Genomic DNA, 127,284 nt, shown 5'->3' on the forward strand with positions numbered 1-127,284 from the left:
CGCCGATGGACGAAGGTGCGTGCCACGTCCACGTCGGTGAGCCCCGCTAGCCGCAGCGCCTTGATCTTCTCCACTGTGGGGAAGAGCTCGGTGTCGCGGTGGTACCTGTCCTGCCAGCCATTTTGGGGTTGCGGCAGTACCGTCGGCGCCTGGATGAACTCCTGGGGGTCCTCCACTCGGACCCAGCACCAATCGCTCTGCCAGTCCTTTTCGATCTTCTTCCCCGACCGGACAATGAACTCGGACTTCATCTGGTCGCGGGCGCGGAATACCACCCCCGACAACATCGCCTTCGCGTTGTCAATGCGGGGGTAGAAGTAGTGGCGGAAGAGCCCCACCGACGGCATCACCCCCACGAACGCCTCGCAGAGGAACTGGAAGGTGGCGAGGAGGAATAGTGACGTGGGGTGGAGCTGCGCCACCCGCAACTGGTAGGACTCCATCAGTGCGTGGAGGAATAGGGAGAAGGGCGGCACCATGTCGCAGAGGAGGAAGCGCGCGAACACCCGGAAGTCGTTGTCCTAGTGCTCGACGCCAGTCGGGAAGATCCGCATCTCCCCATGCTCGTTGAAGTTCGAGGCGACGGCGTGCCAGAGCTTCCCCAGCGCCTCGCCGTTGTCGCCGGGGCGGAAGAAAGCAACTGTGGCCCGCATCTCCCGCCTCTTCTGGTCCTTGGCGGCGGCCGCCCTGATTGCCGCCTCGCTCTTGCTTGTCGCAGCCTTCTTCGAGACCTGGACCTCATTCCCCTTTCTTGTGGTGGGGGGCGCCATGGAGAGTGAGGGCGAAAGTTAGCAGGAGCGCAGGGATGCGAGATGCGAAAGGGGATGGAGACGAAGGCTATGGGGGCAGATTGTTGTTCCCCTTTTGGCAACAGTGCTAGCTTTATAACGCCCGGCCGTTTGGTAACGGCCGGTTCCGTACCCTACGGGTGCGCGGGGATAACTCCTAATCATTAGGAGTAATGCGCGGAGTGGCCTTAACTTCCCTATTTAGGAGGGGAGTTAGGGCGGAAATCACGCGCCCACTACTCCGTTTGTAACGGCGCCGTACACGGGGCAGCGAAGGGACGCGGGCCCGCAGCAGGTCGGGGCCCACACGTCGGTAAAGGGCGTAGCCTGGCAACCGACCAGGGGGAAGACTCTTCCGGGAACAGGTGATGCCGGCCCACGCCCGGGGGCTACTGTCGCACCAGTGGCACCCGGGGTACCACCACTGCACGACGCGTGGGCCCCGTTCCTGAGTTCCCGGGAAGGTTTCATCCCGGGTAGCGTCTATGAGCAGCCCGACAAGCTACCAGCCCAGAAGGGGCTAGCGGGGCTTCGGGGAATATTCCCGCCTGGGCACCTCCCGGGAAGCTGCTTCCCGGGGGAGGTTCCCGGGTGCGTTGGGCCCGGGCGCTTCCCGGGGTCGACTTGCCGGGACAGGGGGTTCCCAGGCGCATGTCCCCGCCTCAAGCGTGGGGCCCAGTAGGCAGATCAACAGCGCCACGCGGGCGCGTGGCGGGCGTGGGATGCGCGGCCCCACCGGGGCAAGGAGTAAGGCGCACGGCTCATTAAATGAGCCGACCGGCGGGGCGTTACCCGTCTGATCAAGGGAACAGTGGTTGTCCAATCCTACTCAAGGGTTTTAGACCCCTAGCGGCGGAGGTGGCATCCATGCGCGCCACCAGCTCACCGAGGGGAGTTGTGTGCCTCCCCGCTCGACACTTGTAGCCCATGCATCGTGGCACCTGTGGCATCCCTTTGAGTATAAAAGGAGGACCCTCGCCTACGGTCAAGGGGTTGGGTTCGGAAAAAAAAGGTTCGGCTGAGTTCGACCAGCTCACAATTAGCCACTAGCACTAGCAAAGAATAGCAAGGAGTATCTAGCCAAAGGAAGAGGGTACCCGGGAACTGGCCCGACAACCTGTAAACGTTTGATTTTAAACCAATACCAGCTCAGACAAGCAAGACGTAGAGTTTTACACCTCCGGGTGGCCCGAACCTGGGTAAAAACGTGCGTGTGTTTGTTCTTGGATTAGCGCGCACTTTCAGTACTTTATCTCACCGGCCCCGCAGGGCCTCATCGGGTGCCGGCGATCGCCGGGGCGAACCCTGACGCCCCCACCGAACCTAAAAGGGGGCCGTGACCGCACGCCCCCGGTGTCGGAGCACCGTGCGACGACAAAACGACTCTGCCAGGATTCCAAAGCTGCTTCAGCTCATCCTTCACGATCCAAGTCGTTTGGACATGAATGATGTTTCACACAATCTAATCCAAGCGGGCATGTAATCTTCTTCGCCTCGTATGTGCTCTTGGGCAACTTGTTTGGCTGTGGAAAAACCGAAGCACGGTAACTCAACAAGTTCGTGAAGCCCTTGTCTGACCAGCATGATGCTGCCTTCAGCCTCAAAAGTTCGAACGTCACTTCGAGCACGTTGTTTTCTTCGCCAGCTCCATCATACAAGGGTGTGTTTGCGCCCTCCAACAATTTTTTGAACTGAGCAGACTCTGCCTCATCTTTAGGGTCCCCCAGCTGGTCCCGTAGGTAGGGGTCATCTAGCATTTCGGCAATCCTGCCACGTGGAGCTCCTTGACCTTCCACATTAGCCTCCTCATCGAGCCTTGTTTCTTCCTCAGAATCATTCGCCAGATCATACCGCAGGACATCATCATCTTCGCTACCGCTACCGACATCAACCGCATCCTCCCCGTGACAAGTCCAGCGAGAATAACCTTCCACAAAACCCGATGCCAGCACGTGCATCTGAACATCTTCAGGCTTCATCATGCATGTGTTTCCACATTTGCGACATGGACAACGCATCATCAGAAGTCCTTATCGTTCCATTTCACCTTTCGCGACTCCAAAAAAGACCGTCCATTCGGTTATCCATCGAGCATTGATTCTTTCCTTGGCATACATCCAAGAACGGTCATTCGATCTACAACACAATACACAAGAAAACAAACGAAGCAAAATAGTTAGCCTAATCATTGACAAGGGGATTAAGGTGTTAATTAACTGGAGCTAACTAAAAATTTGAAGTTAGAGACATTCGGAGAGAAATTGGAGGCCGGCGAGAAAGATCGGGAGGGAGAGAGAGCTCGCGAAGGAGAGGGAAGCTCCGGGCGACGACGAGGAGGCCGCATTTTGGCCGACGGCTAGAGCTCAAAAATTTGAAATTGGGAAACTTCAGAGAGAAATTGGAGGCCGGCGAGAAAGATCGGGAGGGAGAGAGAGAGTTCGCATGGGAGAGGGAAGCTTCGGGCGACGAGGAGGAGGCCGCATTTTGGCCGGCGGCCGGAGCTCAAAAATTTGAAATTGGAAAACTTCGGAGAGAAATTAGAGGCCAGCGAGATAGATCGGGAGGGAGACGGAAGCTTCGGGGTCGAGAATCGGAGGTCGTCGGCCGCCGAAGCTCCAAAAATGGAGCTCAGCGGCCATGGCCGCCCGCCGGTGCGGGGGGAGAGAGGAGCAAGGGGGAGGGAGGAGGGGCTACCTGGGGGGCTCGCCGGCGGCCATGGCGCCATCAGGCAGCGCCTCGCTATCGCTGGAGAGGAAGGGGCCGCAGCTGGTCCGTTACGACGCGCAGCGCGACCAGCTGCGGCTCTGCTCTTCGTATTTAAACCCCGACGATCATCAGTGGCGGTCGGGAGTTGGACGACCGCTACTGATAATCGTGGGAACATAAGTAACGGTCGCGTCGGGGCGATCGTTACTGATGCGTGGTTCATTAGTGACGGTCGCCTCTTAGCCGACCGCCACTGATGTAACTCGTGAGCTATGATGGTTCATCAGTGGCGGTCGCCTCGCGCGACCGCCACTGATGTATGGCTAGGCGGGCACGGGCAGTGCCCGCTGTGTTCATCAGTAACGGTCGCGGCCTCGACCGACACTGATTTTGTTCATCAGTAACGGTCGCACCGGACCCGTTACTGATGTGCCGTTGCATATAGACCGTTTTGTAGTAGTGGTGCCGTCACACAGCCGCCCTCTCTCCATGGCGATGGACGCGGGTGCACGAGACCTGGGCGTGCAGCCAGCCCAGCCCGCCCCTCTCGCATCCAGGAGGATGAACAATGCTGACGCCGCTCCGAGAGGGAGAGAGAGAGAGAGACAACGAGAAGAGCAGCAGCAGAGATATGGGTGGCTCCAACCACGTGGGCCGCTGGCCCGGCTCCACCTGCACCGAGTTCGCCGGCATCGGGGACGAGCTCGGCGGCGAGATCTGGCTGGCGCGCGCGCAAGAGAGAGAGGGGAGGACGGCCGCGCGCGAGCCCCACATTCGAGTTCAATATCGCCATCCCCATCGCCGTTCGCGAGTTCACAGCGCCGCCGTTGCTCATTCTTCACCGAGTGCGACACTCCGGCAGGCCGCATCCGCATCAAGGTGCGCGTTCCGACCAGAGGTGCGGAGGGAACGACCTCCTCGCCCTCGCCGTCGGCCACGCCCGTGCACATGCCGTCTGCCACGGACGCCATGTCCAAAGCTGGCATGACGAGGGGAGATGCGGCGGCGGAGTTGGCACAGGAGAGCCTGGAGAGAGAGAGAGAGAGAGAGAGAGAACGGACCGGGGAGAGAGAGGGGTGGAGTGGGCGGTTGAAATGCGTATTCACGCATGTATATTGTTTTTGCAAAAAAAACTGGCACAGATCTCCAGAAAAGCTTCAACGGGCAGGATAACGGGAGCGGTCGCCACCGTTTGCAAAAATCCGCTCTCAAATATGTATACATATACCATTGGAATCACATCAAGAACCACAATACATGGGTAACACAAGTTTAAGGGTTTTCATAGAGATAGTTCTTACAGTACCAAACTTACGTAACTGAGTAGCAGCGGAAAAGGAAAGGAGGTCATACTCCATAGGACTTATAGGTCCCGTTTGTTTGGACTTCTGCTTCAGTTTTTGGTGTTTTTAGCAATTTCAAAATCACTTCTCCTGTTTACGCATAAAGCTGAGAAGCATCTCCGAACGTGCTTTTGATGAGCTGAGGTGCTTCTCAGATTTATGTGTAAACGAGAAAAATGTTTTTAAAATTGCTAGAAACATCAAAACCTCAGGCAGAAGCTAAAAGAAACATGGCCATAGCCGACTTTGTTAGTTAATTAAAGCCACTTGGCTTTAATCTTGTCAGTATGCCTGAACTCGCAGGTGAGTGCGAGGCTGCCATCCATCCTCTTGAGCAGAAACCTCTCCACCAGCAAATAGCATCGAAACTTGTGCCCGTGCCCCACCAGCTGGGCGACGTCGTCATGCCTCTCCACCCTCTCTATCCTCTCCTCGTCGCCATTGCCGGCCGGCGCGACCCAGCCCCCCTTGTCAGCCTCCCACCTCATCCTCTCCCACAGCACCACGTCCAGCCCCACGGTGGCCGCCGCCGCCGCTGCGGCCGGTCGGAACCACACCGTCCCGCCGTCGTCGTCCGCGTGGGGCCAGCCCTCTTGCACCTGCACGCCGGTGCCACCCAGCAGCGCCGTCGACCGGCGCACCGTGGCGGTCACGGCGACCTCCGCCGCCGGGTCGTCGCGGCAGTATATCTGCTCCCAGCTCTGCTCCATGGTCATCTCGTAGAACGTGCACCGGCGCGACTGCTCCTTGAGGCTGCGCTCCCCGTCGGCCTTGACGAACATGAACGGGACGTACCATCTGCCCACGACGACGCTGAGGCTGTCGTCGAGGTCTGGCATCCGGCGGCGCAGAGCGGAGTCCACGCCTAGCGCGTCGGTGAGGTCGTACCTGGGCGACATCATGGTGTTCACCTTCCAGCCCTTCTTCCTCAGGTGGTGCGGCGGGATGCCGTCCGCGGCGACCGCCACCGCCATGAAGCCCGACGAGGACGGAAGACGCTGGACCTCCACCTGTTGGTAGAGGTCGCGGCGGTCCAAGGGCCTCGGCTTCACGTCGTTGACGCAGGAGCAGCCGAAGCAGCAGGTCGTCTTGTCGTCCTCCTTGGAACACGCCGACACCTTCCTGCACGTGCATCGATGAGCTCCGGCCGAGAAGTTAAGATGGCTCACAAATTAACAAGGAAAGCTTAATTAGCAAGGATTAATTGATGTTCAGTACCCCCTGTGTTTGCCGCCGACCTGGACGACGTAGTAGCGGCCGGACGACAGCGGCTGGCCGACGACGGGCAGCAACATGGCATAGTCGGGGACCTTGGGCGCCTTGCTGCCGGGCGCGCGGCCGGACTGGATGCCGGTGCAGGTACCTACTATCTCCCCGACGAAATCAATAAAGGTTGCGCATGACTCCAGAGGGCTAGAGCTGCTGCTCTCCCGCAGCGCCAGCTGCCGGTTCTGCGGGAAGGGAAGGCCGCGCATCTCCCTGTCCACGCACATGCCCCAGCACCGTGTTCTGGCTGTTTCCCCAGTCTCATCCACCACGACCAGGAACCCTGAGCCCGGGCCTTCGGGCGGCGGTTCCGCGGTGGCCGAGGGGTCGGCCAGGTACACCGACAGCCGCCTCGTCACGTACATTTTTCCCTCGTCTCACAGTGCGCTCGCTAGCTAGCTGCTCAAATTAATGTGGACTGTGGAGAGCAACAAGTGCAAGTACGTGTTATATATAGCCATAGCTTCGACGACTGCAGGTTTGCCCACAGTACTGGGTCGTTGCAAGTAGGAGAGGATGAGGTGCGCATGACAACTTGGCAACTTTGACTTGCTGATGTGGCAGGGAATCTGCGCGGGGAGATGAGATGATGCATGTATCTACTGACTGTTCTGCTTTGGCGGTTCCACTGCAGCCGGGAAGATGCATGCATCCACCGACGACCGTACCAACTTGGAGGAGAATGCACCAAATAAATTGTGGTTTTTGCTACAAAACTATTGGCAGAACGAGCTTTGTCCCGTCTTTTTTTTTTCTTGCTCCGTAGACATTCCATCCACAACCGGCCCAAGAGCAGCGACCTCCATGGAGCCGGAGCCTTGCGTCGATCAAAGCAAAGCTAGCCGCGTGAGGCGGAAATAACAAATCTAACCCTTTTGTGAAAGTTGTGTCAGAGATATAATATGGTTGGATTAGAGATAACATATAATACGGTTGTGCATTCCTATCTCCCACATTGTACCTCTATATATATCCCATATATGAGGGTTTTATCAATACAACACCGAATATCGTGAAATATCAATTAGGCTTCCAATCTCATATTTCTACATGGTATCAGAGCGGTGATCCTAGGCCACATCTTCCGCATCATGCCGCCTAACTCCGGAGAGAACAATCTGCTTGGTCTCCCCGAGGCTTATTAAGCCTCTTCCGCATTAGAGATTATATCAGTTCCCAATTCGTAGTTTTGTTTTCCAACTAGCCATGAAAATACCCACATAGTCAGGGGCGGACCCAGTCAGGTGCCCCACCCAATAATTTTAAAATATTTTATTATTTGCAAAAATATCAAAAAATTAGAATCGCAGTCTATCCGCCGCACCCAATATTGAAAAACTAGTTCCTCTGCTGCACATCCAGTTCCGGTGAATCAGCGCAGAAATCAATCAGAAGAGACCAGGCCACGGCGCTTCCTCCCACCGCGTATACGGGGTTCACGACTTCAAGCGGCGGCACACAGCTTTTCCGTGGAGCGCACGCCGCACGCGGTCAACGAAATCAGCCGGGGGGCATGTAATCACAGATTGCATACACGTACACATACAGTGCATATCCAGAGATGTAAAATCTGCTGGCTCTTCCTACGGACGCATCAATATGCAGCGGCCTCCTGTTTTTCCGGCTGCACCGAGACGAGCTCAACACCCGGCCGGCACCCGTACGTGGGCCGAGGCACGCGCCATCTTCGAGCAACACGTCGCCGATCAGGCACCTCTGGGGAACACTCCACCGCCAGAGACCGAACCCAGCAGCCGCGACACAACCTTGGTCTTCATCTACTCCGAGCTGCGCGACGCACCGATCCTCTGCACCGAACGATGTACACCGACCGCCGAACCATCTGCGACCTCCACGACAACATCACGCCCAGCTACGAGCTACTCTGCGTCGAGTACATCCACAAGAGGCGACATTAAACGCATCCATCCACACGTCAGGCCGGTGTGGAACGAGATGCAATCAGCCAATCATCATCGAATTCACACGGCATTGACACATCATCGTCAAAAGGCACGCCTTCAAGCGATAGATCATCGACATGTCCTCTGATACCTATGATCATCAAAAAGATTGAGAATAGACCGACCTGGTTCTCTAGCATGTTATCTTATGGTGGAAAGCTCCAGCTTGTAAATTCAGTCCTCCTTGTCCTTCCCACATTTCAAACGAGCACATTTGTCCTTTCCAATGGTGTTATCACTCAAATTGATAAATACATGAGACATTGTCTTTGGCGTGGTCAAGACCTCACTAAGAAAACCCCCCCACTAGCCGCATGGGAAATGATATGCAGACCCAAGGATGAAGGTGGTCTTGGAATCATAAACCTAGAGCTTCAAAATCAAGCACTCATCATGAAGATGTTAGGAATGATCTCACCTAATAACATCGCTAATTAGGCAGTCGCTAATCACGACGTTAATTACGGAATTAGCCATATACATGCCTAATTAGCATGCCGCTAATCACGCCGCTAATTAAGCAATTAGCCATAAATGTGCAATGATCGGTAGCACAATCTTAGCGATTTGAGATCGGCCCCGGACCCACAGCGCCAATATAAAGGGAAACCCCACGGGTTCATTCCCTACGTTCCACCGAAATCACACCGATCAATTAGTGGCGTTGGAGGGCAACCGAAGGTCCGATCCCCGTCCAGGCCAGTGCCGGTGGCGCCCCGAGGGTCGCCGCTACCCTGCACGAACTCCTACGTCGACGACAACAACTCCTACAACGACACCAGAGGCGTCCATGGTTGCTCCAACCAATGGTTAGATTAATTCCGCATTTGTGATCATGTTTTAGACTAAGGTTATAAGATCATTTCATTAGTTTTTAATCTAAGCATGTTCAGTTTAGTCTAACAGAAGAATCCTCATAAATTCTACAACAAGGTCAACTTGCCATGGGTCAATCTGGTATGGGAGCAACACTATGCTCAAGGCCTGCCTCCTCACGGTAACCCAGATGCATCATTCTGGTCTTGTGCAAACATGCAAAGATATTGTCATTTGCAATGTTCACCAAGGCTATACTGTCCTCTTCTGCCAGGACACATGGCTTGAGAACCCATTAGATGACACATGGCCACAGCTCTACTCATTTGTAATTAAGCAAAACCTCTCCATCTAGGATATGGTCAACTGTCAAGACCCAACTGAGCTATTCCCCCTGCCATTATCACTTGAAGCCCATAACTAGTTTCAGGATCTTCTCCACTTACTTGAAAACATGGACATATTAGAAAATCTTGACGTCTGGACATTCCCATTGAACTCAAGCACAAAGTCTTCATGTGGCTCCTTATGGTCGACGGACTAAACACCGGAGCAATGCTACTCAAGAGGAATTTCCACCTTCGGTCATTCTCCTGCATACTCTGCAATCAGAACACTATAGAAACCAGAAATCACCTCTTCTTCCACTGCCAATTTGCCATGGCATGTTGGAGATATATATGCCCTGATTTCACTCCTGGACAGACTGTCCATGATAACATTCGATTCATCAAGCTGCAGGTGCCATTTCACATGGAGATCACAACTGCTGCTGCATGGAGCATTTGGAAGGTTCGCAATGATTGCATCTTCAATGGAATCACTCCATCCATCTACAGATGGAGAAGACTATTTAAGGAAGAGCTCAATCTGGTTTTCCATAGAGCGAAAAGAAAGAATTATAATGCTTTTCAGACATGGAAAATAACTTTAGATAGCTTTCTTTCATTTGTTCATATCTTTGATTAATAAAATTATAGCAATAGGTCTTATGACCTAAAGCTTTCCGTCAAAACAAAATGTCCGCTCATATGTCATCGCCGACACTTCATCGCCAAAGGTCTTCACCAACGTCGTCTCGATCAAGAATCATTGTCAACCAGCCGCCGCCACTTCGTCCACACGGATGGACATCTCCCGTGTCCTCTGATAGTTCCAGTGCAAGACACATCAGCGACGACGGCATACCCGCATCCGCTTCATCGACGACGGCATCCCCGCGTCAGCTTCACTGACGACGGCATCGACCGCATACTCATCTCCAGCGTCCTCTGACAGACTCTTCTGCAAGACGCTTCATCGACGACGGCATCGATGGGTTTCCTCTAGTTCAGGCAAAACTGGTGGTCTCATCTCCTTTGACGCGTCCTCTGACATCCGCACGACCCTCTTACATCTGCAAGGTGCATCATCTTCGATTGCAGCTCCGTCTCTACATCATAGCACATTTTTTCGCACCTTCGGCTATGTGCGGCTACATCCACTATGACGACTACTACTTCGACCACGACTACCTCAACCATGGCTACATCATGATCGGCTACCTCGACATCATGGGCTACGACGTCTACAGTGACTCATCGGCAACAACTCCAATCAAAGCGTCCACATCATCACTAGCGTCATGACACTCCCGCTATGACTGCGGGTGGGAATAGAGGAGAGACATGGGACGGCACCAGAAGGGGACGCAGTCACCGTCCTAGGTGTCGACCAATCCATTAGAGACGCAGTTGATGATAGCGAAGTGGAGAAGACGATAGAAGCGCAAGACTTCAAATCCAGTCGCAATCGTCCGCTTCGCTCCCGCTACGACTGAGGGGGAATGTTAGAGATATAATATGGTTAGGATTAGATATAAGATATAATTAGTTTAAACGAGATTACTTGTCTTGTACTCCAAGTCTATCGCCCCCATTGTATCTCTATATATACCCCATATGAGGGTCAGATCAATACAACACCGGATATCGTGGAATACCAATTAGGCTTCCAATCTCATATTTCTACAAGTTGAGGTAAAATGATTCGGTTCTGTTGGTTTACCTGATCTTTTTCGGAATTGCCATGCATACTGTTGTTTCAAGTATGTTGAAATATACTAAGTAAACTTCACAAACAGTTCGAAATTTTGGATGAATTGGTTAGGTACATCAATTCAAAATAATATATTCCGAACCTAAAGGTTACAAGTTCAAACCTCGGCCAATGGACTATTAATTTAAAAAAGTTGTGGCCTTCCTTCTTTCCTGGATTCCACCTCTAAGAGGCCAGACGTGAGGGTGAGAGTTACAATATATTAGGGTGTGCCTTTTTCTCAATTGACTGATTTTTAAGAAAAAAAGTTTTAAACCTAAGTTGACGAATTTGTCCCGTTGGATTAAGATCCGAGGACATTCCTGCTTTCCCCTCTCCAACATGATATCACTAGATTAAGATCCGATGGTCAATCACGTCAACTGATCTCTAACTAAAAACAAGATTTTAAATCGCGCTTGAAAGCATTTCTCAGAGGCTTTCAAAAACCTGTTAATCCTATAAAGCGCTATATTGCGGACCTATAAGGCATTTCGCGTTTTGAATATGAAACAACATACATGCCTCATTCAGTAGGAAAATACAACATAATTTGACACAAACCATTAGAGAATAAGTATCATAGAAACCATAATAAGTTGAGGACCAAGACATGTAAGAAGTTCGCATGCATGAATATTAACCATGACAAACCATGACACCTGCATCCTATAGTGCATAAGCATCATAACAATTAACAAGTTCATTGCGGTTCCGTATGCTTTATTCCTATTAATACCGTATTTGACAAACGGTTCACATTTGGGCTGAAAAATATTCAGAATTTACATGGGCTTTGATTCCGATCCAGTGGAGGTCCATAGCGTTACTGCGGACAAAAATTGCGGCCGCGGTTTCATGTGATTTCGCGCGAAATAGCATTGGTATCGTGGCATTGCGGAAAAATTCATCATCGCGTCACAAGAGCTCGCCTAAACCTTAATAGCGCCACAAAAGCGCTAGATTTAAAATCTTGACTAAAAATCAGTCCACTTCTCAATAGCGATATCTAATATATTAAGCACCCTTACTTAACAGTCCGAACTTTTGGGTAAACTGATTTGGTGGCTCAATTCAATAATCAATATTTCTCAACATTCTATTTTAACTCTTAAAAAATTAAAACCATTCTATCACATCAAACACATACACAATATTTGATTATAACCTCCCGTGAAATTTTCAAGCTGTAGTGTTTCCAAGCCATTTAATGCCAAGGAATTATTATTTTTAAGAAACGACCTGGCTTTATTTATTCAAAGAACCAAGTACAATTGGTCGAGAAAAACTAAAACGACAACAGAGATTTTGGATAAACCAAAAGTTATGCCAAAAGACCTTTGAATCTAACTTCTCTAGCTGAGCTAATCGCATCTTGACAATTCTCCAATCCTCTGGTGACGAACTTATAGAGTCGCTTGTCCTGCTGGAAGAGAACTTGAGATCGTTGAACGCGCGGTGGCCGAGGCACACCCCTCGCAAATCAGGTTGTCAAACCGTTGAATCATCGACGAGCCGATGAGAAGATGACCAAAATCATGAAATTACGAGTCGTGAGATCACAAGCTACATGAAGTAGACCGTAGTAGTCAATCCACAACAGGGATAGAGCCAGAAGACCATCAATCTGTGTGTCGTCGCCTCCACCGACAGAACACCGTCGCCAAGGACACACAAAGCCTTATAGAACGGCAGTAGAACATTATGCGAGATGTTGGTTCCCCTCACCTCCTGATGCCAAATTGGCAATTAGACGCGAGGAAAATCAATGGAGATTGAAACCGTGAAGGCTAGGGTTTCGTCCACCTCTCTTTCTTCCATGGGCTGCCGTGGGATTGTTAGCATACTACCTTTTTTTTAGAAACATCTGGCTTTATTGATTCAATAAACAAAGTACAAGTGATTGAAATTGTAACGAAAACCAACAACAAAAAACCCTAATGAAACTAAAAGTTACATCAAGATTCTTTGAAGTAAACAACTCTTGATTCGTCATCGGTATGTTGAAAACTCTCCATGTCTCCGGTGATGAAATTGCAGAAGACCAAAGTTGCATAAGCTGGACTAACCTTATAGGTTTTGATTAGCCGCGTGGGTCGCTCACCACAGCCGATGAGAATCTAATATCGTTGAACGCACACTGGACGAGGACACACCCCTTGCAAGGCAGGTTGTCGAACTGTTGATTCGTCGCCGAACCGACTAGAAAGAAGACCAAGACGAGCTTCCTCCTAAGAGTATACATAAGTGTTTGCCTATGTCAAATTGTTTGTTTCTGATCGATAACAGAATGGCGGAGGTTGCAATGCCATCGCGAATAAAGGTACTCTGGTTCTTTCTCTGATGTGATGGTGCCTCAACGGGTGTTGCTGCGGAGCTCGAGTTTTTTAGTCCCCGTAAGTTTTGTGTACCCGATCTTGCGGATTTTGTGTTTGTGTACTCACAGATCCGTTTATACATATATGCCGAGTTTTTGTTAGTGTGTCATCGTGCTTTTGTTGGTTTTATTTTAGTAATTTTAGAATCCTTTCCTGACGTTCCGATAAAAGGTGCACAAATTAAATGAAAAGGCCAACAGATGAAAAAAGATGCACAAATTAAATGAGAATCACTCACTGCATTTGCTGCTGCTGGACCACCAGCATTTGCAGCTCCATGCCAATTAGCAGGGACGAAATCGGAGAACTCAGAATTAGAGTCTGAACTTAAATCATCGTCACCACAACCAGCGTCAATGTCAGACATGGTGCCCCTACAAAAAATGGACAAGAAGCAAACACCCAAGAAAAAAAATCAGCACAAAAAATCCAGCTTAATATGCTTCCAATCTCATACGTTAAGGCTAATATCAAACGTATCAAAACCTCCAGAAATCAACATAGAGGAGACCTTACAGAACAATAGCAGATAATTTGTTAGTAACATTTTAACAGAGGGTGGGTCTGGTAACCGTTTACTTAGCTACCTATTACCTGTTAGATAAATTAGAACGAATGATCCACAAAATTAAAAAAGTGGTATGGTTTACCAAAAAGGGGACAAAAAATAATACAAACCACATAGTGGCACGTTGCATTTACAATTGCAATGCAGAGCTTCAAAAAAAAATATTGGTTTGGGATACACAATAAAAACACGAATCATCAGACACATCGTAACGCGAGGAAAAAGCAACACACTGATCAGAATGCCAGCACTCATCCGAGAACAGACCCCGCAACCAAAATGAGGTTGATCAATTACACCACTAGCTGGAATTGCACCTATCAACCCCCCGCAAATTCATTACAGTTGCCCCCACGGAATGCAGAACCCAAGAAAGAAACCTATAAATCCCATAATTCATCCCTGTAATTTGATCAACTACAGGAGGAAAATTAAAAGCATCCTTGCTATCGTAACCAAGCAAGACAGTACTGTGGCACGGTGCAAATGAGCATAAACTAGCAATGCAAATTCCTGAACTTCGTACAATCAAGCTAAAAAATGCCCCTGTATTACTCATGAATTTCTAAAATTGGATCAAAAAATGCAACTGCAAAAAAAATATTAAACTCTGCAATTGCTCTTGTCTAGAATGAAGTACATTTGCATCACTTTAAAAATGGCCCTTACAATGGTAGTGCTAAAACAACCAATATATAGGTGCTACTCTGCTTAGTTTCAGTAGTTTACAAAAGATAGAAACTAGCTAAAGCAAGCACAACATCACAATAACACACAAAGGCACAACAGTAGAGCTACCTTGTGTGGCAGTACTGCTACTGCTTAGCCCAACAAAGTGGGAACAGGAACCAGATGAAATCAACATATAAGCAGCACCGAATGGTAAAGCAACATAACCCAACATACACACAGTCACACAGAACGACCACCAAAAATCTGTTGCTGAAAAACAACACTACAAAAACTGCCCCTAATGAAGGCAATCTGAATTCAGACGAACACCGTTCCTGTGGCGGCAGGAGGGGGATAAACCTAGGATAGTACCCAAATCACTACAACTAAAGGGCGCGTGGCTTGCTCCGAGACACAAAAACACTGCTCAAGACACAGCCACGAGCAACGATGGAGACTACCGTTCCTGTCTCCTCCAAACAAATCGACTCATCCCCCAAAATCAGCACATCAAAACCCCCCTCTCCCCTCCTGCAGTCACGACCCCGCAGCTATAAGGGGGCAAAATCAGCCGTGAAGCAAGCAAAATCTCAGACGCAGATGAGCAAATAGACCCAACGAGCAGCATCAGATAACCTCAACACCTTACTGCCTACGACAACCGCACAAAAATTGCCCCAACCCCTCACCCCGCGAAACCCAAGCAGCAAGGCGGAGCAGAAAAAAGGAAGGGAAAGGAAGCTCACCGACAGAGTAGGCCAAAAAAGCTGGCCACCGGCGAGACCAGAACCAACACCGCCTGCTCCCTCCCGCTGTTTCGCACGAAAAAAAACGACACGGTGAGAGCGCACATAAGAGGCGCGCGAGCTTGGATAGGTATGTGTAGAGGAGGACAGAATCGGAGAATGCACTCTTGGGTGCTCTCGTATGCATTCATGTACTTATATAGCCGGTGGTGTACACGGAAAACTCAACACACGATCTACAGCAGTACAGAACGAGGAGGGAGTGGGGTGAGACCCGAACGGTACAGCAGGACTTGTTCAACACCCCCCGGCAGTCTGTGCGTCAGGAGGACCGATACACAGGCTGGACCTGAATTCCTGAAAGGAAGATGTCGGCAGGCCCTTTGTCATGACATCCGCGAATTGCTGCGAGGTGGGAACATGCAGCACATGAAGATGGCCAAGCGCTACCTTCTCGCGCACAAAGTGTATGTCGAGCTTGATGTGCTTCGTCCGGCGGTGATGCACTAGATTGGCAGCCATGTACACCGACGAGATGTTGTCGCAGTAGACCACCGTGCCCTTGCCGGAGCCAGCAACACTCAGCGACGACGTTGGCCGCGGTACTCGGCTTCTGCACTCGACCGAGAGACTGTAGGCTGGCGCTTTGAGGACCAGGAGACCAAGGCATCGCCGAGGAAGACGATGTAGCCCGACGTCGACTGCCTCGTGTCAGGGCAACCGGCCCAATCAGCGTCGGAGTAGGCGATCAAGTCGAGGGATGCCGAGAGCCGGAGGTGAAGACCATGAGCAGTGGAGCCGCGGATGTACCGTAGAATCCTCTTGACGAGAGCGAGATGTGGCTCCCGAGGCACATGCATGTACAAGCAGGCCTGCTGCACGGCGTACTGGATGTCTGGCCGTGTCATGGTGACGTACTGGAGTGCCCCCACCAAGCTCCGGTACTCTGAGGCATCAGCAACGAGTGTGCCACTGTCGGCATCAAGCTTGGACCGGGTGTCGACAGGCGTGGACACCGGCTTGCAGGCCGTCATGTTCGCCCGCTCGAGGAGGTCTTTGGCATACTGCTCCTCTGAAAGGAAGAAGCCGGCGCTGCTCCGAGAGACCTGAATGCCGAGGAAATGGTGCAGCTCCCCCAAGTCCTTGAGAGAGAACTCGGTGCTGAGCTGGGCGGTCAGCTGCTGCAGCATTGTCGTCGTCGAGACGGTGATGACGATGTCGTCCACATATAGTAGGAGGAACGCCATGTCGTTGCCGCGCCGAAGGATGAACAACGAGTGATCGAACTTGGCGATGACGAAGCCAATGGAGCGCAGGAACTGAGCGATCCGATCATACCACGCCCGCGGAGCCTGCTTGAGGCCGTACAGCGAGCGATTGAGGAGGCAGACGTGTTGGGGCCGCGTGGTGTCGACGAAGCCGGCCGGCTGCTGGCAGTACACACACTCGGTGAGGAAGCCCTGCAGGAACGCGTTGTTGACGTCCAGCTGGTGTACAGGCCAAGCATGCGAGGAGGCGACGGTGAGGACGGTCCTGATCGTGTCAGACTTGACGACGGGACTGAAAGTCTCGTCAAAGTCCACTCCTGGTTGCTGGGAGAATCCTCGCAGGACCCAGCGCGCCTTGTATCTGTCCAGAGTGCCATCTGGTCGGAGCTTGTGGCGGAACACCCATTTGCCGGTGAAGACGTTGGCGCCGGCCGGCCGCGGAACCAGAGACCAAGTTTGGTTGGCCATCAGCGCCTTGTACTCATCCTGCATTGCGGTTAGCCAACAAGGGTCGCGGAGAGCAGAGCGAACAGAAGATGGGATGGGGGAGGCATCGGCGAGAGCAGCGAGAGCATACTCAGCGACGTGGTATCTAGGGTTAGGTTTGAATATACCGCGTTGCCCGCGGGTGAGCATGGGATGGGATGCGGTGCGAGCTGCCGCGTCAGGAGATGCGGCAGAGGAGGCAGCGCGGGCTGGCGCGGAAGAGGGCTGGGTAGAGGGAGATGGGGTGGCACGGGCTGCAGAGGCAGGGGGCGCGGTAGAGGGAGATGGGGTGGCGCGGGCTGCAGCGGCAGGGGGCGCGGTAGAGGAAGATGGGGTGACGCGGGCTGCCGTGGCGGGAGGCGAGGTAGCGGTGGCTGCCGTGGACGCGGCAGAAGGAGAGGTGTTGGCTGTTGCAACAGAAACGAGCGGCATGGACGGCAGAGGTAGTGGGCGTCGCGAGGTAGTGGGTGGAGAAGTTGGTTGCACGTGGAATGGGAACTGCTGCTCATCGAAGAACACTTGCCTGGAGATCAACACGCGACCTGTGAGATTGTCATAGCAGCGGTAGCCTTTATGGTCAGGGGAGTAGCCAAGAAAGGTGCAAGCCACAGAGCGAGGCGCTAGCTTATGCAGGGAGGTAGCTGTGGTGTTGGGACAGCAGAGACAACCAAAAACTCTAAGAGCAGAGTAGTCGGGTGGGACGCCATAGAGGAGCTCGAACGGGGTTTGGAAAATGCGAGGACGACATGGCCGCCGGTTGATCAGGAACGTGGCTGTGGCGATGGACTCAGCCCAAAACTCCGGTGGCATGGAAGCATGGAAGAGTATGGTGCGTGAGATTTCGGCTAAGGTGCGCAGCATGCGCTCGGCGCGACCGTTCTGAGCAGAAGTATAGGGGCAGGACATCCTAAGTTGGATTCCGTTGGCAGAGAAGAAGGAGCGAGCAAGATGGTTGTCGAACACCCGTCCGTTGTCAGCTTGGAGAGTGAGGAGGGGAAGGGAGAGGTGTTTGCTAAGGAGCGAGTGGAAACGTTGTATGGCAGGAAGAGCTTCAGATTTGCGACGAAGAGGATAAGTCCAAACATAATGACTGTAATCATCTAGTAGGACTAAATAGTATTGGAAACCTGAAACACTGATTACAGGGGATGTCCACAAGTCACAATGCACAAGCTGGAAAGGAAAGCACGATACATGAGCAGAATCTGAAAAGGGCAACCTAACATGTTTTGACATGCATGACAAGTATGCGATGGAGTCTTGCTACTATGTGGAGATGCAGTGCTAAGAACGCCAGCTAGTGAAGAACGCCCCGGATGGCCGAGGAGCTGGTGCCACAGGTCGGCTGTTGCGGAGGAAGCGGCGAGGAGGTTGGTGTGTCTTGTCGGACCAAGCGGGTAGAGATCATCGCCGGGGCAGTCACTGCGGAGCAGAACCGTCTTGGTGCGCCGGTCCTTAACAGAGCAACCAACGTCGTCAAATTCGACATTAACAGGATTTTCACGAGTTAGAGCTTTAACGGAGATTAGGTTTTTAATTAAGGGAGGTGAAACAAGAACATTAGAGAGAGAGAGGGGACTGGAAGCAGTGGGGATGTGAAGTCTACCAGAGGAGAGGACAGGAAGAGAAGACCCATTGCCAACCACAATACGAGAATGAGATGAAGGGCGAACAGCGGAGAGCATACCAGAGTCGGAGGACATGTGGCTCGTTGCACCGGTGTCGAAGTACCACTCCCCGTTGTTCGGCGGCGCAGGGTTGGTGGAGAGAGCGTTCAATGCCTGGATCAATGCCTGCTGATCCCATGCTGGTGCAGATGGCGGTGGCTGTTGTGGTGCTAGTGGCTGGTATGCGGGCGCCGGTGGCTGGTACAGGGGCGCCTGCACTGCCTGGTAGTGGGACCACGAGCCAGCGAACGCGGGCGGCATAGCCGGCCACAGCCCGAGGATGCCGGTCCCCAGGGTGTGAGGGCGCCACGGCACGGGTCAAGCATGGACGAGCCCGGTCCAGGGGTTGGTGACCGGCATCGGCAGCTGCAGTGTGGACGAAGTCGTGCCGGATCCACCGGCGGCGCTCTTCCCTTTGGCCGTTTCCTTGCCCTTGTTCCGGCGGTTGCGGTTCCGATTGTTGGTGGAGTTGTTGGAGTTGGCCGGAGCGGAGACGTGCAGCGCCGTGTCAGAGCCTGAGCTCGAGCCCGAGCCGTGCGAATAGACCTCGCGGCTCTCCTCAAGAGCGAGGAAAGCGCGGCACTCCAGGAACATGGGGTACGGCACGCGCGACGTGAGCATCGGGATGGTGTAGTAGAAGCGTGGATGGAGCCCGCGGAACATCTGCATCACGAGTGCACGGTCAGTGACGAGGTCGCTGAGCTCGCAGAGTTGATCGGCGAAGTCCTTGAGGCGGCCGAAGTAGGCGAGGATGGGCATGTTGCCCTGCTCCAGCTAGCGGAAGGCAGTGCCGATGTAGACAGCTTGCATCTCCTGGTTGTCGAGGAAGATGCCGCGGATCGCTGCCCAGACGGACGCCGCAGTAGGGTTGGGGGCAATGATGAGCGCGAGGATGTCCGGCGAGACGCGATTGTACAGCCAGGAGCCGATGTGGGCGTCGTTTTGCAGCCAGAGAGGATCGCCGGGGTGCGGGGCATCGGTGATGTGCGCCATGACGCCGTACTGCTGGAAGAGCAGCTCAAACAGGACGCGCCAGTGCCCGTAGTTGGGGGGGGCTGGAGCTGCAGCACCTGCGGGACGCGCTCGTGGATGATGATGCCGTCCAGGCGGCAAGGCGCGGGTGGCGCCGGCGGGCGGGCTGCTGGTTCACAGCGATGCCGAGCGAGCCGGCGCGAGCAGCCAGAGCAGCAGTGCCGGGAGGGGTTGGCGCGACCGGGGTGGCCGCATCGAAGGCGGCGGCGAGGCCGCGGCCCTGGCCGGCGGGGTTGGTTGCTGGCTGGTCAGTCATGACGAGGGGAGGTGGGAGAGGTGGGGCGGAAGCGGTTTGGGTTACAGGAGGAAAACTCGTGCGACTGATACCATGTAGAGGAGGACAGAATTGGAGAATGCACTCTTGGGTGCTCTCGTATGCATTCATGTACTTATATAGCCGGTGGTGTACTGGAAAAACTCAACACACGATCTACAGCAGTACAGAACGAGGAGGGAGTGGGGTGAGACCCGAACCATACAGCAGGACTCGTCCAACAGTATGGAGGGGTCGAGACACTGGTCGGGCTCACCGGGCGGCGGTGGCGCGGCCGAATATGCCCGCCGGCGACGAGTGAGATCAGAATCCCCTCCCCCCTCCCCAACCTTTTTCTCTCGAGAGTTCCGCAAGCAAGAGGACAACACGGGCGCGGATTTCAAAAAGCATACGTGGTCAGAGGGAAAAAGCCAGACACCCAAAAAACAAAGAGGAAAAAGCACGCTAGCAACGCGAATCTCAAAGAGAGACCGACGGCAGCGCGCGTCGCTTAGTTTCAAAGAATAAACCAGGCGCCTGATGTATAGCAAAACCCAAGAAAGAAACCCACGGCAAAGTAAGAACCGGCCAGCTGTCGCCGTCGTGGCGTCACCGGTCAGCAGGAACCGCCACTCGCCGGACCATCGGACGAAGCCGCTCGACTTTCGAAGCGAATCGCCATCATCACCTAATCACTGCAGAATGTCCCCAGTGACTCACGGAAAGAGGCAAACCCAACTAAACTAGTTTTCAGAAGGAGGCAATACACCAAAAGATTCACAATTACTCAAACCAATCTATCAGATACTCTTATTTCTTCTTGCCTAACAAAGAACAGCGAACGAACACTTGCTGGTTTGAAGCCGTCACCCAACACAAATAAGCCTGAGTGCTTCCTGAGTTCAAACCCAACTCAACTCGATCGTAAGAGCAAAACGAACCCAAATAATGGTCAGTGAGATCTCGCCATCACGGGTGTCCAATGTCTATCCTAACGCCTGCAGGAAACCAAATCGCAGAAATTGGTGATCCTATTATCTACACTAACTGCTTTTCTCGTGGAACCCGTCGTTCACGCCTTCAGGAGATTACTCTAGGCTCTTGATCAAGGCTTCGGAATGGGACGGGACAGGTGATAAGGCTCCTCGAACGCCGCCCGAGGACCAGCCTCTGCCTCAATCTGTAGCCGCCAGTCCTTGGCCATCTTGAGAAGCTTCTTAATCTCCTTCCAAAGTACTTGACGCTTCTTCCCCAAACTCTTGGGGTCCTGACCTTCCTCGCGCCTGGAAGAAGAATAAATTTCTTCACGAAGCAATGCCACTGTACTGTACACATTTGCGACGTCCTCGTTGAGGTCGTCAACGGATTTCACTCCGGTTATGAGTTCGGCCGGGACGGCGAACTCCGTTTCCTCTGGAAACTGCAGCAAAATGACACAAATTCTAATAAATTCATGTATCGATCAAAGAAAACTGTGCTAGAAGATCTTTCCCCAAGAAAAGCTTCCTGTGAAAGAACACTCATCAAGAAAGACAAGAAATACATTTCAAACCAGAAAAGATCAAGAAATAAACGCCACAAGTACTACCTGTGCAAGAAAATGGTTTCTGAATAGGATTGACGGAATGGATCGAGTTGAGGACGACGAAAAAGAAAACGAATTAAGGATGCACACAGACTACCGGTGGGAGCTCAGGGCGGGGGCGGGGGCGGCGGACGCGGAGGTGGGATTATCCATGGACGGTCCGCGGTCGTCTGGAACACGACTCCTACGCCTCGCCGGGAACGGAGCCTTTCTTTGTTCTTGCTCTGCGCGGGCTCGTGCGAGGAGGGCGTGGAGGAAGAAGATTCTAACAGTGGGGCGCTGGTTAGAGGGGACCCATCTCTTATATATTGGGTTGTGGTGGGCTGATGCGTTCTGAAAGCCCATGTCACCATCGTGGCGGGACGGCCGGCCCAATTGTTTCAAGTTTCTAACCTTTTTGTTCGACGAGCAGCCCCTTTTTTTCCTCTCAAAAAAAGCAGGCTTTTTTTTATTCTAAAAAAAAAGCAGGCTTTTTTTTGTTCTAAAAAAAAAAGCAGGCTACAGAAGCCAATTTTTCACTGTCATTTTTTTTCGTGGTCCCTTTTCACTGTGTAAAGACTAGCAAAAATCAAGCATCCTCTAAAAAAAAGCAAAAAATCAAGCATTGTAGTATCAGCTTCTTCCATGCAATGCAAAATCAAGCATTGTAGTATCAGCTTCTTTCATGCAATGCAAAGCTCAACGGTCCACAGCAACAAATGAAGGTTTCTATGACCAGAACAAAAATGTACCTGACAACCTTCTTACAACTGCAAACTACGATTAACGTTCTTGCCATTAGAGACAACGTTCCCGTGTCCTCGTGTCGTTCCAAGGGGCCACCCGGGCGGAAACCTAGCCCCCGTCCCCGCTGCCCCTTTCATCTCCCTCCTCCCTTGCCGCCCTGCGGCGGCGGCCACGGGGCCTTTGTTTTGAGGCATGACTTCTTCGTCGGCGCGGCGTCTTTGCTCCACGTAGATGGCATCGCCGGATCCATGGAGGGGCGGCACCAGATCCGGTTCACGCTCTCTCCTGCGGCAGCACCGATGCGCCTGTTGGTGTCACCAGAATTCCTTGGCTCGGCGCGTCTGGCTGCCATGTTGGAGCCTCAGTGTGGTGGTGCGGTGGCCTGGCCTGACTTCTTCGTCATGTCGTCTTGCTTGCCCGTTGGCTCCTCCCGTCTTTGGTGGGTGTGTGCTGGCTGCGAGTGAAAACTTTGCACTGACTTCATCGGTGCAAGCGACAACGGAATCTTCAAACGTCGCTCCTTTCTCAACATGTCATCGTGCATCCCACCCCTCGTGGTCAAGTTATCTTCCAACAAAAACTTACAACCGATTTATCCGAATCGGGCAGCAATGACGTCTTCGGGAGTCGTGTCCTTGAAGGCGCTACCTTTGGAGCCCTCGACTTGCGCAGAGGATGCTTGTTGCGGTGTGTCTGACTCGGGTTTGGCCAGGGGTGGTGGCTTTGAGCAGCGGGGGCTCGCTGGTGCGCAATTTGCACCTGCCGAGGCAGCTCCGTTCATCGGAGAAGTCTAGTTATGCCTAGTTTCCTATGGGCAAGGATTTGCTTCGTATTCGGCGTCGTTGGAGCGAGCGGAGGTTTTTCTTTTGCGGTTGCGGCTCGTACATTGGCTTTTCTCTGTATCTAGCATTCTTAGGTGTTTGTTCGTAGTCAGGGTTTTCACACGGATTTTATTGAATAAGCCATTCTTTGTATGATATTTAGGCTCGATTTATAAATGGGATCACCTCTTTATTCCAACGGATTACGGAACATCCCACCCTCATGAGGAGGTCCCTAAAAACCACTATAATTATTTTCACTACAAAGATCCGATTTTTTTTCACAACCACCATCGCCGTAAGTTTGGGGAAAACCTTCACCACCTGAAAGCACAGTAGGTTGGGCACAACAGTGTTTCCTCGGTTTTTTCGTAAGATATTCCGTTTTTGTGCTAAGTCAAACCTATAAAGTTTGATCAAATTTATAAAAAATATACTAGAGTAAAATACATATGTGGTCCTAATATTATTTAAGAGGTGTCATATTAGTTCTAAAATTACTAAACTACATAATTGAGTTTTATTTTTAATTAAATTGATCAAGCTAGGTCCTAAGGTGGCTTGAGAGCATTTGACCGGCCGACATGGTGCGCTAACCCAAGACATGTTGGATTGGGTCCCACAGAACATAACGGACGCAACTGAAATTACTCAACTTTTTTGAGAGATCAGCAGGGGGGGGGGGGGGGAGGGGGGAATCCCCACCTGAATATATTTCCAAAAGGAAGCCCGAGGGGCAACACATGATTACAACACAACGCAAATAACCAACTAAACAGAAGCTAGGGGAAGCAGCATGGGTCATGATATAATCATCCACCGGGGAACACGAGCAATAGAAGGAGGACTGCCATAGGACATAACTAGAGGCGGGGATGATTGTAGCCAGATAGCTCAAGAAAAAAAAAAGAAAACTTCTGGCAGAGAAACCACAAGCATCTTCATCAAGAAGCCGCACCAATGTCATCTGATGAGGAAAGACAACGTTGGCTCTTTGAGCATGCATAGAGATTGCACAAAGTCTTCATCAGGGGGTGGGCATTCCGGGAGAAGGAGAAGTAGCAATATGGTGGTGACATGCTTTCTAAGAGTGACACTAGTGAAAAAATATCTCCCCAAAAGGGGGTGAGTTACCCAATGGAGGAGTGTAGAAGGAGGTCACATACGACACCAAATGATCGGAACAAAGGCAATCGACAGAAGTTTCAAGATTTTGAGGAGCTAAATGGACGACTAAAGTCAGCAGACACGCACTCTATCATGGCCATCTCCGACGGGAGGATGCCGCCTCCATGGCAGCCATCTGCAAAACCATGGATCCTAGAAGCACATCGACCAAGTTGTATAGAGACCTCATAGTCCAAGCCACGGCACTAGCCGTTAGACTATTGGTGCCGCCACCATAGTTGCCATCTGCAAACCATGGTTACCGAGGGGAGGGCCTGCATGGCAGTGCCACAGATGACAGAGGGAGGGACGAGGAGAGAAAAGAGGAGCACGCAGCATTGCTCTAATCAACGTGAACATTCGGAAAAAATTGCAATCTGAGGTGGCAGCGGCTTGGTGGAGATGATACAGATACCAGGACAGAAGGTTGTAGATGTGGAGGCGTAACTGGAGATGGTGCAGGCCAGCATCGTCGACGTCAAAAGGATCCTAGGCCGAGAGGCTCGCAGGAGGCGAGATCCGGGCCGGTGAGGAGCCCCAGATGGCGATGACCATGGTGCCGCACGTGGCGTGCGGACGCTTGATTTTGCCCGTGGACGACGAGGTGGGCAGGAGCAGCGGAAAGGAGCAGCGACGCAGCAGTTCGTTAGATCTAGCCCGCGTCCACCGGATCCAGTGTAGGGGCCGCCGGATGACGGCGAGCTGTAGCCATGAGGGAGCTCGGCGAGTTGGAGGCGAGGTAGAGGTGCACGGGCCCGTGAGGCGCCATGGGCAAACAGGCCAGAACTTTGCCGGCGGTTGCCGCGCTGACGACGACCATGGAGGGAATGAACTCAACGCCGAAGCACACGAGACGCCGGTGAGGTGGAGGAGCGACATGGGGGACGGAGCGGCAAGGGCTGGTGGCGGCGCACCAGCCGGATCTTGCCCGGCAGACGTCGGATCCGGCGAGGAGGACTACGGATCTTGCGGAATCGCCACTGCGCGAGCACGATGCGCGGACGGGAGGCGGGTGACCTGGCCGTCGTGACAAGGCGTCGCCGCAGCCTTCACTGGCGGCGCCCCGAGCTTGCCGGTGGCGGCCTCCGGCTACGGCAAGGGGAGAGGCAGGGGTTGGAGGACGGCGGCGGCCTAGGCGCTAGGGTTCGCCCCCGAGTTGCCCTGGAGGAGACGACGCGGGGTGGGGGGGGGGGGGGGGATCTCTTTTCAGGGAGAGTGGTTCGAGAGCTAGTACTCGCTCATTCGTGGTTTATAACATCCATTTCCCTCTATTCCTCCTCGACAGCGATTCGGAGGCGACCTAGGGTGGAAGAGGTACGAGCCGGAGAGGAGAGGCTCCCAACAGCACCAACCAGTTGATCTCATCGGGTCGTCAGGATGGCCCTTGCACATGGCACACCCCTTCCTCCCAAGTGCAGTACAGGTAATCCACCAGGGGAAAGGTTGCCGGTTTGGGCTTTCGTGGTGGCAGCAGAACAACAAAGGAGAAGCAGCCCCCTTCTTCTTTCCTCCTTTCCCGAAGAGGAGCTGCCCTCGACCTTGACAATATGGAGTGGAAGAGGAGGAAGAGAGAAAAGGGAATGAGGCCGGGGAGAGTGAAAAGAGTAAGAGCATCTCCAACAGCATACCCATACAATGGTGAAGTGGTATGGCTTATGTAGGCTAATATTTCAATCTGCTCATGTGTCCTACTGCTAACGATATCCCCTCCTTTTGTTACAGGGACCGTATCTGGTCCAATTCGATCTCACAACCCAGCCGCATTTACCGAGAGCTCCCCTCATTTGGCCCCGTTTCGGACTGTACATATGTGATTTTCTTCAACTACGAACGACAGGATTTCTACCGCCAAAGCCCCCCAAGCCGGAGTGTCTTGGATCAGCGTGCCGCATTAGCTGGTCAAATGCCACCTTAAAGAACCTTGCATGATCACTTTTATAAAAGAAAAATATAATATGAAGTTTAGTAATTTTAGAACTAACTTTGACATTTCTTTAGTGATATTAGGACCAACCGTTAAGAACCTGAACCGATACTCACACCGGTCCGGTTTTTTAAACGATCACGCGCGAAGAAGGGCGCGTGGGCGAGGGTACGCACAGGAGTCACGGGGCGGCGGTGGCCCGTCGGAGCAGGAGTGGCGCAGGCAGGAACGAGGGGGCACGGGATCAGCGGCCAGCAGGAGCGCGTCCGTGACCGGGGACGGCAGAGGCGGCACGGCGCCCAAAAGTGCTGACGGCATATGGGGGTTAGTCTTCGGTTGAGAAAAGATTAGTCACCGACATTTGTGACCCACGCGTCAATCAGATCTATAGACAAGCATAGAGAACCTGCTATAGAAAGCAGGAAGCCTGTTTGGCGTTCGCTCACCACTTCCACAATGGGCGGACGAAGGAGCCTCTACGAGGCACTGCCTCCTCACCCGACTCCTCCCTTCCCCGTCTTCCTCCTCCCCGACCCCTCCTCTCTCTCCCTCGTGCGCTGCTCCTCCCCGACCCCTCCTCTCTCCCTTCCCCACGCCTGCCTCACCGCCCACCGCGCCGCCGCGGCACCTTTGTCTCCCAGCGTCGCGGCCGCCCCTTCGTCCCCCAGCACCGCCACCGTGGCACCTCCTACGCGTCGCCAGGAAGCAGCCGGATCGGGGCGGCACGCCTCCTCCTCCGCCCGGATCTGGCAACCTTGCTGCCGATGCGCCACCGTGGCGGCTCGCCGGAGCGGCGCTCGTCACGGTAAGTGGGAGTAAGATAAAAAAACATAAAAATAAAAAGCTCGATTTTTTCTAAAAGCCAACTAATTTTTTAAAAAATAAAAAAGTTACCAAGAGAGGCAAAAAAAAAACTTTTTTGGGCTGTCCACGAAAAAATCTTCTTTCTCATGTAGTCCTGTTTATACCACACCGGACTCGGACAAACGGAACGAGGGCGAGCCCGAGTCGGAGATCGATCGAGAACCCGAGGGCCGGTGAAGGCGTCATATATTATGGACGATTCCCCTCCGTCCGTCAAACCAGACAACCAGCCGCGCTCCCATACGCCAATCGAATTCGATTCAGCCATCCCGGCCGCAACTAACCAATCTAATGGAGTCCTCTTCGCCGCCGGCGGTCGTGGAAGCGGCGGCCCCTGAGCCCAAGAAAAAGAGGCGGCTGACGCAGGAGGAGATCGAGTACGCGATGGCCATGGAGAGGAGGCCGCCCTTCCGGCCCCCCGGCCTCGACCTGTTCGCCCGGCTGAGCGCGCGCGGCCAAGCCGTGCTGGATTTGCTGGCCAGTGCCGCGGAGCATGTCGAGGAGCTGCAGGACGACAGGATGGCATACAAGGAGCGGGTCATCCGGGAGTTCGCCGCCAAGGGCTACGTTGAGGTCACCGACTACGAGGACGATGAGGAGGAGGAAGAAGAGAAGGAGTGGCATCGCGATATGATCTTTGACGAGGAGGAGGAGGAGGAAGAGAAGGAGAAAGACGACGAGTGATTTTTTTTATACGATGTCGTAGGATTATTTCGTTTATTTTCTTCGCCACCTGGAAATTGCCAGTTCCTAGTCTTTATTCTTTACGTACTTCGTAGTTTATTTCAGACGCGATGTTGTGGGATTATTTCGGGAGTACACAGTACAGTATTGGACTGGGGGATTTGTGATCATAACAGAACAAAACGAGCAGAACAAGTCGCGCACATAGTATCCAACATGTACATCTCGATTTTTTCTACAGTACAATTTTTCGAAAATACCAAAAAAAACATCTGTGAGAATGGGACCATGTTAGCCCGGGTGCATCTCTCAGTTCCATAGTACGACATTAGCACATGCGTCGAAATTTACAAAAAAAATAAAAATACAGAGAATCAAAATGAGCTTCTCCCAGAATAAAAAGTTCATTTTGGCACTTGCTACTTTCATCTTTTACAAAGTCCACTCTAAAGAAGTCCAAATGACAGCATAACGACCTTCATGCTGTTCCCTTTGGTTTTGGAGCGAGGATGCCAAGTCCACCCATGAAAGGCCTTAGCGGCTCCGGAATCAGCACGGTTCCATCCTCTTGCTGAAAATTCTCTAGGATGGATATAATCAAGCGAGGAACAGCTACTGCTGTCGCATTGAGAGTGTGGACAAACTGTGTTGGGCCAGAGCTGCCCCCCTTCCCTTTCTTAGCGTTTGTCGCCGGTGGAGGCTCTGAGGGTGCTGGACGGAACCGGATGCCAAGCCGCCTGCTCTGGTAGTCCGTGCAGTTTGACGCACTCGAGATCTGCATGTTTCCATGTGGAACCATCAGCAAGATTGCTCAAATGGATAGAAGTTATAGAGGGAACAAGAAATACTTGTTGCTTACCTCACCATACCGATCTAGACCTGGCATCCATGCCTCGATGTCATACTTTCTGTAGGCTGGCGCGCCCAAATCCCCTGTTGCCATATCCAAAGTTCTGCAGTAGAGGAGAATATTGTTATGGTCTTGGCTTGTTTATGACTTGGATATTCAGAAGAAGATCAGAAATACTTGAAATGGAGTCCAAGTGATGCATAAAGATCCTCTTCAATGGTAATAAGTTCTTCATGGTACTTGTCACTTTCCTCTGGCCGACAGAATATGAACATCTCAACCTTGCTAAATTGATGTACTCGGTACAGACCCCTATTCATGTTAAATTGACTGAATCAGCATCTTTACAAAAGACTGTAAAAGCTCATGAAGTAATTTAACGGTCAACCAACAAACTGGGACACATTCATACAGCAAACTATGATGAAACTTCGAAATAAATCAATAATATACTCAACAATTCTAAAGACAGTCTTTAAGGGGAGAAGAGAGCAGAGGTACCTAGTGGCAGCACCTGCAGCACCAGCTTCTGTGCGAAAACAGTGCGAATAGGCAACATATTTTAGAGGTAAATCAGAATCAAGAAGTATAGAGTTCATATGGATGCCACCAACAGGAATTTCAGCAGTGCCTATGAGGCACTGATCACTGTTATCAATTGAATAGACCTACAGAAGCATGCCGAAGGGAATGAAGTCAATCAACTACCGAAATAAATGTTTCTTTTATGTGACAACATCGGTAAATAAATTATAAAATCAGAAACCATGTATGGGTAATGAGATGACAAATGTATTACTTCCCTCCGTCCCAAAATAAGTGACATGGATTTCTATAAATTCTTATACAACTCTACGTCACTTATTTCGGGACGGAGGGAGTATCTGATTCTGCATAATATTTGAGGTACCACTATAACATGCCACAAGGCACCAAAACACACATACTAGAGAAATTACACTTCTATCGCTCGAACAAATGTGCATATAAGAACCTGGTAATACAGCCAGTTCTAAATCTCCTAACATCTTCATCCAGGTTGTAAACTATTCCCTCCGTTCCAGGGAGTATGTAGTATGTAATAATCTTGCCTGCTATACTTCAACTAAACCTTTTCTATCACAATACATTTGTAATCATTTTAATGAGCAGGATGCGGAGATAAGTGATTGTGCAAGGAAACCAAGAAAAACTATGTTACAAGGGAACTCCATACCTGAGTATTTTGGGCCCTTGGCTGGAAGCCACATCTCTCAACAACAGATGATCTTACAATCTCCGGAGTTATGAGTGGTGTGAAACCCTTCTTTGAGACCTCTGCAATAGCCCAATTTACAAGGGCCATCTCCAATAAAACAGCTGCATTCTTCAAATAGTAGAACTTTGAACCACTGACCTGAGCAGGACAGACATAATCTTTATCAAAAGAGCAGAACAATTATGGGCACATACTCATATAAGGACTTTGTATTATAAGGCAAAAATTAGAGCCTCTTAGTGAGCATATATTGACTGAATGTCATTTACTTCAAGTATTCCGTTACTGGTAAACATCTCGTTTAATATGTATGTCAACATAAATTTGTCACACTTATACCTCAGAAGCTGCATCAAAGTCAAACAAATCAAGGTCCTTTCCCAGCTGAAGGTGATCTTTGATAGTGAAATCGAAGTTTCTCTGACTTCCTACCTGTGTAAGGTAACGAAAACAAATTATGAATGTTGAAGATACATAAAGAAAAACACAATGACTGAAAGTGTAGTTATAGAGAAATCTAACTACCTCCTTTCTGATGACAGAGTTTTCCTCACCCCCTACGGGAACATCTGGATGTGTGGTATTAGGAATACTTTGTGCTTCTAGTTGAAGCTTATCAGTTAGCTGAACAAGATCCTCTTCTAGCGCAATAAGGCTTTCTTTCAGGTTCTTGCCTACGCCATCCCAAATGAGTAAAAAAGGTTATAAACAGGACAACAGGTGAACTCTATTTGCTCATACTTGAATGTTAGAAAACACTAGTGATAGCTATACCTTCTTCAACAAAGGCTTGTCGCACAGATGGTTCCAGTTTCCCTTTCATCTTGTTAGCAACAGCATTTCTTTCAGCTCGGAGCCGTTCGACCTCCTGCCATCTGCCATAATTAGGAATTGTTGCCATGCTTTTGTTACCACCATATGATAGTCCAGAACAAGAATTGTGTTCAGCTAATGCATGTAAAGATACATGTCTTCAATAGCACGGTGGAACTTATAGAACGGAACAGTTTAAAGAGTGATAGAATGTGCACCATGTACTGAAATGTTAATGAACAAGGATCAAGTCCATTGGGGACTTAAAACCTTGCAGATTAATTTGGCTACACAACAAATTGACCAGTGAGCGATTTTAAACCAGTGAGCTTGTCATATTACAGACATGCTAATCATAATTCAATACTGACGGTGGCAAGAGAAACTAAATGTCGTAATATATCACAAGGCGTATCTGGAAGGGCTACACTAAAGCTCAGGATTAGTATGACTGTATGAGTTCCTACACCCTACTTCTAGCTTTCATGGGTGGCCACAAAATACATTGCCATAAATGCAGTATGATGCTACAAAAAATAAGCAAAATAGATGTCCTAAGAAGAGTGATTTTTCATCAATCCTAAGGTGTAAGGAGAATAAATACTACTCTTGCATAATACTTGCATTGATGGGAAACTCCTAGACAAGTTCCTAGGCATATTAACCTTATGGCTACTCAAACATTTCACAACGGAGACACATAAGCAGACATCAAATTAATAAATATGATGAGGTAGAATCTAAATTCTAACTTCATGACTAGCTTTCATCGCCACAAACTAAAAGAGTGCCTGTCCATCAATTATAGGACAATGCAAACAACAACTCTTGCAAATCTCAGCTGGAAGCCTGGAAGTTATAAACCTAGGAGGCTAGGATAGCAACTATCCAATCTGAGAGCAACCAATGCCTAGTAAATCATGCACTACAACCTGATTCTTTGGACAGTGGAACCGTGGAAGCTATCCGTTCCGATGGCTTTAACTCAAACAAATCCAAAGTGCAGCAGTAGCAATAACGGGCCGGTCCCTGACCTTCTGCAGCGCGAGGTACTGGTCGTAGAGCTGGAGGACGACGTCGAGGTTGGCGACGGAGTTCCGGTTCAGTATGTTGGTGGCGACGGTCTCCTTGTTGTCCCGGATCCACTTGAAGTCAATCGCCGCCTTCCACTGCGGCCTCAGGGCACCGGCACCACCAACCGCGCCGGCGCCGCCAGCACCTACATCCAGGCCCACACAGCTCAGACTTCTCTATATCAAAGAGATGCAAGAGTAAGGGATATTGTTTTCTCTTCGGGGTTTAGGGGCTTTTACCTTTCGTCTCGGGCTCGACTGTGGTAGCGGCGGCGGCGGAGGCGGAGGAGAGGAAGCGGAGAGGGTGGCGGCGGAGGAGGGAGAAGGTTAGGCTCCGGAGCGGGGAAAGGGACGGGGTGGTAGCGGCGGCGGAGGAGAGGTACCGGCCGCAGGTCAGCATCTCGCCGGAGAGGTGGTGCTGGGGGCTGGCCGGCGGGCGGCGGATAGGTGGGGATAAGAGAGAGCCTTGCGACAACCTTCGTGTGGCCGTCCAGATGAGGCCGTTCCGGGCGATATCAGCCGTCTGATCGGGTCACTTGGCTTAGATAGTCAAATACTGCAACTGCAAATTTGTCAGGGAAAATTCACGTGAAAATGACTATTTTAAAAGTCCTAGGAGTAGTACAAATAAACGTTGTCTAAGATCTGTACAGAATCATTTTGTGATTCATGAGTTAGTATGGTTTTGATTATCATCCATGTTGCATGAGCTATGGCTCCCCTTGGATGGCACTGTGCAAAACAACGAAATGCTGATTTTTCTTAGTGTGATGAATGGTAATAGAGAATCTAGTTCTGCAGGCGAGCTTCCAAGATTAAACATTCATATACTCCTTCCGTTTAATAAAAGATGTTTCAAGTTTGTCAAAATTTGAATGTATGTAGATATGACTTAGTGTATAGATGCATTCAAATTTAGTCAAAGTTAAATGAACTGGTAATACAATTGCAGTTCTTCATTGAGACGAGCCATATTTTTACGATAGCCTTTCTTGTCGGAAGTCAAAATATGTACACTTTTAATCACTTATTAATACACACAACATGATATCCTAATCTCTTTCTTATCAACAAATCAAAAACTGGAGGCTTTAATCACTTATTAATGCAAGTAATACGATAAAAGATCGTAAATATATCTACATTAAATAGATTAAATAGATGGAAAATATTGATGCATGTCAATATTTGATCAAGATCACCCCCAAATTAAATACATTAAATAGATGGAAAATATCGATGCATGCCAATATTTGATCAAGATCTTCCCCAAATTAAATACTGTAGCTCGAAAGTGTGAGATCCCTCCCCAGAAACGCTGACCAAACGCAACCTCGGATCCACGCGTAGTTGATTCCCTCCCCCCGTCGCTAGCGATTACCCGTCAGCTCCTTCTCCGCGCGCGCGCACTCTCCCGGCGACCACCACCCCGCCTCCGGCATCTTCCTCCGCCTCTCGCGATGGCGCCCCGCGGCGGCGGCCAGACCTACGGCTTCCCCATCTACTGCGCCTCCTGGCTGCCCCTCGCGCACATCCTCAAGCCCTCCCCCTCCGCCGAGGACTCCGCGGACGCGGACGCAGCCTCGTCCTCCTCCTCCCCGCCTCCCATGGTGGCGCTCGGAGGCGGCGGCGGCGAGGGCAGGAGCGGCGTGCCCAACGCGCTGGTCGTCGCGGCGCTCGACCCCGCCGCGGCGACGCCGGCGCTCTCCCCGGAGCCGGTGAGCGATCCGTCCCTCCTTTGCTCTCTGGATTCGCCAGATCCAGCGCGGATCGAGAGAGAGGTTTAGAGTGTTGATTTGACGCCGTTGATTGTGGTGATGGTGGGGGTGCAGGTGTTTAGGCTGGGCACGGAGGACCAGGTGCCGTACCGGATGACTGTCCACCCCCGCGGCGACGGCGTCCTCTGCGCCTTCCCCAAGGGCTGCAGGTACTTGGTTACTGGATCAAATATGTGGGTTTTGTGTGCACATTTTCGGTACTGCCTCTGATGCCTGCTGTGTCATATGACCGGTGCTGAAATTTGATTAGCCCAAAGTGTTCATAATGTCATCCCAGCAAAAAAATGTGTCCATAATGTGTGAAGTTTGGTGTTGCTCTCTGGGTTAAATTCGGTCTAAGTAGTTTGCTGCATGATTGTTCAACACTGTTAGTTTTAGTTTCTTCTAACCAGCACAAGTGTGTGTCATTGTTCCAATATAGTGGCCATGTTACATTTTTCGAAAACACAGAAACTAACAGTTCAAACTATATTATTACAGCAACCAAAAGACCTCAACACACCCAGCACAGTTTTACACTTTGTAGACGCCCAACGCCAACATGTGATCGTCATCAGTAGACACAGCCAGGGTAATGCTGGAACCTTGCGCACGCACCAGGGCACAAGCTTTCTGCATCAGCTGCATGGTTTCTTTGTCGCCCCCCTTCTGCAAACCTGTCCAATACAACAGAAGAGAACATATTGAAAACACCAGATCAAAAGGAGGCTTGACAAACTTCTCAAAAACTGCCCTCCGCAAATAGCAGCTACGCGAAGCACATAAAACCTATCTCCATGAGGCAGGAAAGCATGGAACCAAGCAAATCAGTGCCACGAATAGTTAGGACACAGGCAGTGTTGAACAGAGATCCTGCTGTCGCCAAATGACTCTAGCCATGGGACAAGCAAAGAATACGTGTTGAGCAGTTTCAATCTGATCACAGTAGACACAAGTAGGGTTCCCAGGTCATCGCTTCTTCCTCATATTATCCCTTGTCAGAATAGCATCCTGGAACAATTGCCACATAAAAAAAATAGATTTCAAGAGGAAGCCTGGCTTTCCAGATCCACTTATTATGAGCACCAAAAGATTCTCTTTCCAATCACTTATACATGGATTTAGTGGAGAAAATAGAAGACTTGCCAAGGGACCAGTAAACCTCATCACCGTCAGGAGACAGCTGAACAGTGTTCAATTCATGCAACACCTGATTCCGCTGCTGTAACAACAGAGGGGTCAGCCTGCCCTAGAGGTCAAAGCATCATTTATAGCATGAACATCTTTAACTGAGCAATGCTGCAAAGTGCAGATGATACACAAATCAGGGAACCTTTCACATAAGGGGGATTCCTCAAACCAAGGATAATACCAGAATTGCACAAGCTAACCAGCTCTCATCTTAACTTTTCTCCCAGCGACATAAGCAGATCTAGCAAGTGGCCATACATGATGATGGCATTCTCGTAATCATACGAGAATCACATCTTGCTATTATGCTTTATAAGTGTTGCTGTAAGCCGTAAGTGAATCTGTTTGATCTGAAACCATTTAGAAACCACTATTTGCTGGACTTGTCTCATTGGCCTTATCAGCAAGTAGTGGGCTTGTTGAGTTTTTAATGCAGGTGAATTGTTCCCTGGTATCTTCTTGCTGTGAACATGTTCCTGTTATATTGTCTCAATCATCTTAAACTATATGCACTGCTTGATTTAGCTTCATTGTTTTGCATTTCAGAATTTTAACCATTTGCCACTTGTATAGGTTGTTACGGTGGGAACCACCAGAAGGAGAGGAGCCACACAAAGTAGTTTTGAGATCGGACCAGGAGGAAGCTTTACTGAAGCTAAACGATGTTGGCTTACAGTTGGCTGTGTCATTCAGTGGAGAGGGTTCAATACTTGCGACAGGTGGTGAGGTAAAGGAATGATATATAGCTTTCTTTGTCATGGGATAATATTCCCATTTGTATGCATTTTGTTTTTACATATTATTTCCTTTTTGTTTTGCCAATTCAAGATGTTATTGGTGATCAAGGTGTTATTTTGGCTGATAACGTATTCGCGGCCACCTTGTTTCTTCACTAAGTTGCTTTATTTTCTCTGGTAGTCAGGAGATGCACAAGCTAGGTACTTCGAATTTCGAAACATGACATATCATGAATGAGATATGGTAGCTGTTGGTGTAGAAGCAAACTTTTATACTTAATGACTTCATGCAGAAACCAATGTAATACTCCCTCCGTCCAACAAAGGATGTCTCAAATTTGACTAAATTTGAATGCATCTATGCACTAAGTCATGTCTAGATACATCCAAATTTTGACAAACTTGAGACATCTTTTGTTGGACGGAGGGAGTATATGGATATCTTGAGGAAAAATTTGAGTATGTACTGTAGCCAGCCAATTAGTAACTCAATCTTGCAACTTAACAAGCGTTTCACAATATTGACAACCACACTTATGGTTATGGTGATCCATATGGTGATAAGTCTCTGAGGCGGACATAGATTTTTTTTTGCTGGTTCATGATTAGTATGCTACAGAAATGTTTGGCAACAATATACAACTAGTTTCTGTGATAAGTACACAAATTATTACAGTTAAACATATGGATAGATGAAATGAATGTTTTAGTATTCCCATGACGCACTTGCTTTGTATGTTTTTATACATTACAGTGCTGTCGGTCTCCATTATTTAGTTAAGAACAAGTCTAAACTTATAGCTTCTACCAATCATTTCTTGCAGGCGAAAAATTCCTGCATATCTATTTCTTACTTTTGTATTTGAGAACAATTATAAAGCAATTCTGGATTTTATTTCATTTAGTTCATAAATTTGCACGTATTGATATAGTCATGCACTTATGTTTGGAGGATTAGTTAATTAACTGATATGGTTTTGCTCCTTTTAGTGAGCTTTTCTGTAGCAGTTTGAACTTACAACATTTATGATTATTAAGCATGTTAAATAGTCTATTTCTACTGTACAGGATGGGCATTTAAGGGTCTTCAAATGGCCTGCCATGGATACCGTTATTGAAGAACCTGATACTAAAACATCTGTTAAGGATCTTAGTTTCAGGTGCCACTTCAACTTTCTCTTTCCACTTGGATATTGATTGTATGATACTGATGGATTCACTCTGGTTTTGGACATGCTTTAGTTCCGATGAGAAGTTTTTAGCTGTCAATAGGAGCAGTGGCCCATCTAGAGTGTGGGATTTGAAGACATCCGAAGCTGTAGCTAATCTGCCAAGAGAAGCGGTGAGTGATATTACTTCTATGATTTTCATTGACTTGGTCTTTGTTCCAAGCGAGTTTCTGACTTGTACATTTCCAGGGAGAAAATTTTGGCTTCTGCAGATTTTCTAATAAGCCTGACAACAGTCAGATCCTCTTTGTGACAGCAATGCAAGGTGACATCAAGATTTGAGTTCACTCTGTTATGAATAGAATTATGTGGTGAACTTGAAGCCTGACATTTAGAGAGTACTCTGCTGCTTAGGTGATTATGGAAAAATAATATCTTGGAATACTACCTCCTGGACGAGAACTGGATCGAAAAAGATTACTCGTGAGGCAATTTCAGCTTTTGCTGTCTCTCCTGATGGTACACTTCTTGCAATGTGAGTGATGAACAATCATATTGACAGCTTATTGCATTTGTAGCATTAAGCTTACGGTCAACAAGGCTGTTTGTTTCCTTGGAAGTCTACTTATTTGCCTTTGCATGTCCAGTGGAACTGTTGAGGGAAGCGTCAGTGTACTAGGTTCAAAAGACATGCGAGTGCTTGTAACAGTTAAAAAGGCACATCTTGGCATTGTTACTACATTGGCTTTCTCTCAAGATTCAAGGTCAGTACCTGTACTCTCAGTCTGCTTTAGTTGACGAATTCTACATCTATGATCTCTCACTGCTGCTATTCTATATTATATTATATCAGGACCTTGCTGTCTACTTCCTTCGACTCAACTGCAAGGGTGACATCAATTGGATCCCCAACGAGTAATGGTAGGTCACTCACATCAGTCCTCTACTTGTATACTTGCCAATTGTTGCGAGGATCCTGAAGTGTGCTGCTTGTTTTCTGACAGGTATAAGCCTATGGTCCATGATACTAGCTATTATACTCGCAGTTTTGGTATATTACTGTATGCAGCACAAAGAAGATCTCTTGGCAATGTTGCCACTATGAAACGAAAATGTTCAGCCTCTACTGATATCTCACTGCTTTCCTCTGTGATTATCTAATCTCCTACTGGAGATAAATGCTCAACGTGTCAGAGCTAGAGCAATTTTTGTATTTAGATAAGGAAACAAAGTATCATGTCACGCTAGAATGAAAAGGGCCATTTTGTCTGGGTTTTGTAAAATTGATGGCCATATGTGAGTTATATATCCTTAAGCCTCTCCAGTTTTATGTTCTATCCTCCTGCTGCCAGGCCTCGTAGAGGAAGTCCAATGTAAGAGATCGGGACCAGGCTATGATGTATATTTTTATTCTAAAAAAAAAGGCTGTGATGTATATTTATTAAGTACAACCGTATGAAGAATAATGAGAGCCTTCTCTAATACATTCTGTGGTGACCAATCTTTGTCTTGTATGGTAACAACATACTCAAATTTGTTGGTATGTAATGTGACTAAACGCATGTATCGGCATCTATTATCTATTATAATATATTAAATTGAAATCGGTGGTGATGGGTGGGTGCCGTTGGTCGGTGTTGGTTGGTCAATTTCGTTAAAATTACAATCAATATGCCACTGTTTCTTATTTTCTTTTTCTCCCGTCTTATTCACGATTTCAGTAGCAGAAATTCTACGGTTTAAATTTACCGAAAGTTATCGTACGGTCCAAATTTGTCACAACATAATACGAACGGTCCTAAAATAAATCAATCTCCTTAGCATGAAATCCAAAATTCTTCGTATCCATCTCAGTATGGAAATCAATCCGAACCCAAACAAAAAATCTCGGTATCAATCTCAGTATGGAAATCAATCCAATCGAAAAATCAATGTCCAGACTTCGCCTCCACCGGCTCGTGCTTGATATACTTTCTGTTGTTTCGTAGCATCGCACAGGTTCTTTTGCTAATATCTTTTATTCTGGTTGGCTATTTTTTATGTAGAGCATATGCAGACGCGCTGTGGTCAGCACTGTTAACTTGTTCAGACTTCTAGTAATCCACACTGAAGAAGCGAAGGGATATTTCTTTTTTCCTCCTGCGAGCAAGGGTCTTGTCCATGAGACCATGACAAGAAACAGCTATTTTGAAGACAAGGTGTCAATGTCCCATGAATTCATCCTAAACCTAAAAAAAACTTGTGAAAGCTGCCCCCAATCAAATCACGCTTCCCGGCTGCTCCAATCCCATCTTTTCAAGGTGCTTGCTTTCTACTCCATCTCTCGCACGCTTGACACTCACACATCTCACTTGATGACCAACAATGACTAGCAACAAATTCTTGTTCAAAAATAACTGGTGCACACTGCTTTCCAAGGTGACATGGACTGATTGCCGACCTTGCCTCCTGCTGCTTTGTCACTCACCCTATTTAGCATTGCAAAAGGAAGCATCATTTTTAATGCAGTGTTAGTAGCAAGATGGTGACAAGACAAAAGTAGGTGGCCTGTCCCTGGAACTTCCTTGAGAATCCTGACCTCAGGTAGCGAATTTCTATTGTACTTTGTTATCAGAATCTAATAAAATTTGTATGCTTTTCTTTGAGTGAAGAGAACTGGAATAGGATCAGGTTCGTTTTGGATAGGAGCACAACAGATGCCCAAGCACTTTGCAAGTCTCAATTGGATTGAAATGTGCTGGAGATTGAAATAGTACCTGCTTTACTAGTTTGGGACCTGACATGATGATCATGAGCCTTCAAAAGGGTGATCTGCAACTCTGAACCATAGCCCTGAGAACAGCATACCATGATTTGGAAGATCCAAAGAAACAAGAAAGATGGTGAACAGAACACAATATTTTAGGCTCATGCCATGAACCACGATGAACATGCACCGGCGATCTCCATATATTTTAGATGGTTATATATCTCACAATCTCTCATACAAAAACACAACTTTCTCTGTCAGTAATTCTTATTTACAATTCCTGACATGTTTGCAGTGTATGCACAAGCTCACGCTCTTCACTCCCAAAACCGCAACCTTTGATCACATCAGAAATCAAGCAAGCATCATCATCAATTCAACATTCATCCTGCAGCAATTCACCGTGGCGTCTCGTCGGCGTTGTTGGCCCCGGTGGCGGCCGGCTGCCCTGACCTCGCTGGCAGAAGCGCGCTGCCGAACGACATCGACCTGCCGCTGCGGCCTACGCCGACCATCTCCAACGCCTCCGACAGCTTGAGCACTCCGCTGACCTTCAACAGGCCCATTTCCCCCTCGCGCCCGCTGTTAGACGCCGGCTCTCGGAGGAGCGAGACCTCCGGCCAGGGCGCCCGCCTCGGGAGCGCCACCATGGACACGGCCCGCCTGACCGCAGCCGGCTCACGCAATCCGCCCTCGTCCTCCTCAGCGCCGGCGCCACCACCCACGGCAGGATCCGCCGCCGCCGCGGGTGCTGCCTCGCCATCGATCCCCGCGGAGGACGGAGCAGTGGCGGCGGGGGCGGGCTTGGCGGTGACTGGGGCGCGGCAGAGCGGGCAGTTGACGTGGGCGCGGAGCCAGACGTCGATGCAGCCCCTGTGGAACGCGTGGCCGCAGCGGGGCAGCAGGCGCAGCGTCTCCCCGTCGCGGAACTCCGCCAGGCACACTGCGCACCCGTCGTCGTCCCCGCCGAGGAGTTGCTGCCCCACGCGGCGGCACTTGCCGGAGTCGTACACCAGCGCCGTGATGGCCGCGATGGCGCGCTCGTCCAGCCCCACGGTCCGGATGTACCACACGTGGTGCACCCCGCCATCCCCTTCTTCCCCCTCCGACAACGCCAGCGGCGGCGCCGTGCCCGCCTCCGCGTTGCCGAGGTGCTGGGTCAGCGGTGCGGCCGCGCTCTGTCTCTGGCGGCGGCGGCGGAGGAGGTGGCAGACGAGGAGGATGACCAACAAAAGCGCGGAGGCTGCGAGGACGGAAGCCGAGAGCGCGATGAGCGGGGTGGGGAGGCGGGAGGAGGAAGAAGACCTGAGGTGCACGGTGGCGGCCGGCGGCGGGAGAGGAGCGCAGAGGCCGTGGTGCGCGCAGCGGTCCGTGCAGCGGGAGGCGCACGCGAAGTGGTCCGGAGGGAACGGGACCTCCGGGACGGCGACGTGGTCCCGCAGCGGCTCCGGCCTGGGTTTCGGCGGCTTCGGCTTCGGGGGCTTCGGCTTCGGGTTGGGGCCCGGGAGGGGGTGCTCCGGCGGCGGCATGGGGTTGGTCGGTTGTTTGGAGAAGCGGAGAAGGGGAGGGGATCGGTGGCGCGCGGCTGAGGGGGACGCGGTTTGGGTTTATGTGTGTGCGACTGCGGACCAAGGTGTGTGGTGAGAGAGGGAAGGAAGGTGAAAGGCGGTGGTGAGTCGTGACTCGTGAGGCTAGACTTGTCGTGGAAGGGATGACCGGCCAGAAAGCAGTCACGTTAACATCTCCGTGGATTTTTATGGAGATTTTTTAGGAGCGCAGGACGAAAAAAGAAGCGACAGTCTGTGATTCACTTACTCTGGCACTTAAAGAGGAAGAAATTTAACATGGAAAACACTAAAACAATTTCTTCATGGTAAATTGACTCATATTTACATACACAACTATAAATGTATCGTTCGACAACTTTTTAACCGATTCACAATTATACCACAAATAAAACAAATCCTGAAATACGGAATAGAAGAACTACACAAGATTTGAACTAAGAACGTGGTCTAGTAAAAATGGAAGAAATGTCTCAACTTAATTATACCTGGCGCATACTGCAATGATGATGTTGTATACCTACTTCTGAAGTTTAAGAAATATCTCAACTTTTCGTAATAGCTTATATACCAATTTTTCTTAATTGTTCGTGTCGTCATGAGAAATTGAACTGTCGCATTGCATTCGTGTTACCTGAAAATTATAGCCCATAGAATGAGTTCAATTAGAAAACCGTGATTCATTCGACAAAAATAAGCAAACAAATAATGTGAACCATAAATTGCATACATTAGTTTCTCGTGAAATGTCGCATTATCAGCTCTGAACATAAAACTAGTTGATAATATGTAAGCCATAAATTGCATATAATAGATCTCATGCAATATCGTAGACATATCGGATCTGGACACGAAACTAGTTAATTCAGATTTGTACTGTTGGCGACAAAAGTTTATTTGAGAATCTTGTAACACAACAAAAACACATGTAAAGTTTGACTTAAAAACCCTGATGTCCTTAGGCATCGATTGCACTAGAGAATTGAGCTGGGACCATGAGCGGGACAGCTCCCGCCTTTCAGTTTTCCGATGACCCTGTATTTCAGCTTTGCGTCCTTAGACATCAATTTGGCCTGTAAAATTAAGCTGGGACCAAAAGTGGAACCGCTCCCGCATTTCGCGTTTCCGAAGGCGTTACGCTTCGGATTTGCTAGAAGTCACAAAGATAATAGAAGTCAAAACTAATCAAAACATTGAATTGGTAATTTGACTTGTGATTATATACACAACTACAAATGTATCACCCCACAACTGTTTAACATGTCCAGAATCATACCAGAAAGAAAATAGATCCCAATATATGGAATTGCGTGTGTAGGGCTACGAGGGAGGTGGATGCGAATGGGTCCGTATGGAATGAGACCTCCGGGACAGCATGTTCTCGCAACGGCTTTGCCCTGGGTTTCCGGGGCTTGCGTATGGGTCCCGAGAATGCTTCGGTGGCGAAATGGTGAGTCATGAGGCTCGACTTGTCGTGTAAGGAATGACTGGGCCAAAAGGAGTCACATTTACATCTCCGTCGATTTTATGGAGAATTTTTTTATGAGCGTAGGATGCAAAACAGAACTGAGAGGATACGATTCAGTTGTTCGCGCCACTAGCATCTTCATAAGAATAGTTACATAGTAATGAGTAGAATATATGTGTCACCATTAAATTTGTGTTCCTCATGCAATTTGGTTCTTAAATCTTCAAAAATGTTTATTTATGACATCAAATTTTTAAGCACTCTATACAGCCTAGGCATACATATTTTGGTAACGTCATGCATCTGATTATGGGACATTACAAGCTTGATGACTAACCGTGAATTAAGAAAAGTGATGAGTGTATCCGTTAAAGTTGCGACCTCGGTGATTTAAACCGTGTGAAGATAAAACCATGCATCCTGAATACTAGATCAAACCTTGGTTTTCTCATTTTCTTTAATTTTTTTGTCTTTTAATAATTTATTTTCTCTGCCCTCGATTTGTCGACTTGATGAACGGAAGGGATGACCGGCCCAAAAGCAGTCACGTTTGCATCTCGGTGGATTGTATGGAGATTTCTTCACAAGCGTAGGATGCAACAAAACTGAGAGGTTATGATTGACTTGCTCGCAGCACTAGCACTTTAGTTACTTTGTAATTAGTAAAATACAAGCTTAGTCATTGTGTAGTCCGTGTAATCTAGTCCTCAATTTTTGAAAATGTTCATTTGGGTCATAAAAAATTTAAAATACGGTGCATCAAACTCCTATGCAGTGGTGTACGTATTTTGATAAAGTCGTATCTAACTAACGGGGCATTACAAGTTTGATGACTAACCGTTCATTAAGAAGAGTGGTGATTATCCATTAAAGATACGAGCTCGGTGATTCAAAATCTGAGTGTGTTAAGTTAAAACGACACACCCTGACCACTGGACCAAACCTTGATCCGCTTCTTTTCTTTAATTGTTTTGCTCATTTTTTTATCTGGTAATTGGCTGATTTTTAGTTAGAAATATGTTGATTTCTCGACCGTTGGATTTGATTTGTGCTTTAAGATTCGAAACGGATGATGAAAAATATATATGATAAAATGAGATCTAAAACTCAATGACTTTGATTCATGAACTTAGATTTAACCATTTTGCTTAAAAACCAGTCAACTTAATTATTAGATATACCACGCCCTTCTCTCTCTCTTCTCTCTCTCCTTGTTGCAACCTTTCTTTCGTTTCAATTCGTATTGCCAGCACTGTATATGTCACCCAACTCAGATGTTTGAAGGCATGCTGGCAAATTGGTCGATCAGGCCTTCCTCTGAACTTGCGCCTGCCTCGACTGTTTGCACCATTGGTCACCATCCTGCTTATCGAAACCTTGTTAAAACAACCGCTTCACATGGCAACATTCGGAGATCCATGCGCCGGTGTGACTTGTCCCCACCATCCAATCGCCACACATCTATCCATTCAGAAACCCTAAGACATGCTTGAATTGTTGTATTTTCTTTTCTAACAGAAGTTGGTATTTAGTTCAACTTTCCCGCATCCTTCACAAAAAATATAGCGATCCAGGCAAGATCTAAACACACATAACTCTTATTCCCTCCGTCAGAAACTATCTGATTCGGATTTATCTAAATTTACATGTATCTATACACTAAAACGTGTCAATAATAATTTATTTCCGGACAGAAGAATCAGATCGCACATGGTAAGAGCTAGGAAGGAACGATCAGAACTACCCGGATTCCGGTTGCTTTTACAGCCCCCGCGCGTGAAAGAAAAAACGGAAACGTTGATTTCGACAGACCTGCCGCGTGATATGGTGCTGTGAGAAATTGCCGATCGGTCGACGTGGCCTTCCACCAGCCGTTGGCTTTGTGGACGTGCGAAACAAGCTTTGGGAGTTTAGGACATGAGTGCTGCCGACTACTAGAACCACTACCGATTGACGGGCATGGATAGATAGATGGGCATGGGTTGTTGTTGGGTGGTCGTTGCCACCGGCCGAGCGACAACAAAGCCTAATACGACCGTCTTCAATTTCTTGCTTGTGACGACAAAGAAAGCTCCGCCGGCCGGCCGCCGTGGACGATCGGTTCTCATCCATGTCCCTCACTCCCATTTGCACCACGGGGTCAAGCACGGACGTACGAACTCTTCTGTCTCGTTACTCAAATTTATCTAAATATGAATATATTTATTTAAAAAACATGTAGATAGATACATGTAATATTTCATCACTTGCTACCGGACAGAAAAAGCACTCGTATCTTAGTCCACGCTATATATCAAGGCACCCAGTCGCGGAGACTTGATTTAGTCAACACACAGGATCAGTGTACTCTTGAGAAGTTGAAAAGGAAAAAGGGACGCAGGAAAAATTAAGAAAGAAAGTTTCGATCAAATTTAAAACCTTCCAAACTTTAGCAAAAGATGGCTCACTGCCGGCCGGCCTGCCGGGCTGTTTCAGGCTTTCAGCCCCTGCAGGCACGTACTCGAATTTCATCGTCCCAGGAGTACCTGCAGAGAATACACATCACCAACCGTCTACACAGAAAAATAAAATAAAATAGTTTGTGATTTTGTTGACCCGTAGCAACACGCGGGCACACCCGCTAGTTATATTAATCGGAGGGAGTATCATTGCGCTAATAATTTCTTTTTCTTTTGAGAGAAGAGTACGTAGTATTTCTTCCGTCCCATATCAAGTGCCAAAATACATGTATCTAGACGTTTTTAGGTATAGATACATTCATATTTAAGCAAATTTGAGTCATTTAATGTGGGACGACGGAAGTAGTTAATAAAACTAATTAATTTTTTGGGCAAATTAAAACTAATTAATGATAGTGAAAATAAAGCTTGGGCCTGGCCCAATTGGGTTGGTTGGAAGATGTAGCCCAGTATGCAGAGAAACTCTCACACGGGTTTGATTTCCCTTTCCGTATTATCAAAAAAGAAGATTTCCCTTTCCGAATCCTGATTCCGATCGGTGCCGGTGCAAAGCCCCACTTATTTATACACAGAGACGACGACGCCTCCTCCTCCGTCCAAATCCGCAGTCCCCATCGAAACCTAGGGTTCCAAAGCATCCAAATTCGGCGAAACAAGTCTGCTCGGTCCGGATGGCACCCGACGGGTTCGGATACAGGTACGGCTCTACCATACCCGTACCCGGCGACTACACGACCCTCAACCGCTACCCGTACCCGTGGTCGGGTATGAAATTTTACCATACCCACCACGGGTACGGGTAACCCGCAGGTATTTTTACCCGACCACGCCGGCAGGTTGCAAACGCTTTGGAGCTGACGTCACTACTACAAAACGGTCTATATGCAACGGCACATCAGTAATGGGTCCGGCGCGACTGTTACTGATGAACACAGCGGGCTCTGCCCGTCCCCACCCAGCCATACATCAGTGGCGGTCGGCTAAGAGGCGACCGCCACTGATGAACCACGCATCAGTAACGGTCGCCCCAACGCGACCGTTGGGCGACCGTTACTGATGTTCCCACGATTATCAGTAACGGTCGCCCAATTTTTGACCACCACTGATAATCGTCGCGGTTTAAATACGAAGAGCAGAGCCGCAGCTGGTCACGCTGCGCGTCGTAACAGACCAGCCGCGACCCCTTCCTCTACGGCGACGGCTAGGCGCTGCCCGACGGCGCCATGGCCGCCGGCGAGCCCCCCAGGTAGCCCCTCCTCCCTCCCCCTTCCTCCTCTCTCCCCCCGTGCCGGCGGCCGCCGTCTCCATGGCCGGCGGGTGGCCATGGCCGCCGAGCTCCATTTTTGGAACTCCGGCGGCCGGCGAGCTCCGATTCTCGACCCCAAAGCTTCCCTCTCCCTCCCGATCTATCTCGCTGGCCTCCAATTTCTCTCCGAAGTTTTCCAATTTCAAATTTTTGAGCTCCGCCGCCGGCCAAAATGCGGCCCTCTCCTCGTCGCCCGGAGTTTCCCTCTGCCTTGCGAGCTCTCTCTCTCCCTCCCGATCTTTCTCGCCGGCCTCCAATTTCTCTCCGAATGTCTCTAATTTCAAATTTTTAGTTAGCTCCCGTTAATTAACACCTTAATCCCCTTGTGAATGATTAGGCTAACTATTTTGTTTTGTTTATTTTCTTGTATTGTGTTGTAGATCGAAAGACCGTTCTTCGTTGTACGCCAAGGAAAAAATCAATGCTCGATGGATAACCGAATGGACGGTCTTTTATGGAATCGCGAAAGGTGATATGAAATGAAAAAGACTTGTGATGATGCGTTGTCCATGTCGCAAATGTGGAAACACATGCATGATGAAGCCTGAAGATGTTCAGATGCACGTGCTGGCATCGGGTTTTATGAAAGGTTATTCTCGTTGGACTTGTCACGGGGAGGATGCAGTTGATGTCGGTAGCGGTAGCAAAGATGATGATGTCCTGCGGTATGATCTGGCGAATGATTCCGACGAAAATATAAGGGTCGATGAGGAGGCTAATGTGGAAGGTGAAGGAGCTCCACGTGGCAGGATTGCCGAAATGCTAGATGACTCGTACCTACGGGACAAGCTGGAGGACCCTGAAGATGAGGCAGAGTCTGCTCAGTTCAAAAAATTGTTGGAAGACGCAAACACACTCTTGTATGATGGAGTTGGCGAAGAAAACAATGTGCTCGAAGTGATGCTCGAACTTTTGAGGCTGAAGGCAGCATCATGCTGGTCAGACAAGGGCTTCACGAACTTATTGAGTTACCTTGCTTCGGTTTTTCCACAGCCAAACAAGTTGCCCAAGAGCACATTCGAGGCGAAGAAGATTACATGCCCGCTTGGATTAGATTGCGTGAAACATCATTCATGTCCAAACGACAGCATGGTGTACATTGGATAGTACAAGAACCATGAGAGCTGCCACATATGTGGTGCATCGAGATACAAGAAGAAAAACGCCAGATCTAGCGAAGACAATGGGGAAGAAGTGACGAAGGGCAGGCCGGCAAAAACTGTCTGGTATCTTACGGCAGGTGGCCGAGTTGAGCGTTGGATGCAGAATGTTAAGGATGCGAGGTATCTCGTCTATCACGATCCGACGCAGGCTGCATTCGATCCTGACGGACACTACTGTGTGGAGGAAGCTGGGGTCCTAACACACCCTGCCAATGGGACTCAGTGGAGGAATTTCGACACGGCATTTCTCGATTTCGGGGCAGAGCCCAGAAACCTGAGGCTCGGTCTCAGCACTGACGGGATAAATCTTTTCGGAAACATGAACAACAAGCACAGCACATGGCCAGAGATCTTGTTTGTCTACAACCTTCCTCCATGGTTAATCATGAAGAGAAAGTACATCCACATGTGCATGCTCATACAGGGTCCAAAGCAGCCGGGAGCTGACCTAAATGTGTATCTGCAGCTAGTGAATGATGAGCTAAAGCAGCTTTGGAACCCTGGCAGAGTGGTTTGGGACGCAAACAGGAGGGAGTACTTCACGATGAGAGCAGCGCTTCTGACCTGCGTGCATGACTACCCCGCAAATGAAAATACTTCATGCCAGGTGATGAAGGGGCGCGTAGAGATAAACAAAAACTTTTCCTACGCGAACTCCCAAGATCTAGCCGAGGTAGAAGGCCACGAGGATTACCACTAGACGCGCAGTTGCGGATTATTGATGCGGCGCCTTGATGCAGTGCAGTCCCTCGATCCGATCCAGCCGATCCAATCCCGCGATCGTCGAAGTGCTGAACGTACAGCACCTCTGCCGGTATCCACACGTGCGAGGAGGAGCTCCGGCGGCGGACTGCTAGGTCCGGTGCGACGGTTGAACTGAATCGGGCTAGGGTTCTCAACGCATGAGAGTGGAAAAACCGTGCCCCTTAGGCATCCCACGCCCCTGCTTATATATCGAGTGGAAGTGGGCTCCAAGCCTTGTGGCCCATCCACCCTGCGAGTCCAACTCGCATTGTCAGCCCAATTCCAGTTCGGGTCCAACCCGACCAAATATTGCTCCCGCTCTTAAGTGTGTGACCCCGCAGGCTCATGGCGACTTGGACACGATTGGAGTCCGACTCACAATCGATCAATCGGTAGCGGCTCCTAGCAGAACGTGCCGACTCCCAAGTACCATCGAGTCATGACGACGTACCTTCCAATGTGACATACGTCTTAGTCCCTTTTGCCTCACGATATACCTTGTCGAACTATAGGCGATTAATCGTCATCCCTTTAATAGTTCAACTCTCTTCTCGATCTGTGATATACGATTCATCCGACTAACTCTTAGTCGATCGACCCGGTTAACAGTTAACCAAGTCACGCATGGCCATGCTTCCCGAATCATATCACTCGAGAGAGCCCAGAGAATATCTCTCCAGTCGGAGGGGCAAAATCCCATCTTGGTTATCCACATCACACAGCTTGATTCTCAGTCAACCTGAACTCTGCCTTTATAACTGCCCTGTTACGGAACAACGTTTGACAAAACCTAAGTTGGTGATCCACAACTCGGATTGTGCGATAACCTCAGGTCTAAGGATTACATTGATTGAGACATGCAAATGACGACCTACTCGTTGCATCTCAATATGGGTCAGTCCGACTCGCTAAACTCTTTAGCCGAGTCCGTGTAAGCTGGAATGACATCACCATGCCCATGACAAGTGGAACCGAGTCATCAGCCAACTTTCACATTAGTCTAGGTTATGTGTCCAGCACAACCTCAATGACTAAGGACAATTTAGTATGAACAACATGAATACATAGTTCCACAATCAAATCACATATTCAATGATACATATCAGATGTTCAAACAAGGACAACTTAATAATATTTATGAATACATTAGGAATTACATCATACATGATTGCCTCTAGGGCATATTCCCAACAGGTGACACATGGCTACAAGGCCTGTACAAAGTGCGGGGAAAATACGACATTGGAGAAGTTGCCCGCTTCATCCAAAACTGTTTACATGGGCCACCGAAAATGGTTGGATGCTAAAGACCCTTGAAGAGATGACAAGAAAAGGTTCAATGGGAAGACGGAGCACGGGACAACGCCGAAGGAGAAGTCTGGTATGCAAATCCTCGAAATTGTGAACGATCTTGAGGTTGTCCCCGGAAAGATTGCTGCGAAGAAATATAAGGAACCTGAAGGCGTCGTGTGGAAAAGGAGGTCCGTATTTTGGGACCTAGAGTACTGGCCACATTTAGAATGCCTTCATAGCATAGATCTCATGCACGTGGAGAATAATGTATGCGACAGCGTGCTGGGGTTGCTGATGAACATTGCAGAGAAGACGAAAGATGGACCAATGCACGGAAGGACCTAAAACTCATGTCTATCAGGAAAGAGTTGTGTGGGGCAAAGATCAAGTGTCGGCAGCCGACAAGAATGGATTCGTGATGGTGACCACGCGGTGTCGTCTTGCATGTTACAACCTGTACAAAGACGAGTTGCATAGGATGTGCCAGTGCCTGCAGGGCATTTAAGTCCCATCGAACTACTCGTCGAGCATCAAGCATCTAGTTGACATGAAGATTCACAAGCTATCTGGCATGAAGTCTCATGACAACCATGCCATACTCACTTAGTTACTTCCAGTCGCAATCAGAGGTATCATGGAGCCGCACGTAAGGGAGACAATCATGAAGCTTTCTGACTTCTTTGACAGCATCTCGCGGAAGTCAATCACCGTTAGACGATGCCAGATACTGAAGGATAGTATGATACAGATTCTGTGCGAGCTCGAGATGTTCTTCCCTCCATCATTCTTCGATATCATGGTCCATCTAATGATCCACATATGCGATGAGATCTTGTCCCTAGGGCCATCGTTCCTGCATAACATGTATGGCCCTGAATGATACAACAGGGTTCTGAAGCGGTACGTTCGTAACAGATCACGTCCGGAAGGTAGCATCGTGGTAGGCTTTAGGGCAGAAGAGTGCATCGAGTTCTGCACGGATTGGTTGGCCGATCAGAAATCAATAGGTGTTCCCGAATCACGGCACAAGGGCAAGCTCGATGGCGAAGGTGGCCTTGGACATACATACCTTAATGTCTATGGAAGGGAAGCTGACTTTGAAAGAGCACATTTGGTTGTGTTGCAAACTGTCGATTGCTGCCGGCCTTATCAGGAAATGCACATGGAACAACTGCGAAATGAAAACCCTAAAAAAGGAGAAGTCTGGATCCACTGGGAGCACAATAAAACATGCGCAGTGTGGCTGAAGAATTATTGGTGCGGCAGGGAGACGACCAATGTATCAGAAGAGACGGTTGCATATTTGTCACGGGAACCTGCTTACCACGTCTTTACTTGGCAATCATATGCGATCAACGGCTATAACTTTTACACTGCGTCTCGGGACCGTAAAAGCACGTATCAAAATAGTGGTGTAGTCATGATTTCTGAGACCGCAACCAACGACAACAGCAAAACCAAAGCGTTCTTCGACGTGATCGAGGAGATCTGGGAATTGGAGTACTCGATCACAAAGATCCCAATGTTCTGTGTAAGATGGACCAAAGGTGACAAAGAAGAAAGTCACGGGTTATGGTGCTACCTCTTGAGATCCCTCGTGAACAAGTTGACGTGAGAAAAATCCCGGCAAGAAAGGAACCATGGGTCTTTGCTAAACAACGCAAGCAGGTTTTCTACATAGATGACCTGTCAAATAAAGGCCGCGTCGTAGTAAGAAGAGAGAAAAGAAGCATTGTTGGAGTGGATGGAATTACTTCACAAGAAGACTACGAAGGTTTCCATGATCCGACGACCGCCGCAGATGACGAAGAAGCGGAACGCACGATATTAATGAGGAAAATGAGAGGGAAAAGAAGAAGTGATGGGAGCGAGAGCGAGAAAATACCACAAAAACCCTACCTCAGAAGCAGTTCTGCGAGGAGTCAAGTTATCACTTACCGAAGGAAGAAGAAGCACTAGTAGTCACATTGTAAAAATGTACTCGTACTGAATCTTAATGCAAACTTTGTACTAAGTGAAATTATGTGTTAAATTTGTATGCATGTGATGAATTTTTTGAAATTTGTATGCATGTGATGAAATTATGTGTGAAATTTGTACTAGAGAAATGCATGAATTGATTCCTCAAACATCAGTATCGGGCAACTACTGTGCGACCGTTACTGATGTATAGGAGCACATCAGTAACGGTCGTTCGCTCTGCCGCCTGTTACTGATGTGAGCATATCAGTAACGGTTGCGGAGCCTCCCGCCCCTTACTGATGTGTGGGTGATCATCAGTAACAGTCGCGAGGTTATGCGACCGCCACTGATGTGCTTCGGCATATAAAAGCGAGCGGCCGAACCCTAGCCCGTCACTTTCCTCGCCTGCGCGTCGCTTTCCTAGCAGACCAACAGTGGGCAAAACCCTATGAGAGGCGAAGCCCTGTCAGACTTTTCCGCCGCCACCGCCATCGACCCCGCACCCGCGCCGCCCCAAGCCCGCCGGCACCGCCGGCGCCGAGCCCGCGCCGTCGTCTCCCTCCTCCCGCCGCCCTCCCCGAGCCCGCGCTGTCGTCCCCGAGCTCTCCTCCGACCCCAAGCCCGACGCCACCCGAGCCCGACGCCCCGCCGTCTTCCTCCACACCGCCCGACCCCGCGCCGCCGTCCCCGATTCCGCGTCGTCTTCCTCCGCGACGACCCGACCCACAGGTGCGCGCCTCCTTTTCCTCTGCCTCCCTCCTTCTCCTCTGATTTAGGCTTGATTTAGGGTTAGGGTTAGGGTTTGCTGTTAATTTAGGATTTAGGGTTAGGGTTTGCTGTTAATTTAGGATTAGCATTGTAGTTAGGACTTAGATGTACATTTCCCACCACACACCAGGGCATGTATGTGGAACATGGGCACACATATTGTAATAGCTAATTTGTAATTACCATTGTGAATTTGATATAGTATTGAGTTACGGAGCATTGTAGTGAGCGAGGGGATTCAACACAAGGGCATTATTGAACACATGATCAGCAGATAATATATAGCACACATGATACATGATGTTAGGTTTTTTATATGCTATATACATGATGTTTATATGCTATATACATGTAGTTTTTTATATAGCGGTTTTATATGCTATTTTGGAGAACTGAGTAATGAATTGTGGGCCCGACCATCGTGTCGGGTCATTGGAGAAGGGGCCGGCCATCGTGCCGAGGGGGTACATATGCGGGTGGGTTTTTTACGCAGGTTTCGAGCTTCTAGTAGAGAAAATTTGCTAGTTTTTTAGCATAGGTCATGCCGAAATTTTCGGCCGATATATATTTGATGGTTTTGATGGCATAGGTACGAAATGGGCAAGACTAGCCAGAAACCAGTTCTTGATCGGGAGGAGGTAGATCGTGTCGATGAAGAGTCTTCATCGGGAGAGCAAATTGCCAGCTCTGGCTCAGGTAGCTCTCGTTCAGAAGAGCGCGACAATGAGCGACCGGTGGAAGAGAGTAACCCGCGGCCTTCTAAAACTCCCGCTAAGAAGCAAAGGAAGAAGACGCCCAGGGGGAGCCACAACTTGAAGGAGTTCTATTACATGGTCACCCAACACTCTGACAGAGGCCGCCCGGAGGCCTGAGAGGGCACAGAAGACCTTCGCAATGACCTATGGAGCCGTTGCACGCAAGTATTGCAAGATCACCGACGAGTTGAGTGACATCGCCCAAGTCGTTAGAAACACGTGCATCGCGGACGTTGCAAGGAGGTTCCAAGTCACCGACGAGTGACGCGAGCGATTCGTAGCGGTCGTCAACATAGCAGTCCGCAATGGACTTGCTAATTGGAAAACCACCGCTAGAAAGTGGATGGACAAACCCTACGAGATCATCAAGAAGAAATGGCCATCGGTAACTGATGAGGCCGAATGGGAAAAATTCAAGAAGGAATCGTCTGACCCTGCCTTCATTGCGAAGAGTGAACGCATGAGGGCGTTGCGCGCGAGGAAGCCCTTGAACCACATGCTAGGGAGTGCAGGACAAGAGGGGAAGAAGAAGGTCTGGCGCAAGCAGGATCGAATTCTCGAAGCGGCAGGCAAGGTGTGTCCAGTGCATGACATGCTGGAGAACCAACGTGCTAGAGAATATGCATGTCAGCACATGACACCCGAGAAGTGGGCGAGCATTGAGCCAATGTAGCCGCCTGTTAAAATTTTTACGGTAAGGGTTCACGTGCATTTAATTGTTTTCGGCGTTAATTATAACACTCTTGATCCATATAGACTCACGTCATGTCTTATATGATAACAGGAAAATGCCAACAAATGGGGGGAAAGCAAGAGGTCAGAAACCTCCGACAACTCCGTGCAGAGCAAGAGGTGAGAGTCGGCTGTGACCGCCGGCTTGCAAAAGGCAGAGCACACGGGCCGTCTTCTAGGAGAACGCGAAGGGGCCTACTGGGATGATTATTTCCCGCCTGCTCCGGAGCGAAGCAGGGTCCAGAAAAAGCTCCCCGCTTCTTTTGAGATAATAGAACAAGCTAAGGCGGAGGCGCGAGAGCAGGCATCTATCGTGTCTCAAGAGGTGTCGCGGGAATATGCAGTGCAAGCCGTCCATCATTTGGTGTTGGCATTGGCCAAAGACCACCCCGCCCTTGACGCCATACTCGGGGGAGGAGTGGAAGGTTTGAGGAACCTCCTTCCTCCTCTTCCTCCTCTTCCCCCGCTGAAGAGCAGCGCCGCCTCCGACACACGTATGGAGGACGAAGACACTTACACCCCTGGTTACAGCCCGGCTCCTAGCATGGACAACCCCCCCGCTAGCCAACCATCCACAAGCAAGGGCATCCGGGATAATGATCCGGGTCCGAGCGACAACATCCTTGTAAGCAATCTTTTCAAACTCTTTTTCACTCCTTACCTTCATGAATAAAGATCTTACACACATATGCCTTCTTCTTGTTACGCGCAGGCACCGGTGAAGTGTCGTATCCACGTTGACAAGCCTAGGAAGCCTGTAGGCGCCATTGGCCGCCTGATGCCCAGACAATCACCACCACTGGTGCACAGCATTCTCATGAACGACGCACAAGTGAGTGTGATGGTGGACTCCGTCGTCGAGGAGTATCGGGATTATGCTATCCCGCTACCTCCGGAGGAAGGCGTGGATATCCTAGGCGGTTGTCCAAACTACCCCATTATGTGGCCTAGGAGCTTGGTATCTCTCTACAGCCAGCGCCGGCCCTCTATGACTCCATCTCCCTCCGCCCACAAAGGTACTTCTCATTCGCCGCTCGGCCTTTCCCCTAGGATACTTCCTCCTGTCGATGCCGGTGGAGATGAAGAGAGGGCAATGTCGATGCCTACACAGCTCAAAGATAGCCAGACCACAGGGTCGGCACAGGCTGGAAGCGTCCCTCCCACCTTCTCTCTCTTGGGCGCCGCTGAGTCCATGGGTGGCCGCAAGATCGATGACAAGTACAAGGCAGAGGAACAGAAGGCATGGGACAGTAAGAGGAGGCATAAAAAGAGGGGGTGCGGCGCCAAGACCATCAAGGAGTTCTCCAATGTCACTCAAGATGAGATGCACCATGTGCCTGACATAACTGGAGTCTGGGAGGACAATATGCCTTACATTCTCATCAAGAACCCATATCAAGGCCAGAGATTCGAAGACGGATCCTATTTCGTGGCTAGGGAGTTCGACCGGGTGCTTCTTTACTATCTTGGAAGACCAATGGTCACCAAAAATTCCCTGTGTGCCGTGTCCAGAGAGATGCAAGAGCTTCATCAGTTCTACATGCAAGCATCAGCTGGTTCTCAACAGCATGCCCAACAGATCAATGTTAGAATCCCAAAAGACTATGGCTTCTTTGACCAAGAAACCAGGAACATTCAGGAACGTCCTATCACCTTTGATGTAGAGTTCAACGAACTGTTCCACCTCTTCAACCGCCAAAAGTTTGATATCAACCTCTTAAGGCTGTGGTCTGCCTACCAAATAAGAGAATTGCGGCGATTGGAGGTCAAAAAAGTAGCCATTTTAGACCCTGCGATGTTCAAGTACGGTGATATCGGTCTTGAGCCAGAAAAGGATGCCTCAAGAACCATGGCATCTAAATACTTGGTGGCATGTCTCGAGAAATACGCGGACCACGACTTCATCCTCTTCTTCCTTAATTTGGAGTAAGTTCAATTTTATATATGGAACCGTTTGTTTTTTCTAATTCAGTCTTTCTTATACACCCTTAGATACTAAAGTTTGTTTCTTTTGAAAACAGAGACCATTGGGTGACACTACTCATTTGTTTACCTTGGTCCGCGGTGTACTACTTCGATTCACTACTTCCGAAGAAGGGTGTTCGAGGTAGGTTCTGGAAACCCATCAAATCAGTCATTAACATTGCCTGGAAAGTGGGGACCAAGGGAAAACTAGCTGGTAAAGACTATAAAGACGAGCCTCACCACAACCACAGATTTCCTTGCCAGCAACAGCCGTCAGGAAGTGTGTTCTGTGGCTACTAGTGCTGTCACATCCTTATGGAGAATGCCAGCATGTTCAAGCCTGAGTGGAAGGGGTCAGTCTCGGCGATGGAAGAGCACTGGCGGCCCCGAATGACAATGGGACACCGACCTAAATGGGTCATGTATAACATTCAAAGGGAGTTCGCCCATCTCATAAACAATGAGGTCATCAAGCCTATTGGGGACTTCTACGAACGCGTGGAACAAGTCGTGTCTAGGGTTCACCCACGACAATAGATATTCAAACTTGAAATGAGATACATTTGTATTCTTTATATGCTTCTATGAAATTTTGACACTTTGTAAGTATGCTTCTATGAAATTTCGACACTTTGTAATCAATGTCGTAAAGTGAGATACATTTGTATTCTTTATATGCTTTATATGATGCGGCTTATATACATTTGTATGCTTTAAATGATGTGATGTGATGTGCTGTGATGTGATGCGGCTTTATATGTATTGTTCTGTGATGAGATACATTTTTCTGTGATGAGATACATTTTTCTGTGCTATATATACTATTATGTGTATTTCCTGTGGTTTTAATTATTTCTTTAAATACCGAAAATGTATCAGTGTCAGTCGCTCGACTGACACTGATGTGGCAACGCGACCGTTACTGATGATATATACATCAGTAACGGTCGGGGTGGAGCGACCGCCACTGATGTATGTATACATCAGTAACGGTCATTGTGACCATTACTGATGACGGTATATCAGTAACGGTTGGAGCGACCGTTACTGATGGTGGGTATCATCAGTAACACGAAGTTAGTAACGGCGGCCCCGACCGTTACTGATGTTGTTTTTCGACCGTTACTGATAAGCCTTTCTGTAGTAGTGCGTGCTGGAGCTGCCACCTTGCACCTTGCTCGAGTTGGGACAAACACCAAGGAGATACCGTACCCCAATCGCTTCCCTGATCCAGGTGGTGGCAGTGGCACCGGCGGCTGAGGGACAGAGGAGGAAGGTGCATCCGGCGAAGGGCTTGGCGTCAGTGATGAACTCGGGGTCGGGGGTCGAGGTGAACATCTGACGATTTCTGAGGTCAAAGGGCTCAGGCAAGGGGCTTGGAATCAACGTTGGAGTCGTGTGGTCGCTCTTGCCGTCGCTAGTATCATTGCCTTCGAGTTCGAAGTCAATGTCCATGTTGCCGGTCGTGGAGGAGGGAGGAGGAGGTCTTGCCGGTCAGCAGGTCGTGGAGGATGGAGGAGGCGGGGCGAGGTGTGGCTGCGTGGGGGAGCACTGGAGCAGTGGAGGAGGGAGGAGGCGCGGTCCGTCGACGGACAGGCGGAGGGAGCCGTGAAGGGAGGAGGTGGGGTGGCAGCGGAGGGAGCAGGAGGGAGGAGGTGGTGGGCGGCGGAGGGAGCAGTTGGTCGGGCGGCGGAGGAGGGAACAGGAAGGAGGAGGCGGGCGCGTGGGGCGGATGGATGGGGTGACCGGGTGAAGGGATTAGGGTTAGGTTTGGGGGATTCCGGAATTATATACTCCTTCCGCCAAAAAAAGATGTCTCAAGTTTGTCAAAATATGTATGTATCTAGACATGACTTAGTGTATAGATGCATTCAAATTTGGTCAATTTGAGACATCTTTTGTTGGACGGAGGAGTACCAAAGTTATTGGGTTGGGCCTGCGCAAGATTTGGTGGGCTTTTGTAATGGGCTGCCACAGGTGCGGGTATACGGGTAAACGGGTTCGGGTACCCCAATACCAAACCCGTACCCGCCATACCTGTCGGGTACCGGATTTTACCATTTACATACCCGTGGGTATTTTTTTACCATACCCGTATCTTAAACGGGTACATACCTGACGGATATGCGGGTATCGGGTACCCATTGCCATTTGGACTGCTCGGTTCTTAAGGCGGCGCGGCTCGAGCTTGATAGATGGCGGCAGCCGGCCGCAGCGGCGAGGCGGATTAGAAGCCGCAGGTGGTGGAGGACCTGAAGCCTTCGACTGGACCTGAGGTACTCAGGACCCAGAATTCCTCCGATCGCAGCAATCCTGAGGAATTCGGGACCAGCAGCATAGATCCTCCAGGGGAATCCGTGACCCCGATCCTCGCAACCACCGGACCTGAGGATTCCAAGATCCTGAGCCCCGGCAGCATCGTACTTGAGGAATCCAAGACCCCGATCCCCGACAGCGCCGGACCTGATGAACCCGAGATCCCGAGCCCCGACATCGCCGATCCTGATGAACCCGAGACCCCTAGACCCTACAGCATGGGCGGGCCCAGCACTATTCAAGGGTATTCAACTGAATACCCACTGAGATTTGCAAAAAATCAATTATATGTATGTAACAAAGATTTTGGTTAGAAACTCAAGCGTATTCAAGCATTGCTAAAAAAATTGCACCGTTCATCTCTCTCCCGGCTCCTCCAATTTGGCACAATGGCCCAGGCACAAGTAGGAATTTCAAATCCTGAACCAAATCATCTACTCGATACTCGTAGTCTCATAGGACCTCGATTGATGTCGGCACCTAATGTCTCCTCGCTTTCTTCTAAATCTTTAGACGGACATGTCACTAAATTCAAAAACTCAGTGACTGCTCCTCATCCGCTCTACTCCTCACACGCACTATGCTGTGCGCAATAGTTTAACGACTAGGCGATCACTCAATCAAATACACAAGTTGCAACTTTGTCCGGCGAATTTTCAAAACAATTTTGAATATCCAATGTCAAAATCCTGAGCCCGCCCCTGCCCGACAGCTCCGAAACTGATGACGAATGACGATGAGTTCAGTAAAATGTGCCCCTGCCGAGATCGACGAGTGGCTCGACCAGCAATGGAAGGAGATGATCGACGAAGTAGGTCTCGAGGTGTCCGATTTAGCCAACTACGATGAGCTCTATGCGATGGATGAGAAGATGAAGGGGGAGCAAGGTCGCTTGAATTCGGTCGACGATGGCGACATCAGACTAGTTCGCGTGGGCAAAAATGCATGTGCTTCGGCGTTAGGTTGATATGTTAGGCTGTTACTGTAGCAATGACGTTCTCGAGGTTCCTGAAATACAACAGTACTTTACATGTGCGCTGGATGTGATACTTTGATGGCTTCATGTGCATGATCGATAGCTAGCCACTACAGTAACAATTAAGTTCTCCAATCTATATTTACCGTTTTACGACATGTTAACAGTTTGGTTGACTTCCTCGATTTGGCTCTCCAGTGTTGGCTCCCAAATCGCACTTCCGCCACCTAGCCGCCCGCCTTCACCTCGGTTTCCTGCTGCTCTCTTTATTTAGTAGTCTAGGGTATTCGGTTTTTCTTGGACTTGTATATAACCATCTACCAATGCATCAAGATCCGAAACTTTTGATCACCTTTTCCATATGCTAGCTTGTTTTTAATACTACTTCCTTCGTTTCATAAAGATTTGCACGGTTTTAAACTAGAACTAATTCAAAGCCGCGCCAATCTTTATGGAATGGAGGGAGTAACTTCGTATACTTTTTTGAATATAATACATATTTGGTTGATCAAATTAATGATTTAGGAACCCACGTAGGACTTATAAGTTATAACAGAGGTAGTATGTAACTACAAAGCTGGGTGCACATGCAAATATTGATAAATGCGAGGATAACAGATGTCCATAGCCAATGTGCTAGAAGTATGCTAAATTACTAACATGTCATGAAGTTGGTATTAAACATGATTGTTTTTATTTCTGACTTTTCTATCGGCGGCATGGTGTGTGATAATTAATGCTCGCGGACCTGGCCACTTCCAATGTCTCTAGGAAGACGAACAATAATGCTTCTCACAGCAATTTCAGGCTTAAGTTGAAACACTTGGTCCATTCATCTTGATTTAATCAAAACCAGCTTATAGCCTTCACGAATTTAATCGCTTGACTAGCTAAGACTGGCCTATCAGGTCTACCCTTTTGTCCAACAATCAGGGCCGTATCTAGAAATTTGAGGCCCCTGTGCTAAATCTAAAATAGGGCCATAAAATTTGAGACGCCAAATCCTAGAATATGATATTTCAAATCTTGGTATTGTTATTTTAATCAAGAAAATTCTAGATCCGTGTGTAGCTAAGTTAGGTGAAGCAGCACAGGGCGACATCAGAAGTTCAGAACTTAAGAAACGTTTCTTAAGTTAAACGTAGATAAGTTAAACATCCAGTATCATGGTCTAATCTTAGATGTTGACATGGATTGGTCACATAGATAAGTTGATACTCCCTCCATCCCATAATTCTTGTTGTTCTTTTAGTTCAAATTTGTACTAAAACAACGACAAGAATTATTGTACTAAAACAACGACAAGAATTATGGGACGGAGGGAGTAGATAACACATAAAGTTTTCCAACGTTCCCTCGAGGCACCCAAAAAATAAGCTTATTGGGTAGTAATGGTAGTTTCAGGTTGTAACAAAACTAGCACATCGAGTATAATTAATAAGGTAGTTATGTATTGGAGAAAGATATCAGAAGTTGGGTTTTATTACATCAAGCATGAAGCAACCAATTAAGACTGAAATTGCTATGAAGCCTTTGTTCGCCTTCCTAGAAAAGTTGGAAGTAGCCTGAAAAGATCACTCTTGCTATCTAGCTTGGTTACAGAAATAAAAACCATCACGTTTGAAACCATCATGTTAAAACCAGCATATTTGTGGCACATTGGTCGCCAACATCTGTCATCATCACATTTACCGAAGTTTGCAATAGCATAACCCAGCTTTATAGTAATGTTCAGGTCCATGTGATTCTTCAAGCGAAGGGTCTACAAATTAAAAGGAATCAATCAGAATATTATTCAAAACAAGTTACATATCATACAGTATGAAGCACAAGCATATGGAGAACGATCACCTTTTTCAAGAAAAAGCAAATGCTATATGTCACAATGCCCACATAGAAAGAGAGTTTTATATAACCGGAGAAAGGGCAAACCATATCAAATGAGTTCACCAATGTGGCGGAGATGAAGGCGGCCGACAAGGCGGCGGAAGTGTGAGCAAAATCAGGGATGGTAGACCAAATTGTTAACATGCAGAAGAAAAATACAAATAGATTGCAAAAACTGGACTGTTACAGGCTGAAATAATGATCATGCACACAGGAAGTCATCAAAATATCACATCCAGCAGAAAGGACCAAATTGTTAACAGCAAGTATTTCAGAAAGGACATCATTTACAATGGATCAACGTAACACAAAACCCTCAAGCAACCCGCCCCGCCTGCATCGCATCCCTGGCATACAGCTCATCATAGTTGGCGAAATCGGACGCCTCTAAACCTACTTCGTCAATAATCTCTTTCCATTGCCGGTCGAACCATTCGTCGATCTCGTCGTTGGTCATTTGAGCGTACTCATCGTCGGATTCATCAACTTCGGAGTTGTCGGGGCTTGCGGTCTTGGACTCTTCAGGTCTGGTGCTCTCGGGGCTTGGGGTCTTGGTTTCCTCAGATTCGCTGCTGTTGGTCTCGAATTCCTCAGATTCGATGCTGGTGGGGCTCGGGTTCTTGAGTACCTCAGGTCCAACATTGGCTTCACCACCTCCTCCTCCTTGTGCAGCTTCTCCTCCCCCGCGCCGCTGCCGGCCACCATCTTCCTTTTGGCCTTCTCACCGGCCAACGCCGCCTCATCCGCCTTCCTTTGGTGATGCCGACCTTCAGCGCCTGGGCGTCGGTGGAGCACAACATCATCATCATCATCTCCGGACCCTCGTCACCGGCCATCTGAGCCGCGCCGCCTCACCCGCACAACGATCTCGCCGATTTTTGGATGCTTTGAAACCCTAACTTTCGATGGGGACTAAAGATTGGGATCAAGGATGCGGCGGCGCCTCGATCTATATAAAGACGGGGTGCCCTGGCTTTGCGCCGATCGGAATCAGGACAAGTGTCCCACTCGGATTGGATCCAGCCCGTCTGCGAGTTCCCCTCGATCCTGGGCTGCGTCTTCCAACCCTGATTGGGCCTGGCCCACTTGCCGGCTGTTGTTCTCCAATATACGCTCGTCCTTTCCGGTTCCTGATTCCGATCGGTGCATTTGCCAAGTCCCCGTGTTTGTTTATTTGGAGTATATATATATATAAGCCGAGACGACGCCCCTCCATCCAAATTAACAGTACCCATCGAAACCTAGCTAGGGTTCCAAAGCATCCAAATTTCGGCGAAACCAGTCTGCTCAGTTCTTAAGGCGGCGCGGCTCGAGATCAACCGATGGTTCGACCGGAAATGGAAGGAGATGATTGACGAACTAGGTTTCGAGGACTCCGATTTCGCCGACTATGATGAGCTGTATGCCATGGACGAGAAGATGGAGGGGGAGCAGGTTGCTTCAATTCCACACGAGGGCGACATCAGAGGCTCAGAGCTACTCCAGCTAGCTAGGCCATGATCGATGCTGGGGTTGTTTTGGTCTATATATCTCTGTCATCGAACGATCAGTACCTTTGCTTGGGCAAAAATGTGCCTCAGCGTAATTTTGATCTATTAGTCTATGACGTTCTCAAGGTTCCTGAAATACTCCTAGTACTTGGTACTACGTGACCTCCTGTGCATATATAATCGATAGCTAGTAACAATTGATTAGTTTTTGCAATCTATCTGTACGTACCCTTTTACTGCCTGGGTTTCGATTTTTTTTTATACATACCCTTTTACTGCATGTTAACAGTTTGGTTGACATCTCCATGATTTGCTCTCCACTGTTGGCTCCCAGCCCAGCCACCTTGCCATCTGCGCCATCACCTCGGTTCACCTTTGTATCGTAATGTTGGCCTTTTGGGGCTTGTACATAACTACTTCCTTCGATCCTAAATTATTGTCATGGTTTTAATACAAATTTGAACTAAAACAACGAAAAGAATTTAGGGTCTGAGGGAGTATGTATCACTGCATCAAAACGCACAACTTTTGTATTTTTTTCAAAAAAGGTGGCCCTTTTCCATATGCTTGGTGCTAAACTGCTAATGCAAAAACCAATAAATGAGAAGATGACAGATGTCCGTAGCCAATGTGCTAAAGATATGCTAAATTACTGATATGAAATGAAAAGTTACCATATATTTCACATGATGGTTTCTATTTCTGTCATGCAGCTAGGAAGCATGCAGTCTGACAATTAATGCTAGGATCTGGCTACTTCCAATGTTTCTAGGAAGGTGAACAAAATGCTTCATAGTAATATCAGGCTTAAGTTGAAACACTTGGTATATTCACCTTGATTTAATCAAAACCAGCTTCTCGAGTTCTGATATCCTTGTCCAATTTAATCACATGACTAGCTAAATGTGTTCTGATAATTAACTTGGTATCTAGTTGAGCCATAAACGGATCATGAAAGTTTAGAAATTAAACCTGACTATCATTATAGAAGTGTCCCAAGTCCTAATATTATTGTTATTTTAGTCAAGAAAATTCTAGATCCGTGTGTACCTAAGTTAATTCTTTTCCATAACGAAGCCACAAAGTTAATAAGCACAACTGGGTTACGGATATGATCTGCACTGCAGCATATAGGATAGCCATTTTAAATTTGAATCTGACAATGAAGCTGAAGTTATCCAAAGGTTTGTAGGCATGCTGTTGTTTTCACACAATTTTTCTTCCATGTATGACTTTCTTGCCATTCCTTAAATCTTTCCAAGACATGAATATATGCACATTCTTTGTTGCTTCCCACTAAGAAAAGGATGTACTATCAACTGCATGTCTGCTGGATGCCTGGATGTGATACCATCAGCATAGCTACTGACAATGTACCTCCCGTCCTCGCTTGATCTATTGGCAATATATGACGTTATCAAGGTTAAGTTCCTGAAAAAAAAACTTGCTAATTACCTGTCTGCTGGATGTAATACTGAGGACTAGTACCACTTTATTCCAGTAACTGACAGTTCAGGTTTTGCAATCTATCTGTAGTTTTCTACTCCACTAGTACTGTATATGCAAACAATTTAGCTGTTTCCCAGCATGTCTTCCTGAACCCTTGACTTTCTTGCTTCTTGCGTTGAGCCGTTTTGCAGACACACCATTGCTCCATCAGAACTACAGTGTAGAAGCAAGCTGAACCAGAAGGTGAAGCAGCACAGGGCGACATCGTCTGGTGATTGCCTCTCTCTTTGTGCCTCCATCAGAACTTAGGAAACGCATATACCTGACGGTTAAACGTAGATAAAAACAAAGAAGACGATCAGTTAAGCGGTAAAAACTTAGATGGAGATGCGGGGTATCGATCCCCGTACCTCTCGCATGCTAAGCGAGCGCTCTACCATCTGAGCTACATCCCCTGTATGAATAGATATTTGAATGTTGAAAATATAATAAATTGCGGTCGCGTATCTCATCTCCTCAAGGACTTCAGCCGATCGAAGGATGCAATGCAAGAGCTTGCCCTCCTGCATGCCACGATCGATCTGTAAGTTTTCTATCGGAACAGTTAGGAGATACAAGTTGTGTTCAGCTTGCTTGCTCCATGTTTACGTAAGTTTTTGGACCAAAAGCAATGCGATCGATTATGTGAAATCTAAAGCTGCTGGGTGCATGGCAGTTTTCTGTCACCGGAGCATCTAAATAAATAACTGAACTCAAGCTAGCCCTAAAATAACAAAAACCAAATTCAAGCTGAACTCGAGGACTAGTGTCCGTATGGTATGGAGCGAGTCGGCAGTTGTAACTCCAGCTTGAGATCTTCTTCTCGACCCCATTGACCCATTCTCGTGTGGTGAACGAGAAGGTCTCTGTGCAAATTACCATGAGCTAGCTGCAACCTTGGGAGCAAGAGACTTAGCTTTGTATGTACTACGTGTCTCTTATAATTCAGAAAAGAGGAAACAGTTCCTCAAAAAAAAAGAAAAAAGAAAAGAGGAAACAGGAGAACCCGTGCTCATCTTTCTTTTGTCTTAGAAATTTACCGTGCTCATCTTCGTCTGAATGTTTGTGCATACAGGTTCTACTCTCTGTTTCCTCGACCTTCACGGCTTCACCTGCAATGACGCTCTTCTGAAAAAACAAAAATCTGCAGCGGCGGACGGATTCTCTCCTGTTCTGATCCATTGCAGGTTTTGCCGACATGTGACCTCGATCGTAGGATGTACGGCAATACGGCGAGCATGTTTGTGTGTCTAATCCTGCCAAAGATTCATCCCTCCATCACCAATGTGTCACACATTTCATCCTTTCTGTCTCGGAAAGAGTTTCATGTCATGCTCTTTCCGGTAGATATATGGACTCCGTCAGGACATTAAGATTTAGATGATTATATATGTAGATTTCTCCCAACAGTCACAACCCGACCTTAGCTCAGTTGGTAGAGCGGAGGACTGTAGTGCGTTGCAGATAAAATCCTTAGGTCACTGGTTCGAATCCGGTAGGTCGGATTTCTTTTTGTTGTTTTCTCAGCAGATCTCATTTCGGTTTAGTTGTTTCCTACCCTTCCCATCTTCGTGTTCCTTTTGTCCTTTTTCTAGTATAGAGGTCATTTCGGTTTAGTTATTTCTTACCCTTCCCATCTTTGTGTTTGTTTCATTGGAATATGGTTCGGAATCATCAGGCGTCCAGACCTCCAGTCATTTGGGAATCTTTTTCTTTTTTAGCAAGCAGACAGTTCTCTTTCTCTGGGAATCCCAATTGCTTTCCTGTTTACGCGTCCCTGAGAGGCCCTGAGTCCATCAATTTTCCATAGAAATCAGTCCCGTATTCGGTATTCCGGCACGGGAGAAACCCTCACCGTAATCAACCGGAGTAATGTGGCTACACGCATGTTCGAACCCCACGCCCAGCCGGCTCCTCCTCGGGGGCTCAAAGCGATGAGCAGCTCCCGTGGTCTCGTAGAGCCCGCCGACGTCGGCGACGTGGCTTTACGTACGTGGACGCATCAGATCTATACACGTGCATGTAGGAGGATGTCCAGCTGACCAGCTCGTAGAGGAAGATGTCAGATGTGCCTGGCCGCCGCACTCTGGGACTCTCTCTTTGGCCCTGTTTGGACGACGAGAACGAGGCCACGATGCCCTGTATGGTTTCAATGTCTCTCGGTGTCCTCGTGACGTGCAATTTTCCTTCGCGTCAATGATCGACGTGGCATCCGTGCAGAATTCATATGACACAGCCAACCACAGCCAATTCCACGAGGCGGTCTATGAAAACATGTAAAAAAAATCGTGCAAGATAAACTTTTTTAGAAAACTCAAATCATAACGCGCGCGCGTATGATCCTGCGCAATCCTGCGCAATTATCCACACGCATGCATGTGTTAGCCCGCCACTAGAGTGGGTGTTTGTGCATGCGTCATGCATGTATTAGTAAGTATTTGGGGACATTTGTACTGATTCATTTTCAAGATTTAGAATGTTTTGTAACGCATTTCGTATGTCCGTTTCACAATCTGTTTTCACCGTTGTCTACATATTGACAAGTGCTTCGAATCTAGATCCCATCTTGGTATGTTTCAACAAACTTTTTTGAACTCTTAAGTTACCATGCAATAATGCAAAAGTTACCGTCCTATTTTGAAATAAGTTGTCATGTGGTAAATCTGATAACTTGCTACCAACAAGGTGGCAATTTCTTAAATTATTGGATGGTACTTTCATTCATAAGTTACCACCCTATTTTGTTTGAAGTCGTCATCCTATTCTGAAAGAAGTTTCCATGTGGTAACTCATTGTTAACACAAATGGTAACTTTATTTATCACCGTCTGGTGACTTCATTTGTTACTGAATGACAACTTCGTTTGTCACCGGGTGGCAACTTCAATCATACATTGCCACCTATTTTGTATGAAGTTACCACGTGTTAAATTATCATTATGAAGGTGACAACTTCATATATTATTGGTTGATAATTTGAACTCACAAGTTATCCCCACAATTTGTATGAATTTATCTCGTGGTAATTTGTTAGTAATAGGATGTCAACTTCATATGTTATTGGTGGGTAACTTTAAACGCAAAAAAAAGTTGCCGAAACGTAGCAATATGTGGTCTAGTTTTGGAGACCTTGTGAGACAAAGCTAACCGCGAAAACGGATCGTAAATCAAGCATAGGATTTGAAAGTTAGAACATCTTGAAGATTCAATTTGGCAAAGTAAATGCACGCATGCATATATTTTCATCTCACCCACATGCAATCAGTGGCTCATGCATGTATCGCTCGTGGCATGCCTGATGCCTTGCTTTGTGCCATGCATCGTATGCGCGGCGTGTCTAACGTGTGTACAGTCGCGCGCTAGCACAGTCCTTTAGAAAATATGCTACTAAACACAAACCCCGAATCGGAGTCGGTGCTGGCACAGCTAGGGCGGGCGGACCTGGACCTGCACCTGGGCCAAAACATGTGGCAAACCGCAATAAAGAAATCGGGTGTCAGACCAGTCGGCGGAAATACCGGCAGCTACGGGAAAGAAAGGATCGATATACTTTTAGGGCCGAGCAATTACAGCTGTTGGATGGAAAAATCAATGGTACAAATAGATAGTTATCGATCACAGGATCCAAATGGATATTCGCACATAATCATTGCAACGTCTTGCGCCTTTGTAATATGTATGTAACAAAACATATGATCTTGATCTCAAAACAAACAAACACGTATGACCTTACAACATGTTGAAACAACCAACGCAACATCAAAAACAATAACTTTCATTAACCTCTTGCCACCAACATTAGAAGTGCCAACTTAATTGATTTGGCTTGCCGCTAGGAAATCTAGCTCGCCCGAATCTTGTTGGAGCTAGATCGACGACCACGGATCCATTCCTCACAACCCAACATCTTTTAGAGCTCGACGGCAAGAACTAGAGTTCTACTAGCTATAAGATCTGAAAGAGCTTCACGTAGGAGTAGGAGAAAGAGGAGCGCGCTCGAGTGGTAGCTAGGGCACCGGCAAAGGAGAAAGGAAGTGCCTTCATCGATGGCCGTCGGTACGCCGCTCCCATTGGTAGGCTCCTCTGAGAACCACTCATCACTCCCCTGGCGGCACGTTCCATGCGCTCCAATAACACGAAACGCATCCCATGTTGCGTGCTATCAGGCGGCATGTAGTTGTACATATCGTTTCCCAATTCTTATTTTCGAAGAGGGTGGCCTATAACATATGCCACACCGATGTCTTATTTGGCACTTCTGTATTTTTAGTCGCTACTGGTGTATTGGGTATTTGAGGGAATAAGATATTCACGAAATACCAGTGGCGGACCTAACTTTTCAATATTGGGTGGGATAAACACTCTATTTTTAATATTGGGTGGGGCAAATACATCAAAACTCTATTTTTCTTAATTTTTTTCACTAATTTCTACTAATAAAAGGGAATTTTGAAAATTATTGGGTAGGGCGGGCCCCACCCCACCACCTGGCTGGGTCCGCCCCTGCGAAATACTCTCAAAAACTCCTTTCATCCCAAAACACTAGTATGAGAAGTGTTTTTAATGGTACAAAATTGAGATGTTTTATGGGAGAAATTTAGGAATAATCCACTGCAATCGTTTATACCAAACAACTCATTTGGGCTTCTAGTGTTTTGAATTTGGAGTGGATAAAATTCTAAAAACACTAGCAAAGCACTAAAGTCAAACGAGACCCGAATAGTGTAACGTTAACATCAATGATAAACATCATCGTGCTTCCTAATATTATTCCGCATATGCTTCTTCAGAACCAAATCGCTCGACAAATATGTCTTCCAGGAGTTAAAAAATACCCCTCAAAAAGAGAAGAAAAAAACACATGACACCTCTACCTTAGCTGGCCTTTGAACTTCGGGCTTCCTAGTTTCTCTGTACCCGAACATCTGTCTACGGATCAACATCTGTGAACCATGACTTAACACGTGCACCATCTTTGTTGTAATTTATTGGCCCATGATTGACTATAATAATGCATTCGCCACACAAAGTTCCTAATATCTTGGACAGCTAAGGGAGCAGCCAAAAAATTTAACCATTGCTGAAAGCAAAGTGCATGATCGAGTGAGTAGAACTCCTTTTCCATGGATAAGAAATTGAGAGGTGACAAAAGGTGTCAATGTTCTTTGGTCGCAAAGAGTAGGAGCTGGGACTTGTCTTAATTTTTTTAAATATGGATGTATCTATATTTAGAAAATGTCTAGATACATGTAATATTTTGAGATAATATGGGTCCTCAAACATAGACAGAATAAACAATTTTTCTAGTCACTGATGTTAGCATTGATCAATATATCAAAAATTAGTAAAACGATCTCAGTAGATGTAAAAAGTCAGAGCTAGTTAATTCAATTGAATTCACTAGTGTCAGGGTGAGCATAGAGTGGCAATTCTGCGATTTTGTGAAAGTAAAGAAAAAAACAATTTTCCCCTGTCAATCAAACAACCCAAAATATCCAATTCACAGGATCGCCCAATTCTTTAATACTCCTAGAGCGAGGTAGATTTAATTAACTAGCTCATGCAAAACAATTTAATACTCCTCATGAAAGCGAAATATCATACCTCGTGCAAAAAGATTAGAGAAGCAAGGGCAATTAAAATATTCCCTTTTTTTTAATGCATGCTTATGTAGGGGAGCTTCCTAGAGCGAAAAGGAAATAAACGCCTGTCATCAGTCACCACCATGACCAAAATCGAAACCGGATCAAGTCAAGATCACTCCTTAACCAAAAGCCACCACATAGGCACCATCAGCAAGAACAGATCCCACAAGTAGAAAAGAGAAGACAGAGGCGTCCATTCCTTTTTGGGAAGGTGAGGTCTGTGAACTTGTGAAGACAAAGGGAGGGGAGCAGAAGCCAAACTCCCACAGCAGAGAGAGGAGTCACCAGTCCAGGGGGAGGAGATGGAGGAGAGGGTGAAGGTGGTGTGCATGGCGAAGCTTGCCGAGCAGGCAGAGAGATACGATGGTAATAGTGGGGCAGATCCCTCTCCCTTGGTTTGCTTGCGCCTCGCTTCTGTGCAGGGTGTTTGTTCTTGGCGCTTTGGATTCCGTGTCAGATCGCCGATCATTTCTTGGCGGAATGGAGGGGAAATTTGGGGGTTCTTGGTTCATGTGTCTGCTGGGACCCTGGCCCTGCGATTCCCTGTGGTTTTAGGCTTTTAGCCGATTAGCTGGGCTTCTTGAGCAGTAGCCTGCTGGCAGTTGCGGCCTGTTCATTTTGTCTGTCCATCAGCAAAATGCCTCAGATAGTTTGCTATTCGGTGCTGATTTCAGCCCAAAAAGCTAGTGATTTTGGGCGGTGTTGGGGGCCCTGGTTTGATAGGAAAACCTACATATTTTTAACGGCTGTTTTGGGGGCAAATCTTGGATATTCCCTGTGAGTGTTTGATGGTTTGTGGGGGCCAATTTTATGATTTCAGTGCCCCTGAGTTGATTCATGTTGTGCTATGATGTTTCACTGGGAAAAAGAAGGATCATGCATGGCATTCTGTTCGGGGAACTATTTGACATGCTTCTTCGCGCAAAATAAAATAAAATTGACATGCTGTCTAGAAAAAAGAACTGGTAGACATACTGATAGATCGCCTTTTGTCAGTGTTACTTATTACTTAACAACATACTCGGTCCACATGCTAACATCGTGTAAGGTAGTGGGTTTTCCAGTATATCTTGAGTAAGCATCCCGTTTTGCTAGAATTGGATAGCCCCAAACATGATATAGAACCTTTTTTTGGGCAATTTGGTCGCCATTGGATGCATTGTCATGTGTATATTGAATTGTTTTTGTCAATTTGGTCATAAATTAGTGGTTCCTCTAAGTTCTGAATAGAGGATTCTCTTTACTTTGTGCTTCCAAATCAATTTGTTGGCTATAGCATCTAAAGCTGGCTTGGCTTGACATGTAGGAAGCCTCTCTGTTTTTTTAGACAATGGTAGGAGGCCTCTCTAATTGGTAGACGTAACTTATTCAACGGAATCACGAGTTTCAATTAATCATGAGGGTTCTTGTAGCTTTATGGACTTCCATATTCCCTCTGAAAGTTTTAGACACCATTATCTCCCCTCTGTTATTGCACATCTTTGTTTACCTTTTTTTTTGTGAAGCAGGCAGGAACGCTGCCATTCCATTATAGAAGAAAGCACAATATGTACATGAAACAGCTAGCCCACAATGGCACGGGCAGGCATAAACTCAAATGCACGCAACAATACCGGCCACACCATTATCACACTTTGCTCCTTGAGCTGTCGACTCCAACTTTGGCACAAGCAGACAGACCACCAAGCACCGGCCACACCACCACCACCACCATCATCATCACGCTTGGCTGCTCGAGCCAGGGACTCCGACTTTGGCAGAGTCAGAACTCCTGAACCTCCCAGGAAATAATTTATCAGGTCCTATGCAATTATGCTGCTGTTTTGATAAACGTTTTTTTGGACAAGCTTCCCTTTCGGGCAAACAAGGGGAAGACCTTCTGCACTAACTGAAAACATGACATAACCATGTAGTTTTACACATGGCTTCTAGAGTATGTCATACAGTTAGTTGGTTCAAAATGAACTGCTTCTTGAGTTTGCTCTGATCCTCCAGCAGTCCAATATATGACTTTCATGTATGATAGTGACATAGCCAGTTCTTACATTATTTTCTGATGACTGTTAATATTTCAGATAAAATCAAATTCAAAATGACAGAGCTAACATCTCTTGATGCTTGTAATCATTCAGGTTTAATAAATGGCATGATGGGCTAACATCTCTTGAAAATGGAAACTTTTCTGTTGCCAAACTAACCCATCATCTTGGCACATTAGAATTTTCAGAGTTTGTTCTTATTAACATGCTCCACTGGCATACCAGATTAGTAGGTCATTTGTTTCTGAAGTAATGCCTTAACTATGGTACATGGTTGTTCCTGCAGATATGGTGGACTTAATGAAGAAACTTGCTAGGATGGATGTGGATATGAGCGGTGAAGAGAGACATCTATTTTCTGTTGGTTTTAAGAATACGATTGGTGCAAAGAGGGCATCATGGAGAATCCTTTCTTCACTTGAGCAAAAGGTGACAACGGGTGAGCAGGCTGGTGGGATGATAAATGATTACAGAAAGAAAGTTGAGGATGAGCTAAGGATGGTTTGCAACGAAATATTGTCAATTATCGCTATTCATTGCCTCCCCTTGGCCAATTCGGGTGAAAACATTGTGTTCTTTTATAAAATGTATGTACAGGTTCACAGATTCAGCGCTTTCTTTCATCTCCATGTCATTCTTTTCACATGTTGTCTATTTTCTGACAATTATATTCACAGTTTATTTCCAATCAATAGCTCATTGTCGATAACTCGATTTGATAATACAATGTGTATTTCCAAAACGAATAATGTATTCATGCATGTCTAGTTATTTTGAGTGGGCGGTGTAACCGTCAGTAACTCAGTGTCAAAATTAAGTGAGGGCGTAGTAGACACATATTCAGTTGGTTTGGTTATTCACATTCTTTTCCAACTTTTGGGTTCCGAATAAACAGATCAACAACATGATTGAACATAGTGGACGCTGAATCAAGTTCAGTTGGTTTATTCATGAAATGCATTCTATTTAATGATAGGCCAAAAGTCATGCTCTTGTTTTGATAGGATTCAACAAGCCAAACATGACTTGTGGGTGATACCTCCAGTGACTATGCAAGCTATCCATTTTCCTGCTTGATCCTTAAATCAAAGTATAACTTGCATTGTTTTAACAAGTAGTAACATGCATTTTTGCTAAAAGAAAAGGGGGCGTTTTCTTGGTGGTGGCTGTGTCAGGGTGGGATTGATGCTACAGCAACTAACAAGTTCAAGAGGCAACCAACACATGTGTTTCAGAATTTTCCCATTCTCCAAAAATACAATATGTTTAGTTGGATGAAATTTATCTCTATTTTATTGTTTAATACAGAAACAAGCAACTAATTCTATCCTAACTAAATTAATTTGAATTACTGGATTTAGCTGAACTAATTTCAGTTTGGTCAGTTTCTGCACATGCCTGCAAGTATTCTCTGTCCCATTTTATCAGGTAGCCTATTCTTTAAAGCAAAATATATACAAGAGTTTAAAGATGAGATTGGCATGACCTCTTTGGTTACTTACTTTTAGTTAGTCCAGGTCTTTAACATATAAGTGATATAACGATGCCAGTCTTTCATCATATTGTACAACATTTAATTTCTTATTATGAACTATCTGAAGTTTTTTTTTCCATGATTAGAAAGTATGTTGAAAATCTTAAATTTACTTTTCCTGAAACAATTTAGCTGGAAGATCTTTTGGGAATGGGTGCAGCAGATTTTTCTGTACTGCACCACTGAAAGGATTAAATGGTGCTTCCCTAGTTCTGAAGCTTCCCCCTGGTCTGTCATGTATGAACATTATGAGCTTTCTGTGTGGCCCTGACAAGCTATTCTATGACGGGCCTGGTTATATATCATTCCCAAGGATATTCCCTCCTATGGATGTGCACGTTCACATGATACTCATAGACACATGTTTTTGTTGTCTGATTTGCAGATGATTCTTTCTAAATTTCTAATTATTACAGGAAAGGTGACTACTACCGTTACCTGGCTGAATTTAGCACGGGAACTGAAAAGAAGGCTGCTGCTGACCAGTCACTTGTGGCCTATCAGGTGCGAAACCATCATACATAGACTCAAACCAACTTTATTCCTCCTCTAGAAAACTAACAAATGTTGCTGCAGCACGCCATGGTTGTCGCCTCCACTGAGCTTTCACCTGTCCACCCAATCAGGCTTGGCCTTGCGCTCAATTTCTCAGTCTTCTTTTATGAGATAATGAACTGTCATGAGAGGTCATTCACCTTTAATGATTTCTTCATCCTTTGTCTATATGTTTTGTAATTTAGCATTCATATGTCTAGTTTGCATGCTTCCCTTTTATAAATATATAAAATGGGAAGACCTCCAAAGAGGGAACTATGATTGAATGAATCCATTACTTCTTGTAGCCACTTTAAGTATGTTAAAGTTTGATGATCTTTTCCAAATATAAAGAGAATCACCATGAGGCACTTAATGATTTACATAGTTAAACCCCAAAATTGGAATGTTAAATAGGACAGTCTGACCCCATTAATGAAAAGTTTCCTGATCGAGAACCGAGCTTAGCTTGGGTGGTTAGCCCAGCGAGGTATGTTGGCTGCCCACCAGGGTTCGATCCAACAAGGTCGCATTCTATATAAATAATTTTCGTAAGGTGAGGCACCAAAATGCAATCCAATCACGCCTCTCCTACAATATATATCTATAATTTTGTAAGGTGAGGCACCAGAATGCGACCCAATCACGCCTCTACTACAATATGTATATAATTTTCGTAAGGTGAGGCGCCAGAATGTGACCTTGTGGGATCGGACCCTGGTGTGCAGCCAGCATACCTCGCTGGGCTAACCTAACACCCAAGCTGAGCTCAGTTCTCTTCTGGATCTGTCCTTAGTTCGTTTTTTTTTTACAAAAAGGACGGCACTGCCCTGGCCTCTGCATTTAGTTAGAAAGATAGTGCAGAACTGGAGATGAATGTTCGTTTTTCGTGCTGCCTCATTGTTGGCACCATGTTAGCTTCTTGTCATTGTAAGCACCCCTTCAGCATGACGGCATGGGTCACCAGTCTTTGAGAGCATGAAAGCATCCTAGCATGCCATTTTGGGGATTTTTATGTTGTTTCTGTTTCCAGAGCTTGCCAAGTAGCAAAACAAGCATTTGATGAGGCTACTGCTGAGATTAATTCCATGGGTGTGGAGGGCTACAACGACAGCACACTTATGATGCAGCTTCTGAAGGACAACCTAACATTGTGGACATCAGAGCTAACTGGAGGTAAGGCGGTTATAAGAATACCTTTTCCAGGAACTAACTAATTTACCCTTCCTTGTTTTCCAATGGTATTATTTTGGTTTTTGCTTCAGTACATAGAACAAGCGTCATAAATTATCCATATTATAGAGTGTCTGCAATGTAAACTTCAAATGCCAGCTGCAATGGTGACCTGATATACATGGTAGAAAAGTAATACTCGCGTCAAAAGATGTGCGTGTAGGAAAAAAGTAAAAATAAATTGCCACAGAAGATCTGATGATGTGGATATAACATCTGAACAAGGAACACTAATCAGTCCAGTCCATAATAGCATGACATTGATTTCAAACCAAACTATTACTTGGTTGGGTATGAGCATGCCTACTGAGTACTGACCTATCTTGCCACACAAGCAAGTGTGATACAACCTAGGAAATTGAATACTGATCATGCTTTGATTTGTTTTGTCAATCTGCCCAACAAAGTAACACGCCATCAAACCTTTCCAACTAATATGTTTCATGGTAAGGTCCTTTTGCAACTGATATGTTGCCTTATAGTATATGACAAATCGTAACTACTGCAAGTAACACAAATCCTAAAAAAGAGTACTTAAAAAATGGTTCAAGTTTGATGACCAGAGTAGGTAAAAAGGTATCAAGAGAATTGTGCTTGGGATGGTCATGTTGATCCTCCAATTCTTGCTACGATGTTAGATATATTCACCAACAGTAACCCTGTTATCGCTAATATCCAGTCTTTTTCACTTTGACAGTAATGAGTCCGTGATTATAATTACAGCACAAGGTCTCTACTTTATCCCCTGACAATGAAAAGCATGCTCTCTTTATTTTGACAGGTGAATCCTCTAAGGATAACGACCTCGATATGGAGGTGAGGTGCTTCTGCCTATGAAATCCATTTGAGCTCTTAACAGCATTCTTTGCATGTTAACAGTTTGTTAGGTTGATGAAAAACATAAATAATCCAGTGGAGAAAAATACTAATACATGGAATTGCGCAGATTGATATTACAGATCAAAACATCTAGATCTTATACCACAATAAACACTATGCTGATGCTGACGTGCTGCTAGAGTGCCAGTGCTAGGCACTATGGTTTTCTGACAATATGTTTTCGACGTTTTAGCAGGGATAACTGGAACGCGTTGAAGGGCCCTAGCATGTGCGCAAAATAACCAGAACACTTGCTACTGAACCTGTGACCTTCGCCAGCATAGAAACCGCCTTATGTTACCTGTAGCTTCTTTGTTTTTGGGTCCTTGCTTGGTCTGAGCGTTGCCCTGGTTCTCATATTTTGAGAGCTCGGAGTGGTAATTGTCCATCTTTGCTGCTTTTTTTTTCTTGTATACCGGCAAACAATACTATGTTACTAGTATGTCTCTTATCAACGACGAAAAACTGTTTCTTTTATCAGTGGGAATGTTTCATCCAACTTGTACATCAATTTTAGACAAGCTTGTCATAGCCATCCTTGAGGCTTTGTAACTTGGGATCAAATTCATAAGAAGTATAGACTCATGACCCATTGGAGACAGAGCAAGTGAGACTGGACTTTGGTTGCTGTTTTGGCAAAGGGAACTGGACTTTGATTGGCAGTGATAGGAGTGGGTGTCATATTTGACTAGTTGTTGGATTTCCATACAGAGTAGTTGTATACATGAGCAAAGTTGTCTTTCAGAGACTATGTGAACTCTCAATCAAAAGTAGCTTAGAAAACACTGGAAGGAGATTGCCCTTGTTAGAACAGCTAAAATAGTTATCTTTTCATCCTACTTAATACTAGCTAAAATAGGCACTGGAAAATACAGTTGTGTGTGCACACTGTTCGTGCGAACAGGGCATCATTGTGAATCTGCGTCTTTGTGCGTCTTCCCGCAAAGGTTTCCACGTAAAAGTCTATGTCTCTGGTTTCTAGATTCGTTGCCATTTTCTCCTTGGATGATGATGCTTTTTTCCTCAGGGTCATTTGCAGCAATGGCCAGAACATTTGGCATATTAGGGTGGCTCCTGGCCTCTGCTTCCCACGCTTGCCTCGTTTCTTCAGCCACACCTGGATGGAGAGCAACTTCCTTAAGCTCCGGGAGGCGCGTGATGTCGACGCCGGAAAGACCAACCAGATGCTCGCAGATCAGCCGAAGCGAGACGATTTCCGGGCGGGCTCCGTCTTGGATCGTCAAGACAGGCGCAGGCGGCGGTTCCATTGCTTTCAGCACAAGGCATAGCCGCAGCAGGCTTCCGAACTTGCTGCCTCCTATGATGAGACCGCCGCTGCCGTCGATGTTGTTGGCAACCACCAGCTTGAGGTAGAGCAAGCAACGCATGTCGCCAAGGGCTGACTGGAGCCCATGCGTGAGGGTGCTGGTCGAGAGGCATAGCTTGGTGAGGTCGCGAAACAGGGCGATGAACCTGTGCAGCACTGTGGGTGAGCTGCTGGTGGTGCTGCCGTGGGTGAGTATCTTGAGCGAGCTGAGATGATACGTGTTTCCTGCCTCCTGGCTCTTCTTGCATACTTGGTCCAGAGCAGTAGTCAGGGGACCTTGGAAGTCAAGGGACAAGGAGCGAGCGTTGTCCTCCACAACCATAGGTGCCTCGATGTACTTCCGGATCACCTCACCATGTTTAGCTTCTTCAGGGTCACACTCACACCATATCTTGACCTTGTTCAGCTTCTTCATGTGGCCGATAAGTTGCAAGAATCCCTGATCCTTGTCGGCGATAAACCCCGATAAGGTCTCCAGCATGGATTCCTTTGGCAATCTCTCTGTCTTGACTGGACCCTGAAGCTTAAACTTCCCAATCAGATGAACCAAACAGGGCAGACCGATAGCTTCCACTGGCAGCAGAGTCACTTTTGTTTTGCTTACATCAAGTGTCTCCAGCAGCTTCAGCCGTGCTATTTGCTTGGGAATCTTGGTGATGTTTGGGCCGAGGCTTAGGTACCTCAGATTCCATATCCTGCATATGTGTTGTACATGGCAGTCCTTGACATCACTGCATCCTTCCAGGTCCAATACTCTAGTAATCTTGTACTTGTGGAGATGAGAAATAGCGTCACCTGCATCCCCTGAGACTGTCAGGGACCGGACACGGGATAAATCGATGTCGTGCGGCGTGGTTATTCTGGAGTCTGCGCCGTTGCTGCTGGCATGGATGAAGAGGTGACGGGCTTTCTTGTGCTGAGCACCAAACGCAAAGGGCATGATGAATTTCTCGGACATGGACTTGTGCAGCATGAACACGTGCATGATGCCATGGGTTCTGCAGGACTTGTCCTTGTTTGCATTATGACGCTCCTCTTGAGGGGACGATCCATTGGGAAGATGCCTAGATACAACAAGCAGGTCCTGACAGTGTGATTGGATAGACCGGTGTAGTTTTCCCTGAGCACACCTCGAAGCCTTGCAAAGTTAGGCTCGTCGACGTCTTGGCTATCTAGGTAAGCACCCAGGTCCTGGCACAGTTTGCTGCAGAATTCACCTGTGGGTACGCTTTCGTCGCTCAACCGGCAGGCAACGCTGTGAAGAGCAAGCGGGAGGCCACCACATTTGGTCAGGAGCTTCTCGGCACCCTGCTTCAGCTCAGGTGTGCATCTTCCAAGGAGAGCTATTTTCATAGAGTCGTCTTTTCCAAGAGGCCTCATGTTGTACACATAACCAAAGGTCTCCTTATTTTGGTGGGGGTGATTGCTGCATCTATTAGCTACGGACTGAGTGGCCGTCGTCACTAGTATTCGGTCATTATCCTTGAATGCATTCCTCACGTCATCCCACTGCTTCATGTGCTCCGTCTTAATGTCGTCAATAACGATGAAACGCCTGTCACAGAAATTAACAAGTAGAAATAACAGTTAATTTAATATATAGGCATGGAGTATCGTGCATTTCTTTTTCTTTTTCTTTTTTCGCCAAGGAAATCTACAAGTCAAGGAAAGCTAAAGTCAAGTGAAAAGACACAAGCGTGAAGAACAAGGACCTAAACATGAAGGAAAAATACCAAGGAAAAAGCTCAAAAAAGATGTGTATCATTACTTGGTCATTATAATGAACCCCTATCTCTATAGATACACCTGAACACCTCCTCTAGTTGTACCCTCATTCACCCCACCTTGCAATTGTACCGTCGGAAGGAGTCGAGAGTTCGGAGTTTCGCACACTCCTCTCGACTCGAATACCGAGAGCTTCACGTACACCTTCCGCTTGACCCAAGTGTTGAAAGCTTTGCGCCCTCCGCTCAAAGCTCTCCAAAATACTACAGCCTTCCTTGCCATAAAATCCATTCAAAAGATTTATGAATCGAGGAATTAAGCTAAACCGATTTGGAAAATCAGGGACCTCATCCATGATTTTTATTTTATTGAAATGAGACCAACCAAACAGGCGTTGGAAAGTAGTTGAGGTTTTGGGGATTACTTTGTTTGTTTGTTTGTCTTTTATGGTATATCTAGCTACTCCCTCCGTTTCTAAATAATTGCACTCAAACGGCGACAAGTATTTAGAAACGGAGGGAGTAGATCTCACAAATTTTCTAAAAATATTTGTACATTTAGACTTCCAGAGCTTGTTTAATCTTTGTGTTCTTATTTTTCCTAAGCAAATAATAAAACTGGAATACCTGTTTTCCCTGTGGTTGAGGTATTCCAGTTCAGGGGGCATGTCGCGGAGCAGCACTGTTCCCGGAAACGAAGCTGATCGCATATACGATTGATGATCCCACCGGCGCTGGCATCCTTATGATCATCGAGAGAGTGCCCGTCCACCCAAGCACAGGGGAGCGTCCCTTCCTTGAGGACGCTGTCGTAGACTGCCCTCGCAAGGGTGGTCTTCCCGGAGCCACCGAAGCCCACCACGGCGACCACCCGCAGCCGCGCCGAGGTGTTGCTGGTGCGCTGCTTCGCTTCACCGTCTCCGTTTGGTCGGACGTCTAGCAGCGCACGAAGCTCGCTGGTGGCCTCCGCGATGCCCACGGGACCAGAAGAAGAACCCCGCGCGGCCTCCTGGAGGTTGGCGCTCCTCGAGGGCTCATCAGCGCTACTACTACTACTACTCAGCACCCGTTGGCGGGCCTCCTGCACGCGGCCCTTGAACTCCATGATCTTGCCGGCGAACCGGAGACGGGTGCGGAACGTCCTGACCACGTGGGCGGCTCGTTGGGCCCGCGACGCCCCGGCCCGGAAGGTGACGCGGTGCAGGAAGCGCTCGATGCAGTCCTCGATGTCATGGGTCAGCTCGCGCATCTCCTCGCCGACGGCCCTCTCGACGGCCGTGGTGCGGCGGGGGCCAATCCTGCTCTGCTGGTCGTCCATGGCCGCCGTCAGCATGACGAGGTCCGTCCGCAGAGACGCGCTCTCCCTCTGGATGCTCTTCCACATCCTGTACTTGGCACCCAGCTCCCTGTCGACCCTCCCCATGACCACGTTCGCCAAAGCCGTGGCCGCCGCTTGCTCCGCCATTACCATCGATCGATTGCTCGATCCGGTGGCGGTGGGTCGGGAATTTGGCCAGGGGATTGAGAGTTTGAGACCAGGTCACCACAGAGGAGAGGCAGGAAAAATGGCACGGAGCAGCAATGGTAATTGCGCTACTGCGTGTGACCGGGTACGTAGCAGGTGCGTGCTCCGTTCGTTTATAACAAAGTCAGTATAAATTTTGTAGACAAAGCTGTGACAACTAATATGGATACAAATAATAATATGGATGTGACGGAGTACCGAAATTTGACCCAAGTTTACACGACAACCATCTTAACCTGCCAAATCAAAATCATTAGTCATATATTAACTGGCTTTCTATTATATGTGTCTAGACTGTTTTAGACATACATACGTCCATATTTAGGCAAATTTGAGTCATTTAATATGGGACGGAGTGAGTATCTATTATACCTGGGTGCAAGAAGGCACTTCCCCCCATCCGACCTTTCTAGAACATATTTTTTTTTACGGCTTTGCTATTGAGAAGTCGCCTGTTTCTTAATTAGAGATCAATCGACATGTTAGCCATCGGATCTTAGACCCCCAGATTTTAATCCAACGGTTCTGAAAGACTGAAACGTCGACTGAGATCTAAAACTCATTCCTTAAAAATCAGGCGACTTAAAAATAGCCACACCCTTATTTTTCTTTGCACACAAGACTGAGTTTTGGATAACTCATCATGTTTGTCTCAAAAAAGTATCAGAAGTTCCGATCAATCTTGAATAATTTTTGTTTCAGGGTTCAGTCAAGATTTTCCCTCTAGCAGACAAACTTTGTAAGAATTTTTTATTTGCACTGGAACATTTGGTACTCCCTCCGTCCAACAAAAGATGTCTCAAGTTTATTAAAATTTGGATGTATCTAGACATGATTTAATGTATAGATGCATTTAAATTTGGTCAAATTTGAGACATCCTTTGCTGGACGGAGGGAGTACATGTAATTTGACTACTTATAAATGAAAAGTGCATAGGATATACTAGTGACTAATTTTTTTCATTGGACTTCTTTCATATGGTACCACACTGGGTATTATGCTGACTTTTTGATATATAAAAAGGTCTCCGATGCCTTATTTTGTTAGACTCTTTCTAGGCTTAGTTTAGTGATAATTGCTAACTTAATTTGCTTTAAATGGTGTGAGGTAGTTCTTATTAGACACTCATATAGCCAAAAATACATGTTAGATCTAACGTTTTCTACTCTAGGTCTCATTGGACATAGGTCCGAAAAACTTCCTTCTCATAAATATTTGTTGCAGGTTCAAATTTCAATAGTGAGCGCTCTAGTGCATGAAGATCGATCTGCTTCCACATGTGTTGCATTTTTTCCCCCGGAGTGATGTTTTATGTGTTGTTCCTAGAGCCTTAGCTTAGTCGGGGTCACTTGCGCTCTAGTGTGGTTGCCGGCGAGACCTCGTGGTTTCAGGGTGCTCAGATCATGCTCCTTCCATTCTGAATTAATACAAATCCACATCAGTTACGGATAGAGTATATATATCTTTGTGAATCTTGGTCATTCATGTTATCTTAGTGATTTTTTAATGAAAATGACATGCTTTCATGCATGATCAAGGAAGAAAAAAAATAACAAAAATCACCTACACGATGAGCTGTTGTGTACTTAAATTAGTCAATTTGTACAGTTGTTACAGGTCCCCTCTAGAGTTATTGGATTGGCCTCAACCAATAATGCATGAAAGAGACCGAAAGGCCATGACACCATGTATTTTCAACTTCAACACATAAATACTAAGTGCTCGTATCATATAAAACCGCACAATTTTAGTAGATTTAACTCAGTTTCGAAAGCAATTCTGATTACGAGCGAGTTGTAGACATAGGGCAGAAATGGTCTAATGTGCCGATTTAGTTTGGAAAAAAAAAACAGGGACACAAATAGTCTACTTGTCCATTTTGGTTTAGAAAAAACACAAGAACATAAATGGCTTGGTTGTCATAATTTAATTTGGAAACACAGAAATGGTCCAGTTGTCATGACTTTATTTGAGAGAAAGACACAAATGGTCCAATTGTCATAACTTAATTTGATAAAGACACAAATGGTTATTATTTGCTAATTAAGTTAATTTGGAAAAAACACAAATGGTCGAATTGTCCTCAAGAGAAAATAAAAGAAAAAACTGCACATGGACATGGCTCGTTTAATAATCCGCTCAGCAAGTTCGCCCACGGCCTGCTTGGACGAGGAGCAAGTTCATAGAGAAGTGGTAGACTAGGACGTACAGGTAGTGTCCGGGTCCAGTCCAAATGTCCAGCTTTGATCTCGCACTTTAATCTGGAGATCGTCGTCTTCGTACGTGGAGCTCCCAAATCTTCCATGAGTTCATCGTCCATAATTGTACATACATGCTGACCAGGAACTGATTAATCTTTGATTTGCTTCTGCTGCAAACGTACCATGACGAACAGGAACAGGGGAGATGGCGGAGGCTCGGATCAGTGCTTCGCAGGGGGCCATGCGTTCCCTTCCCGGGAAGCTGGAGTCGTTGCTATCGGAGCTCCGGGACAACGAGAAGAGCAAGATCCGCGCCCTCCAGGGCGACCTCCAAGAACTAATAAACAATTACCTAATGGAGCCATCGGAGGTTGAATCCCATGCCCAGACGGCGAGCTTCTGGATGAAGGACGTCCGCGACCTGTCTTTCGAGATCGACGACTTCGCCGACGAGCTCGCCCACGCCGTCCAGAAGCTCTCCCGGCCCCGCTTCCGGTTCCGGGAGAAGCTGAAGCGGCGCCGGTGGATCGCCGAAGAGATCTCGGGGTTCAGGGTTCGCGTGAAGGAGGCGATCCAGCGGCACAAGGACTACAACCTCGGAGACTGCAAGTGGCGTCCCAGCAGGCGGAGCGCCGCCGGCCTGGATGATGATCGCGGACGACTTCCATCGCCAGGTGTTCGCCTTCTCGTTGGTATGGGCGACTCCACTGACCAGATTTGCGGGTGGCTGGCTAACAGTGGACAGGCAGACCGCATGGTGGCCTCCATTGTTGGCACTGGCGGGGTCGGCAAGACCACCCTCGCCAGAGAAGTGTACCGTAAGCTCGCCGGGCAGTTCCGTTGCCGGGCTTTCGTGCAGACTTCGCGGAGACCTGACACCAAGAGGCTCCTCACCAGCATACTCGAGCAAGTTGGACGGCGCCGGCTCCTCGACGCCTGCGACGTGCGGAAACTGGCCTCCCAGATCAACGCGCACCTAAGGGACAAGACGTAAGTGTCCTTTTGGTCTCTGGGTCATTCATGATATTACTGCTGCATACTCCATCCGTCGTATCATGAACGCATAGAGAGCAAACGTGCACTCTTGAGTCTTGTCCGCATGATGGATCAAAGTTGATACCGTCGCATAACTGAAATTACCACCGTCACAAGCTAAAATGCGACGTACTTATAAATGCCGCGCGATCACAGCCAATCGGACGGCGTTTGCTCCAGGAGACGAAAGCGGGAATGCTCGCTTCTTATGAATTTCGTATTATATATCTGCTTGCTTTGACTAAATCTTTTGCTAAGAAATACTCCATTAATATATGACCTATATGATCTAAGTGCAATGATATCAACCACAGGGAAAAGCGCAAAAACTGTTACTTCTAGTTGTTCATGCATAGTGCATTTTTTTGGGAGAGGAGATATTTTACTCCCGAACGTACGACTCCACTTATCTCGACCCCACATTCTGCATTGAGATTCGTGTCCCAGAAGACCAGTTCCCTCCCCTCGTCCAGACCTGGTCCAACTCGCGGACGGCCGGCGGAGGTCACCCAGTACGCCACGACGAGGTCAGCCCTCTCCTCCATGTTTCTCTCCTCCACATCTCTACTCCATATGTCTCTCCTGTAAGATCTGTCTCTGTCTCTCTCTTCTATCTCTCTCTCTTCTCAATGTCTCTCCTCCATGCATGTGGCGGCTCCATATGGCCTCACGACATGGCCGTGCTCTATGACCGCGCTCGATGTGGCCACGATATGTGACGGACCGGCGATCAGCCCGTGGCGGCGTCCTCATGGGCCATGGCGGCAGGGGTTATCAGCAACCATGCGGCGGCGTCATGGGCGTGGCTTCTTTCCCTCCCTTTCTCCCTACACTTTCTCCAATTTTCATCTGAGCACTGAATATGACGGGAGCAGTACGCTCAGGAGTAACTAACATTTTCCTTTTTTTTTAGCGTTTTAAAGAAGCAGGTATACTAGAAGTAAGTCTAAGGCTTAGTTTGTCATTGCTGAACTGTGCTGTGCTGAATCTGCTGTTGAAAAATACACACCAAAGAAGAAAAAAGTTGGTTTACCCAAACACCAACATAGTCAAAAGCCGGTTGAAAACGTTGGACTATCATAATCCACTGCAATGCCAAACGCAGCTTAAAAAACTTTGTTTGTTGAGCTCTGACTTCTATAGCTTAGAAGCGTTGTAACTCCTGCTAAGAGCCCAAACAAACATCGGGAAATTTAACGAGCAGACTTTGGTCTTGTGGAGCGACTCATTTGCCGCCATTGATTCCATGCCTCCGCAGTTTGAATTCTTGACTTTTTACAAATGCATTTCATGCAAAGTTGCTTCAGATGTATTTAGTCCCGGCCGTGCGCATGGTAAGACATACATGCCTATCCAACAAACAGAACCCAAGCTCAGCCAGCCTTTACATGCGGGGTCGGGTGGTCAGTTTCACTGTTAAAAGCGATCGATAAAGGTTTGGGTTTGGAGAAACGGCCAGAGCCAGCCCAAGAAGTGTTGCGTCTCGAAGAAAAACTAAAATATTATAGTTAAGTGATACTGCAAATGTTACCGTCGTGGTTTTGTATTTATTTAAAATAAATATCAATGAACTCTTTTTTAGGGATATCAATGAACTTTTATATGATACTTCCTCTGATTCTAAATTCTTGACTCAAACTTTTACATGATACTGCCTAATTTGCCTAAATATGAATGTATCTATTTTTAAACAGCGTCTAGATACATGTAATATTTCGACAACAATTTATGATCGGAGGAGTAGGTATTAGAAAATCACAACTCTTGGATTTTTGGTTTAACCAGAACATCTGTGCTTTCCTAATCTGCGACAAAAAAACATGTGAGATTTATGATGTACTTCCTCTTCCTAAATACTTGTCGTGATTTTAGTGTAAAATTGTACTAAAACCACGACAAATATTTAGAAACGGAGAAACTTTCGATTTATTCGAAATCTTTGTTTTCGTTTTAATTTTTTCATCTTATTTAAATAAATAAAGCAAGATACGTTGTTTAAAAAAACTCTGTAGGTCCGATCCCCAAATTCACAACGACCGTAGTCGTCGAGTCCCGTCGAGTCGTCCCTCGCTGCCGAGGCTTCCGCTCCGGTCAAATCCCCGCACGCCTCCATTCCGGGCATATTTGTCTACCAACTCCTCAAATCGATCCCGGCGTCCTCCTACACTGCACAAATCCGGCCGCAATCCAGCTCAGCAGTTTGCGCGAGGGAAGCGTCCGGCAGTCGGGGGACTTGAAAGGCGGAGCTCGGCGGTCAGATCCAGTGCTCACCTTGCCTCCCCCTCCACCGAAGAAACCCCTCCCGTTGGCGAGGCCGGTGACGACCTCTCCTTGTTCTCCGACGTTTGCCGATGGCGCTGGTCCAGCCATTTTCCAGCGTCTGGTCGTTCAGCTCGGGCCCGGGCGTGTCACTGCCATGGCGCGCGCGAGAGGAGGGAGCAGGCAGATGCATTTATGTACAAGATCACTGACGGCCATACACGAATTACAACACAACGCGGCTAACTAGGGTCTGCCGACAACAGCGCACCGAGGCCTACAGCGCCCGCACTCGCCCCACTCTTAGCATCAGTCTTGATCACGTCAAGGAGAGAGAGGCAAAGTTGGGGGTTGCATTGTCAAAGTTGGGCGTTGCGGTGCTTCCAGATTGACCACGCTCTAAGCTGATCAGAGACGCAGTGTCCTCCCGAATGGTTGAAGGGGAAGAGCGGATGAACTCCCGCCACCAAGCTGCGAAAAAATCGCCGGCGGTTGGCAGGACGCAGGTGGAGTGGACCCACGAGAGAACCTCATGCCATAGGACGCAAGAGAACGGGCAGTCCACAAGAAGGTGGTTCATGGTCTCCAAGGTTTGGCCACACAACTCTGCAGCCCCACGGCGGTCCTGGCAGTCCAACCAAATAAATAATTTCACTCGTGGTGGGGTCTAAGATTTTCAGTTCAACTTCAAGATCTCGGAGGTAGTCCCACCCTGAAATAGGGCCTTGTTGCACGACTTGGAAGAGTACCGGCCATATCAGCCGTCCATCTCCATGAGAGGACATCAACCGAGCCCGAGAGGTGAATGGCATGCATCCTTCTCCAAATCTGGATGTGTTGCCAAAGAGCCATCGGTCCAAGAACTCCTTGGATATCGCGGATCCAACGCTATCTGTGTGGGCCTCATAGACCGTGCGGGTCTTCCGGAGGCGTCTCGGAACCCTAGTTTTGGAAACCGGACCGGACCGGCGGTCCGACCGGAAAAAACCGGAACAACAGCTCCCAGCGGTCTGTTTAGCGCACTGGACCGGACGGCCAAGCGGACCAAAAAAACCGGGTGAACCGGCCGGTTTGGCTCGAACCGCCCGGTTCACTTTCCGTTCCCCCGTCTCGCCTTCTCCCTCCCTTGTCCCGCCGCCACCGTTGCCGGCCGCCAGGCCACTCCCAGCGTCGGCCGCCTCTCGATCCCGCACGCCTCCCACCCACGCGCCGGCTGCCGCACGCCTCCTGCCCCCGCGCCACGCCACCCGCAGCGACGCCCGAATACTCGCTGCGCACCTCGCCGCAACCAGCGGAGCAGGATTTTTATCTTTTTATTTTTTTGCATTATTTAAAATAGATTTTTTTATATCTTAAAAAACCAGACCGATTCAACCGGTGTACCGGCGGTTCGACCGAAAAACCCCGAACCGAGAGCCTCGCCGATTCGATTACGGGTTTGGTTTTCAAAACTAGGCTCGGAATGAGAAGGGGGAGATTTGTACGCAGCTCAGAGATAGCTCGGCCATCCACCCAATGGTCCTCCCAGAACAGGGCGAAGGCACCGTTGCCGACCACCATCTTGGTGGAAGCAAAGAAAATGTCTCGTTCAACGTGAGAGAACTGAAGATCCAATCCCCGCCAGGGTTGGAGGGGATCAGTTCTCAGACGCCACATCCAGCAAGTACGCAGACTGACGGCCAACCTGGCAAGGTCCGGAATACCCAGCTTACGGTAGCACAACGGACCGTACTCAGAACATATGTAACGGGTTCCCTGAAACTGGTTAGGGACAAGGGAGAGAAGAAATTTTGGAAAAAAATTTGACTCTCCTCCGGCAGGTTCCCTATCTTGTTTCATATGTCACACTGACATGTCGGACCCATTCGTCAGTGACTGAAAATCCTTCCTCCTCTCACCGTCTCCTCCCTGGTCTCGATCTGCCCCCTCCTGCTCACGTCGCCAACACGCCAGCCATCGCCGCGCCTGCGCCACCGCGCGCCAGTCACCGCCGCACGCCGCCTGCGCCTTCCTCCGCTCGCCTGCGCCCGAGCCCGCCAGTGCCCGCGCGCTGCCCGAGCCTGCCAGCAAGGAGGCAAACAAGGGGGCCGAGGGGGTTGAGGAGCGGGAGGGCCGGGGTGGGTCGAGGAGGAGTCAAGGAGGTTGCGGAGGTGCTCCTCTACCGGCGGGCGCCGGCCAATCAAGGCTGCCAACGGCCAATCGAGGCGGCGGCAACCAATTGAGGCAGGCGGCGGCGAATCGAGGCGCAGTGCTCGCTGGCCCCGATTCGGGCCGGGAACGGGGTCCGCAAGGTCCGGGGGCCGGAAGGGAGGGCGCGGAGGGCGAGGCCATGGCCGGGGGCGGTCGCCGGCGGCGGGTGGAACGGCAGAAGCTGAAAAATCAGGATTCCGGTCCTTGGCAGTTCGTGTGCACGCTTTTTCGTTTTAGGGAATCACCACTGTTCCCTGGATTTGGGGACAAGGAGAGAGAATTTTGAGAATTCCCTAAAAAATTTAGGGATTGGGAATCATACAGGGAACCTGCTGGAGCTGGTTTTTGGGTTGTTTCAGGGAATGGTGTCGGTCATAGGGAACTTGCTAGAGATGCTCTTGGCCCAATTGACGTGGCAGTTCCCGGCCCTGGCCTCAGCTCGTCCTGACCAAAGGAAGCTCCGTAGGATCTTATCCACCTTCTTCTGCACCTTCCGGTATAGGCCCAGCACCGTCAGCTGGTGTAGGGGCGTGGCAGACAGGACCGACTTGATCAGAGTTAGGTGCCCTGCCTGAGACATCATTCCTGACTTCCAGGATGGGAGTCGGTCAGCAATCTTGTCGTCTAAGGTGTCGAAGGCCTCAGGAGATGGCTTTTGGAGCGCCAAGGGTATCCTGAGGTAACGAACCGGAAAGGGGGCAAGGTGGCAACCCATCATGGCTGCCGCCTGCACAGCCTCCTCATTGGAGCAACCGATCGGGGATAACGAGCATTTGGCAAAATTTGTTCGCAGGCCTGAGGCTTGTTCAAAGAGGGCAAGGATGTGGTGGATCGCCATCAACTCGGGGCGGTCCGAGTGGCAGAAGATAATCGCATCGTCAGCATAAAGGGAAACGCCAGTGGACACATGGCGAGCTGCGAGCGGCCGGAGGATCCCCATCTCAGAGGCCTTGGAGAGTAGACGGTTGAGCGTGTCAATCACCAACATGAACAACATGGGCGACAACGGTACTCCCTGACGCAAACCCCTCCGATGCCAAATCGATGGTCCAGGCTCCCCATTCAGCAGGATACAGGTGCTCGCAGTGGACAGGAGAACGGCGGTCCACTCACGAAATCGTGCTCCAAAACCCGCATGCTGCAACACAGCCACAAGGAGGGCCCAAGAGACGGAGTCGAAAGCCTGGGCAATGTCCAACTTTAACATGACCCGAGGCTCGTGAAGACGGTTAAGGTACCGGGCCGTCTGCTGAACCAACATGAAATTATCATGGATTCAACGCTTCTTTATGAAGGCACACTGGTTATCACCCACCAGAGGGCCCAGCCTCAGTGCCAACCAAGAGGCCAAGACCTTAGCCACCAACTTGGCGAAGAAATGTATCAGGCTAATTGGCTGATAATCCTTCAGTTGCAGCGTCTGGCTTCTTCAGGATCAGCACTAGCAACGCCTGGTTCAATCCTTGGAAACCGTGCCCACACAACGAGTGGAGCTTGTCAGGCAGCCATCACATCAGACTTCACTGTAGTCCAGCAAGCCTGGAAAAACTCAGCGGTAAAGCCATCAGGCCCAGGCGCCTTGCCAGATGGCATTTGTCGGGCCACCTCCCACACCTCCTCCAAAAAGGGGGCATCCAGGTCCGACAGGTCAGCCCGGCTGGAGTCCAAGAACTCCAGATTAAGGGAGAACTGACGTTCCTCCGATTCCCCCAACAGGGAGGAGAAATGGTCAAAACCTGCCTTAGCCATGTCCTCATGATCAGACAGGACCGTGGCCCCCAACCGACAGGCTATGGATCACATTGCGCTGCTTCCTAATTGTTTTCGGGGCAAGTTTTTGGTATTTGTTCTGCCAGGTCAAATTGGTACCAAAAAACACGCGTTCAGACTGAACTCGCGTTTTTTCGTTTCCGATTTTGCAGGATCTGCTAGAGATGCTCTAATGAGGTGTTTGCAAACCATCACATAATTGATAGATACGCACTAACATGCATAGTTGTTAGTTGTAATGGGAAGGAGTTCCTGGAACATGAGTATATGTATGATATCCTTTCTGAAACATAGTAAAAAAGAAGATCCAAGTTTTAAGAGATCATGAAAAGCTCACACAATACATATACAGAATGTACAGAAATAAAAAAAAGTATTGTTGCAAAGGTCTTAATTGATCATATATTTGTACGAAAATTTATAAACACAAGTTTCTATCCACTCACTACATTTATGTTCCTTGTGTAATTTTCAAAACTTGAAACATGCTAGTCTGGAGATGTTTTTCTAAATCAAGATTTTATGAGTTTGACTAAGTTTATAGATAAATATATCAACGTCTACAATATCAATAGATCAATTATGAAATATGTTTTCAGAGTATATTAACTTGGTATTATAAATGTTTTTATTTTTCGTAGGAACATGGTCAAGCTTAATTTGGCTTAGGACAAAACTTACATGACCTATATTTTGGGTAGGAGGAGTACATTGTAAGGTGTAGTAACAAATAGGCTAGCACATAGTAATACATACATAGTGTTACTAGTAGGCAGCATGATTTGCCATGTAGTAACATATGTACTTTTTTTTGCGCAAAGTAACACATGTACTTACCAGAACACTGGCAGGAGAAGCCTATTAGAGCAAGCTGAAAACCACTATCTCAGACAGTTTATTGAACCGCTTGTAAACAAGGCAATTGATGTCAAATTGTCACCACAGTTGGTTTTGGAACCATCTGCGAAAATCTTTATCTTAGATAGTTCAAAAGCGGTCTTAGCCCCTGCTCCGACCGGTGGTGATCCTCTCTCGGACAGCTTCCGCTTGTGAGTTGGAGGTGGTCTTTCTCCTCATCATGCCAAGCTTTCAGCCTCTGGGTGGATGTGTATGACGAGATCCCTTCTCCTTCTCGTGCCTGTTGTCGTTATGGTCAATGCTGTGGGTGACAAGGGCGGAGAGCGACACAAAGTCCTGGTGTTCGCGGTCGGTTTGGGGCATCCGTCCGTGAGGGGTGGAAACAGAACCCTTTATTAGTGTGGCCACCTTCTCTGTTGGCATGCCTCGGCGATGGGTTTTTGTAAAGAAAAAGTGGAGTACCGGTATTTTAGAAAAAAACGGCCTGTATATTCCAGACATGAGATGTCTATTTTCACCAAAACTGTCTGGAATTGGTCTTAATGCAGATGGATTTGATTAACAGTTTGAGATAACCTTTATTTATAGTATGTGGAGTTACAGATAGTGACTTCTTAGTAGGTTTGAGTTTGATAACATGGAGTTGCTAGATATGTAACATGAAAAGTTGCTAGTCTTGAGTCTTGATGCATAGTGGCTAACAATTGAAGTTGAATTACTAATTTAGCACTATACTGTCAATAGTCCCATGTACAGAATATTCATAGATTTTGACATCAAGTAACAGAGATTTGCCACATAGAGTAATGTACACTGTGGTAGCAAAATACACCTGTAAAATTACCAATTAACATCAATGTAAAAGAAGGAATGTGAAGCAAATGATTGATAAAAAACGTATACGATTTTTCAAAGATAAAATACAAACAAGCACTGAATCTTTACTATCACACCTTCAATCATCACTTTGTTCTCCCTTATCCGAATAAATCTTGCTGTCATCCTACTTTCCCACCAAGAGGTGGTTTTCCATGTTGTTTAGTGTCGTAGAAATATAATATACATATTTTTGGCAGGTACTTAATTGTGATTGATGATCTGTGGACATTATCAACCTGGGATATTGTTAGTCATGCTCTGCCAAAGGGAAACTGTTGCAATAGAATATTAACGACGACCGAAGTCGTCGTTGTGGCTCAGACATGCTGTGCAGATAACTCCAGGCATATCTTCAAGAAGGAACCACTTAGTGAGGATGAGTCAAGAGAACTATTTTCAGGTACAGTTTTTGCCCATCAATCGGAATATCCTCTGCACCTCAAGGAAGTTTCAAATGAAATTATAAAAAGAAGTGGCCACTTGCCGCTAGTGATCAATACTTTGGCCAGTATTTTAGCACGTCAGCCAGCCAGCATAGGGATATGGAATTACATAAAGAATTCACTGAGTTCTGATTTGATCACAAACGGTAACTTGGAAGGGATAAAACAAATTCTCAACCTTGGCTACGACAATCTTCCTCATAGTATGAAAGCATGCATGCTATATTTGACTATGTATGATGAGGAGTGTGTAATCTGGAAGGATGATTTGGTTAAGCAGTGGATAGCCGAAGGTTTCGTCTGCACAATGGAAGGAGACGACGAGGAGGAAGCTGCACGGAGCTATTTTGATGTACTTATTAACATGGGAATGATCCAACCTGTGGATATCAACTGCAATGATGAAATTCTGTCATGTAGAGTGCACCGCATGGTACTTCACTTTATTAGATACAAGTCCGTAGAAGAAAATTTTAGTGTTGCAATCGATCATTCTGAGACCACTATAAGGCTTGCTGACAAAGTTCGTTGGCTGGCCCTGCACTTTGGCAGTGTCGAAGATGCCACACTGCCGGCACCGGCAAGTATGAGACTGTCACAAGTTCGAACACTTGCATTTTGTGGATTGGTCAAGTGCATGCCTTCCATCTTGGAGTTTCGGTTTCTTCAGTCACTAATCCTTAAATTATGGGCTGATCCTGATAAGAGTAGTGAGAACCTTACTGGATCTGATGATCCAAGTGACAACCTCACTGCACCTGTGAGTTGCAACCTCACTGAAATCTCGGAACTATTCCGACTGAGATATTTGCATGTTGATGCACGTCATATGAGTGTGGAGCTTCCATCTCAGATACAATGGCTAAAAAGTTTGATGGTACTGGAAATTGATGCAGAAGTTACTGCAGTTCCATCAGATATTGTCGATCTTCGAGGCTTGTTATACTTGAACCTTCCTAGTGTGGCTCACCTGTCCACTGGTATTGGCCGCATGACATGTCTCCGCACTCTGGGAGTTTTTGATCTCAGCAAGAACTCAACAGAAAATGTGACAAGCCTTGGTGAGCTGACCAATCTCCAGGATCTTCGTCTCACATGTTCCACATCACGGTCAGATAACCTGGAAAGGAACTTGGAATGCCTGGGGTCGATAATTCGGAAACTAAGCAATCTCAAACGTGTAACTCTGGTACCTGTAGTCTCCTCTTATGTAAATGCGCAGGATGATGCTCGTGATTCAGGCATGAGTATTTCCTGGCATGGCATCAGCGTCGTGCCCCTTCCTCTGGTCCTTCTTCAGAGACTAGAGTTGTCGCGGTGCTGCTGCGTCTTCTCCAGCCTACCTGAGTGGACGAAAGAACTTACGCAGCTTGGCATTTTAAAGATCTCAGTCCGGAAGCTGTCGAACGAAGATGTTGTTATTCTCAAAGGATTGCATGCACTCACCGCTCTCTCCTTGTACATCTGGACCGCCCCTGCACGAAGGATTGTCTTTGATTGTGAAGGATTCCTGGTTCTCAAGTACTTCAAGTTCGTGTGTACTACACCATGTGTGGTGTTTTTGAGTGGAGCAATGGCCAATGTCCGAAAGCTCAAGCTAGGTTTTAATGCTGACAGAGTGGACCAATACAGCTTGGTAGCTGCTGGGTTAGAGGGCCTGACAAACCTCAACGAGATCTCCACAAAAATTGGAGGCGCTGGTGTTGATGAATCCGGCAGAAGGTTTGCAGAGTCGGCGTTGACTGATGCTCTTAGCAAGCATCGAAGCATTTCCATCATTGTGAATGTACAATGGGTGGATTGGAATTTTTGTGGGGATAAAGAGGCACAAAAGGAGAAGTACAAAGAGGCACAAAGTGCAGGAAATGCTCTCTTTCTTTATCTGCAGAATGAAGGCAATCTTCTCTTTCCTTCTCATTCTTTTTGCCGTTTGTTCTCGTTAATCAGTTTTGTCCATAAATATTTTGACAACCAATTATTCTGTTAGTATATAAATAATAATCCCTCCTATCCATAAAAAAGTGTCGCCAAAATGAGCGACACTTTTTATGGATCAAGAGAGTATAACATTGAAAAGGGTTCTATAGTCAGGTGCACAAACTAGCTTTCATATAGTCCCTTAGATGGACCCCTACTTGAACACAAACAAAATTGAAACCGCTATAGATGACAAAGGATTTTTGGCTCTCGAGCTCCATGTACTTAAAAAATTGGTTGCACAGAAAATGATCTCATTTGTTTGCTAACAGACAAATATGATGGCCTAATATAGCAAATAGTAATTAGTGCTTTGAATTTATTTGGTTATTTGGTTTTACCCAACTCGTACAAATATGTCTTTTTCGACAAGAACTTGTAGTTCTACACAGACATCCGACAATATTGCAATATTTACATGTGTGAATTTTCTTCAGATTGTTTTGCAATGTGTTCTTTTTTTTCAATTATATTGGTCACATATTCTTGCAGCCCCATAGCTCTGCAATACTAATGGTGTCATGTTATCTTTGAATTTATGAATATGAATTATGTTTGCTTTACACCCTTGTTCATTATTTTACTTGTTATATCTCTCGACTTTTGCCAATAGATGATCGTTCCCAAGAACTTACTGACATACCGACGAATTGTATAAGTTGTTATTGGTGACCTCCAGATGCATAGCAAAGCAATTTTCTTACTTCTTTTTACCAGAGCAGACAAGCCGATGTTCTAATAAGGGAGCTATTGCTTACACAAAGGCCAAACTATTCTTTCCAAATTCCAACTAACTATTTGTCAGTGAAAGCTGTTTTTTCTCAATTGATAGCCATTACGAAGAGGGTATCATGGTGTAGTGATAATTTCTAGCTAGTCATTTTCTTAATTTAATTTGTAAACACTCGAAGAAAAAGGAACCCCTGTCTACTTTCTTTCCTTTTGAGATCTTAATGTTTCATTACAACATGTTACAGATGGATTTCGTGAGAAGTGCGAGACTGATAGCGGTGGATCTGGAGACATTCACGAGGTATGATTAATTCATGCATTATTTAGTTTGCAATGAGACTGGCACTAGCTATAACACATGTCCCAATATAGAACCTCAGGGAGAACATGTCACATCACATATTATCGCCACTGGATATTGTGTCCCGGCTGTTAGAAGAAATCAGGCATAGTGTTTCTGAGGGAAGTAAAATTGGTGGTGGGAATGGGCAAGCTTTCAAGGTAGAGCAATACTTATATTTCTAGTTTCAAATTACCGGTACTTTCACATCGATCATTAAATATAAGAAACCTGACCATTGTTTATTGCATCAGAATACTGTGCAGTTAGTTGGGTACTACTATGCGACACGTCATCTATATGTCCGGGATAACGGAGATTTTGTTTCATGTAAAATCTCCAGTGAAGGAGTATACTACCTTGAATTTTTGTATTGTCGAAGCCTTGACAAGCATCTAAATGGTACTTATGGTAGTGCTTTAACTACAACTATGATGGAATATGTATAATGGAATAATATTCTCTTTCTTAACTTGCGCAGAAGAATATTGCCATCACGATTGGCGCACACGCTACAGCATAATCACAAGGATATGTGAGGGGTAAGTTACCTATATGAAAAAGCTATTTCCATTTAGACATAACATAAAACCTGCCAATGTACTGCCAGAAAAAAAACATGGTCCAAAAGAGCTGGTTATCACTCACGACTCTTCAGGGAGGAGGGAGCCTCTTTAGTGGTCTCAAACCCATACGACAAAAAATTCGATAGGCACAGAGCAAGGGCAGTGCCTCATGTATTTTCAAGTAACATCCATTAATGGTCAGCAAGCCACACACTGGATACCATAGATGAGGTGCCTTCATGGATCTCCTCAAGAATGCTCCATGTTTTCTTGGCGTCCTCAAGGTGGCTCACCTGATTGAAATCATCAGGGGCTTAATGTGTAGACCCACCCCTGACCTCTGCTTCCTCCTTGAGCTCGTCTTCATCGTCAGGATGAGCCTACCCAATTGCACCGGTGCTTTGAGGCAGCGGAGGGGAGGGAGCTGGGGCAACCTGGTGTTTGTTTTGCTCCGTACTGACATTTATGATACCTTGCAGATACATGGCATGGCGCCCAGTCTGCAATAAGGATGATGTATTGTACCTAGGCGTAATAATTATATTGATAATGGCAGGACCTCTTGGCTACTATAGTTGTGCAGACGTGCTTTCTCAAGACTTAATCAAACTTGTATGATACATTATTTGTTCGCAATACTGAGCAGTGTACTTTTGCATACTACACATTGCATGAACAATATATAATATCATGTTTATAATTCAATTATGTAGATACACAAGAGTTGGATGAAAAGGATAGAGTTCACACCAATGTATGCATCGCCACAAGAAGATTGTCGACAAGTGAAGAGATGCATTGAATTAGTATTGAGATGCATGGACGCTGACAAAAATAAAAGACCCACTGTAAAGGATATAGTCCGTGAGTTGAAACAGACAGAAACAGCGTCGCCCTGGGTCCAGGTACCATAAACTGATGATATGTGCAAGCGCTGTTCACTTAATTCAATCCAATGTGTGTGAAAATCTTATTTCCGCCTCACACAGTTTTTCAGAAGTATTTTCTGGAAATGCATACATTGTTTTCCTTTTTCTAAGTATTTCCTAGAACTGTGTACAAAGACACAGCCATACATTTTCTGCAATCCAAAAAACAAGGTACAAGCAAGAGATGAAGAGAGGATTAGAGACCAGTTTCTTTTAGCACTAGATTCTTTTATAGAGCAAGGATCCGGGGTTCCTAAAATATGTGAGAGGGTTTCAGAGGGTTGGCAATTCATATACTTTTTGAGATCATTCCTGAAGAATTCCCTGTTCACTTGCTAAATCTTTTCTTTTCTGCTGTGATTATCCATCATCATTATTTTGGTAGTCCACAGGATTCACCTACTTTGGTCTGGAACTCTTGATACCATGCACACTAGTGCTATGTGTCACAAACTCTGATCAAATCTGAAAGCCGCTGTGCATAAAAAACAGTATCAGAGCACAACATATGATTGGAACTTTGGAAGTACTCGCAATCGTGTGATCCCAGTGGGTCTATGGATGCGACGTGTATAGATGCACTTTAAATATTTGTCATTTCTGATTTCCTATTACGTGTTTGTACTCAAATAGGCTAAGTTCGCCAAGATTGGGCAGTGGGGAGGAATTGGAGGGGGCCCACGTGACATTGAGATGGCACCCCACCGTCTGAAAAGCTTGACAATCGGTAGTGGCAAGGTTATATATTCGCTTGAATTTTCGTACGATGACCATCATGAGAAGAACCACATAACAGGCCCATGGGGCGGTCATGGACCTGAAGGTCACGGGAACAAATTTCGTGTAAGTGTGAATCTTCTCTCTTTTCAAATTCAAGTGCCATCTTACTCAAAGTTACTTCTCAAGACAAGCAAAGCATGCTTATTCCTGTTATATATTATAGAGGATTGTTTTTTCTGCCTCTTCTATTATTCCATGTTGGCTTTTAGTTGTACTCTTGCACAAATAGCTCAGCTGGAATGCTTTTCTTGTTGTATTTTTGGATCTCTGCTTTTTTAGACATACAGCTCTCTGCTTTTAGTAATTACATTTGCAGGTAAGATAAAAAAATATTTAATCCTCAGTTCTCCTGCCTTTTTCTTCCCTAGCAGATTGTCCTCCAGCCTACCGAGTTTCTAACCGTAGTTTCCGGAACAATCGGTCCATATGACTCCGCACCGGCCGGTGTTATAAAGTCACTTACTTTTATCACTACCGCTGGTCGGTATGGACCTTTTGGAGAAGAAAAGGGAACTCCTTTCCAGATCCCAGTGCAGAGCAATGGGAGCATCGTAGGCTTCTTTGCACGTGCAGGGTGGTACTTAGATGCATTCGGCATCTATGTGAAACCTATGCAGGAAACCGAGGTACATGCCAACTGCTATCTATCATTTTTTTTGCGTGAGAAACCTGCCAGAGCACGGGTTTGGTTACCGGTGGTATTTTTATTTACTGTCCGCTAACCGCATTTTCCAGTCCCCTTAGTAAATTTGCTTTGCTTACCAGGAAAAATACCAGTTGTTTGACAATTTTGAACTTATAAGCCACACATGAGAAATGTTCAACCATTGAATACCTCACTGGGAGATGCATGGCCGTTGACATGGCCCGGTCCCCCAACAGACACCTTTTCATGCTCAAAATGACTGACCACACGTGGCAACCAGATCTTGATAGATGTTGATGAAATTCATATCTCAGTTTTTAGTTTCTTCTGTATTTTCTACTTAGACGCATTCGGCATCTATGTGAAATCTATGCAGGAAACCGAGGTATATGCCAACTGCTATCTATCTCTTTTTCAGGTGAGAAAGCTGCAGGAGCACGGTTTTGGTTACCGGTGGTATTTTTGTTTACTGTCTGCTAACCGCATTTTCCAGTCCCTCAGTAAATTTGCTTAGCTTACCAGTAAAAATACCATTTGTTTGTCAATGTTGAACTTATAAGCCACACATGAGAAATGTTCAACCATTGAATACCTCACTGGGAGAAGCATGGGCATTGACATGGCCCGCACCCAACTGACACCTTTTCATGCTCGAAATGACCAACCACACGTGCCAACCAGATCTTGTAGATGATGAAATTCTTATCTCAGTTTTTAGTTTCTTCTGTATTTTCTTCTTTGGCTTGACTATTTTGCACTCAGGAGGCTGGCCTTGCCAAGATCGGACCATGGGGCGGAAATGGAGGACAAGTGCGCGACCTCAAGATGCCACCACAACGTCTAGAAAGCGTGACAATTTGCAGTGGCACGGTGCTTAATTCTCTTACATTCATTTACCATGGCCATGATGGAAAGAAGCACACCGCTGGTCCGTGGGGCGCATCTACTGGGAATCCTGATCAAACTGATACAGTGAGTGCTCATCTTTAGTTTTAGAGGCTAAAAATACTGCAAACTATTCCAGATGGAAACTCATTAAGCCAGTACAAACAGCCAGCGTACGTGGTAATCATTTTGGTTGTCTTTCAGATTCTGCTTTGCAGTTCGGAGTTCCTGACAGGGGTCCGTGGAACAACCGGACCATTTGACCCTGCATCGTCTGACGTTATCGTCACGTCGCTTACTCTAATCACGAACACCCATAGCTATGGTCCTTTCGGGCAAGGCAGAGGAACCTCTTTCCAGATTCCATTGTGGGGCAAGGGCAGCATCGTAGGCTTTTTCGGGTGTTCGGAGTCATACATTAATGCGATCGGTGTCTATGTGAATCCTTATCTGGAAGCAATGCAGAAGGAGGTACTAAAATTATACATGATGAGTACAGAATTTGCGCAACTAATTGTTATCAGAGCCCATTTTTGGGAACCACTTCGGCTTTTAACCTATTTTTCAGAGAAAAAGGATTATCATGTCATCCTCCTTGTGTGTTTTCTGCCCAGTTGGTTAGCTCTCGTGAGCCTCGACTTACAAAGATCGGGCCGTGGGGTGGGAATGGAGACAAAGGGAATGTTCGGTACATCAACGCTAAGATGGAACCCCAGCATCTGGAGAGCGTAACAGTTAGCTTTGGCTCCGTCATCAATTCACTCTCATTTTCATACATCGACTTTAAGGGGGTTAAGCACAATGTAGGTCCTTGGGGCACTCCCTCCGGGAATTCATACAAGGTGAGCTAGCGATGGAGCTTAAACACAAAGTTTGCTCTTGAAAAAGAAGATTCATTGTTTTCCCTGCAATCTAAGCTGGTTTGCTGCATGACCATTGATTTTCCCTTTTCTGTTCCTTGCAGATTGTGCTGGAATCGTCGGAGGTACTGCAGGGGGTTTCCGGCACGGTGGGTTCGTCTGATGGTACATCTTCCAACCTTGTAACATCGCTCACGTTTGCGACGGACCAAGCCCGTGCCTATGGACCTTTTGGAGCAGGAGGAGGTACTCCGTTCAGCGCTGCGGCGGCGGCGGGGAATGACGGCCCTGTCGTTGCCTTCTTCGGGCGTGCAGGGTTATGTCTTGAAGCACTTGGGGTCTACGTCCACAGATACTGATGGCATATGTGACGTTCTTTTGCGCATGGCTTTGGAATTTCCGATTTCTTTGTGACATCCATGTCGCTTGGTTTTCTATACAGATTGAAAAACGTAGTACGTCTCTTTTCCTGTACTGTGGTCTGCGTGCATGTTTTCCGATTTTATTTCAACTTTTCTTTTCTATGCTTCGACCTCTTTTGAAAAGAAATGATGACAGGAATCTGTTTTCAGTGGAGATCCTTTAGATCGGATCGAGTGATAATTAGACCACCAATTTTTATTTTCAATGGTGGTTAATCCTCATGGACCTTTGTCTTGCACTCATGGGCGATTGGGCGGAGCTTGCCCTACCTCGATTTCTGGCCGGATCTAAATCCGTGCCAGTTAACATGAAACGGAGAGAGTATATGTATACTTTCTTAGAGATAAATGGGGCAATTAGCGTTATTAATTGACAAAGGAGAAATATATTTTTTTGAGAACAAGGAAGGAGAAAGAAGTAAGTTAACGTGAATTGTGCTGTTGCCTTGCTGGGCTGCTGATGCCTTCCTGGGTCTGGAATTCTGGGCGTGGGCATGTATATATGCCCGCATGGGCTACCACGGGGGCCTTCCGTGGCCGGTGGCGATCGATTCTATATATTGCTGGCCCAGGCTGACCGGTACATGATTGGCCCATATCTTCGGCGCTGCAAACCCGGCCCTACAGCGATCTTTTTCTCTGGTCCTGCTTCAAAGTTTGGATTTGTTTCAAGTGATGGTATAGTACTTCTGTAGTTCGGTTTGGCTTTGCTTGGTGACCACCCATCTTTGTGCTTCGGTCTTTGTTTTCTAACGAATGGACTAGTAGATGAATGAGACAGCGGTGTTGAACGCTAGCTTCAAGTTGAACCCAGCCTGTCCCTCACCAATGAACATGTTTTCAGTGTTGCTGTCGTTTGACTGCAGTTCAGTCCTGAGTTCCCACTTGCTAAATCATGATGCTTCCACTTGATCTGATACTACTACACACTGAAATGCATTTTTCTTTGGCACTTGGGACCTCTCTATGATTCAACCCTGAACTGCACGTTCTTGCGTCATCGGTTAATCCAGAGTTATCTGTTCAGAAAGGTTATCTTTGGAAAATAGCCTCACCCTCTCTGAGAAATAACCTGAAATTTCTACTGTCTGAATGTCCCAAGGATGGACAGAACTGCAAGCTCCAGTGGGCGATTTTGCATGGTGATTTATCGATGATGTTCTATCAGAGGAGACAGGAATTTCCAGAAGACGAGGAACAGAAGCACATGAAAGCGACAGAATCCAAAACAGTATCTAGAAACTAGTTGCAAGCAATATTACTGGCTTCGCACAGTGCCCTGTCATGATAAGCACGAATACGTGGACATGACAAGGGACAGGATGATGTCACCATCAGAATGCTACACATGCATGTCTGTAAATTTCATGCCAAGTCTTCCAAGACTTGGAAGCTTGTGAAAATTTTCCAGCTCTACTCTATCTTAGCATGGACCCAGGATGAGAAAATTCCCAGCTCTTTGTCTGGTGGTCTGTGCTTGACTAGTAGTACCACTTGACCGATCGCCATCTTTGCCTGGAAAGTTAAGGCCACTGTTTCTTTAGAGTGCACTGGGATTTGACCTCATGGACTCAAGTTTGGGGCAAACATCTGCACCTCAGAAGTCAGAGTAGTTCTCATGGAGTAGCATATATGCGGGTGCACAGTTTTCACACCCAAGAACTCAAGCTGGAGGAATAGAGCACAGACCGACCGGTTCACCCAAAAATGCTCAAGCAAAGAAAACGCCGAGAATATGTGCCTGGAGCTAGTTGCAGGGGCATCTCCCTCGTGTCCTGTTTTTCATGCATTACGAATCCATCTTTTCTCTCTCTCTCTCTCTCCAGGGTTTGAGGCCTGTCCACTTTGGTATCTATTTATTGCCATCAATGATCAGTGTGAAATAATGGGACTATTTGTCCTTCCCAATTATATAGCTTGCCTGTGGGGGACAGAATAGATACGCCCAGCACTAGATCACTAGGCTGGACAAAAGTACATTTTTTGCACTTTTGCTAAAGGATGTGCTGGTCAATATTTGCTTGGGGTGGTGGCCAATGCCCCCCTGACCAGGTTGCTTAGCCTTAGTGATGTAGTCTTTACCGCAAAGCGCGCCTCCTTTTCTTTATTTAATTAACCTTCTCTTCTTTTCTGTTTCTGCCCCGTAAATATTTTCTGGTTGGCTTGTAAACTTGTAGGGAGCTTTAGTTTAGGGAGACCAAACTATGTTGTATAGGTGTTTCTTTTTCTAGTTATCTTTTTGCTAACGTTATCTCATATTTAAGTTTTGGAAACATTCCTTTGGAGGCTACACATACTGGATTCCTGGGATTTACGTCAAAAAAAAGAAGCTATATATGGCTTACGGAGAATCAAATGACTAGCAGATGGTGTGATTCCTGGGATTAAGAAGCTAACGGAGAATCAAATGACTAGCAGATGGTGTGATTCCTGGGATTAAGAAGCTATACATGGATTACCTCGCTACTTCCTCCGATTTTTGAACTAAAACCACGACAAGAATTTAGAATCAGAGGAAGTACATGTTACCATGCAAAAATTTAGTTTAATTGATAAGAACTGGGCTGAGATTGTAGAAACCGCTAAACGGGAATTTTTGTGAATATCACTCTTCTCGTAAAAAATAACATAAAAAAGAAAACTCGTTAGGAATTCATGGTCAGGCTTTGCAGTAAACCCTTCCCAATACTTCAGTGCACAAAGTCCGTTAAGAAATTTGACACCGGGATATGCTTAACTTTACTGTGTAATCAAAAGGTATTTATCCAGCTCCAGCTTATAGACCATAGTACTGCACCCTTGATATACAGTTCTTTTGCAAGAAATGAAACTCTGAAGCAAAGAGTTACATGTATAGAGATTTTAGCAGGTCGATCCTGGAGAAATGTCAACCTTCAACAAAGCAAACATATGCGCATAAACAATATCGCTATGTGCCATGACCAACTAATTAGGATGTGTCAGTGTGTCACCACTCACTACTACCAGCTAAAACAAAAATACGGTTCAACATAAAACTTTAGTGGGAGAATATAGCTTGGTGCTGGGATGAAAGAATAATTAGGTTAAACTTTTTAATGATTCTAGAACTAGTTTATGTTGTAATCAACGGGAAAGCACACGATTAAGGGTAGTAATTATTGAGTGACAGTAATAGACAAACAGATAGTCTCAATACTGTGTGGTGACATGGTCATCATGAAAGGCACAACTTGGAGGACTGACCGCATAGAGAGCAGAGGACGGTGGACCACTAATTTGTCTACCATGGATTGTCGTTTTAGATCTGGGAATATATGGTTCAACACTTCAACTACATCAACATCAGCATGAAGACTGAAACAATAAATGTCACTTGCTTTCTTCCACAAAATATATACAGACAAGATTAGCAAGTACACTTGCTCCAATCATTTGTATAAACAAGAACCTTGCCAAAATGGCATCCACGTAGGTATGCTTCAAAGTGTGATCTCACATAACTGAGTAGGGACAGGCTGAGGATGTTGCACAGAAATATTAAGGAGCACCTGGTGTTTACGGTAATTTATTCCTTATACTAGTCAATGAGGAAAGAGGCAGTCTGTCAAAAACAATTTTGAGGCTCTAATTCCCATATTTGTTTTTGATACTTTAATTCTCATCATTTGCAACTCTCTATGGTGACCCCTAATGCTCAGCTAGCTCTTCCTATAAAATCTTATGCTGAAAGATAGCAGGGCCCATACAAATCTTATGGGATTTAGAAGATCTACTAGTCGGCTAATTAAGTAGGGTAAAGCTCTAACAGAAAACTTTCGGTGTCCCAGCCATTGGATTGCCAGTAGATGGTTCAGATCACCCTTGGATCTGAGCCATCCGTTGTTATGTGATCTAACGAGATGGGCTGAAGGCCTTCATGTCTTCTTCCTGCAGGGATCCCTCTGTTAAATTTCACCCACTCGAGCCAAGTGCATGTGTCTCAAGTCCAGTACCTCCACTTCTCTCTAAGCTCAATCCTCCCAATCTGGTTGAAAGAAGCACCTGAAAGAAGAAAGGTCTAAGAAAGGCAGGAGCACCACATGATTCTATCTCCAGACTCCAGTTTCCTGGTAAGTTCTTGACACTCTTCCTTCCATGCACACATGGTTGACTTCTGAATCTTCTTCTTCTCCTCCTGTTTGCTTCACCTGATTGCTTGGGTTCCATTAGAAGTCTTGTGTCTTGCTTCCCTTGTGTGGAGTGGCTTCAGTTGGGAAGAGATGAGTTGGGCAGGTTTTGTTTTGCACTTTTGCTCAAACGCTAACTCAACACTAAACAGTAGATTATGCTGAGAAGCTTCCTCCCTGCAGAATTCAGGTGGGCAGGAAACTCAGAGAGAAAGTTCAGTTTACGTATCTTGAATCTTGATGCTGAAGTTCTTAATAATTACTAAGAATAGGTTGTGAACTCAGGGAAGTTGCTATTGTTATTGCAAAAATGAGAGAAACCGAAAAACATATTTTCTTGCTCAACTTTCCCCCAATATATCAAGATGCATGTTAGCTAGCAAAGAATTGTATTTTGTTTCAGATTCCAGCATTTATTGTAAGAGTTGTTCATAACGAAAATTAAAGAAAATAAATCAGATGAGGAAGTGATGTGTGTCCTGTGTTGTGACATGTACTCCCTCCGTTCCTAAATACTAAAACAGCGACAAGTATTTAGGAACGGAGGGAGTATATAAGATAGAACATTTCTGTTGTGGTTCACTAGATACTAGTATAGGCCAAGTGGCTCACCTTTATCCCAACAGTATTTTGATTTTCAACAACAATCTTCTATAGGGTAGTTGGGTCCCATCTTCATTCAGTAATCTCACTTGGTTCAATCTATGAACTTGAGAAGTAATCGAGATGACAGTTTGCAGTTGAACCCAATTGTCATCACTGTACATAGGGTTTCAGTTGAAACCAATCTTCGTCTCTGTTTTTCAGTTGTAGGATCTTGTCAAACTTCTATCTGAGTATTACTGACACAAATTTCCATTATTCCAAATTTGCTCTGTGGATCTTCCGAACTTCTTATGACCCCAATTTGTTTTTCAGCGATGCAGCTGACCAGCACTGATCTTGCCCCAAGAGTGCTTCTGTATGCCATCAAGCAAACAGAATCAGATTGAATTGAGCAGTGAATCTGTCCTGAAAAAAAAAAACAAATTGGAAATGGTTTCGGAAAGCATGAAGGTACTAGCTTTTGGGTTAGTTTTATTGGGGTGCCTGCAACCTTTTGCAGCTATTGACCTCCAAGGTAAATATATAAAAATATCTGATATTATTCTACATGGCCAGCATTTCATGAGGTTATGCAAAATTCAAATTGAGAAATTTGACTCCAAACTGTTGACAATTCTATTGAACTGGAGTAGTAGTTAGACTCCCTGTCCTTGTAATTAGCCTAGTTTATGAATTCACAAAATACAGGAGTTTCATGGAGAGCAGTATAATTACCAGACTAATCCTACGAAATTCCAGAGTTGCAAATAGGGCCTAAATAAATAGGAAATGATACTCCCTCCGGCCGGATTTACTTGTCGAAATATTACATGTATCTAGACGCTTTTTAAACATAGATACATCCATATTTGGGCAAATTTGAGACAAGTAATATGGGTCGGAGGGAGTAGATAAGCATCAGTGCACGACTGCACGCTAGTGGATATCAGCTACACCTTCAAGGCTTCAATTTCTTAGTAAAGTTGAAGTTCTATTTCAAAGGATCATAAAACAGTAAAATGCACTTCTGAATATTGTTCATTTTGTTTTTATCAACCGGATTACTATTGGCATGCGCTGCATCAGTTAAGCAATCTAGATTGCATGCCCACAAAAAGAAAAGCAATCCAGATTGCAAGTGAAACTCTACAGATGTCAATCAGAAGGACTTATCCACTTCAGTTCTCTTGCATGTACTGTCTGCCACATAATCCTGCAAACAAAATGACCTTGGCTTCTTTTGTCTCAGTCATAGCACTGAATGAAATGAGGACGATGCTCAATGACAGCCGTGGTGTCTTGAATGACTGGAACAGTAATCAAGTTAGTCCCTGCTATTTTGTTAATGTTAGATGCAATCAAGATGGCAACGTCATTGGAATGTAAGTAAAAGAGTTCACCTCAAATACCTCTAAGAAAATTCACATTCTAGCCCATGGATATAAGTGAAATCTTCAATACTACAAATTATTCCTAAAGTGCTTGATAGTTGGTAACACTTCTCATTATAACCCTAAAAAAATTTCCCAAAGAGAACAAGGGTTTTACTTTGGCAGCAGATTTTTCGTGCTCTACTCTGTCCTATTTTACTATTGTAAATTTCGTTATAGCATTCACTCGTGTTTACATGACTACGCTTAGTTTCTCATTTCCAAATTTGTAGCATATTGAGTTCTTCAGGCTTAAGTGGAGTCTTGTCGCCCAGCATTGCAAAATTAACAGCTTTAGAACAGCTGTAAGTTCTTGCTCTTCTCTTGCAAATATGTAATATTTCAAGATTATTCCTCACAGAAAAAGGTCTAGTCAAAGGTAACATCTTACATTCCCTTTCGAGATGGATGGCATTTACTGATTGTTACATATTTGGTTCCAGGTTCTTGGATGACAACAGCATAACTGGACGTATTCCACAGGAGTTAGGGAACTTATCAAAGTTAATGACTCTAAAACTTGGAAGAAATCACTTAAATGGCTCGATACCTGAAACATTTGGCCTTCTTTCAGAACTCCAAAATCTGTAAGTCATTCCATGACTCATGTTGTCATGGCTGAACAACCATCCTAACAATGTGATAACTTGGACAGGGATCTAAGCCAAAATCTCTTGAGCGGTAATATTCCGAGCTCCTTATCGAATCTTTCACTATTGAATGACATGTAAGTCTGTTCTTTCATGCTGATAAAGTCATAAACTTGCCATATATCATCATTGCTACTATTTTTCCCTTTTCAAATATATGAAGGAGAGCTCTAACTTACAGTTTAACACATTGTATTCCGCAGTAACCTAGCAAATAATAATCTAACGGGTGAAATTCCAGAACAGCTACTTCAGGTGTCTCAATATAAGTATGCATTTCTCTAGTGTATCCGATTACATTTATAAAAAATAAATATGCAAGTCTAAACAATTATATGATAAGTGAAATCTTTGTCTTTCCAGCTATACCGGCAACCATTTGAACTGTGGACAAAACTTAATTTCATGTGAGGGAGGCACCACTAAGACAGGTTTTTCAGAACAAACATATCAACCCCTATATAAACCCTACGTTGGAGCAAGAAACCACGCACTTTATTTTTAGACTAAATTCTTGGTAATACAAATAGGTGGATCAAGAAAATCGACACTCAAGGTGATCCTTGGAAGCATCGGTGGAGCAGTCACTCTGCTTGTTGTTGTAGTTCTATTTGTGCTATGGTGGCAAAGAATGCGTCACCGACCTGAAATATACATTGATGTTGCAGGTTTGTTTGGCAACATCACTGCATTTCTTCAACATTTACCATATTCAAACTTCTCGACCATGAAGACCCTTTCACGCATTCAAATGGCTCAACAAATTGGCACTCTAGAAAAAACACTGAACATTTTTCAACTGAGCCATGAGAAACGTGTAAACTAATTTTCAGGTCAGCATGATCACAGCCTGGGGTTTGGGCAAATCAAGCGTCTCTCATGGCGTGAACTCCAAATTGCGACCAATAATTTCAGTGAGCAAAGTGTTCTTGGGAAGGGTGGTTTTGGTAAAGTGTACAAAGGAGTGCTTCCAGGTCCAGATGGCAAAAAGGTTGCAGTCAAACGACTGTTTGAAGTGGAAAGTCCTGAAGGAGAAATGGCTTTCCTCAGAGAAATAGAATTGATAAGCATTGCTGTGCATAAGAACATATTAAGATTAATAGGGTTCTGCACGACACCGACAGAGCGGCTCTTGGTATACCCTTTCATGGAGAATCTAAGTGTCGCTTCCCGTTTAAGAGGTAATGCTAAGATAACATAATGTCGTTATCACTATGTTAGAATATTCACAAGTCTTTGGTTGGTCTTTATTTAGATGTGCCAGCTGAGTTGAAGCATGCAGTTGTATTGTAACAATTAGGAAATTGCTAGACACTAGGAGTAGATGCTGTAAATGTTGAATATATGAGAAAAATAGGAAGTGCACGGGAATTAATTATCTCTAATTTTCATACTGGACGCTAAGCAATTTACTCCCTCCGATCCATAATAAGTGTCGCTGGTTTAGTACAAAGTTGTATTAAATCAGAGGGAGTACATTATATGATCATTTAGGATCATACAATACTCTATAATTCATTTGCTCGACAATATTGCTAATGAAACATATGAAAATGTCCAGATATAAAACAGAATGAACCAACATTAGATTGGCCAACAAGAATGAGAATCGCTCTTGGCGCTGCCCGTGGTTTGGAATACCTTCATGAGCATTGCAACCCCAAGATCATCCACCGCGACGTCAAGGCTGCCAACGTCCTACTCGATGGGAACTTGGAAGCAGTCATAGGAGACTTTGGACTGGCGAAGATGATGGACATGGGGAGGAATACAGTAACGACTGCGGTCCGTGGGACAATGGGCCACATAGCCCCTGAGTATTTTAAGACAGGGAGGCCATCAGTGAAGACAGACATATTTGGATATGGTGTCATGTTATTAGAGATTGTGACAGGAGAGCGTGCAATCTTCCCCGACTTCTTGGAAGGAGCAGGCGAGGTCATGCTCATTGATCAAGTAAGACAACATTATATTTACATTATCCAACTGTTGCATATAAGTTATCCAAGAAAAAGATTATATTCCATGATGCTACTGAAAGCTTATGAAACTAGAGTAAGAAAAGCATTCTGACGTCTCAGCAGTCAGAGTTGCTCACCTTAAAAAAACAAGTACGGGCAGCAGTTAGGTGCTTAGATATAAGTACGACAATGAAAGATGTTTAGACTTGGGGTATGAACAATGAAATTTTCTGGTAAGAAGTTGGCTTGCATGTTCACATAGTTGACTCGTATGAGATTGATTGATTCATTGTTTAATGTGAAGGTGAAATTATTGATGCAAGAAGGGCGATTGGAAGAAATCCTAGATCGCAATATGGACTATGTATATGACTTCCAAGAGCTGGCAAACATTATCCAAATAGCACTCCTCTGCACCCACATGGATCCTGATCAACGCCCTGCAATGTCAGAAGTCGTGCACATGCTGGAAGGAAATACTGTGCCAACAGATCGGTGGGAGGAGTGGCAGATCGCTGAACTTACCCGTCGGCAGCAATACGAGAACAGGCAACATCACAACTTATTCAGCTTCAGTGAGGAGTCACTCAACATCCATGAAGCCATTGAGTTATCTGGTGGTAGATGAGCTGCAAGATCATAAAAAGTGTAACAATACTCTCACTTGTTTCTTCAGTAGAAAAGAGTCGAAGGAAACATAAGAACTGAGAAGTGACCTGTATAGCTGTTACCTTAAGAATAGTGTATAAAATCATGAATAGTAATATCTATAAGTAACTGTATCTAATGTGTGATACCGTGAACAGTGAACACGATGGCGTGCTTCTAGTACATCTAGTCCAGACATTAACCGTTGCATGTGTATATAAACACCATTATATGTTTGATTTGATAGTGTTTTTGCTAATGTATTATATCTTACTTTTATAATCTGTGTACACAGTTGCACACATCTTGCACATGAAAGTTCCTGATGTCTGTATAACTGTATTGCTGCTTATCAGATATGGCCCGCATGTAGAAAAAATCTTGAAAAATTTAGCCAAGAAACCAGCATGCATTTTGAGCCATGTTGGATATTTTTGGGCTGGTTATGATTTCTAAAATTCTAACTACATATCTGTAAACTGAACAAGAACAACTTAAAGAAAACTATGCAAGAAAGTGTTATCTGTCAAGAAGTTCACAATTCCCACAGAAAATCTGGAATCGAAGTGTGATAGGAGCAATCAAGCTGACGATAAATCAAGATACAACCACCAAAGAGCACTCAAGAATCAAGATATTACTTATTAGACAAGGACCATGTTGAAGGCGTCAATCTAGATAACGTGGCTTTCATTAAGAAGTTAGCGAGCATTTGTAGATACGAGAAATGAGAATATGAAGCTCAACACCAAAAGTGTCCAGTGATAGCCCACAAAAGGAGGTAAAGAAAGAAAGGAATCTCCAATCACCAACTGTGGGGGCCAGCTGACATTGCATAGTAAACATAGTTGCCCAGGCCCCACCAGTCCCTTTCCTTAAATGCCAGCAAGCATCAAGATTTTTACTAACTAGGCAGGAATTTCCCCCAAATCATGACCATCCTCATCGGCGATGTTCACTTTTCAGGTTGCTCTTTCTTTGAAACAAGCACTCTTCATAATATTACTTGTAATAGGTCAGTATATAGCCAGTTCCCATTATTTGCAGATTTTTCTTATCTCCAACCAGCTTGGTATTAGGAGCTAGGGTAAGAGCCCTGTTTTCTGGGGGACACACCCAGGCCCCAGCTACACGCAGCTAAACTGTTGCCATATCAGGAATAGTTTTAGAACCACTGGAGGCAGCCAACACCAACAATGGGCGAGATTGAGATACCAAAATCAGGTCTGCAAAGAGTAGGACAAAAATGAGCAAAAACAACTGTTGCAACGTTTTCAATCTGCAGTGCAACTATGTTACAAGAATCATATTTGCAGCTTACAAACACAAGTACACAGATCTAAATAAACTTGACCTAAGTAATATCATTATGATATGCCAAACAAGAAACACAAAGACATGAAAAGAAAAGTTACACAGATCAGACTGGAGTTTGGCCATATGATGAAGAAGAACCACATAAATTGTGCACTGTAAAGCAATAATTTGTGGACATAGGCATGGGCGGAGCTGGGCCCCAGGCAACTAGGGCCATGGTCTGGGGCGTGGAAAAATTTCCTTGCTTATGTGCAAGTACGTTTTGTGTTTGGCCTGGGACATTTGATATTCGCTCACCGATTTCTGTCTCTGCAGTCTTCCTGGTAAACAAGTCTCTTCAACTGGGTCCATTAACGATCTCAGGGCTGAGCGGCAGGGACGGCATCGATCCATCTACTCCCTCTGTTCCATATTAATTGTCGCTAGCGACAATTAATATGGAACGGAGGGAGTACTAGCTAACAACACAGGTAAAGAAAGGAGCCCGCTGTTCTGGGCCGAGATGAACGTAGCTGTGCTGCTCATCAATGCCGTCCACATGCGGGCCACCGTGCCAGCTCCTCAGCTGGATTCGCGTATGCATCGTCTCTCGCTGGTCGAGCTTGCCATGAGACGTGAACTAAGAAACCTTTCACGCTGACCACTGGCATCCATCCAAAACCTGAAACAGCACCTCTAGTCTAGGAGACCAAGAGAATTGCTTTCTTCCTGCCTCGCTATGTAGGTTGTAGAATAGCGAAAATAGAATAGCGAAAATTTCAATTTTCCCTTCCTCCAGGTCAGTAGGATTTCCAAATTTCCCTCCCTTTGGTTGATTGGTTCAATAAAATGTGTGTAAGCAGATTGTTCTAGCTTGAAATGATGCATTTTTGTATTAACAACTGCTATGCCTGATACATGGTATTTTTTTTATAGTTATAGACCTTAAATTTTGGACCGGTTCTTGATCAAATTCTGGCTCCACCAATGATAGGAATAGCATAGAATAAATTTGCTAACCCATCTGTGCATCAGAGCCTTCATATTGTATGAACAAAAACATTCAGAATGGTAAAACACTGGACTGATATGAGTAATCATAAAATCCAGTTTGATCACAAGAACCAGGAATAGTGGATAGAGAATTAACATTAATAGTTAATACAAAATGCAGATGGATTTTAGCTAGAATATCTCCAAAGTACTCAAGAAAGACTTCCTACAGGAACAGAAACATTCAGAATGGTAAAATACTACAACGAATATATGTCAGACGAATCAAATTTAGACTCAAACTAACATTAATTGAAATGCCTAGCTATAATAATTTATCCACCATATCAACAGCTAACCTTATTTCTTGTCAGTGTTTATGAAAGCAGACCGCATTCCTGTCTTCAAGCAGTTCTCACCCAGCACACTGAAGAGAGTCAAGTCATGCAGAAATCAACCTGGAGATTTATAAGACCACTGAGTATGCAAGAGCCAAAAATTTATCGACTAACACTGAAACTCTTTCTACAGGAGTAATGGACAAAGAAGAAAAGCATAGACTTTTACCAATAGCTGATTAGTATGGCAGCCGCTGCTGATCTTCAAACACGAACTGTAGAATTACTCTTCTGTATCAGTGAATCGAGTTGTATTGCTCTTCCTAATCAAGTCATAGCTGCAGCATCCTTATCTTGAGAGCTAGAGATCTTTTCAGATATTTCAGTAGCTAGGGCGTATTTCTTGTTGGCATAGCATGAATTGATGAAGCTAGTATAAGCTAAACGATCAACAGCCAAATCAACGTCCAAAGCTTTTTTAAGGAAAAGACTTGCATCTTCCACATGTCCTATAGCACTAAGCTTTCTAACTAGTACATTTACTGTGTGATTCTTTCGTCGTTTGTCCAATCTATCCAAGATTGATACAGCAACAACTGCCTTTTCCCTTCTGCAGTATTCAAAAGCTAAAGTGACAGGAGTTACTTCACATGGCACTAAACGTTTATCAAGCATGCCCTCGTATAATGCCCTTGCTTCCTCTAGCCTAGATTCCTTGCAAAGCCCACTTATTAGAGCCCCATAAGTTATAGAGTCAGCTTGGCATCCATTTTGAACCATCCTCTCAAACACCCTCAAAGCCGAGGTTGATTTGCCAACTTTGCAGTAGCCTGCAATCATTGAGGTATAAGTTTGCTTGGTCGGCACTAATTCTATCGCGAGACACTTGTCAAACAGCTTTTGGCTTTCCTCCATCTGTCTCTGCTGGCAATATCTTGCAATGAGGGTGGTGTATGTGTGTATGTCAGGATGACAACCATTTTCAGCCATCCGGTTGAACAAATCTAGAGCATATGTTATGTGACCTTGTTTGCAGTGCTCAGTTATCATTACAGTATATGTCACTTTATCAAGCTGGAGCCCCTGATTGTTGGCCATCCGGAGAACCTTGTAAGCCTCTTGAATCTTTCCTTTCTTACAAAGGCCATCAATGAGAGCATTGTACGTGTAAATGTTGGGCTGGAAACCTTCCCGTCTCATCTTATTCATCAGCTCAAAGGCACAATTGAAGCTTCCTTCTTTGCAGTGCCCACTAATCAGTGTAGTGTATGTGTTTGTGTTTGGTGCCAACCCCTGCTCGACCATCCTTCCTAACAGCATCTCAGCCCGAGCAAGTTTTCCCTCTTTACAGTATCCTCCAATCATTACAGTATAGGTATGCACATTCGGCTTGTATGAGCTACTCTTGATGAGCTTCAAGAAAAGCCGGAACGCCCGCTCTGTCCAGCCAATCTTACAGAGCCCGTTGATCAATGACGTGTGCGTGTACACATTCGGCTTCAACCCTTTCGCAACCATCTCCTCCAATACATAGAAGGCCTGCTTGACATATGCTCTTTTGCACAGACCATCAATCCATGCAGTATAATTCACCACATTAGGTGGTGTGCCCATCTCCAGCATCCTCCTGAAGAGCTCAGAGACATCCCTAAATCGCCCCTTCTGGCAGAACACACGCACAATCACCGTGCACGTGGCGTTGTCTAGGCAGAACCCCTGACCCTGCATTACCGTCAGCAAGGCGTCCACTTCTTCCATCCGCCCGTCTCTGCAACACCCAACAATCAACGCCCGGAAGCTGCGCGCGTCTGGCAACAACCCGCCCCGCGTCACCATTCCGTCAAACACCTTCCGCGCGTAGGCGAAGCTACCGGTGTCAAGCCCGGCCCTGAGGACCCAGTTCGCCGTCTCGACGCAGAACGGCAGCCCGTGGCTGCGCATCTCGAAGACCATGTCGGCGGCCTCCGGGAGCCGCCCTGCCTCGGCGAAGGCCGCGACCATCCGCCGCATGGCCTCGTGCGCCATGGGGAGGCTGCCCCTGTCGACGAAGGTGGTCGCGGCGGTGACGTAGAGGCGCATGAGGTGGCGCACGTCCTGGCGGGAGGCCAGACGGCGGAAGAGCTCCAGCGCCGCCGCAGAGCCGGCGGAGTCCGCGAGGGAGGAGAGTGCCACGATGGCGTCGTCCGGCGCGAGCGCGCCGGGGTCGGTGTCCACCGCGCCCGGGGAGGAGACGTGGGAGGCGGCATCGGAGACGCGAGGGGGAGGCGGGGCGCTGAAGGTAGCGGTGGTGGTGGAGAAATGCTGGGGTTTGGACAGGTAGTTCAGGAGGCGGCGGCCATGGCGATGGTGAGAAAGCATGTCCCGCCGCCGCTGCTACTCCTTGTCTTCGAAAGAAACGGCTTTGTATACGAGTTTTCTCCGCGTGTGCCTGTCAGACACGCATAAGCTATGAACCAACGTCATGATGACCAAACGACACGGGAATAAGATCAAATAAATGTCAACTAACTACTCCGTAATGTATTCCATAGTACTTAATAGCGCACAACATGATAATTATGACCCAACATCATGTCAAATATGACCAGACATCATGACAAATATGTAATAATATACATGACATGACAACTATGACCAACCATTATGGCAACTATGACAAGACAACATGGAAACTAGATAGTACACGACAGGATAATTAGTAGTGCACGACGTGGCAACTATAGTGTAACAAATAATTTGGTAACTAGGACCAAAGAATATGACGATTAGTTAATTCAAGACATGATAGTTAGTAGGACATGACATGTCAATTATGACTAATCATTACGTCAATTATGATGAAACAACATGACGATTAGGACAAAAAAACATGGCAACTAGATATTGCATGACTTGGTTGTTAGTGCGAGACGACGTCGCAATTAGGACATGGTAATTAAAACCACAACATGCCAATTAGAACCAAATAACATGACAACTAGATAGTACAAACTTGACAGTAATGCACGGTACGACAACGTAACAAACATCATCAACAGAACAAATGGTCGTAGTTATGCATGCTACTCTCTCCGCCCCATTTAAGTGACGAAATATTACATGTATCTACATTTTTTTTATAGATACATCCATATTTACGCAAATTTGAGTCATTTAATATGAGACGGAGGGAGTAGTTAACTTATTACCTAGCAATGACGTATCACAATCGACCACTTTTCTCCATCAGTCCATGTGAAGAGATCTCACAAAAAAACTAACGCAACAATACAATAAATGAAGTTACGAAGCACACGGAAGAAACAAATCGACAAGGCCGTTGAACCAGTTCTTCACGGCGCTCTTCCCTTCTCGGCCTCCTCCGTATTGCTTCTCGAGATCGCTTGCTCGGCTGCTCTGCCAGTAGACGAGCCCTGCTGTCGCCAGGAGCCAGCGACCGACGCCGACAAATCGCAGCCGCACACTGGCCGTGCGCCCCCGCCATGTCCTGTCGCGGCCCTCCACCGCTCGCCTGGTGACGACGCCGTCCTGCCTGCGCGCCGTCCTGCCACCGCTGCGCAAGGGCCAAGCACCTTTGGCATGTCCTGCCGCAGCCTACCCGGCGAGGCCGCGCCCCTGCCTTCGTGCCTCCCAGCTGCCGCTGCACACGCACCGCGAGCCGTCGCCATGTCCTGCCTCTGCCGGCCAGAGACGTTCCTGTCGCCGCCCCTCCGCGCCGCCAGCGCCACCCCGCTGCCTCCGCACCACACCCCTGTCGCTGCCGGCTGCGCCCCATCGCACTGCACCGTCTCTACCACTGCTACCGCCTCCCTGCTACCTCCTCTTGCCGGAGAGAATAGACGGTTCAGAGGATGGACGAGATCGGGGGATCGGCGGATCGGGCATCGGGTCGCTGCTTAAGACGAAGTGGGGCACGTGCCCCCCTCTTGGAATGTCCGTTATTTTTCTATGTTCTCTCGTATTAGTTTATAAGTGCATTATGTTGTACCTTATTAGTTTATAAGTGCATTTGGTACATGAATTGTAACTTATCAGTTTTTAACTGCATTATGTTACATACATGTACATTATCAATTTTGAAGTACATCGTATGATAGATCACATGCACCAGAGATAAATCACAGCACGAGCATCTGTCAAAACTTGATACGTTTGATTAGACAAGTACATCGTATATTATATCATATGTATACCGACAGTTTTTAAGTACCGCGTCATATAAAAAAGGTGTACATCAACTAATAACAGTACATTATGTACCGAGACAAAATCACATTACAAAACATAGTACGTCATGGATGTCAGATAAAAGAAAGAATCGAAAAAAGGACCCGAATTGAACTGAAGCATATCAAGTCTATCCCTCCCTAATATAATAATATAATAATAATAAAAGCACGAAGGTTTTCTTCGTCGTCGTCCGCCGTGCATCAATTTCCGTGCATGTTCTGATTTTTCGTGTCTCCTTACACTCCATCGAATCTTCCTTTTCCTATTTCCACAGCGCTGCCTTCTCGGGCCGCCGCCGCCGACTCAACTGCCTGCGCAGCACCTTCCTGCGGTGACCGCTCTCGATACGCGTCGACGCCGGATTAGATTATCGTGCAAGAGACGAGCAAAGGGTCCAGGGCTGATCGGTGCTATCCACCGTTCCTCGTGCACTGCACCACCGCATGCTCTGACGCCAGCCACGGCCGGCCGGCGGTGTGGACTGGGTGCCATGTCTGTGGCCGCGGCTGCTAGCATCGGTTCCGAGATCATTTTGATTGAATGTCTAATTATATTGTTATGTTTTATATAAACATGAATTTTCGTGTGCACATGATTAAGCGGCTGTGGCAACGCACGGGCGCCGTAGCAGTGTACACTCGTAGCAGTACAGCAGATAACCTGCGATGTCGCCGTGGTTGAGTGGGTCGGAGGGCAGCAGCGCGCAGAAGACGACCGTGTAGTTGCAGACCCCCGAGCCCGTCCAGGCATCACCCGACCCGCCCCCAGCGAGTCCACGTTTCCTGGTCTCCCACTCTCTTCCCCAACCCAAACCAATCCCAGAACTAGAAAGCGGGCGGCGGCATATGTGAAACTGCTAATTCTGACGCGGGGCTGCTTGTGCTCTCTGATTCACGGCGTGGGTGATGCTGACTGTTGGGGACGGAGGAGGGCGAGCCGGCTGGGGGACCGGTCGCGCCGGCGTTGGTGGCGCGGGGAGGGCGAGGGGAAGGCGAGGCGGAGACCCTAGAGCGACCAGGGAGGCGCACAACGGAGGCGAGGCGGTTGCCCGTGCGAGACATGGCGACGAATTTGATTTGGAGAAGAGAGATGGACTCGTGGGGAATCCGGTGGAGCTGCAGTACAAAACTTAGCTAACATGAAGCCACGACTTATCTTCCAAAATGGAGAATCAGAAGCATTTGGAAATTAGGGTATTTACATCTTCATTGACATGCTACATAGAAGTAAACATGTTGAGGACATCTTACTATAAGAGAGAGACACATTAAAGCACAACTAGAGGAATTCAGTACCTCCTTAGATACTTTATACAGTTGCCCTTCATCCGATAAAAGAGCCTACACATAGATCCCCGGTCTAGGTAAAACAAGACAGGAACACATATTCGGTAAATTTACCGAACCTGTTTCCCCAGCATAGATTACGTACAATCTAACCTTTACAATACAAACCAGTGACCACTACCAATTTCAGTTCAGTTTTAGAATGCAAGCAATGTGCTATTTCTACCTATGCAACAGAGAAAAAACAGTGAGCAGATATATCCTTCGGCTTGATTGCAAGTCAAGATTTAAAAGTCATTTACTTGCATGAAGAAAATAAACATTGTCTACACCAGAGACAGGAAACAGGTGGAGAAACATCAATCATGCATGGATGAATTTGCAGAATCCACCAAATAGTCATGAAATAGACGGAACAGCCTCATAGGGGGTAGCAAACAATTCTTCCATCATAACATAACTAAGCAGCAAGCATATTATATATAAAGTTCTAGCCTGATAAATTATAGATAGGTTAAGCGACGACTACATAACTTAGTTCGGTACACTAGTACAGCAGATAGATATAGGTATCAATGCAGATCGGTGGTTGGTCGGTGATAGGGATAGTAGCAGCAGCAGCAGCCAGCATTATGCATCCTCGAAGCATCAAGGATCAGTTCCTGGAAGGAGCCCGGCAATTCGCCATCAGAATCAGAGCAATCAAAATGGGGGTCAGGGCCAAACAACTCGAGGAAATCAGCTTTGCTCTGCTCGGCCATTTTCTTCTCATACTCGTCACTGTACTTGGCCGGATCGACCTTGACGTAACCAAATATCTTGTACTCCTCGCGGACCTTGTCCTGGTACTCCTTGAACTTCAGCTCCCTCTGGCAGATGTCGTCGCATGCTTTGTTCCACTCCGCGCTGTCGAAGCCGCTCTCGTCGTCGACCTCAGGGTCGTACCTGGGGAACCTGTCCACCTTGCCGTAGTCCCAGGATAGGATGTAGTCGATCTGCTCTTTTGGCATCACATAGATGACCTCGTCGACGGATGCGTCAGCAGCAGGCTTCTCCTCCTCTGCTACGACGACCGCCAATGCCGCATCAGCAACCTTCTCTCCCATCGAGCAGCCGGCCGCCGCATCCTCCTTCTTCCTTCTGGTGGTGGGACTCTTACCGGCATTGGGCAACCCCCTCTTCTTCCGCTGACCGGCATTGGGACCAAACTTGCAATCAATAGGTCGCAGATCGGCAATCCCCTTCTTCATCGCCGCCTTGGACAGCCCCTCCGCCATACTTTTGGTGAACGAATCTTCATTGATTTGGCCATCGCTAGATCCGATCTCCCTCGCCTCGCCACTCGATTTGGGGGATTGGGGATTTGGAACCCCCTTTCGGTTTGTCTCGGTAATTATATAGGCGGAGACTCCTGGGTATGTGAGTCGGGATCGGCACCGAGTCCGCCTGGTAAGTTGCTATCTGGATCGTGTTTCCATTGGGCCCAGCCCAACAATACTCGGATGGAAAAGCGCTAGTATCAGCTGCAAAAAAAAAAAAATTAACAAATTAAAAAAAGAGGTTGCCAAACCTGCTATCGTCAGGAACGACTAGTTGATCGTTGCCGACGGTAATTGCAACACTGGCCAAATAACTTAACACATCGGAGCAGTTTAGTCTAACAAGTTGTAAAATGAGCAAAACTGTTTTAAAAATTGAGATTCGGATTGTTTAGAGGTCCAAGCCAATCATGCGTTGACATGTGTTGATAGCCTTGAGGGTGTCTCGATCTTTCGATGAGATACCTAATTATCGATTTGGTAGGAGGTGACGTTGACGATCCGACTACAACCTAGGAGGCAGCGCCTTAGCGATCGATACACCAACTCCAGAAGGTTATTGATCCCGCGGGGGCACGATCAACCTGACCACGAAGGTCTTTGTTCCTGCAAGCAATCGAAGAACAAGCAAGAACAAGATGAAAAGCAATCTGAAATTGTGAATAGGAGATATGAAGGTTCACGAATCTGAATACTCAATATAGTTGGAGTCTTGATGACGGTAAAACAGGTGGTCTAACCGACACACGCGATTACACGAAAGTAGCAAAGGCTAAACTTTATCTAATCAAAATCCAAAGCTCCATAGGGGGGCTCATGGGGTATAAATAGGAGGGGAACTAGGTGGTTTTCGGCCAGGCCCTTGTGGGACTCCGAAACGGCCTAGGAACCCTCCTAAAACACAACGAAAACATCTAAAAATTGGCCGGACCCTATTACATGGCCTTAGGCCCAATAAAACAAGGTTATAACCCTCATCTTTGGCCCATAGATACTCATTGGAGGGGGAATCCTCCACTTGGCCGAAATCCCATTGATGAAGAGGATACGGCCTTCTTCTCATCTCTTTATGGCGGTTTCAATGTTCTGAAATCAACACTTGAGCTAACTCCCGCCACCTTGCTGCCACCTCCATGGTTTGCTGTCCAACGCTGATCCTTGAGGTCCAAGCTAGGTCCTTCATTCCTAAAACACATAAAAGAACCCATCTTAGGCAGCAGCATATTCTCATTAATATTAAATGAAGTACCGAGGAACGAAAGTACCTGATAATTTAGTTGCCGTGCACGAGCTCTAGTAATTGGTCCATGTATCTCCGGTACTTGAGGTGTAGGTGCTGTAGGGGCTGTGGTTGTATCATTAGTTGGGATGTCCTCATCATGTGTCATGTGTCTTTTGCTGAAAACCCCATGTGGTTATTGAGCATCCCACTCACCTCTTGAGACAAAAGTCTGACCCATGGGACCCAGCCGTCCGTGACCCACCGACACCCCCGTCCTTCTTCCCCGTCCTTCTTCCCCGTCCTGCTCCCCGTCCCGTCAGCCAACCCGCCCACGCCGTCGTCCCCTCGGACAGCTCCGCCCCACCCTGCTGCCCCTCCTCCGTATCCACTAGTCGCCCCGCTCATGAATCTCCTCAGCTCTCGAGCTCTCCTTTTCCTCTGCTCTTTCTCTTTTCTCTCCCGAAGCCGCTGCCTCCTCCAAGTCGCTCCAGCCCGCCCAGCTGCTCTGTCCAGCCCTTGACCTTTGCGCGCGTCGCCAAGAATCTTATTTGCGCCTTCCCGCATCGGAAGCCGCACCGAATCGACCCCACACACGCCCAAGACACAGCCTAGTGGGTCGTCTTCCCCGCCACCGGCCGACCTGCCGCGCTCAATCCGGCCACCCCCAATTCTTCCTGACCGAGCCGCCGTGCGCCAGAGCACCGCGACGCCCCCCCCCCCCCCCCGGACCACTAATGCCCTCGGCCTACTCTCCCGCGTCCCGGAGTTGCCCCGCCTCGAAGCTAATCCCCAATCGCCGTCGCCGCACGTCGACAGCCCGCTCCAACGACGGATTCGCTTCAAGCTCGGACGAGGAGAGCCCCCCTGTGGCACCGCCACGACCGCAGGAACCGCGATGCCGCCGTCATCTTCTTCGTCTCCGACGACCGTCGCCGCCACTTTTCTCCCCTGCATCTTCGTCCGGCGCGTATGTACAAATTGTTCTTGTAGGGGGGGGGCTTTTTTGCAAAATTTCCACGGCCCCACTAGACTCCATCTAGCTGCCACGTGTCCAATTCGGACTAATTGGACTAAAATGCTCCCGAATCTCAACTTCTGGGACTAGTTTTGCTCACTTTGCAAATTGTTGGATTGAACTGCTCCCACCTCTCAAGTTGTTGGGCCAGTGGTGCAATTGCCTCTGAGTCTCCACAATACGTGACAACTTAAATTCTACATTTTTTACATGATGATTTGTCTTTCTACAATTCTTTTTTCTATTTTATTTTTAAGCTAAAATGCTAAAGTTGGTCCTTGAAAAATGCCCACATTTACTTCAACCACGATGGCCTTAAAAAACATGCATCCTAACACACTGAAGTTGAATCAGTATCATTCAAACATACTCTCTCCGTCCTACTATACCAGGCGTGTTAGATTTTTCACGTGTACCAAGGCAGGCCCGACGTATCAAATTTTGGACGAAAGTACCCCCTGCATGTGCCCTGGCTGTGCTCTGTTCTGCCGTGTTGCTCGTTTTTTTATTCCCTACGCACCAATCTAATTTCCTTGCATGCGCCAACACGCCCAGGACAAGAGCACCTCGGGAGGGTCAATCTATTTAACTACACATGCATGCTGGATGCTGGTAAATGAGGACACCAGGATTCAAATAAGACGCCATGTATAGTAAGACGGAGGGAGTAGATAATATTCAAAATCATCAAATCTAAACCAATTAAGGACACGGGATTAAGATTTACAACGGAATTTCTAAGAAAAAGTTGCATACCATGAATCCATACCCTGAATTACGCTCGGGTCAAACTACCATTGTACTCAAGTAGGATCAGATTTTAAAAATAGGAACTCCACTTGACCAGGATGTGAAACAAGGACAAGCATTTGGAATTCACAAGCCGGGAACGTATCATGTGAATCCGGTCAAGGTCGTGCATCCCGCGGTCCAGGATGGTCCGATTGAAATCAATGGCGATTGTTGTATATTTTTTACACTAAAATGCCCCCGTCTAGCCTAATCCAGCGTTTTCATTTTGCACAAATCCCCCTATGTTCTCGATTGCCGTTTCCCTCATGATCGTGATCATGAGATATGCTTGTTGATTCCGCTTGAAAACCTAAAAGCACGCCGTGAGAAACTGCAGGTCGATCTACTCCGACGGCCATGTGCAGACCCAGGGCCTCCCTCACGATGGCAAGCCACGCTGTAGGGTTGCGCTAGGAAGAAGGTGCTGCGTGGCTCTACTTCCGCACCGACGGGCTGCCGAGACTTGCTGACGCCCAGGCCCTTAACATCCCAAGCAACATTGCTTTCCTCTGCCCTTTTTCTCTCAGAGTTCTGAAATTTCAGGAGAAGGGCAGGTTTCAACAGCAACCAAGGAGGGTGATCTTTAGACACTACTCCGTATATTATTATCATACAAATGCAGATGATTGCATTCTTTGTTCCAAGGAAATTAAGAAGGGCTGCATAATTAACTTTCCTCCAGCAAGAAATTAAAGCGGGAACACACTACACAAACAGCTTTTTGATATTCAGTATACAGAAGCCCCAGTCTTTTTTGTCTCAAAGCTACTTCTTAGATTCATAACAGAGATTATGTATTTCCTGTTTGCATTATGTAGATTGACAAGGTAATCAGCACTCACAACAGTAGCGTGGAATGGTGCGGTAAGCAGACAACACTTTCAGACTATGATGCCTGAGTTTTATCACCTATTCAATGATATCATACAGGCAAAAAAGGGACTTCCAATGGAGTCGTAGACCCAGCCATTTGAACATCCAAATAGCATAACAACAAGAGAGTGAACTTCTTCAGGAAATCCAAGCAAAAATATTTGAGAATCTCACCCTGTTTCGAAACCAGGTCACAATGTCGGCTTAGGTCTTGCAGGCCAAACGGCCATCCCCTAACAGGATTGAAAACTGACATTATTACAGATGGTAAACTTGCAATGACACAAGTCTTGTTTGGCCTAGGAACAAACGAGACAAAGCGCACCAGGATAAAATGTAGTATTGTTCAAAGAAGATGCAAGACTTCGACACCACGTTCCACACGTTCATAGAACCATTGTGGTATGGCAGGGATAGATGGGGGATCGGCACCAGACTTTGAGTCCTTGATGCGATCCAGTAGTTTCACCGCCTTCGCCAGCTCAGTCTTTATGTCCTTATAGAGTAGCTGATGACCTGGGAGCTTACGAAACACATCTTCACGCATTTCGCCGATGCGTTCGCATGTTTTGAGAAAATCACTTATCAGCTGATTTACATTGTTTCTTGTAGAACGGTACTCTTCTAGGAAAGGGAACTCTGTCACCTCCTTGAACTTGCCTTTCGCAGAGATCTGGAACAACATAAAAACATTAATTACATTCCCACTAAGGCTACACATACTTCTAGGAGTATGTACAGTACAGTATGTGTAGCCTACACATACTTCGCAGAGATCTGGAACAACATCACAACTGAGTACTAAGTTAGTATAGTAGGCAAAACAAATCAATTGGTACAATTATGGCACAAAAAGGAGAATTATAATACAGTACATTCACATACATAGCTTAAATAAAGGCCTTATCCCCCGGGCAATAACTCAGCCAAGGCACACCTGACTAAGTCGCCTTTACATCAGCATCAGTCCCGGCAAATCCAAACAGCAACTGCAGCTAATCTGACAAAACTAAAAAGACACTACAGACCTCCAACCAAGCTTTCACCAATCCAGTTTCTGTGGGATTCAACCTTGACTCACCACAGCCACCGTGAGCACCTGCTCAGAGCTTCCCGAGCAGCGCTTTTCTACAACCCAGCCCAAAGATCAACTAATGAACAAATTCAAACATGACACTAGATGGATCATGTATCAATTGAAACAGGCATCATTCATGAATATACACAAGGTCCATATAATTGCTACTAAGCCTACCAGAACCAGCGCCCTTTCCTTGTTGAATTTATAAACCCAACAATCTAGAAGCTCCTGAACTGATTCAGGTACAGCACTTAAATTGAACCCAACTAGCCCTATTCTCCACACAAACATGGACATGGAACAAATAAAATAGATAATCAACGGTCTCTTTCCTAGAACAGAAAACACGTATTCCCAGCCTGTGTCTTTTAACATATGTCTAGTCAGAACTCAGAATGCAACCTTTACTTGCTAACCAAAGAAACATCTTAATTTCCAAAAGCAAAGGAATCTGGGGACTGTTCGGGTGCTTGAATTGTTCGACCGGTCCACGCATTTGTGCTCTCCAATGTAGAATTTATCTTTGATTGCGAATAAAAATAGAGTAAGTTGCATAAAAAGCATCATTTTTGGGCTAAGGTTGAGAAAGCGTCTTACTCCGAACTTTTAGTTGCACGAAACCATCACTTTTGGTGTAAATTGTTGTTCCGGATCCAAACAGTCGAGTTTAGTCGCTAAGCTAAGTTCTGACAATGCAGACCCACTAGTCAAGCAGATCAATGGCACTGTGACGGACGTTCTCGTGGTGGCGGCGGCGCCTCCCTCGCCCTGTCACCGAGTCTAGAAGACACGCCGCACCGCCCCAAATTCCAAGCGCCCCTCCCCGATGGCCACTCCCTGGTCCGTTCGTCTCATCCAGAGAACTGTGTCAACATCGTGCAACCGAAGACGCCATCGCCCGGGCTTCTGACGCCCGTAGCTTTCCCCGTAACGGCGCTCCTCCTCCACCTCCATGAGCTCCTCCTCGCGCCTCGGCATCGACTTCACCGCCTCACCGCGGATCTCAACGACGAGATCCCTTCCTCACGCGCCGAACAGAGCTCTGCCACCGTCTTCTTCTTCCTCTCCAGCAATGCACGTACACCCATTAGTAGAACGGAGGCATGGTCTCCCAATGATCAACAAGAAAAATATATGACAAAGTAGAGGCTTTTATAGGACCAGTTCTTTTGAGGGATTATCTTGGGAAGCTGCCCTCCCCTCAGCTTCCAGGAGAAGCCGCTCCCTAAATTTAGTAAGACTTCTAAATTAGTTTAGACTAAACTAGTTTGAAAGTCTAATCAAATTCGGGAGATGGCCTCTCTGAGAAGCTGGGTGAGGACACCTTAAGAGAAGTCTGTCCTAGAAGACGAAAAGAACGCAGCCACATATTATTTTTATGAGTAAATTGCATAAAACCACCATATTTTGGGATTAAGTTGGGAAAGCCCACCACATTGATTTTTTTTCATACAGAATCACCACTTTTGGCGTAATCTGTTGCTAGCTCCGGGCCCAAATAATCGAGTTTAGGTGTTTAAACCGGTTTGTGGCAATGTGGGCCCATGGGTCATTGTTTTCTTTAGGTCATTGTCGTTCGCGCCGTGAGTTTATACTACGAAAACATTGTACCTGGTGAGACTAGCCGTCCATGGCTTGATGGAATCTTACTAATGAAACGAAGCAGCAAACCCCCTCCGTTATATCAGTATGTATATCATCTTCTAGCATCACATCGTCCAAAACAAAACGAAGGAGGCATCCGGTGGCGTCGCGTGGCAGAGGAAAACCCTGGTACTTTTCTTTAAGCACTCCTCTTAAGCAAACCCCGACGTTGATATCACTTATCAGTGCTACGTTAATATATGGTTTATGACTAAATGTTCCTTACACGATTTCTATCTAGAAAGCAAAAAAATTGAGTTTTTATTTCTTTCATGTTAATGTGTGGTTTTGACTAATTAAATATTCTTTCCGCATCGAGTTGTGAAATCCTTACTCCTCGAATGCTTGCTTTCCTTGCTCATTTTTCGTTCATACACGATTTAAATTCTACTCCCTTCTAACATTGTCATGAGTCAAACTTCTTAAGGTTTGACCAGGGTATATTTTTGTACTATACTTATTTGACATCTATGACTCAAATAAACCATAATATATATTTTTGTACTATACTTATTTGACATTCTGGATGTTGATATATTTTTCGATAAACTTGCTCAAACTTTTAGAAGTTTGATTTAGGACACAATTAGAACTTCTCACATTTAGAAATGGAGAGGGTAGAAAAAAAACAATCATTGGTTTGGGTGTATAATGGGAGTGATTGTTTCCTAGCCCATCAGCGATCAAATTATCTGTTTGACGTCATGTGATGTACATGCGGATTATCTCAGTCGTAGTCGTAGGTGATGTCGTATATAATGGCAAAGTGTTAGCGGACACTTTGTCAAAATCTAAAGGCCCTATGAATCTGGTTTTGTATAAGCCAGTTGCGTGAATTTGTGCAGTGATGGTTGTTGAGAAATAGCAATGCATATTTGAAAATATTCCAAAATACTCTGGATAATAAGAAAGTGATGAGAATTAGCTATGCATACTCGAAAAGATTCTAGAATACTTTGAATTATTGGAGGAGAAGATATTTACAAGAAGCCTCATAGTGTCATGAGAGAGGGTATGAATATTCTAGAAGGCTTAAGAGGTTACTTAAAGAGTGTTTCTATTTACCATGTAAGGACTTAGCTAGAATAAGTTTCAACAATAAGTGAGAATTCTCTAAAACCAAGATAGATGTAGAGTATTTAGAGAATTGTAATAGGGCGCCTTGTAGTAGTATGTAACATATGGTCTTGTAAGTGTAAATAGGAGTGCTTCCCACCCCATAGATGTACCACAACCACAATAACAACAAGTATCACCAGACAAAAAGAGAGTGAGCTGCCATGGTGTATGTACGTCCACGATGTAATCGGTGCATGTATTCATTATTAATCAATGCAGATATGGCATTAGAAACACTAAGCCACGCCCTATATATCTTACATGGCACTAACTAAGCCAAGTGAAAACTGCCTTGGACAGCTACATGTCTGCCATCAAACAACTTGATTTTGTACGTACATGGTACCATGTGTTTGACGATATTTTGTGCTAATCAAGATGTCAGTATCAATTAACATGGTTAAATATATGTGCATTAATTAGTGTAAGCTAGCCCAATGTTCATGCATGCAATCGATCAGAAACCCATGCATGCATGGCTGTGTACTGTACTTCGTACGTGCGCATGGGCTAATCCCGGAGAAACCAAGAGATCCTCGGTGCTGCTCAGCTTAATTAACGGGCGCGCATGCAGGTACGCGGAAGCTTCCGTGTTTCCAGCTAACATGGAAAGGCAAGTTCCGTTTCACGGAATACATGGAAACGGCCTCGTATACACGGAAGGACACGGCAGACATCTACGAAGACCGGAAAGTATCGGCAATTTGG

At 46.7% G+C, this 127,284-nt stretch overlaps 10 protein-coding genes, 1 long non-coding RNA gene and 5 other non-coding genes across 22 annotated transcripts; 7 read left to right on the forward strand and 9 right to left on the reverse strand.

Moving 5' to 3' along the window:
• Window positions 1-4,685: 4,685 nt before the first annotated feature.
• LOC100832174 lies at window positions 4,686-6,538 on the reverse strand. Its single transcript, XM_003575827.4, has 2 exons — window positions 6,056-6,538; window positions 4,686-5,959 (listed from the first exon to the last, which is right to left on the reverse strand). Exons 1-2 carry the CDS (start codon window positions 6,466-6,468, stop codon window positions 5,095-5,097), a joined length of 1,278 nt encoding a protein of 425 aa, XP_003575875.1. The 5' UTR covers window positions 6,469-6,538; the 3' UTR covers window positions 4,686-5,094.
• LOC112269053 lies at window positions 5,375-5,505 on the reverse strand. The gene has a single exon (XR_002960643.1). It is a non-coding gene; the product is annotated as a small nucleolar RNA Z206 (small nucleolar RNA).
• Window positions 6,539-12,835: 6,297 nt separating the features above from the next.
• Window positions 12,836-15,475, reverse strand: LOC112268845. Its single transcript, XR_002960336.1, has 3 exons — window positions 15,324-15,475; window positions 13,576-13,711; window positions 12,836-13,190 (listed from the first exon to the last, which is right to left on the reverse strand). It is a non-coding gene; the product is annotated as an uncharacterized LOC112268845 (long non-coding RNA).
• A 3,587-nt stretch (window positions 15,476-19,062) lies between these two features.
• LOC104584942 lies at window positions 19,063-19,503 on the reverse strand. Its single transcript, XM_010240782.1, has one exon. The coding sequence runs from the start codon at window positions 19,501-19,503 to the stop codon at window positions 19,063-19,065; it is 441 nt and encodes a 146-aa protein (XP_010239084.1).
• Window positions 19,504-27,115: 7,612 nt separating this feature from the next.
• LOC106866835 (uncharacterized protein C53C9.2-like) lies at window positions 27,116-28,003 on the forward strand. Its single transcript, XM_014902843.2, has 2 exons — window positions 27,116-27,275; window positions 27,311-28,003. Exon 2 carries the CDS (start codon window positions 27,408-27,410, stop codon window positions 27,798-27,800), a length of 393 nt encoding a protein of 130 aa, XP_014758329.1. The 5' UTR covers window positions 27,116-27,275; window positions 27,311-27,407; the 3' UTR covers window positions 27,801-28,003.
• A 54-nt stretch (window positions 28,004-28,057) lies between these two features.
• Window positions 28,058-32,288, reverse strand: LOC100838732 (serine--tRNA ligase, chloroplastic/mitochondrial). 2 transcript variants are annotated; one of them, XM_003577322.4, is made up of 10 exons: window positions 32,035-32,288; window positions 31,756-31,940; window positions 30,683-30,776; window positions 30,434-30,582; window positions 30,248-30,340; window positions 29,867-30,046; window positions 29,152-29,318; window positions 28,828-28,962; window positions 28,660-28,753; window positions 28,058-28,575 (listed from the first exon to the last, which is right to left on the reverse strand). In XM_003577322.4, exons 1-10 carry the CDS (start codon window positions 32,192-32,194, stop codon window positions 28,279-28,281), a joined length of 1,554 nt encoding a protein of 517 aa, XP_003577370.1. In that variant the 5' UTR covers window positions 32,195-32,288; the 3' UTR covers window positions 28,058-28,278. The 2 variants fall into 2 exon arrangements, with proteins under 2 accessions (XP_003577370.1, XP_024319092.1); XM_024463324.1 differs by lacking the exon at window positions 32,035-32,288 and having other exon boundaries at window positions 30,683-30,783; window positions 31,756-31,895.
• A 784-nt stretch (window positions 32,289-33,072) lies between these two features.
• Window positions 33,073-38,149, forward strand: LOC100839035 (SEC12-like protein 2). The gene is made up of 10 exons (XM_003577323.4): window positions 33,073-33,512; window positions 33,627-33,721; window positions 35,316-35,469; window positions 36,548-36,639; window positions 36,722-36,821; window positions 36,898-36,973; window positions 37,063-37,183; window positions 37,296-37,412; window positions 37,502-37,569; window positions 37,653-38,149. Exons 1-10 carry the CDS (start codon window positions 33,255-33,257, stop codon window positions 37,751-37,753), a joined length of 1,182 nt encoding a protein of 393 aa, XP_003577371.1. The 5' UTR covers window positions 33,073-33,254; the 3' UTR covers window positions 37,754-38,149.
• A 1,382-nt stretch (window positions 38,150-39,531) lies between these two features.
• On the reverse strand, window positions 39,532-41,067 carry LOC100833107 (E3 ubiquitin-protein ligase Os04g0590900). The gene has a single exon (XM_014902842.2). It carries the CDS (start codon window positions 40,924-40,926, stop codon window positions 39,796-39,798), a length of 1,131 nt encoding a protein of 376 aa, XP_014758328.1. The 5' UTR covers window positions 40,927-41,067; the 3' UTR covers window positions 39,532-39,795.
• Window positions 41,068-64,077: 23,010 nt separating this feature from the next.
• TRNAA-AGC lies at window positions 64,078-64,150 on the reverse strand. Its single transcript has one exon. It is a non-coding gene; the product is annotated as a tRNA-Ala (tRNA).
• Window positions 64,151-65,151: 1,001 nt separating this feature from the next.
• TRNAY-GUA lies at window positions 65,152-65,239 on the forward strand. The gene is given in 2 exon segments: window positions 65,152-65,188; window positions 65,204-65,239. It is a non-coding gene; the product is annotated as a tRNA-Tyr (tRNA).
• Window positions 65,240-69,430: 4,191 nt separating this feature from the next.
• LOC100839340 (putative 14-3-3-like protein GF14-H) lies at window positions 69,431-76,096 on the forward strand. 3 transcript variants are annotated; one of them, XM_010239264.3, is made up of 8 exons: window positions 69,431-69,744; window positions 70,887-71,177; window positions 71,704-72,004; window positions 73,368-73,455; window positions 73,528-73,637; window positions 74,519-74,661; window positions 75,500-75,534; window positions 75,791-76,096. In XM_010239264.3, the coding sequence occupies exons 3-8, from the start codon at window positions 71,706-71,708 to the stop codon at window positions 75,797-75,799; spliced, it is 684 nt and encodes a 227-aa protein (XP_010237566.1). In that variant the 5' UTR covers window positions 69,431-69,744; window positions 70,887-71,177; window positions 71,704-71,705; the 3' UTR covers window positions 75,800-76,096. The 3 variants fall into 3 exon arrangements, with proteins under 3 accessions (XP_010237566.1, XP_010237565.1, XP_003577372.1); XM_010239263.3 differs by lacking the exon at window positions 70,887-71,177 and having other exon boundaries at window positions 69,433-69,744; XM_003577324.4 differs by lacking the exon at window positions 70,887-71,177 and having other exon boundaries at window positions 69,433-69,744; window positions 75,794-76,096.
• On the forward strand, window positions 73,929-74,267 carry MIR5166 (microRNA MIR5166). The gene has a single exon (NR_126908.2). It is a non-coding gene; the product is annotated as a microRNA MIR5166 (primary transcript).
• Window positions 76,097-76,350: 254 nt separating the features above from the next.
• LOC100833419 lies at window positions 76,351-80,302 on the reverse strand. Its single transcript, XR_002966474.1, has 3 exons — window positions 79,276-80,302; window positions 78,769-78,919; window positions 76,351-78,479 (listed from the first exon to the last, which is right to left on the reverse strand). It is a non-coding gene; the product is annotated as a probable disease resistance protein RXW24L (transcript).
• A 1,987-nt stretch (window positions 80,303-82,289) lies between these two features.
• Window positions 82,290-100,152, forward strand: LOC100833723. Of its 4 annotated transcripts, none has more exons than XM_024462709.1 (16): window positions 82,290-82,453; window positions 82,570-83,365; window positions 91,564-93,704; window positions 94,764-94,819; window positions 94,891-95,019; window positions 95,113-95,260; window positions 95,340-95,400; window positions 95,904-96,036; window positions 96,138-96,329; window positions 96,987-97,196; window positions 97,505-97,759; window positions 98,156-98,197; window positions 98,542-98,751; window positions 98,869-99,135; window positions 99,279-99,506; window positions 99,629-100,152. In XM_024462709.1, exons 2-16 carry the CDS (start codon window positions 82,581-82,583, stop codon window positions 99,881-99,883), a joined length of 5,112 nt encoding a protein of 1,703 aa, XP_024318477.1. In that variant the 5' UTR covers window positions 82,290-82,453; window positions 82,570-82,580; the 3' UTR covers window positions 99,884-100,152. The 4 variants fall into 4 exon arrangements, with proteins under 4 accessions (XP_024318477.1, XP_024318478.1, XP_024318479.1 ...); XM_024462710.1 differs by having other exon boundaries at window positions 98,156-98,164; XM_024462711.1 differs by lacking the exon at window positions 98,156-98,197 and having other exon boundaries at window positions 82,291-82,453.
• A 3,044-nt stretch (window positions 100,153-103,196) lies between these two features.
• LOC100839639 (LRR receptor kinase SERK2) lies at window positions 103,197-109,610 on the forward strand. The gene is made up of 13 exons (XM_003577325.4): window positions 103,197-103,721; window positions 103,862-104,037; window positions 105,013-105,214; window positions 105,929-106,061; window positions 106,343-106,414; window positions 106,553-106,696; window positions 106,765-106,836; window positions 106,963-107,028; window positions 107,123-107,190; window positions 107,290-107,427; window positions 107,593-107,940; window positions 108,321-108,715; window positions 109,025-109,610. Exons 3-13 carry the CDS (start codon window positions 105,058-105,060, stop codon window positions 109,346-109,348), a joined length of 1,917 nt encoding a protein of 638 aa, XP_003577373.1. The 5' UTR covers window positions 103,197-103,721; window positions 103,862-104,037; window positions 105,013-105,057; the 3' UTR covers window positions 109,349-109,610.
• A 374-nt stretch (window positions 109,611-109,984) lies between these two features.
• Window positions 109,985-114,414, reverse strand: LOC100834036 (pentatricopeptide repeat-containing protein At4g19890). The gene is made up of 3 exons (XM_003575830.4): window positions 112,225-114,414; window positions 112,017-112,115; window positions 109,985-110,594 (listed from the first exon to the last, which is right to left on the reverse strand). Exon 1 carries the CDS (start codon window positions 114,351-114,353, stop codon window positions 112,323-112,325), a length of 2,031 nt encoding a protein of 676 aa, XP_003575878.1. The 5' UTR covers window positions 114,354-114,414; the 3' UTR covers window positions 109,985-110,594; window positions 112,017-112,115; window positions 112,225-112,322.
• Window positions 114,415-127,284: the final 12,870 nt, after the last annotated feature.

Source organism: Brachypodium distachyon, chromosome 4 (genome assembly GCF_000005505.3).
Source record: "Brachypodium distachyon strain Bd21 chromosome 4, Brachypodium_distachyon_v3.0, whole genome shotgun sequence".
NCBI lineage: Eukaryota > Viridiplantae > Streptophyta > Magnoliopsida > Poales > Poaceae > Brachypodium > Brachypodium distachyon.

Excerpts from the sequence above, each read along its gene's own strand:
- LOC100832174 (XM_003575827.4), bottom strand. The coding sequence starts at position 6,468 with ATGTACGTGACGAGGCGGCTGTCGGTGTACCTGGCCGACCCCTCGGCC. Across the intron at positions 5,960-6,055 it reads GTCGGCGGCAAACACAGGGG|GAAGGTGTCGGCGTGTTCCA; the intron begins GTACTGAACATC and ends ATGCACGTGCAG.
- LOC104584942 (XM_010240782.1), bottom strand. The coding sequence starts at position 19,503 with ATGCCCATCCTCGCCTACTTCGGCCGCCTCAAGGACTTCGCCGATCAA.
- LOC106866835 (XM_014902843.2), top strand. The coding sequence starts at position 27,408 with ATGGAGTCCTCTTCGCCGCCGGCGGTCGTGGAAGCGGCGGCCCCTGAG.
- LOC100838732 (XM_003577322.4), bottom strand. The coding sequence starts at position 32,194 with ATGCTGACCTGCGGCCGGTACCTCTCCTCCGCCGCCGCTACCACCCCG. Across the intron at positions 30,777-31,755 it reads AGTACCTCGCGCTGCAGAAG|GAGGTCGAACGGCTCCGAGC; the intron begins GTCAGGGACCGG and ends GGCAGATGGCAG. Across the intron at positions 30,341-30,433 it reads ACTCTGTCATCAGAAAGGAG|GTAGGAAGTCAGAGAAACTT; the intron begins GTAGTTAGATTT and ends TACCTTACACAG.
- LOC100839035 (XM_003577323.4), top strand. The coding sequence starts at position 33,255 with ATGGCGCCCCGCGGCGGCGGCCAGACCTACGGCTTCCCCATCTACTGC. Across the intron at positions 36,822-36,897 it reads CTAATCTGCCAAGAGAAGCG|GGAGAAAATTTTGGCTTCTG; the intron begins GTGAGTGATATT and ends GTACATTTCCAG. Across the intron at positions 36,974-37,062 it reads CTTTGTGACAGCAATGCAAG|GTGATTATGGAAAAATAATA; the intron begins GTGACATCAAGA and ends TCTGCTGCTTAG.
- LOC100833107 (XM_014902842.2), bottom strand. The coding sequence starts at position 40,926 with ATGCCGCCGCCGGAGCACCCCCTCCCGGGCCCCAACCCGAAGCCGAAG.
- LOC100839340 (XM_010239263.3), top strand. The coding sequence starts at position 69,681 with ATGGAGGAGAGGGTGAAGGTGGTGTGCATGGCGAAGCTTGCCGAGCAG. Across the intron at positions 73,456-73,527 it reads AGTCACTTGTGGCCTATCAG|CACGCCATGGTTGTCGCCTC; the intron begins GTGCGAAACCAT and ends ATGTTGCTGCAG. Across the intron at positions 73,638-74,518 it reads ATAATGAACTGTCATGAGAG|AGCTTGCCAAGTAGCAAAAC; the intron begins GTCATTCACCTT and ends TTCTGTTTCCAG.
- LOC100833723 (XM_024462709.1), top strand. The coding sequence starts at position 82,581 with ATGGCGGAGGCTCGGATCAGTGCTTCGCAGGGGGCCATGCGTTCCCTT. Across the intron at positions 97,197-97,504 it reads GTCACGGGAACAAATTTCGT|ATTGTCCTCCAGCCTACCGA; the intron begins GTAAGTGTGAAT and ends CTTCCCTAGCAG. Across the intron at positions 97,760-98,155 it reads AACCTATGCAGGAAACCGAG|GAAACCGAGGTATATGCCAA; the intron begins GTACATGCCAAC and ends AAATCTATGCAG.
- LOC100839639 (XM_003577325.4), top strand. The coding sequence starts at position 105,058 with ATGCCATCAAGCAAACAGAATCAGATTGAATTGAGCAGTGAATCTGTC. Across the intron at positions 106,415-106,552 it reads TTAACAGCTTTAGAACAGCT|GTTCTTGGATGACAACAGCA; the intron begins GTAAGTTCTTGC and ends ATTTGGTTCCAG. Across the intron at positions 108,716-109,024 it reads AGGTCATGCTCATTGATCAA|GTGAAATTATTGATGCAAGA; the intron begins GTAAGACAACAT and ends TTTAATGTGAAG.
- LOC100834036 (XM_003575830.4), bottom strand. The coding sequence starts at position 114,353 with ATGCTTTCTCACCATCGCCATGGCCGCCGCCTCCTGAACTACCTGTCC.